At 39.5% G+C, this 144,179-nt stretch overlaps 5 protein-coding genes across 5 annotated transcripts; 4 read left to right on the forward strand and 1 right to left on the reverse strand.

Moving 5' to 3' along the window:
- Nucleotides 1-540: 540 nt before the first annotated feature.
- LOC121299568 (rasGAP-activating-like protein 1) lies at nt 541-48,877 on the reverse strand. The gene is made up of 21 exons (XM_041227356.1): nt 48,261-48,877; nt 47,120-47,176; nt 42,478-42,591; nt 40,576-40,637; nt 36,260-36,389; nt 31,058-31,139; nt 28,739-28,879; nt 27,997-28,088; nt 27,274-27,391; nt 26,067-26,220; nt 21,530-21,594; nt 19,849-19,961; nt 17,390-17,582; nt 15,914-16,051; nt 14,569-14,713; nt 8,420-8,592; nt 7,295-7,432; nt 6,243-6,378; nt 5,341-5,461; nt 4,754-4,833; nt 541-3,181 (listed from the first exon to the last, which is right to left on the reverse strand). The coding sequence occupies exons 1-21, from the start codon at nt 48,404-48,406 to the stop codon at nt 3,033-3,035; spliced, it is 2,547 nt and encodes an 848-aa protein (XP_041083290.1). The 5' UTR covers nt 48,407-48,877; the 3' UTR covers nt 541-3,032.
- A 2,366-nt stretch (nt 48,878-51,243) lies between these two features.
- LOC121299552 (protein DGCR6-like) lies at nt 51,244-57,420 on the forward strand. The gene is made up of 6 exons (XM_041227335.1): nt 51,244-51,344; nt 51,732-51,963; nt 53,494-53,654; nt 54,115-54,215; nt 54,602-54,742; nt 56,078-57,420. Exons 2-6 carry the CDS (start codon nt 51,851-51,853, stop codon nt 56,162-56,164), a joined length of 603 nt encoding a protein of 200 aa, XP_041083269.1. The 5' UTR covers nt 51,244-51,344; nt 51,732-51,850; the 3' UTR covers nt 56,165-57,420.
- Nucleotides 57,421-59,527: 2,107 nt separating this feature from the next.
- On the forward strand, nt 59,528-69,934 carry LOC121300334 (cationic amino acid transporter 4-like). Its single transcript, XM_041228877.1, has 5 exons — nt 59,528-59,635; nt 62,795-63,869; nt 64,771-65,450; nt 67,010-67,118; nt 68,043-69,934. The coding sequence occupies exons 2-5, from the start codon at nt 62,888-62,890 to the stop codon at nt 68,237-68,239; spliced, it is 1,968 nt and encodes a 655-aa protein (XP_041084811.1). The 5' UTR covers nt 59,528-59,635; nt 62,795-62,887; the 3' UTR covers nt 68,240-69,934.
- A 7,145-nt stretch (nt 69,935-77,079) lies between these two features.
- Nucleotides 77,080-87,366, forward strand: LOC121299995 (splicing factor 3A subunit 1-like). The gene is made up of 15 exons (XM_041228310.1): nt 77,080-77,348; nt 78,231-78,340; nt 78,596-78,809; nt 79,462-79,719; nt 81,198-81,272; nt 81,556-81,706; nt 81,865-82,061; nt 82,300-82,417; nt 82,965-83,272; nt 83,736-83,975; nt 84,537-84,732; nt 85,153-85,316; nt 85,541-85,642; nt 85,898-85,969; nt 86,604-87,366. Exons 1-15 carry the CDS (start codon nt 77,301-77,303, stop codon nt 86,703-86,705), a joined length of 2,355 nt encoding a protein of 784 aa, XP_041084244.1. The 5' UTR covers nt 77,080-77,300; the 3' UTR covers nt 86,706-87,366.
- A 2,205-nt stretch (nt 87,367-89,571) lies between these two features.
- On the forward strand, nt 89,572-120,578 carry LOC121299918 (TBC1 domain family member 10A-like). Its single transcript, XM_041228155.1, has 9 exons — nt 89,572-90,844; nt 104,169-104,268; nt 109,385-109,492; nt 111,267-111,373; nt 111,729-111,843; nt 112,126-112,191; nt 113,822-114,011; nt 114,482-114,636; nt 116,510-120,578. The coding sequence occupies exons 1-9, from the start codon at nt 90,660-90,662 to the stop codon at nt 116,888-116,890; spliced, it is 1,407 nt and encodes a 468-aa protein (XP_041084089.1). The 5' UTR covers nt 89,572-90,659; the 3' UTR covers nt 116,891-120,578.
- Nucleotides 120,579-144,179: the final 23,601 nt, after the last annotated feature.

The raw sequence follows: 144,179 nt of genomic DNA on the forward strand, positions 1-144,179 counted from the left end.
TCCACATGCTTTCAATATAATGCACAAGGCTGCTTAGTGTTGGCACTTTAGATTCTCAATGCAAGCTCAAAGCCTGGGTAAGGCAGAGTATAATGATGATGACTTAATATTGAAGCAACAGAAACCAGAAAGAACCCAGAACCACTGAGAATGACTTGTAAACGTCATCAAACTGAAAGGCAAATGTAAAACAGAGCATTTTGAAAACTAATACAACAAAAGAATATTAGGTTGGTTAACTTGTGAGGGGCAGGTATGTGGCTACTTGTTGAAAAACAACACCACCAGTAGTTTTTCAGTTCAAAGCCATACATTTAATTACACCAAGGCATATGCAAATCTTTGTGTTAGAAATATATTTTGGCAATTATAATTTGGCGGTCAATAACTTTTCAGAAATACATATTGGCACATATAGCAACAACTATAAAACATTGATATCTTCCTATATTTATATACATAGGGTATGTATATATATATATATATATATATATATATATATATATATATATATATATATATATATATATATATACACACACACGCACACACACACACAAACAGCTGCCAGTAACATACAGTAGTTTAGCATAATGAAGAATATAATCCCACATGAAAGCATAAGACAAACGAGCGAGAGGAGGCTATTTCGCCCATCGATGCTTGTCCGGCTCCGAGTGCCTGATCTCAAGTCGGGTCTTAAAGGATCCCAGTCATTTCAGCATCAACAACATGACTAGGTAACCTATTCCTTACCCTTCCTAGTAGCATAATTGTGACTGTCTGGAATGTACAACGTGATATGCAGCTACCAGATATTGGGCTAATGTAAATCTCTTTATATTGTCTGTCTAGACCCCTTAATGAAGGATGAAAGAGAAACAGCACAGGGCACTGCACTGTTTAACTTGCCAGTGAAATGAGATCAAATTGAATAGCACTGGGATAACAGTGTCTGTGTACTCAGCTTACAGCACAGTTGGGTGTTGCAATTCGTTTCTCAACAACAAAATGTGGGAAAATATGAATGGAAATGAATATATATTTAACTAAATTTACTGACCACTGACTTAAAATACCATTCTAATTTTACTTTGAACCATTTCTAAACAACGTTCTGAACTCAATCCATTGCTGGTAATGGTTATTTCCTCCTTTGATCTTTTAAGATGCTTGATCTATCAGGTTTGTTGGCTCCCCATGTTCCATACTAAACAGTATGTTAGTAATAAATATTGCAGCAACATCACCATTCATAAAAAATATCATAAAACAATGAGTAAAACGCATTGACAGGCAAAGCGATTGTAAATACGATACTTTTCTGGGCAGCCATTAAGTGTCTGTATACAAACACGACTGAATGCAATAAGCAATCACCATGCATAGAAACCAGCACACACTTTCCTTTCACATGCTGTATGGGTGTAATAACACACTGCCACCACTGATGTGTGAAAACTACATTTCCCAGCATGCACACTGCCACCCCCCATCCTGAAACAACCACTTAAGGCTTGTGGTGTAGCTCCCATTGAAGCAATCAATAGTGCTCTTAGAATCTACAGCTGATAGACTACAGTCAATAGTGCTCTAAGTAGAGCTCTTACACTACATCTGGTAGACCACAATCAATAGTGCTCTCAGTAGACCACAACTGAACCATTAACCTCTGCAACACTAGTGGATGTAAGAAATGTATCCGTAAAAAATACTGCCAAGGAAGAAAAACAAGCAGAAGACATGAGTTAATATAACTTTAGGGGCACACTGGTCACTTCAATGACAGTTACTGTACAAACTGAACTCCATGCAAGACCTTCTCTTATAATTCACTTTGTAATAAAAAGGTCTGTCAATTGTGGACTCGCTAACATACAATATACGATCAAGCACAGGCAACTATTGAGCAAAGGCAAACTGGGGCTCATGCTTTCAGCTACAGCAGCAACAATTATTCAATATCCAAACGTTCATGTATTAAAACAAACGAAGACCCCTCTCAAGCGTTTCCTTCTGCATTGTTGCAACAGGACCTTTTACTGCAGTATACTTCTTCTTGGCCATTGTTAATACTGACATATCTGAAATGTACAAATATCTAGACTGACTCATTCAAACTGACACACTAGGAATGAAATACTGTACTGAGAAACGCCTTGGTATAAAACCCTTTCCTCTGTTCGTGAGCCTGGGCCCATAAGAAGAAGAGCCTTGATATATGATTATAATCCCAGTGTATTATCCAGGACAAACCCAGACTAAACCATTAGCAGAACACTGCATTAGCAGCAATGCCAACAGGTTTGGAACAGTGATACTGACATGGTACTACAATGGATTACCAGTGTGTATTAGTTCATACCATTGCGACATCATTATACAAATGTTAGCACTGTAGTACTATTCCACCAAGAGTACTGAAGTTCATGTGGCTGCAGATGGATAATGAAGTTTGCTTTTTCCATTCTAAAAACTGGTCTTCCATAGCACCAAATGAGGAATACCTGCTAGTTAGTACCAAGAGAAAAAAAAGCTTATACATTCAAAGTGCAGAAAACTGCTTGTAACAAATGTTCATGTGAATTTAGTGCAACGGATCCAAAGATATGGTCTTCAATAGCTCAAACAATCAAGCATCGGTATTGTTAGAAAACAGGTTATAGATTATTTAAGAATTTAAAGAATGTCCACAGTTTGCTCCTAGCTGAAATTGTGACAAACTGTATCATTGTAAATATCTGAACATCTTAGATATTTTATGTTACTGAGTCCATAGCTGACAGACCTTATTTATCTTGTTACTTGCAGATATACATTTATTTAAAAGCTCCTGTTTCTTTTTGGTAACTTCCTGCAAAGTAACGTATAAACTTGTAAGGCTTTCTGACCAATCATCCTCACCCATCCAATAAAACACAAACAGCATTAGCGACAAGGTTTGACAGACATCCACCAAAACAAAACACAATGGGAATGGGAGGTGTCAATTTGCATTCTATCACTTGCCCCACCCCCCTGAGGGGCATGGCTTAAGGAGGCAGGATCTCATTGGCCGCCTCCTCTCTCTCCCGTCGTTCGAAGGCCTGGTGGGCACGCTCCAGATCCTGTACCACGTCGAGGAGACGCGCTGCTGCTGCCATCCTGTGCTCGTGGAAGTTTCTGCTCCGCTCTACCCTGTCTGCCACAGAGAAAAGGAAGAGAGTCAAGGTTTTGTATTTTTAAAAGAAAAACCAGAAAACCAGAGAATCCCAGATTTTCTCCCCAATTTAGAATGTCCAACTACACTCCCTCACCGCTAAAATTCCCCACAACAGCTCAAAAGCAATGAAGGTCCGATCCCAGGATCAAGCCAATTGCCTCTGCATCCAGGAACTCGATAGCTACTGGTCTCTGGAGGACAAAGGCCAGCCCTACAGGTGCCCACTTCAGCTAACCAGGCACCTGGTCGACTGTACAGCAATGGGGAGAAACAGCCTCGGACATTTTTTGTCTCCCTAACCTGCAGGAGCACCAGAGCTAATGCGATGCTCCCTCTGGAATCCTTAGCGAACACTTTACACAGCCAGGACACGAACCTGCGCTTCCCTGCCTGTGCCACCCTGTATGCCATGTGGCTACGCTTATACTTGGGGACCCAGGCTGATCTCAAATGTAGGATGGTTGCTGTGGATTGAAAGCTTTGGTCTCATCCCTCAGTCAACCAGCCTCAATATGCCGACACATCCCTGCATACATTATTACTTAAAAGGTTACATTTTAGCCAACCAGAGATATTCCCCAGGGACTGCTCATCTCAGTATGGTATCTGTTTAATTTCAGTGGAACGGATCACCTCTCTCTCTCTCTAGAGCAAGATCAGTGTGTACCTGCAGGCAATCCCTCCCCTGGGATTGTTAATAGCTGTCCTCATTATGTTAGAGATCAGAGCCCAGGCTGTGAATCAAAGAGGCTGCGGGTGGGAGTTGAGAGGAACGTGCAGTAATGAGGATACCAGCTTTTCACCTCTGGGATTCTTAAAGCTGCACCTGCCATAACAGCATGTGGGGTATTGAGGGCAGCACTGTTTAGACCATTGACTCTCAAATTGGGGTCAGTAAAGGGTTAAGAAAAACCTCAAACTTAAATCTTAAGAAAAACCTGTTCTTTCACTGGTGAGATCCAGGCCTTTTTCTTTCACAATATTGTATTGTCTTTGACAGTTGTGGTGAGAGAAAGGCCTTTTAAATTTGTTATTTTAAATATTGACATTCATTGCAGTAGTGTTTGCAGAAGTGTGTGTGTGTGATCAGTCTAGCTCAGCACTTCATATAGCCAAGTTTTAAATAAATAAATAAATAATAAATAAATAAATAAATAATAATAATCTCTTGAAGTGCAACACCATCACAGAGTTAGAGGGTTTTCACCAGGAGATAAATTATTGTAAAAAAAAAAGAACTAATCTTGGCATTTTGTATGGCAAGATTATTAAGTACGACAAGGGATATTATTTGGAATGTCAGGTGTACATATTTAGTTTCATATAGCTGGTTGTTGCAATGTCCCTGAAAACTGTAACCTTAAATAAAGTGCTGATGCAACTTTTGCAAAGGTGTTCATTTTGTGACCGGCTCCCTATTATGATAATTCTATTGCAGTTTAATTTGGGGCCAAATCTGCTGATGTCTTTCTAGTGAGACCTTTGACCGTCACAGAGGGACCAGACTGGGCTGCAGGCAGGCTGGCAGGACCTGTTTATTAACCCTCATACCTGGTCGGATTCTGGGGCTGTGTTTCCTCTCCTCCTGGTCAATGGCAGTTTCTGCATCAGCAGACTCCAGGTACTTCTTCCTACAGACACAATATCCACAAACACAAAATATGGGTCATATTAATGATAGACAAATTCACATCTTATTGTGTTTATTCTTTCTAGACCACCAAATTGTGTGCTGGGTTCCTCACATGTTTAAACTGCACAGCAATTTAATTGTGTTTAATTAAAACGGCAACCTTTATCATATAAATCTGAGACTAATTGAGTTTAAATGAGGGCTGTCCCTAGTGACATCACAGGATGAAATGGCAAGATTAATTCCATGGGCGCTTGGGTAGCTTCTTCTTGGTAACATGTCCTGTACACACAAATCAAACCAACTGTAGCATCGAGAAATTAAACCGTGGTGAGACACCGACCTCTAGTGGTGTCCACCAGACTTACATCTTCTCCAGTTTCTTAGGCGTGGATCAACAGATTACATTTAAACGTAGTCTTGTCCATTGTCTGTGTAAATTATCACCAGCCTCATACAAACCAGCAACAGAAAGAGATTTGCCAAGATCCTTGCAGACACTGACCTGAGTTTGTCCCGACCGTGCAGCAGCTGTCTGTAGATGGTCTGGGTCTCTGCATCAGGGTCTAGTGGGTCACTCCAGTCTCCGAGCGTCACAGCAGAGTGTGTGCGGCTGCAACCATGGACTGTGGGGAGGGGGACAGGAAAGAGAACCATGTACCTGGGTTACAATAAATTGTCTACAGCTAAATACAGTACAACATTTGATTTTTTTGCATGCTCTTTCAAGCAAGGAAACTCAGTACATATGGTAATTATATAGTTTGGATTACACAGTCACAATGTCCAGGTACTTTGGTAACCATCTACTATAGATTCGATGTATACAACAGCAGAGAGTTACCTTGTATCTGTTGTATTGAAATACTTCCCTGGTAATGTTGTAATATATCAATCGTTTCACATCTACAATAAATCTGGCTTCCAGGGCGATTCCCAAGTGCTGTTAAATGCCCCAAAGCTATGTTATTGTTTGTGCCAAAAAATGAATTAGCGCACAGTAAATAAAAGACTACAGTGAAATGCAAATGATGTCATGCTTTTGGAGTGCTTAAGGTAAGAAAGTGAATGAGTGCATGTACAGATTTCAACTATTCTAGCCAAATATAAGCTAAAATGCAACCCAAAATGTCTAAAGGAGACTAGGCGTGAATGAAGTTTGGTGAAGACTGGTGCGAAATCAAGGCCGTTACCGTGTTCACCCGGTATAGGGTGCCAGGCAGATGGGCGTGATTAGCACAGAAGGGTCCCCATTTTTTGAATGAGGACCCTAGAAAAAAATAAAATAAAACATCAGCCTCGATTTGGTGAGCAAAACAGAATTAATTTAAATAAACTGTTCACACATCAAATGAATACCACTGCATTTAAATCTTTGTTTAAATGTTTAGTCCTAGTAAGACTGACCAGTCCTATCTGACTGCAGACAGCAGCTCCACTTTCCACTCCTGTGAGCCCCTGGGTGGAAGGAAGGCAGCATCCTCTCATTGTAGATACTAGCCTTCCTGATCGAGGACAGCCACTGGTTCAGCGCATTCACGTTCTGCAAGGAAACAAACACACTTGCACACTGTGGCAGATTACAGGGTTTCTCTACTGCTGTTCAAATAGTTTGAAACTCAGCTCCCCTTTGTGTTAATCCAGGGTATGCAAATATTTCAAATGCAACACTTCAGATAAACTCCTGCATCCTGTTTGTGCTGTAGTTTGCTGATTTCTGCTTGACTTTGGCTACAATACGCTTTTACATCCATAATAAATAAAAATGTAAGCTACAAGGCACTTAAAAGATTTCCCTTGAACTACACATGGAAGTGATTAGGTGCCAGGAAGCGTGTGTCATATATCTGCATATTCCATATTAAAATGTATGCCAATAACTAAAAGACTTGGAACAAAAAGGGGCACGAGTGATAATATTTGCTAGTTCAAACGTTGGTTAGCACTCCTGTAAAATCAATACTTACTACTGTGCAGTCTAGACAATGCATGAAAGAGTAAGCCACTGAATTGTCTTCCTTTTGTTTTGCTGTCCTTTCACCTCTCTGTGGTGTTTGCTTATTGCATTTATTCACACGCTAGGTGCAGGTGCTTGCACCAGAGTTCAGGAGCCAGTTCTAGCTACCTGTCACAGCTGCATGCAACAAAGACTTGAGGAGCCAATGTGTCCACACAGATACGAGTAATCTATTTGCTTTGCTGGCTATGCACTGCAGCACACTTGGTGGTGCAAGTGCTTGTTAATGTAAAGCCTACATTACAGCACATGTGTAAAAATGATTCTGATCATTGCAATAAGAACCAGTAACAATAGCAAACAGTGTACAATGATAATGGAATAGTAAAAAGAAGACATGTAATTTGAACCTACTTGCCATACTCTATAACCATTTCTTACTACAGACCATTATTCTTGCAAAGGAGTCTTGAGAACCAGTGAGGCTTGGCTGGACAGGTACCTTGCACAGGATGTACATGGTGTGAAGCTGCCCGTCATTGTCCTGAGTGACCACCTGCATCATGTTCTGCTGCTGGAAGGCATTTTCATCCACCCTCTCCACGGCACAGATCCGCTGGACAGGGATCGAGGAGCGCACCTTGGGCACACAGACACTTACATGTAACACCACCAATGTCGTCTTGGCATTTCATGGGAGGTAACATTTTCTTGGCGATTACTGAACCTGGTCCTTAACAAACAAATGTTACACTGGGAAATAGATACTGGAATTAAAACAGTGCCATATGTAGACATATACTTTTGCATACATGGCGGAAGCATTGACAATGCAATCCGGTCTGTTTGATCTGCTGTGTTGCCCATCCGCGCAGCGATGAATCCTGTATTATATAAAATATGTATCTCCCTGATTCAAGTCAAATTCAGTTCCAATGGGCAAGACAGCAGACCGGAGCAACTTTCACAGAGGACTGATAGTAGCATGATTGGCAGGTGCGTTCATATCCAAGACTGCACAAATGTTTCATGAGGAACGGTCTCGTATCCCTCAAGCAATTTAAACGGCTGGCAATCCATGCTGTCCTGGCTGACAGTGCTGTATCAGTTGTTTTTTGCAGAAGCATTAAGAAATAGATTCAGTTTAAGAGCATCTGTGGCAAGTCCCTGCAGTAATGTGTATGAAACAGATGCAAATAAGCACATCTTATACACACAGAGGGTCTTAGCACATAGGCTTGAGGTTTTAGTTTAACATTAGATTAATATCTTTTGGCTTATAAAACCCATCAATTAATTTCTAATACAGTCTAAAGCGCATGCATGCTGAAAGAACTTTCCTTTGTATGGAGTGTCTCTTCCCCAGGACGTTCAAAGGGCTGCCCTTCCGCTAATGAACATCTCATTTAAAATACAAAGAAACCTATTAGTGTAAGGAACCTAGTATGAAGCATAAAATGTATTGCCAGAATTGTAGTATACAATATTACAGGGCTACAGGACAACGAACATCTATGTAAAAGGGAATATTAGCCTTATTGAGACTGATCTGTAGTTTGTGTTTTTTTTTTCCAGTTCTTTAAAAACTCAACTGAACTGAACTGGATTCCCCTTGAATGGGACTCACCTGCCAGTCTGGAGACTTGGCATAGGACAGCGTCTCGCTGCTCAGCCAGAAGTAACGCTTCTTGAAGGCAAAGCGTGTCAGGAGCTGTGGGCTCTCGGCCTTGCGCTTGTGCAGGTAGCCTTCCTTCACCGTGACCGAGGGCAGGAACACAGCACGCTGGTGCACCTCCGACACTGCGGGAGAGAAGAGGGGGTTCGATTCAGAATGCAGACTGGGAATACATGCTGGTTATTGAATATATTTCTTTTTTAAAGCCAGTAGGCCTCCTGGCAAACTCACTGTATTATTTATGTTAATTTACCACGCGATTCTGACTGTTAGGAGGCAAGGCTAGATTTTTGAAACAGTTGTTCAAATATTTGTCTAATAGCTTTATGGCTGGTTAATATCACAGTTATCTTGATGATTTTAGAATTATCAAGCATGTCTTCTCTCCATGTACATCAACATGTAACCATTAACCTGTCCCCTTCCAACACTAGGCCCCTCACGATGTGATGACTGAAACACAAAATAATAAACAAAGTGATTCTAAACAAGACAAAGAATAACTCTGGTAATTTAGACCACAGTTACTGAAAGAAAACCGAAAGGAGAAACATTAATTTTAATGGTAAAACATTAGCTGGGGTGTACTATGCACGGCGTTGCACTGCACAGAATCCGCCACAAGATGGAGCTGTACTGCAATTTAACAACAAGATGTGTTTCTGTGCTTTTCCCCCTAAATCAATATTGATTGTCAATCTTTATGTGTATTTGTGGTAGATGGCAGAATAAGGTATGCCACTCCTTAACAAAGTCTGTACAGTAGAATATATAAGAATATCATCTTATAAGAAACAATGTTAAGGTGAATTGCATTCTTTGTTTTAATAACACATTGAGGATACGCCATGAACATTCAGATTGCTGTAACTGAATAACACACAAGCCACTGAAGAGAGTGTAATAACCAATGGACTCCATGAACATTGGAGTGTTCTCTTTATACAACAAGCACAATGTTCAAACCTACATTCAGCAGCTGAAATCTGAGAATTTCCTCAGATCAGCCTCTGCATCTGCTTAGCAATGAGGTGTAAGATGGAACAGTGCGATTCGGCCAGTGATTCTGCGGTAGGATTTGAATGAATGCAACACAGATTCCATAAAGAGATCCGGTCAAAATAACATTAACTCAGGACCATCTGGGCCTTAAAGATACCCAGTGATACCCATCAACATGGCTAGGCAACCCAGTCCATCCCCTCACCCGCTCTCTGTGTGATGAAGTGTCTCTTACCTTCTCTCCTAAGTCTGTTTCCACTTAATTCCCAGCTCTGGTGTCCTCTGGTCCTGGATTCAGTGCTGTGCTTAGAGTATTGTCTGGGGTTAACGTTGTCAACTTCTTTTAAGATTTTAAAGATTTGTATTTGTGATGCGCAACAGACATGCTACAGTGGCCCAAGCCCATTTTAACCCAGGATGCCACCCGCCTACCCAATTTTAAGGCCATCCTGTAACAATTTTGCAAGTTTATTGTATCACAGACAGTCGCAGCTGACCTGTTGCAGAAAGCCAATCAATCACATCTTTCTCTGAATGTGTCAACATGCTGTGACAAGTTGTCCTTCCACTCAAACAATATTCAAATGTCACATTCGCGTGCTACACCAGTACAGACTCCCAACGCCCACGCTGTCATGATACACTGCAATCTTTTCATTTGTTTGCTTTTGTTCCTTTCTTTCTTTTCTGTACATGTCAGTAAGCACGATCCCTAAGGTAGTATTTATTATGTTTAAGAGTCTCTCCAAATCAATTGTAAATGAGTCTTTTGTGCTACCAAATCAAAGTTCTTCACTGCTGAATTTGAGACTAAGTTGCTTCAAATAATTCTCTTGTTTTGTTTTGTGTTTTTACTCCACTTTTTTGATGATGTTTGCAATCATTTTGTGTGGTTCTTTACATTTACTCAAATACATTTAAAGTGGATGAGTCAAGTGCAGGGGCAGCATTTCTGTTCTAGTGTGTATTTATGTATGTATGTATGTATGTACCGGTATATGTTCTTGCTCAAAGCGCCAACTTCTCAACGTTTTGGTATGTTTCCCTTTGTCAAGGGAAAATGTGTTTGAAAACAAACATTAGAGGTATTTATAGGCTTTTGATGCCATGGTAACCACACATTTATTTCTCTTTAAATCTAATGTCTTTGTGATGTCATTCTCTATATAGCTAAGGATGTAACAATCTACTGTTCCTCTCTATTTAAACCTTCAGGCATCATGGTATCTAATTTATTTATCCATGTATTTATTTTAATATATTTTATTATTTTATACTGTACATTATCTCATTTTATTTTTGTAAAAACACAAACTTTAGATCATCCATGGCGTCTCTGTCGTGATCCTCAAACCATTGACACAATTCTAGCACGGTGGATTTGTGCTTTATTATCTTGAAAGTAGTCTTGGACGTCAGTGTACACGTGCAACATTGGGTTGACTGGATGGAAAAATGTTTAAGTAAACTATGATATTTGTTCAGCATTCCAGAGTAATCAAGGAAGCCAGGGCATACGAGGAGAACATGCCCCACACCAGGGTATACCACGAGACCACGCCCCACACCAGGGTATACCAGGAGAACATGCCCCACACCAGGGTATACCAGGAGAACATGCCCCACACCAGAGTATACCAGGAGAACATGCCCCACACCAGGGTATACCAGGAAAACATGCCCCACACCAGGGTATACCATGAGAACACGCCCCACACCAGGGCATACCAGGAGAACATGCCCACACCAGGATATACCACAAGACCACGCCCCACACCAGTGAGATGACAAAGCCAGTTGCATAGAAAGGTCCTAATAAAATAAAGACACCAGAAAGTGTATACTGAAGCTTCATTGGTGCTTTAAAAAGTCACCAGGATGTGACGACAAACAGTAAACGATACAAAGCGCAAACAGGAAGAGTTCATAACTTAAGAAGATATTTTCTACCCGTACCAAGTTTCTCTTTCACACATCAGAAGTGAATTTTCTGCATCTCTTTACTGACAAGGTAAAAAAAAAGTTCCCTATAATAACAAGAGCCAATTGTTAAATAGATCTTCCATTCCCCCCTTAGAGTAATAATGAGCTTTGCAGATGGCAGCCGGGACTAGTATGAAATATTTAATAAAGAATCATTTCAACCTCTTGCACATTCCTTCCCAAAGTGGACACTCGATAAAAGCCAGGGAAGAATAGACTCTTATCTATGTTGTAAGCCTGCTGTTTAATAGTCTGTACAATGCAAAAGTTGCAGCAGCTCCCTGAAATAAACGTAGCAGCTAAATATTTTACAGGAAGCCTTTGTTGAGCTCTGAATATTAACTTGGCTCTTGTCCCGTCACCAGAATCCAAAGCAAGTGCTCCTGCCAGACAGTCAGTTAACAAGCAATCCGATCCTAGTATTAATATGATTTGAAGATATGTGACTCCAAACAAAATGGATCAATGATTCTCACCAAACCATCTCAGATTACTAGGAGTCTTCAAGCAGGAGTAATCCGAGTGCAATCCCAAGCAGCAACACTCATGACTAGAAATAAAGAACCTGGAAATGAGTTTCTTGTACAATGAAACCTCTATAGTAAGACCAGCGAAGGGAACAAAAACCAAAAAAAAGTGGACTTTATAATGCATGGCCTTACTGTTTCTACTATAATATCTTAATGAAAAAAAGTCTACAAAAGTGTCAGTCTATTTTTGAACAGAGTTAAATATTTTACATTGTCTCTTATTACTGATACATGTGAACTGTCTTAATGTACTGTTCATAAAGCAACTGGTCCACTGCAAAAAGCGAAGAACTGAAATAGTCACAAGCCAATAAAAAGGGTCTCAGTAATAATGGTTTACAGAGCTAAGAGGAAAGAAAAGTAATTTGAAAGCATTTCTCTTCCTTAGCATTAGCAGCTTTTGGGATATGGAAATATCATGCAAAGTTACAGCTGCTGCACTTTTCAGGTACCGAACCACATCCTGTTCTGTAGGTCAATTTCACGCCAGTGTTTTCCATGGCATTTTTCAACGTTTGATTGGGTTTTGTCTTCCCTTGTTTTAGTATATTATTGGAATGATTGTTTTAGTGTATTATTGGCATGATGGACAGAAGCAGTCACAAGCAATGTATTTAACTCATTTAAATAATATAGTTGATTGAGGGTAGATCTGAAACCCTGGGTGTAGGGCTAGTGTCAGTTTGAAACCATGATAAAGTGAGGGACATATGGCAGGGTTTGTAATCTAGCCTAATCTCTCTAAAAATAAAAAATGCTGCTTTACTTAAACTGAATAAATAAAAAAATAAGGATGGAACATTAAGCACAGGTTATTTATTTAAAAAAGAGGTAATGTTCTGTAGTAGTGAGCGCGCACAAAGCCTTTGTGAAAACACGTTTACAAAGCATGGGCTCTTTTTTTCTAGTGTTTTATTCCACCTGAGCAGCCTTTGCAGTGCCAGGTGCTTCACTAGAGACTCACCTACTTTATTACTTTTAACCTGGCGGGGAGGAGCTGTGAAATCAGTGTTTGTTTAACTCTGGACCTGCAATTTGCTAAGCACCAGGGGTATTGATTGCAAGACTCTTTATAAATGTCACTTACTGTTATCAGCAGTCAAAGCTGATGCTGAACACTGGGGCATTTTTATATCCGCAACCAGGTTATAAAAGAAAGAGAGCATGTATATAAACAGGTGTTGTATGGAAACGTGTTATAAGGTCAAAAACAGAAAGCACTTGTAAAGAGAGTAACTGCAATTTAAGTGACGAGGCAGGTTAATATACAGCTATGGCCAAAAGTTTAGCATACCCAATAGAATTAACATTAAGTCTATTGAAACCTGTTGAGTAATGTTATGTTAATATACTGAATTACAAACCGCTTGGTAATTTTCCGTATACTTAACGAAAAACTGATAAAAATCGAAAAATTCCAAAATCTAACAAGAATTGCTGCATGGCTTCCGGTAGACTTTTGTGATATAATTGTGTAGTTTCTTTGACGACATGATGTTAAATAAAAAATTAAATTTGGCCTAATAGGTGCAGTAGCTTGGCCTATCGATATGATCAAGATCAATATGCAGGACCACTAACATTATTAATGGTTACAATTCACTGATCTGTGATGTAAGCTTTTATTTGGGGTTTGTGATTTAATGTTTTAGTCTGCAAATACAGAACACTCAGAACCTCAGAACACTCCTTATTTTGTGTTCATTCTCATAGTATATTGTTTTCGGTGTCAGCTTCCCTCCCTGGTTCACAGTGCATTGTACTGTATTTTGTTGGTATAGAGGTACAGCGTACCGATGATTCCCATCTGTGCTGTTATTTGATTTGAGGTCTTCTGTGTTTCACCAACCTCCAACACTGCCCTGACAAATTCAGCCTACATACTTTATCTGCAGTTGCATATTTAAAACTCATCTCTCACATCTTTGCAGTGGATGCTCATTAGCTAAGTTGCACCATCAGTTGAGACAGTTCTGTCAGCCCACAATCCTACCTGGGTCCCAATTGAAATGAACCTGAAATCCATTTAAAACCCGCCTCCTGTGCCCTTCGCTAGGTCGCTCATTGGGTAACTTCCCATCAGTGTGGGGAGATCGGGTTCTGCCAGCCCGCAATCCTAACAGGGGCGGTATGGGTCCCAATAAAAATCGTTTTGAAATTGTTCTGCTGCTGATAGAAATGATTTCAAATCCCTTTCAAGTCGATTCCAGTAGCTACTGCAGCGTGTTTAAATATGATTTGGGATGGGTCAGACAGAAGCAACAGTGTGTGTGAGATGAAGATAGCTGCAGTGTGTGTGAGATGAAGCTGGCTGCAGTGTGTATGAGATGAAGCTGGCTGCGGTGTGTGTGAGATGAAGCTGGCTGCGGTGTGTGTGAGATGAAGCTGGCTGCAGTGTGTGTGAGATGAAGCTGGCTGCAGTGTGTGTGAGATGAAGCTGGCTGCAGTGTGTGTGAGATGAAGCTGGATGCAGTGTGTGTGAGATGAAGCTGGATGCAGTGTGTGTGAGATGAAGCTGGATGCAGTGTGTGTGAGATGAAGCTGGCTGCAGTGTGTGTGAGATGAAGCTGGCTGCGGTGTGCCCACCATTCTCATTATCGATGTCTATAAGCTTGTCCAGGAAGTCCTTCACACAGCTGACACTCTGAAGGATGAAGGGGTGCAGGGGAGCCATCCACTGCTCCTTCCCATGGCCCAGCTGCAGGCCCAGGTTCCCAATGCTCTGCACAGCCTGGGGGGAGGGAGACATTTAATTAGCTAAAAGCATGTCAGTCAATAGGGAAAGCTGGTTTGTTAAAGAAGCCATTGAAAGAGGTGGGACAACTTCACCCTCCACGTGGAATGACCAAACAAGTGCAACACTAACTGAGCATGGCTTGCAAAAAGATTTCTACCATAAACCCATACTTTATAACATGTGCTTATTTCACAATTTGACAGCTAACAAATGGAGTTATTTTGTTAGCTGCAATCAGTTTGGACGGTTTTAAGCTCACAAGCCCGTGCTGAAAATGTACTTTATAGGTGTTTCTTTTCATATATTTGTTTCACCGTAACCCCATAAACATAATACTTTGTCGATTTTTGATCCTTGAATTTCATTTGCTAGCAGTAATTACATTTAGAATAAAATCCTTTCTCATGGGATTATGGATATTAGAGCTTGGTTCCTACAGCTGCTATCAACCTGGTTCGCATTATGGATCAATTTGGATAAGCCAGAGCGTGTTGTAAATGAATGCTCTATCAGACTTGGAGGGTTTGGGGGGGAAAAACTTAAAAAATAATAATAATCTGTCTCCCTCCCATCTCTATCCCTTCTGCATATCAAAGCAAAGCCCTTGATACAACTCTCCAGACCCCTGAGAAAGGGACACAAGTCCATTGTCCTCCCCACACCTGGGCAGCCACTGGCAGAGAGCATCAGAGCCCATTTCCATTTTCCATTCACCGGCCCAGCTTTGAAATAAGACTGGGGGAGGGGGGGGGGGGGGACAGCAACAGGAGTGCTACACTGTAAAAAAGTAACTAGCTTCACATGTAATATGAATTGCTATTTTTTGTTCTTACTAATTTTCGTCTGCAATCATTTTGGGGTCTACTGACCAAGAGTTACATTTTTTCTTTAAATATGCTTTTACTTGGCTTTTAGCTTGCTATGTTAGGGGCTACAGGTTCCTATAAGTAACAAGACCGCCCTCATTAATGATGAAATATCCTAAAACTATATAAAGGCATATTTGTTGTAGCAACTGTGTTTTAAAGCTTATTTTTTACCAGATGATTGGTGAGCCCCTGACAGTCGACTCTACTTGACCATTTCTCCCTTTGCAGTAAAAGGGTGTGGCTGTATAACCCATGCTCGGCTGGTCCCTGCTGAAAGTTTCTGTGACACTGAGAGTAATGGGTTTCCAAGCCCTGGTTCTCACACCTTGGCCAGCAGCAGCAGCGTGCGGCTTGTGCGCGTGTCTGCGTGGTGGTCTCTCAGGTTGAACAGCTTCGGAGTCAGGATCGCAGGGGCAAAGAATCGCAGGAAGAAGAATCCACTGATGGCCAGGTACTTCACATCCTGCGGAGCAGGAGAGGAGGAGAGGCGGGTAAGGGGGTTCCCAATATAAAACTTCACTGCAACTGGTAACTTTGAAAGTTGACAATCTGGTTCTAGGACAGTAGGAAGTTGATGTCAAATTGAACAGATTTTTTTCGCGTAAAGTATGGTTATCATATGAACTATAAAATAAATCTTGTACAGGGTAAACCCCCTTAATAAAAAAGTGATAACATTTTTCATTAATACCATCTTTATATATCACACTTCAACAATCTTTGTAGTTTGTGTTACAAGGATGGACTCATATTGCATAGCAGTTTCGCCCGGTCCAGGTTTTAATACCAGCTTGATTTGCCACAGTGTATAGGTAACAAGCTCAGGTGTATCATATTAAACTCAAAGTAAAACCAGAAATGAATCAAACTGCTATGCAATGGAATCTTATTTCCATCCCTGTAACACAAACTACAAAGATTAGTATGATATATAAAGAAGGTGTACATGAAAAAATCTTTAAAAACTAAGATCTATGATATGATTTATACAATGGTCACACCAATAATTGCAATTATGGGGGAAAAATTGGTGTTTTGTTTTATTATTATTTTACTATAAAAAGCTCAGCAAACTCATCTCAAAGCCACACAGCGAGGAGACCAGTGAAACAGCCCCTGTGATCTGGGAGCGTGTGCCTGCAGTGAAATCCATTCTTAGCAGCTTCTGCAGGGCTGCTCTGAAGGGCTACAGGGTTAATAGAAGCACACCTCATTCCTATTCCTCTGTGAATGAGAATCTGTGGTATAGCTCTGCTTCCTCAAAGGGTCTGAGGAGATAATGGGGTCTTTTCATATGCTATTTAGATGTCCTAGCAGCATTGAGTGCCACTGCCCACTGCCTTCCATGCCAGGTAGGGAGCACAATGCCGGGAACTAATTATAGAGGCAGCATCCCTCTTCAAAAAGCAGGCAATATTGCTTTAAATGGTGCAGGAGTGAACTGCATAAAAAATCATATGTAATATTTGACCATTTCCATCATATAAACCTATTTTAGGACTGGGGCTTGACATTTTCTGTGCTTATTTTTGGTTGCAGCTGGTTGGAAATAAAGAATAAATGGAAAGCTACCACATTAATCAGCAAAGCCTCTGCAACCTGGTGCACGATTACCAGGTTGAAAGACACATTACTCTAAAAGGTGAGCGACTGATTACAGCATTTCAGGCACTACACAAAACTAAACATAGAAACATTCAAGCCCTGATCAACGTGACCTATTGCATATGGACATGCGGTACTATGACATGTCCTGTAAGTTTATATATATCCTGTGTCCGTGTTCACCCCCTTCCCGCACCTCATTTTCTGCCTCAGGGAACTGCTCCTCCACCCTCTTGTGAAGCTGCTTGAAGGCCACTCTCATGACAGGGGGACACTGGACCACGGAGCCCACAATGGAGTCCATGATGTCGGACAGGTAGGCCCGCAGGAGCTCCAGGCTGCTCTCCCGCACCTCAGCCTCTGACGCCGAGCCCTTGAATGGGATGCGCCTGGGGAGGAACGCCACTAGGATTAACACCCTGGTGTATCACCCTGATAGAAACCCAACAGGAACCATTAGCACACCACAGCCTGCACACAATTCACTAGCAACTGAACGCACGCATGGGCTTCTATTCACAAAGCTATTATGTTTTAAATGGCTGAATTACGTTTGGTATGCACATAGCTTTCTTTGTTTTTTTTAAAAAAAAGCAACTGCATAGAAGATTTATATAGCTCAAAATGCATTCAACGCATCAAACTATAAAAAATAAAGGTTACCTATGTGTACATACTGCTACTTTTAAGCACTGGCATTCATTGCAGAGCGCATTCCTGTTTGATAATTCACAACCAAAGGCAAGTACAGCGATTCAGCAGGAATGTGAAGAGCCAACAATGTTGTTAATCTTTTTTTCTATTTTTTTAAAATGGATCCTTATTAGCTGTTTCAATTCAAGCCTAGAGTCTTTCCTAATAGCAGCTGTTTAAAAAGTACCAACAAAACAAGCAACAAGTGTGATGACGACAGGTGATATTTTGGGGCATCTTATGCAGTGTTAGCATTACAGAACTGCATAGTTATCAGAGCTGCTGTTGTTTGATCATTTAAAGCAGCTCCACAATTCAAATGGAATTGTAGGCTAAGATGCTGTGACAGTTTCAAGCGCAGGTAGGCATGGATACCCACTTTAAATTTGTTTAAAATGCTTTCATGATTAAAGTTATGGAAACAGTAACACTACCAGACCTACCCTACGAATGCATGATAATTATTGCAATCCTTATGAACCCCAACAACTCTGATTACAGTGTGAAATGATTTATGCTTGAAACAACTGCACACAATTTCAGAGTTGTTGTTTGTTTTGTATTTGGTATTTTTTTAAAAGCTGCAAAAAGGAAAGTGGCATGAGCCAAAAAACATGTAGATATATACCTTATATATCTTATAAATGTTTACTATAGTAGATGCGTATTAAAGTGTAATAGAGAATAGCAATGTGTAATAAAGCACAGTGAATCCATGGTACAGCATAGGTAAGCATTGTAAAGAGGTATAAAGCATATTAAAAACATGGCAAACAATGGTAAACTAAGGTAAATGCATAGTATAACCATGGGAAAAGCATAGGGGCAGAACTGCCAAATCATTAACTTAGCTGCAAGGCAACTAGGTGTGTGCTTAAAAATGATCCTGTTATGTTTTAAGCTGGGAACCTGTTTTCAACTCTCACTTTCAAGATACTACTGCTAAGCAACTACTACAACCGGTTCTTGTCACTCGACTGATTCAGCTTCAAAGCGCTTGAGTACAATTACAGGAGGTGTGGATGAACCATGGTCTAATGGATTCTCACTCTCTCATCGGTGGGAATCTGTCGCCTAGCAACCAGAAAGAGCATTCTCCCTCTGGGGAATACCAGTGTTCGATCCAAGCTATTCATCACTACCCCTAATCTCAGTTGAATTATTTATTTACCAGATAGTGGCATGGGCATGTATCATATGTGCATTGACTGCCATTCAAAACTATTTGTTTCCATAAAATAGCTATATTTTATTATAGTATATAGTATAAATTGAACCTAAAATACAGACATTTTCACCAGTCCGTTCAAGCATACTGAGAGGGAGAGGGGTCTTAAATTGTTAATTAAAGAGTGACTTCAAATGTCATTTTCTGTGTTATGGTGCTTTGTTTAGGAGTTCAGGAGCTGTTCTTTAGTTCTAATTGCCTGTCATAGGTGTGTGTTAGATCAGTGTCTATGTGAAGTGAACAGCAGCCCCAACTATTGCAAAGGGAAAAGAATCTTCATCCAAAGTGGAAGATCACAAGATGGCTCTTACTTCTGTAAAGATGTTTGGCTGATCTAGCATGTTGCATACACCTGTGGCAGGCAACCAGAACTACAGAACAGCTCCTGAAGTCAAGTGAAAGCACCTTCAAGCATAAGAAAGCACAGTGTATGAGGAACCGCAATACGAAGCACTCAGTATGATTGAAAACACGCTGACCTGAGAACAGAAAAAAAAAAACACCAGAAAAATTCTGAAACTGCATATAAAACTTGGCTTGATTTTAAGTTGCTAAAATTGTTTTTAACTTACTGGAAAGTTGTTGAAAAAGTCTGCTTCATTTCAGACTTACTGCAAATCTTCATAATTAAATCTTCTCAAATAATGTTAAAATAACTGTATTTGTTATTTAATATTTCTTTATAGAAACTGTAAGGCTGATGAGAATGTTACTAAGGAAAACGCCAGGGTTACCTGCTCCGATTCAGCTCAATCTTACACGGATCCAGCTCGATGTACTTCTTCTCGTCGAAGATCCTGTTCACAATGGGCTTTAAGACTTCATGAAGGTACAGCATTCCCACGGCCTGCGCCCAAACAGCAAGAATTCAGAACAGGAGTTCAGAGCTGAGGTTTTATATTGAGTAAGACAGAAGGTGGCAGTCCAGGAGAGCTGAGAATGGAGTGTGCATTGTTAAGGTGTAGGGCAATGACAGTCCTGGAGAGCTGAAAATGACTCGTTCAGTATTGTGGTGCTGGAGTGCTGAGAATGGATTGTTTAGACTGATTCTCAGTATTGGGGTGCAGGGCAATGACAGAGCTGGAGAGCTGAGAATGGAGCGTTTAGACTGGTTCTCAGTATTGGGGTGCAGGGCAATGACAGAGCTGGAGAGCTGAGAAAGGAGTGTTTAGACTGGTTCTCAGTATTGGGGTGCAGGGCAATGACAGTGCTGGAGGGCTGAGAATGACTTGTTCAGTATTGTGGTGCTGGAAATGGAGTGTTTAGATTGTTCTCAGTATTGGGGTGCAGGGCAATGACAGAGCTGGAGAGCTGAGAATGGAGTGTTTAGACTGGTTCTCAGTATTGGGGTGCAGGGCAATGACAGTGCTGGAGAGCTGAGAATGGAGCGTTTAGACTGGTTCTCAGTATTGGGGTGCAGGGCAATGACAGTGCTGGAGGGCTGAGAATGTCTTGTTCAGTATTGTGGTGCTGGAAATGAAGTGTTTAGATTGTTCTCAGTATTGGGGTGCAGGGCAATGACAGTGCTGGAGAGCTGAGAATGGAGTGTTTAGACTGGTTCTCAGTATTGGGGTGCAGGGCAATGACAGTGCTGGAGGGCTGAGAATGTCTTGTTCAGTATTGTGGTGCTGGAAATTAAGTGTTTAGATTGTTCTCAGTATTGGGGTGCAGGGCAATGACAGTGCTGGAGAGCTGAGAATGGAGTGTTTAGACTGGTTCTCAGTATTGGGGTGCAGGGCAATGACAGTGCTGGAGAGCTGAGAATGGAGTGTTTAGAGGGCAATGACAGTGCTGGAGAGCTGAGAATGGAGTGTTTAGACTGGTTCTCAGTTATTGGGGTGCAGGGCAATGACAGTGCTGGAGAGCTGAGAATGGAGTGTTTAGACTGGTTCTCAGTATTGGGGTGCAGGGCAATGACAGTGCTGGAGAGCTGAGAATGGAGTGTTTAGACTGGTTCTCAGTATTGGGGTGCAGGGCAATGACAGTGCTGGAGAGCTGAGAATGGAGTGTTTAGACTGGTTCTCAGTATTGGGGTGCAGGGCAATGACAGTGCTGGAGAGCTGAGAATGGAGTGTTTAGACTGGTTCTCAGTATTGGGGTGCAGGGCAATGACAGTGCTGGAGAGCTGAGAATGGAGTGTTTAGACTGGTTCTCAGTATTGGGGTGCAGGGCAATGACAGTGCTGGAGAGCTGAGAATGGAGTGTTTAGACTGGTTCTCAGTATTGGGGTGCAGGACAAGGACAGTGCTGGATAGCTGAGAATGGAGGGTTAAGACTTGTGCAGGGTAATAGTTCTGATGAAATATTAGTTAGCCTAACTAATGTATTGTTCTTTTTTAGAATACATTTCAGTCATCATATCCTGTTGACAGTGAAGTGTTTTCAGGTGCGCCCTGCTTGTAAACATGAACATACCTTCATAAACTGCTCCATGGCCTTTGACGCAAGGGAGTTGGATCTGAACAGAGTGTTGGGATCAGCTGGGAATAAGAGAAAAAATAATCTACACTTCAAAAGAACACAACATTTATAAATATTGTTAACAGTGTATAATAAGCATCCACAATGTTTCAACTGAACTTAAACTGAATTTCTTTGAATATCATTTGTTACACATTTTCCTGGACTTCCTAATACTTAAAAAAATATTCTCCGGGGGAAATAAGTTAGAGGGTGCTCTCAAATGTCCTTGCTGAGTGGACGTAGGTATTCGGGTCATTTTGACCTCATCCCAGAAATCAATGTGGTACACAGTGATTGGCTTCCATGTTGCCACGGTAACTCCAATTGAACCATCCACACTATGTGTTTGCCTTCCCTGAGACGCACATACCATCACCTTGGAAACAGAGTATGGGAAGAAAACATTCACCCCTCTCAATTCAGCCACTTAGTGGTGTAACAAGGCTCAAAGCCAACATTTCCAAATTTACCTGAAAACTTTTGCCGTCAGACCCTTGTCAGGTTGCTATGGCCACAACTACTTATCCAATTGCCATAGTGACAGTAGCAAACCACTTATAATTAAAGAGAACTCTCTATTAAGGATGCTTATATTCCAAGGCAAGGAATATGTATCATTTTTAGTTTACTGTAAATGTTTTGTTTTTTGCAGCTTATTAAAAAACTGAGATTGCAGACACACTCAAGTGGTCTTGAAATAAAACCGTACCCTCCAAAGAATATAGTTGCTGTTTTAATTTTTTTAATCCTTCACAGCACGGCAAGCAAACAGCAGGGCGCTTTTAAGGTTCTTTTAAAAATACAACAGGGGAATTGGAGCCTTTGTATAAGAAGTACGTTCAAAATGCAGCAAAACTGATGTTGTGTTTAAAAATGACACAAGCCCAAATTTACTGAAGCACAGTCTGGTTAAACCTTATATTATTACTTTATATTTTTTCATTTCTTTGTTTTCAGTCAGCTATTTAAGCTTATTTTATGTTAGTCTTTTATTTCTGTTGGTAACATATATTTTTAGTTGACTCTTAACCAAAAAAGGCTGGACTGCCACGGTGTACTGAAATCATTTTTCTTAGCCCATACTATGTGCTAACAGCGGTATGGGGAGGCTTTGGTTACTCTGGAGTTAAATAGCTGACATTTAACAACTTATAACAAGTCTACAGTAACACGCAGGTTTTTTTTCTCAAGCAGAATGCTATTTAATCAGAGCCCCATAGTGTTGCTATGGAAACAGAAATGCTCATCTACGCACTAAAGTTTCCATCTGCAAGATAGATGGGAAGAACATACTGTATATATTTAATCTAACTGTGTTTAAATTGTATGAACTTCTGCTTGGGTATTGGTAAATATATTATCAAGAGCAGTACTGAGTCCACTCTCAAACCAGACTGTGTTACTGGTAGAGTTGGCAGAATCAAAATGATTCTGTACTGATCCACCAAATACATATTATAATCATTATGCTGCGGACTAGATGGGAACAGTCCATTTTATTTTCTATAAAAGCTACCCCTTAACTAAATTACTGTATCAATAACCAAACTACTCTATAAATATCTGTATATATTGTCAAAAAACACACAGTTATTTTTAACAATTGAAGACAAGCAGAAAAACAATTTGCAGCCATTTAAAGTGTAGGTTCCCTTATGCAAGTTTACCATAGAGTAATAAAGCGTAGTAACAGCATGGTAAAGCACAGGCAGGCATTGTAAAAAATAGAGAGGTATGGGAAAGCCTATCAATAAACATGGCAAACCAGGGTAAACTATGGTAAATGCACAGGATAAGCATGGGATACGCAATGGAAAAAGTCTGGAAGGGTTGGCACAGGTATGAGGTATCACAGTTATCTTAACTAGTGTGTTCTTCTTTCAGAATCACTTTGTATATAATCTCATAGATTGCATGTCATAGAAACATGTCTTATTTCCAAGTACAGCTGGTATAGCTGGAACTGTATGGTACATGTCAGAAATACCACACTGGTCGAAGGCTGTACTAGTGAGGGAGACAGGCTGCTGAGTTACACACAAAGCACTAAAGTTACAGCAATTACAGTAAGTGTTTTAAAAGTACCGGAATCTTTTAAAAAGTCAATTGACGTCGGTGCCAACGCCTAACAGCAGAATCTATGGAAATGATCTTTAAGATGCTATGAGTTTTGTGTTTTTAAAGATAGCGGAAACCAATGAGGTAAAAATGAAAACAATGTGTATATCAACCCAATATAGCCAATTGTGACGCTGTCAGTTTCATAAAGCGGCTGCAGGCTGAGCTGGGCTAATGTGTAAAAAAAACATTTCACATGCACAGAAACAGCCAAATCAGAATAAAGAGACCAGCCTTATGAAGATGGGAGATCTACAAAAGGGTCCACTCTGGAAAGATGTAATGTAAATGACCCAATTTGGGCAAATTTGGACGCCCATTTTTTGAAGTATGAACTAGTAGTTAACAAATGGCATCACCGAGTTCAAATCAGTCCCTACAAGCATGCTGGTTTTCATGAAGATCCCTTTTCTTACTTTGTGTTTTGCCTCCTCAACAAGGAAAACAAGACGATTTTTTCCACTTTGACTGCCTTCAAGTGTATTCCTGCATAGTTAGTTTTCCTCCATTCTTTATTCTAACTAAGCATGACAGTCAATTCCACTGTCGTATAACATGCACTTTTGTGAGCCACTTGCACCTCGCTCACTGCAGCCAGAGCTGGTTTTAATGAATGACATCAATCTCTTTTCACCTCTACAAACTGCGCGCTGCCAATTCCTTCAGGCTCATTCTCAAGATATGCTAATACAATCAACTGGACCTCATCTCCTCAATGGTTTGAAAAGAGGGCTCTCAGCTTTATGAAAGCTCATTAGCATTGATGGAAACTAATCAGGAGATATGGCTTCTTATTATCTTTTCCACTTGATGAGAACAGTGGTTGTCACATTTTTTTCCTCTTGGTAACGCAGTGAAGAATTGTGTCATTGTATTAAATGTACTTAGTTCTGTATGAATGAATATGTTAGTTCTCACACACTAAGACCTGAATTTACTATAATGCAACAAGCACAGAGTTCTGTGTTAGTGTTCTAACATTCCTTCAAGTTTTATAAATAGAGGTGGTTGTAGAATAAAAAAACGAGAGAGAAAGGTACAGTAGTTACTGAACATTGAACCCTGAAATCAGTTCAAAAAAGGTTAGAGTACATTAATTAAACACAATGTTTTGCCAATAGAAAGAGACTCTTTAAAAGTCATTCATAGGGATTTGCTGTTTAGTTCAGCCCTGTCTGCTTCATCATTCAAATTGACTTCGACAGCTTGAGATTTAAGAGGCCATCACCTTCTCTAACAAGAGCCAGAATGTTAATTAGAGGAAAAGCTTTTAGAGTGATGCTGCTTCCCAGTCCTAGGTTTGATTTACTTTTGCCCGGCACAGCCCTCAGACTGATACCACTGCACCTGCAGCAGCCCAGCTCTGCTCCAAGACTCCACAGCACCCTGAAATACCAGGGACTGGGATTAGGAAGGTGGGGGCACTAAAGCTAAGGGGATAGTCTGCAATTGATGACTTGTAACCATTATTACCATTCACCCTAATTATATAATTATCTGCTATACATATATAAAAAAATAACAATTTTGAAATACACAAAGAACATCCATGAGGTGGCAGTGGCTGTATCATTCATGGAGTATTCTATTTACATTACAAGTACAATGTATAAAAAAGAAAGTATGTTTAACCCTAAATTAAAACATCTACATCTGGAGCATTACGTTTCTTAGATCAAGCTCTACATCTGGTGTAATTTGGAATGAATGCAACACCTTTATATGCTTAAAAGTAGAATGAGTCCAAAATAATGCAGTGGATTTGTTTTTCTAATAGAGTAAACTTGTTTATTTTAGAACATTAGTGGCCTGAAACCCTTTAGTACAGGGGTTCTCAAACTCAGTCCTGGGGACCCCCTGTGTCTGCTGGTTTTCATTAAAACTGAGCTCTCTAATTACCCTTAACTGAACTAATAATTAGCTTGTTTTCAGCTCTTAAACAGTTGCAGTTCAAGTTACTTATAAAATGTTACAGCTAACTTGAAATATGCAAACTGTTCAAGAGCTGAAAACAAGTAAAAAGGTCTAATTAAGCACATTATTCGTTTAATTAAGGGTCTAGTTAAGTAATTGAGAGCTCAGTTGGAATGAAAACCAGCAGACACAGGGGGCCCCCAGGACTGAATTTGAGAAGCCCTGCTTTAGCACAAGGAAACAGCAAAAAGACAACCCTGCAATAATTATTTAAAAGCTTCAGTGTCTGATATGGAGAATAGCTGTGTTGAGTGGAGTTATTTCTCTTAAATGTCTTTGGAAGCCTGCAGTTTTGAAAGCATTCTTATTAGAATTCTGAATATTTAATCAGCCGGTACACAGCACTTAAAATAAAACCCTTCAGACTAATGGCTTTCTTCCCAGTGATGTCACTTACAGGTCTGGTTGACTTCTCTCATGTTGAGGTAGTCCAGGAAGGGCACCACCAGTCCCTGGCCCAAGTAGATCTTGACCAGCGTCATGGCAACATCCTGACGGCTCTCCACTGTTGTCACTTCCTCTAGCATGATCAGTGGGGTTGTGTCCTCCACCTGGAGGAGGGAGAGATACTGCTGAGTAACACAGAGGAACAGACAGACAGACAGACAACCATGACCAGACCAACACTGTCCATTGTAAAAATACAGGACAAAAATACAGTTTCTTGGGGTATATTCTGGTACTGAAAAATTATAAAAAATTACTACTGTGTGGTGTTTGTAATCCTTTCAAGTGGTTCTAGGATGAGTTGCTAAAATATAGAGATTATCATTTTTCTCTAAATTTAGCTTTGAGCTTGTGCTGAGCTTGGAGAAACCGAACTGCCGGTACATATGCTTTCCTCATCCCCTTCAAATCATATATAATCATGTGAAATAGGAGACAGTGTACAATTAATGCACAAAGAATAAACCACATGTATTAAAGACATAGTAGTCTTTGACCAGCTAACGTGCCACATAGTGAAGAATTTGTTTTCAAAAATACATTCTGAATCATGTTTTGTCACATGACTGATAGAATGTTCACTACAAAAGGTTCCAAGTTTCATATAGGTATTGTAATAATAGTAGGTGGGCACTTGATTTGGATGGAATTAATCTTCAGTCCCAACTGTTTAGAACAGCAAGCCCCTACTGTAGCAGTGTGGGTGCCTCTTTTGCAAGCTGTAAAAAAGTAAGTGCTCCAGTTTGCAGTTAACTTATGAAGGTGTTTATGAGGCTGTGTGATCCAGTGGTTAAAGAAACTGGCTTGTAACCATAAGGTACCCGGTTCAAATCCCAGCTCAGCATAGTTCACACATCCTAGTCTTGTATCTTGTAAAGTGCTTTGAGATGGTGGACCACTACAAAAGGCGCTATATGTTTTATAATACTATACCAACAGCCACCTGCATTGAGGTGCAGCTGCAATCCTCTCTAAAACCTTGCTTTCTTTGCACTGCAATCATGCTGTTTGTTTGTGGAATGCTGGCCAAAAATACACCTTCCATGTAGCTAAATTTAGATACAGTAAAACACACCTAATACATGCACTTGTTAGGCGTTCAAGAGTAGTCAAGGGACAAAAGGCATGAACACCCTGCTGATGGTCAAGGAACTCACCTCAGCAGGACAGATCACAGACTCCACCAGCAGGTCAATCAGGGGCTGATAGTACATTGAAGGCAGGATGCGGTCCTCCGCAAGGCGGATCGTCAATCTCAGGGCTCCCAGCTTACCCCTAGAAGAAAGAGCTTGGCTAACCGCACTATACAGAACTCTGCATCTAAACTGTGTTAACGAGTTTTCATAGTCAATGTTTATGAGGTTAACAATCCTTCTCAGTGGTTCTTATTTCAGTTACTCAAACACTGGGTCTGTGTTTGTCAGTGTAAAGTTGCTTTGACCTGAGTTCAAAGGTGGCTCTTTCGTTCTAGTGTCCAGACAGAGACATGTAACTCTGTCCATGATAGTAAACACCAGCGCCATCTTGTGAACCCCTGTTCTGTTTTGCCAGCAATACAAAAGGACACTTGATCCTGAGTTGGTGTTCACTAGATGGTGCTGGAGATTACGGGCATAAAGACACTCTGGCTGATCCCGCCTACTTTACATTTGTCTATGACTGACAACTAGAACTGAAGAACAGCTTCTGAAATGAGGCCAAAGCACCTTAAACCTGTGGAATAAACTACAATTTCAAATCCCAGAAATTAGTCTGCAACTATGCTGTTTTCTAAAGCTACCTCCTCATTTTAAGTTTTATACCAAAACCTACAACAGTTTTATTATAAAATAATTAGAAGTTAACAAGTCACCAGCAGTGCAGGTCTGGCAGTTTCTCACCCTGCATCATCCTCCATGTTTCCTAGGGGCAGCAGACGAAACCAGCCCCGGACCTGGGGGGACCTCTGCAAGCATTCCAGGGGGATCTCCACCTACACACAGGGCCAAAGCACACAGACAGACTGTCAGTGCCACACACAGGAGATCTGCTGGATTACACAAGACAGGGTGGCCTTCACTTACCCTTCTTCAACAGTTCAGTACTAAAGGTCCATTGTTAGCCCTAGGGCAGCTACACTGGTATGAGCCATTGGTAGAACAGTACTACAGTGGTAACATTTTGATATTTTGAAATAGCAAAGATGTCTCCAATGCATGGTGGTTTTCAATTGCAGTAGCGTATTAGTGCCAGTGTCCCTTTATGAGATTTGGCAGAAATTCATGCAGCTGTTTTGGAGAAGTATCAAAACCGCCATATTGGATAGGCATTCAAAGTCAAGGTGGCTCAACACATTCCCTATTGGTGGTTGTTAAACTTTCCAAGTTTCTAGTCAACACATCAACAGTTCCTGAGACAGTGATAATGTATACATCAAGCATCAATCAGATTTCTCTTTGGATTGCTCCCCTGAAAAGCTCACTTACTGGTATATTGATTGTCACAGTCCTATGTCTGCCTCTGTGCTCCTGTGCAAAACTGACTATCTGTACTGCTGCAGGAGGGTTCATAATGTTGTACTGTATGTGACCCTCACTGGGGTCCTTGTTGCTAGGTTACGCAGTGTATGGTAAGATGGCTCACCTTTCCCAGGAAGTCATTCTTTCCCACCAAGTCCCAGTCCCACACCTCCAAAGTGAGGCTGCGCCCCTCTGCCACCTCTGAGCCCTCCAGCTCCAGCTCCAGCACCTCGTCCCAGTGAGGGAAGCGTGTCTTCTTGATGATCTGAGTCACAAACACACAGATTAACCAGATCCACACATTCTAAACGTGTTCAAAACAAAACCAGGTCATACGAGGTATGCTTGTAGAGACTGAGATCTACTAGGGAATGCAATTTCAACGCTGTAGTGCCTTTATTGGTGTTAAAATATCTAAAATATTTCAGGTAAGAAATCCAATATTAAATATGGCCACCCCCATGCGTGAAATGACCACAGAACTCCACGAACAGTCAAGGAGCATTCTGTTTACAATGTACATGGATGGAAAAGAAAGTGTGTTTAAAGTTGAACTAAACAAATGCAAAACTTTTCTGAGACCAAGATCTAGAACTTGCTGTATACTAAATTCATTGATATTAACTTATTTAAAAAAGATTGTATCCTTTCAGTTTTCAGTTGTCTCAAACTAATCCCTGTAACTGCTGAAATGCATTCCTGTCTGGGATAACAGAAGTTCAAATGTCAAAGGTATTATTTAGCCTGGTGGTGTGTGCAGTAGGTTTGTGGCACTTTTCCAAAAGTGTAAAGAGGTCCGACTGAGTCATCTTCGTGTTTGTTTTATAAAAAAAAAAACTAATGAACTGAGGTTAGTTTTTTTTCAGTAATCGCCCCTAGTTGTTATCTCTATGGCAACCCAGACATCTCGATTCAAGTAATCATCGCTGCTAAAATGTTTTAAACACTGGGCTGTGTCTGAGTGTTGAAATAGTTTAAGATTAAGTAGTGAGGTTCCGATAAATAAAGCGTTATACGTCCACTAGTAATGCTACAACCGTTTAAATAACATGCCTGTCAATTTTTATTTTCATTGTTAACATCTGGACAACTTTTTACATGCTCTTTTCAAAATGGCCGCTCTAGTGCACTGGGGTTTGAGATCTGTCCTCTAAAAATCAACACGGGAAGATAAAAAACAAAAAACAAAAATCATGGATCGTTATTGCTGTGTTACCTGTTTGGCAATAATATTTATACTAGCAGTGCAGTAGAGCAGACATTTTGAAACTAGCTTTGAAACAGACTTGTGTGAAAAGTTGCCAGGATGTTAAAAATGAAAAGAATAGGTATGTCATTAACAGCTGTAGTCACACACAGGGGGACATGTCACTATATTTTTCAGAACCCTACTACTTAACTCTTTAAGGTACAGGCAATAAGATGATAAATATAATTTAAGAGAAAAAGAAAAATATGAAAGGTGTAAGCACAGACCGATATGCAAGCACAATCTTCTGCTACAGATGCACAATGAATGTAAAGCAGTCAACTGCTTTATAGTGCTTTCTGGAGTGGACGTTTTGATTAACTTCACTAATTTGTCATTGTAATGTTTGTTACAAGTTTCTTAATAATCCTTACAGTCTTAAAACATGTTAGTGGGCATAATCTGGATAATCAGAGCATCAGCACCACTCTATTTTATTCAATAATAAGTTCTCTAGAAGCTTTGATAAACTTCTGAAGATTCAGACACTGAATGGGTGTCGATATGAAAATCCATACTAAATAAATACTTCACTCACTTTCAATCACAAGATACATTTTTTTCTCTCTTAAATGCTTAATACTGTAAGACTTATTTCCACTAAATCATTATGTATTTGCATGCTACTCAAGGGACTAGCACTGCAAAAATAGAGGGTGTTATAAATATAACATTGGTTTCTTTTACAGGGGATGAGAGTGTGTGTGTGTGTGTGTGTGAGTGTGTGTGTGTGTGTGTGTGTGTGTGTGTGTGTGTGTGTGTGTGTGTGTGTGTGTGTGTGAGATATACTTACAAGGCAGTTAGCTGGATATCTGTCAAAAGATAATACCAACACTTGCTCCCAGTTGATTAGCACAGAAGCGCTACCTGGGGAGTAGGCAGTTTACATGTTTGTCATCAAGAAAGTGAAAGAAAGCACTGGGCTGCAGTGTGGAAGGTATAATAGTGGGTTTGAGTATCTCAGTGGTTAGAGGAAGAAATAAAGTACAGGGCTGCAGTGTGGAAGGCAGTGGGTTTGAGTAGCTCAGTGGTTAGAGAAAGAAAGAAAGAAAGAAAGACAGCACTAGGCTGCAGTGTATAAGGTAGTGGGTTTGAGTAGCTCAGTGCTTATAAGCTCTGGGCTGCAGTGTGGGAAGGCAGGGCTGGATTCTGCAGGGGGGAACTGTCTGTCCGTCAGTTTGTCTGTGCACTCACAGAGGTCTCGGCCGTCCTGTTGTTGAACAGTATCCTGGCGAAGGGGTCGGAGGTCCCAGAGATGTCCCGAGGGGCCAGGTCTCTATGGAGACAATCACAATGGCACAGTCAGGGTGAATGAAGGAACAGCAATAACATATTGTAATAGGGTTTAACTGCATTAAAGTACATGACATGTGCATAGGGAAATGTAAAGTTGAAATACTATATCAAATATTTATAATAAACATTTTTTAAATGTGTAAACGTTGATCCATTAATCAGGACAATGTTAAAACATTTACATTTAATTTTTTTAAGGGGTAAAATTCAGCCTACATAGCAAATAAAATGTCTTAAAAAAAACCCTATTTAAAAGTTATTTTCTTACCTCCTACAGCAGTTCCCTCTGCTTAATATATTTAAGTGGTTATGACTAAGCCATTACTTGAAGCCTTGTCAGCTTGACTTGAATTTGTACTGTAACTCCAGATTCTTCAGTTATATTTAGTTGCCAATTACTTTAAAGGTTATCCAATATGTAAAAAAAAAAAAAAAAACCACAGTATCTTTCATTAATCCTGGCCTTTTGAATTGACCCACCCCACAGAGATCTTTAGTCTCCATGGTTACAGAGAAGTAATAACCTCACCACCAGATACAACACCAGGGTGTTTAATTTTAATGTAGATATCAGAAAGAGAGGACTTCTGCTTGGTATGAATTCTGAACAGATTCCTTAGACAAAACAAATACAAATACTGTTCGAGCATTCATTTTACATTTTACAAAACTGATTTTATTTTGTATTAATTTAGTGAGGAGTTTTTTTCCAACTGCATTGGTGATTTATTGACTTATTAGCGTCATTAAACACAATAAAAAATACAACGGGAATGGGTCCAAGTTATTCTAAGCTCTGGTGATTCAGTGAGTGGAATGTGTTAGGATACATTGGCAGCTGAATAAAAAATGTTTTTCATCCATGGTTATTAAACACTCAATGGTAGAATATGCAGCAATGCAAGAAATAACATTGATTGACAAACAATGTGCCTAAAACCCTACCAAATTGACAGCACAAATAACAAAAGATTTGTAATAAACAAAACAGACCAGTTTTTCCTACTTAAAAATGATTATTAAGAGTTATTTTCCAGCTTTACTGGAGTCTACATTTCTCTCCCCTGCAGTATACAAGGTAAATGTCTGCTATGTGCAAAACCAGCACTCTCAATGGGACCATTGAGATATTTGTTACCAATGAGTGGCTACCACATCGAACCCTGAATATGACCTAACATCAAGAAAAGATTGAGAAAGACTAATATCTTTACAATATGTTGTACATCTTTTATACCAGAAAATATGAGAAATACAAGATGAGTTTAGTAATAAAGAGATTAAATCTGTATGCATACATCACAGTTTGGAGAATACTTCTTGTATTACTACAGCAAAATGTGATTATTATGTGTTGCTGTTAGGTTGTTGGTACTCTTTGCTCAAAATAGCGGCTTTGTCTCATTTGATAAATGTATTGTTTCTTCTTCCTCTTTCGGGTACATCTTGTAATGCTGTACGTATTGTATCCCTAACTGTAAAACTGCAAACACTTCGAAAAAAAAAGTCCTTGTCTTCAGTGTGAAGTCATACTGCATTTGATAAATGTGTATTCTATAGTAAAAGCAGAGCAAAGTGTGATAGCATAGTAAAAGCATTGTAAAACATACTTTAGCATTGTAAAGCCCATAGAGGTATGGTAAAGCATATTAAAAAAACATGACAAACTACTGTATGGTAAATGCATAGAACAACCATGAGAAAAGCATGGGCAAACAGCTAAATTATTATTGTTGTACATTTTTATAAGGATTTTAATGTCATTTTATTTTTACGTTTTGGAATATGAAATACACAACGAAACTGGATGATTGTCACAGCATCTTTACCCTAATACCACAGAGCACCTAGAGGGATCAGTATCAGGGAATAATAAATGCATTCCCATGAAATGTATGTGTTTCAGTCACTGCACACATACAGCCATAAAAACTGACAAAAGAAAAATGGCTCAGCAGACATAGCAATGTCACATGATCTGGTTTGGCAGTCAATGAAATGCTTATATCGATGTCCACTGTGCTTTTTAAAACGAACCTACGATCTGGATCACTTTTGAGAATCCATTGCAAAGAAAGTTGACAGGCTTGAAACTTAATCAATCAATGCAGACATTGGAGAATATGTTTTTTAGCTTTATAAACCAAATCATGATGCAGACATGACTATTTTCCCATGAAGGAATACACCCCCTGAATGTGCATCATATTTAGTTGACATTCATCAAGTGTTTCTGTATTCATTTATATTTGGCATGTTTTATAAGTTACCAAGCAATTATATTTTATTGGTGTTATTAATCCTTATATTAGGATTTATTTTTCAAACATTATGTTAAAAGAATACACGTCAGTTTGCTAAATCATTTTCTTAATGCTTTGTTATCGCATGATAAGTGATCTTTTTTTTTTTACAGTTTCTCCGTTCAGGACATTTAGGATGTTAATGAAGTCACCAGCATGTCGGGTCTCATTTTCTGTAATGAGTTAAGAATGACCATGGCAACTTGGAGTGTGCACCTGTCATTTCCTCCCCCCCTGAAACAGTGAGTCTGTTAATAATTTGCATTTGAAAATCTCAGACAGTCTCCCTGTTTCAGGAGGGAAGGAGTTGCAAGTGCACACCAAGGTAATATTTATAATTGCCTCATTACAGAAATTCCACCTTGTTCAGGCATGACCCCAAAGTATAATTATTTTTATACGTTCAGCTCTAATGTTAATCACTGAAACACTACATAAATTACAAAATAATATTGACCAAAATATTTTGTTTGAAAACAATAACGTTTAAACAGCAAATTTAAAATCCTTGTTCTTAACATTATAAGCCCAGGACACACACACACAACCATTGGGCACACAGCCACTTTCACATTAACAGCTGACACAGAAAACTAACCTAAAATTGCCGTGGCAACTTTAGCTTTACCTCCATATTTTGGCATTCTGTACAGACGTTATTTAAAGTCAGAGTTAGTCCTGCACTCAGTATTGCATTTCATAACCCCCCTTGTTTAGGTATTTAATTGAAATGACCAGGATAGTGCCAGGAGCACTCGGGCCCCGCTAAATCTAATCTGAACTGATCACACTTATCATGATACTGTACACCTCACCTGAGTCTGACGGTTTGCTATTAGGAGTTGTTCATGCAGCTATTGGTGAAGTTTTTTAAAAAGTGGCCTGATTGCACAAACACACTATGAATATATTGTACTTATCCCATGTTCTGAAACACAGGACTGGGGGCAGGGCTGGCAGAAAACCTGTTTAAAGTTCAGGCTATTTACAATCATCTAGCATTAGCTATGGGAGCACACACTTCTTTCAATTAAAACCTGAATGCCGCTACATAAATCTGTCAGACAGATCTTGCAGCTCCTCTCAGCAGCAGGAGGTCACAAATACCAGCTTCACGTGAAGCAGGTAGCTCAGGATGAAAGCATAAGAGAAATTAATTCTGGAGAACGACGCTGTCATCTCTGAAGCAGTGATGGATGTTGTAATACCAGATAAAAAATGAATCTTGCTGACCTACAGAGTGATTACATTTGTCAAGCTGAGGCACAATAATAATGCATCACTTCACAACCAAGATGAATTATTAAATACCCCTGTTGAACACGAGTGCTTTATTAATAACTAAGGTATGTTTGCAGAGGTCCAGGGTAATGGTTTTGTGTAATCTAATGTCATGGATTAGAACAAGGACTCCTGTTCTGTCCTGCTAGGCATGGACTGGGTCGTTCGTAATGTGTGATTCCTGCATGTCAAATCTAACATATAGTGAAGATCAAATTGGTCAAGCATACACAGCAGAATGGGTCTGGGCTCAGCCTCTGAGACATTAACTCTGTACCGACCAACTGTTTCTCAAAAGTAACTGAAATTCAACTATGATGTCCGTTACTCTTACTGCAATATTATTTTTTGACAGCCTGTGTTAAGGTGCTGTTACGATCTCCAATCTCCAAGTTTACGCTTTTTGGAAGCTGACGTCTATCCCTACTTCCCAGCGGAGGAGATGCATTGTGGGTGTGATGTTCCAGTCAATGGAGTAGGACAGTTAGAAGACAGCTGTTTTAGTTTAATGCAGTCCTATCAGAACCTTATAAGAAGTAAAAATACAAATTGAAACATATTTCAGAGAGGGCACCAGAAACTCTGAACTAAACAACAGGTTGCTGTGCCTGACTATCTGTGGCTTGCAACTAAATGTGAGGACCAGCTACTCTGTGTTAATCTGTCAATGAACCGCACAGTGCTTTGAGAGTTCAAAAGTGGCTCTTCAGTTCTAGGTTACAGTCACAGACTTATGTACCACATGCTAGGTCAGCCAAAGTGTCTTTACATTCATATGCACCAGTGCACCACCTAGTGTACAGCTACTGTGTACTGCCAGCAATGCTACAGTAAATTTGATCCACAGTAGTTGTTCACTAAACGGCACTCTGACTAATATAGAGACTGGCTGTGGTTGGCAACTAGAATAGAATAGCAGTTTTTGAACTCAGCTTTTTAAAGGGGAAGTTGCATTTGGGGATGTGTAATATTAATTATAAATATGTGACATGCTTGGTTGCCTTTGCTCGGTATGGCTAATGCACATGCTGTGACTGCTACAGGTACCCAGCATGTTGCTCACTGAGCTCTTACATTGCAATGCAGTGCTATAGAAACACACAAGGCTCCATAGAAAAGTCACAAATAACATTAAATATAGGCCAGCACTATAGGATTTGAAGTGCCAGGTGACTGTTAAAGAACACAAACAGGATATAGATCCATCTGTTTCTAACATAACAATACCATTCGACCATAAGCCTAATCTCTTCTTTTAAAAACCACATGCTATTGAACTGCTGCAGCAGATATCCACACACAAAAAAAACCAAACATTTGCTAAACAAACATAACCTGCCTTCTCTGTGGGACTGTATGTACAACAACGCCAGGCCTGTGTATCTATTTACATCTATTTACAGCTTTGGCAATTTCCCATCAAAAAACCAGGGCACACTACTTTGTGGCATCGGGAAAAAAGACTTATTATTTGTCACCTCCCACCCCTGCCCCGGCCCAGCCTCTGCCCCTCTACCTGGCCTCGATGACGTGGCAGCGCAGTCCTGTCCAGGGCGGGTCTCTGAGCAGCTCCAGCCCCAGGTGAATCTCACCCTGGACCTCCTCGTCTGGGTCCACTCTCGTCAGGTTCATCCAGTTATCCAGCCCTGTCAAGAAGCACGGCTCTTATTTACCACCGAACACTTCTACCACAGACCGACTTTAAACCAAGCGTTATTACACCTGTCGTTTATTTTTTATTATTATTTTTTATTCAGGACCACGACTTAAATTCAAAATTAGTGCTAGCAGTATGACAACCATAATGTCCCATAAGTTTCCCATATTAAAAGCATAGCAAAGTGTAATAAAGCATAATAAAAGCATGATAAAGCATAGGCAAACATTGTAACTGATAGTGGGGTATTGGAAAGCATATTAAAAAGCATGGCAAACTATGGTAAATGCACAGTATAACCCTGGGAAATGCATGCTAAAACTGCAAGAATACAGTACAGTGCAAAAATACTGTGGTACACTTTTATAGGGGTATATCAACAGTATGTACAGTACAGTATAGAATAAGACATGTGAATGAATAGAAAATGACACATGACCTAAATGAAACATCGATTTCTGGTTTGATAACTTTATTGGGTGCTTTCTTCCCTTCTAAAAAAAACGTACTAATGACCATTTGCTCTTTCATAAAATGTAGATGACATAAATTATCCCTGTAATATACAATATTACGCCTTCAAACGTGCTGTGCACTCCTCTTTACCAGAAACCAGACATTGTTGGCTTACCAGTTTGTATATATTGTGTAACGCAGTTTTACTGCCATAAATTTAAATCTGGAAGGCAAGGTTGGTCCTGTCTTTATATAAACATACCATTGGGAATTCCTACAAGAACATCAAGGGCAGTAGAATAGATTGGGAAGAACAGTGCAAATGGTCCTGATATAGTAGCTCTATGCTACTGAAATAGATTCCTAACCAGGGTGTTCTGTTTCAGGGCTGTGCTCCTGTCCCTCACCTGTTTGTGGATATAAATTCACAAGCACCAAACACAACATGTGTACAGTATGTATCTAATATATAATCCCTGTCCTCAGAACAACAGATATTTACCTGCTGTCCTCATCGGACCCTCATGAAGAGCTTTTTTCAAGAGCCTTTTCCTGCTTAAATAATTTAAAATAAATTACTGTACCAAACACCGCAACCAACTGTCTGACAGTCTGAAGAGCACTCGCTCAGCCATTTCAGATACAGAAATGATTTTGAAGTAGGCCGCAAATGCATCCTTTTTATTTCTCTTGCAGTTTCCTGATTTGCCCATTGTTTTTTTGTTTTTTTATCAGTACGTGTTGATCATTTTATTGGGAAATGAATCTGATTAGTTGACAAAAGAGGTGCAATCAATCATTTCCTAATCGAGTACAGGACATAATAATCAACAATAACCAATGATTCGAGAAAGCTTCAAAAGCAAGACCATATGTAGATTCTTCACAAAAGCCAGTAAATACAACTGAAGCCACCGTGCGACTCCTCCGGATGCACCTTTTCTATATTTCTAGTGACAGGGAGTAGGAGGGGATGGCAATTACATTTTTACACTTATGTTCCCTTCTTTATCACCACTAGTGTGAACAAGCCCATCCATACATCTGTAATAAAGAGCTGCACCTTTGATGAAAGGAGATTTGTTGGAGTTTAGTTAGTTCACACACCTGCCGACTCTACGGCATTGGGCCATTACAACCCCTTTACGGCACTACAGATTTCACAGCTGCATCTGCAGCATTTCCAGTATGGGGTCTGTGTCAGTATTATTGAGTATCTTGCTCAGTGAGCTACCTATGTATCTTTTTAATTCTTCTTAATGCACTATGCTTATTGTAATTTTAGTTCTATCCATTTCATTTTACAATAGCAGCTGTATTCCAGACTACAATACAGAACATTCCATTTAATTTATAACATGGTAATGCAATGTCATTATTACTTACAGTAAATGCTTCGATTTTTACAAGTCAGGGATTTATTATACAACTATAATAAATAACAATTCATTTGAAGCAAGGCTGGAGTGAGTTAAGGTTGTCATGAAATGAATCTGCTTTGCTTTGTAAAATAACTTGCCTCGTGTTTAAAATGCAATTTGTTTTTTTCAGAACAATATCAAACCTCAGTTTACACCCAGGCTTTCCATTGCTTTTACCAAAAGATTTCTAATTTGAGAGGGCAAGTCATAAGAGTTTTGTTTTCAAAATGACTGAAGTTCATCGCGTTATAAACCAGACCTTAGCAATCTGGTGGTACTTTGACAGACTAGCTCATGAAAACTAAAAACAGACTCACTGGTGATGTGAAATATTGACTACTGTGGGAAACTACCAGTACAGAAAGAGGAATTACTCTTTCAAGACATTTGATGTTCCCAAAATTCACAACAGAAGTGGTACAACCATGTCAGGTAGCAGTTTTGAGTGATGACACCTTCCAGTGACAAATTCAGTGTAGGGCACAGGGGCAACGTTTTCAGAGAGGAAATTTTAACAGCGTAAAACTGACATGAACTACTGAGGAAGCTTAAATGCTCCTTCCTGTAACTAATTTCTTTCTTTCAAGTTTTACGGCATTTATTGTTACTACTTCCTTGGGAATGGTAGTTTACAGACCTACAAAAACAAATAGGTGCAGCTGCACCATCACTCAAGCAAACAGTGCTTCCTTTAAAACCCTCACTTTGGAATTGGGTGAATTTGGAAACTAGCTGTATGCATGTCAATAGTATGTTGCTGAAGGATCTGCACGGTTCTTCCCCTCGTCTTCAAACAAATGTGTATGCTTAAAGACACGCTACTCTGTCTAAATATGCAGCATATATAAATACAGATTTAAATAAAGTAGGTCTATCCTATACAGTTCGAACAGCTTAAAAAATAATTCTCAAATCTAAAAATCCATTTAAAGGCCTGGTTTAGTTCATTCTGCAGTCACATGATTTGCTTGAGGGATATATTCCTGAGGCTTGCCTCTTAATATCTAGCCCCGCTTAACATTAAAGGAGTCCATCATAAAGCATGTGAAAGTAATGGTTGGCACGCCTGTAAAGGGGAACAGTGATAATTTTGCCAGACTAATAAGAGGCTAAAAAATAGATCTGAAAGCCTTGGCTAGCACTACTTTAAAGGAGCAGATTCTGAATCCACTCATTGCATCTTAACACAGCCTTATGGAATGTCATTTGAATCTAATTTGGGAAATTGCTCTCAGTATTTTGCTCACTGTACCAACTCTACAGTTTGGGCTCTGGGGTCATGGGAATTGTGCTCCCTCCAGCTTTGCTTTCATCAGACCAAGCTATATAAATCATTCTTCCCAGAAAGGAGAGACTGCTATTTTTCAACATCTCGGGCAAGGCTGTCCCAGACAGACATCACAGGATCAGGTCTTCTTCATAACCCATCTGGCATAAATCATCCGGGTTTTGTATATTCAGTGCAGGCTTTCAGCCCCCCCCCCCCCCCCTCCCCCCTCCCCCCAAAGAGGAGAGAAAGGGGGGTAAGATGCCCCCCCCCCACAAAAACACACAAAAGGCAAACATGACTATGTAACCACAGCAGTATACATCTGCAGGATGTGGTCTTTTTTTCATGAATACAGTTTCACGCTGAATTTATTATTAACATAGATATGATTAGGTGATTATAAGAAAGCTCACCAGGTGTCTGATGATGATAATGTTGTTGAAGCTGACACCCTGGGATCCTTCAAGAAGCTGCTTGATGAGATTTTGGGATCAATAAGCTACTAACAACCAAACGAGCAAGATGGGCCGAATGGCCTCCTCTCGTTTGTAAACTTTCTTATGTTCTTATGTTCTTATGTTCTTATGATACCAAGTGTACTGCTTCTCTCTGACAGAATTATTTATTTAGTTGCAGGATGTGTGTTGCTAAGAATGGGACCCTTTGTGATATTTGTTCATCTGAACTGTAGCAGGATTTGGAATCTCATAGAAAGTGAACTGAAAAGACATTCCACCTGTCATATAATTCTACATGAAGGTATTTTGAATGCTGAAGTACTGTATTTGAGGGACAACGGAACTGGCTACAGCAGATGCCATGAGAGCGAGCAAATTGTTTTTGTGTTGTGGACTAATGTACACTGGGGGTAAATTTGAACTGGCAAACTCGTTTCACTTGTGACCCCAGACAAAACCCACATGCACCCAGAGGTGAAAGACATTCCATTCATTTGCGTCAGATCATTTGAAATCTACATGAAAATTATTTTATGTAGATGAAATGGATGGTATTTAAACTCATCTTACCTTTGGCTTGGGAACCAATCGCTTCTTTGTTTAAAGAGATTTTTCCGATGACATCATCATGGCTGCAAATCAGGAAGAAAGGAAGATAAGAATAAGAAAGTGTCTATGAAACAGCTATTTTATTGTTCTCTTAAAAAGGACTGTAAACCATGGATTATCCATTTTATTACACCCACGAGGGACCACAACCAGTGAGTTAGTGTTTTGTCAATAGGCAACTGAAAGTGAATATCGTGTTCTGCACAATCTTCTGCCAGAGGTCACAAAGCAATCGCCTAAGGTCTAATACCACCCTTTTTTTGGAATTTCAGCACTGGCCAAAACTGTCTTCAAGCTGTCCTGCTCTAGCTGTACACCCTCAGCTAGATTTTGCTTGTTATAAAGAGAACTAATTTACCAACATTACCACTGGCCCCCATCTTGTGGATGTTTTTGATTTTGATATTTAAAACACTATGGACTCAAACATCTCTGTTATCTTCATAAATCGTTAGCTTCACAAAGCTCTATTGAGGCTACAGGAGTGCTTTTTAGTTACAGGAAATGATACAAACTAAGCAGTAAGTAGAATATAATAGTAAAGATAAGTGATATTTTACACCCATACCAGGTTCCTCCTGCTTCCTGGTAACTGATCACTTCCTGTGCAGCCGCATGGTCGGTTGCAGTGATTGGAGTGACCGATCATTGCTACAGGAAGTGACTAGGTACAAAGAAGCAACAACAACCGTGAATCTACGATGTCGTATTTAGAACCATAAGATGTTCAGCGCAATAAAAAGTGGAGCTTGATAAGGTTGCTGCCAGTGTGATTAAGAGATAAGGAAATGGGGTGGATAACAACATATTTTCATAAATCTATTATGCTATTCATTGAGTGTATAGGTCTCACATGTACTTTCAGTTTAAAACGGGCATCTGGTCCTACAATGGGTAAAAGAAAGTTTGCTCGCCTTCCCCTTTAGAGGAAGCATTTAGAGGAAGTAGCCAGCCAGGAAACAAAGCCCTAAAGAGATGGGACAGTTTCACTCTCCAGGTGAAATAACCAAAAAAGTGCAACACTATCTGAAAGCAAGACCTGCAAAGAGAGATTACTCTGACATAGTGTAGATCCAGGTGTCATGTTTTAAAAGAGACATTTGAGACTCGTATAGTGAATGGATGTGCATGGTGTGGGAAATCTAGGGATTATTCTGTGAGCTGCAGGCAATTTAAATGCCAGAAATGAAAAGTCGCTTTCTCACATTGTAAAATCCAGGCACATCTTCTCAAAGGAATAAAACAGTTTAAAGGGTCAAACACTGATAAGAGGCAACCTGAGTAGTTCTGAATAGTTAATTTACTGTACTTCGTAGTTTTGTAACATTTATTACTCCTCACATTCCACCATGAAAATGTGTTTTGCCACTTGTTTGGGCTACAGTATCAATATATACATAAGACCAAATTTATTATTATGGGTTAACATCCATTATTCTAGTCTTATCAAGGACTGCATAGAAAACAGACTGTATCTGTTTCTTAATAAGAAATACTGCTGGATCTCAATAAGCACCGGACTATAACATTGTATAACCACCTGGCTATTATGCATGAATTCATTTCTATCCGATGAAATTCAAAGGCCTCCCGCTGATAGATGCCAGGTCATCTTAGTGCAATGAGCTGGAGAGTATAAGTCTCAATCTGTTCACAGCCAACAGTGATTTCCAGTCATAAAGACAGGCAATCTGCAAGGATCACTAGCTTAAAGATCACAGATGGGACCTGCAAACACTGCAACACAAAGCAGCTAACCCTGCTAAGAGGGGCGGAGGGAGGTTATGAAGGAATGGGTGAAGCTGCTGTGCAATCGGAGTCTTATTTCCATCCCTGCATTGAAGATCATTTGGGGTCCCTTACCCAATTGTATCCTCATCCATGACATAGAAGGACAGGCTGTGGAACCCCATAGGCAGGTGGAGGGTGTACTCCTCTCCCCAAAACGGGTTCAGATTCTTCCACACGGTCGCTGTCCTGGGATAGGGAAAGAAGCAGTACATGTATATACACTTTTAGAAAAGGTTAAGGATGAACTTGTTTATGGCACATTTCTGGAACAGGTTTTTGATAATACATTACGACCTTCATAGAAATTAATTATTTGATACCATGACCAACGGTAGAGCCGAATAGTCATCTAGTTGGATAGAAAAGTGACAGCCGACCTCAAAAACAGATAATAATCGCACGTCACATGATTGTGGAGTCACTGTGGGAAGTGCAGTTTTAGACGGACAGAAGTGTAGTTGCGGCTGCAATTCATTACCATATCAATGACATTATTAAATATTTTTTGAAAAATTCCAAGCAGTTTACATTATCAAATACATGATTCAATGGAAGTAGCAACCTGAAGTATTCGACAAAATGTTCTTTTGTTCTTATATCAAACTTTATTCATCAAAAACCTTCAACAGTTCAAAAATCCAGTGTGGTTTGCCCAGCCAGAAACGAGTTGATCAAACTGATTTATACACAGTGCAATAGATCTCTCATGAATATGCTAATAGAACTACTACCTAATCAATTGAATTGCATTTTAATCTGTACTACCATATGCATATTTAATAAGGTAAATCGTGTATTAATACTTAATTTTAAAAAATCCATACGCTGTAATAAAGGTGCAGTGGAGTTTCATTTTTCATTACTTGTCATCCGTAACTACAGTATGAAAGACTCAATAGTCCTGAATTTAGAAATATAAAACTCAAATCCAATGACAAATGTTTTGACTAGAAGTGTTTTTCAATGTCTTCAAAACATGTGAGATTCTGTCAGTATTTCTTTCTTGATTGTCGGTATAAACAGGCAGTATGAAGACAAATGTGTTTCACCCAAAAGCAGATCTACGGCAGCATGAAAAACAAACGTAGTTATGAAGATAATCGTTTCAGCTTCTCTCTTCGCACTGTCTCATGATTTGAATCGATTAAGGAAGAACTTTTCACTTATCATCCTCTAGACAAGCTTGAAGCACATTTCAAAGGCAGGTATAAACGCAGATTTAGAGAAAAATGATTACATCGCATAATGCAATATCCCCGTCTCTGTATTTTCAATTGATTGATATTATTGTACAGCAGTGTTCATATGTATTAGAACATGCCATTGCTTCTGTAGTTTTGAATTGTTGAGCATGTGAAATCAAACTACTGTCAAAATAGGCAAATTAGTGATTGTCTAATTTAATTGATGACTTAATAGGCCAGACCTGCAATTAATTTAAAATAGTAAGAGAAAAGGAACAAATGTTAAAATGCATGAAACATGTTAGATGCCTAATTAAAGCACAAAGTGGTCTAACATTTACACGAGTGCCTATTATTTCTATATCACTGATTACTGAGCGGAAATTGAAATTCTCCCACCCAGAGGTTTTCATGCAGGCAGGTATATAAAGGCTATAAACAACCACTCTTGAGGTGTTCTAGTAAATGTGCACACTGCTGTATGCCTGGAGGTATTATTGGGTGGGATTTACTTTTGTTCTCCTCAGTTCTGACTATTTCAGCATTGTAAGTGTCTAAAATCCTTCACGGTTAAATCATGTATTAAGTTTTTAGTACGATTTCAGGTGCATTTACTAATCGTTAATTATTTTTAGCTGGGGCGCTGCACATGCATTCATTGCCTGGACTATTAAATTGTGATGGGTGGTTCACTCTCACTACACTGAGGATTGTCACGGTTATCATTGAAACGGCTGCACTTATTTGCACTTTGCACTGTATTTACACATTATCTTTAACATTTGGTGTTTTTGCATGAATGGCTTTTTGGAGTTTTTTTCCTCCAGCATTACAGAGCGAGAGTTTATTTCTACCTGCTTTCTATCTATTTTGTTACTTACGCACCTGTTTGTTGGATGCAAACTTTTGAATGTTACTTACTCAATATTGGAGCCCCAGGACTCAGAACCACCCAGAATGCTTGCAAACACAATATAATATTAAATGTAAAAAAAAAAAAATTAAAATTACATTCTGAACCTACTTACTCTTTAACCTTTGGGGAAAATGTTTAAAATGTTTACGATAAAATACAAAAAAAATGTTTCAGTACAATAAATAACCTAAACTCACCAATTATTGTTCTGGCCCTAATGGAACATCACACTGGATTACCAATAATGTGTATTGGACTGTTCAGACCATTGTAATACCACTGGTATAGACATTGCACTAAAAATGGGTAATATACCATTATAGCTTCTTGTAAGCTATTACCCTTAGGCATATGACCACTGATTATTAATGAAGGCTTCAGTTAGTCCTTTAGTTTCACTATGGCAAAGAGAGAGAGAGAGAGAGAGAGAGAGAGAGAGAGAGAGAGAGAGAGAGAGAGAGAGAGAGAGAGAGAGAGAGAGAGAGAGAGAGAGAGAGAGTGCAGATTCACTCAGCTTTTTCCTGCTGTATTAATTTATGCACTTTGCTATGGTTACTTGCTCAGGCCTGAAAGGGCAGCACTGGATCGGGTTCTCAAAGCAAGCCCACGCTGCTATTCCTGTGATAGAGGCAGGCTTAGCACAGACACTCAGATCACAGGGGCCACACGAAACAGTTGCAGCAATGCCAGCAAGCCACTCGGCAGCAGCATTCTACCAGGCAATTCACACAACTACTCCAAGACTGCCAAGGGCACTGCTTCTGAAACTGGGGGCAACACCTCGATAGCTTTCTAAAGGAAACATTTTCAATTATGAAGCAAAATTCTCAATAGAAAAAAAAACCCCACTAAACTTTAGACACATACAACCCTTTCGGATATAATACTGTTGAATTTTTATATTATCTGAGGTTATGAATCTACACATTTAAATCTACAGATAGTAGCAAAAATTCCCACGTGGACTTAAACTTTTTTCATATATTGAGCCCATGCACCTGGGTCGGGCTAAGAAGTTTTTTTAATCTGCTTAACTTTGTAAAGCTATACATGGTAAGTTGTGATTTAGAGTTTCTTTATTCTTTCTCTTCTACTGTTTTTTTTTTTTTTTTTTTTTTTTTTTCCAATTTTGTGCTAATATGTGCTAGCCTTGTGTGATTACTATTCAATTATCTTCTCGCACCAGTCAGTACCAGAGCACCGCACAGCTGGGACAACCCAAAATAAAACCTGGATTAGAGTGGGAAGCAATGCAGAGCTGAATGGAATGAAATCTCAGCAGGCATAAGACGACGAGACAATGTGTGTAATCCACTAGGAAAGGTGTAAAAAAGGCATTCTTAAATAAGTGACCCTGTACTGTTTTTTGCTGTAGTGTGAGCTGCATGACTGTATGTTAATTTACTGTATCAAAAATTCATGCTGAGTTTTGGCATAAGCGAACCGTTATCAAGATATAGCCTACATTACTGTAACCAATCACAGGCCCAAAATGATCCATCAGCAGGTCAACATGAACTTCTTTCCAACAATTTATTAGAACCTGCTAATATCGGGTTGGGCCACTGCTTGCCCTGATCACAGCCTTGACACGATGTGCCACAGACTCCACCAGCTGCTGGAGAGGTACCAATCCATTGTTAACATTTCATGTAATTACTGCAGAGGGGTAGGAAGAAGAGCGTGATTATGAATCCATCATTCAAATTCAGTGCATTGAGTTCTCAAACCATTCACACACAGTTCTGGTCTGGTGAATGGGTGCATTATTGTCTTAAAAGGGGGCATAGCTATATGAGTGCTGCTGATCCGTAATGATGTGTAAGTAAACTACAGCATTCTTTCAGCTTCCCGAGTAATGAAGGGACCCAGGGCATACCGGGAGAACATGCTCCACACCAGAGCACTGCAAATTCGTGTAGACAGTGCCTGATGAAATGGCCAGGCTACTGGATACCCTTTCTCCAGATCTATCTAAACTGATGTGCCTCTGTAACAGTGGACTTCCATCCCTTCAAGGGACAATTACATGTGGTAGATAGCATAAGGTAGCTTTTTAATGGGCTGGAAACCATGTAAACCATTAATTTATTTAGAAAAAAAAAAAAAAAAAAAAAAAACACTGACAATAAGTACTAGGTGTTAGACTAAAGTGCTAGGCTAAAAGAGCCATAGAGCATGAAGCTTTGAAGAATCCCACTTTGTGAAAAATGGAAATGGGATTTTCCTGTAAATAGGTTCAAATAGCAGCCAGATTACAGCTGTAATGACTCCTGTGAAGCCTATACAACTTGCATGCATAGCTCACCAGGATTCGATTCCCTGTAAACAAACAGTTAACAGTACAGAAAGCAACGTTGTTTAATTTTGTTTACTTGTGCAGTGCAACAGGGCGGAGGCTGGAGGCAAACCGGCGACCACGAACACAGCACGTGGCTTCCATAAAATTGCATTAAAGAAAAAGTAGCTTTGTTTGTCATTTTAAACCCCATTTCAAATGCCTGCGTAAATACATATAGGAATACTGTGTCAGGTGCATTGCAATCTAAACCTTTTACAAACACAAAGACATGCAATATAACAGTTCAAATGACAGAAGAAAATAAAGACTTACCTGGCCACAACTTCATTATCCACTTTCACGATGCAGTAAGGATCACTAGTACCAGAACTGCCACCATGAAAAAGACACAAACACAAGCCATTGTTAATGTGAGTTGCACATATCTCATCATGCAGCCTTGTTGTGTACACATGCCTATTGCACTGTAGGGGATTGAGACAGCTTAGACCCTCTGAAGAAGCAGAGTCATCCTGTGCCATTGCATTCATTCATTGTGCAGCTACAGTCTCCATGCTTAAGACCCTTCACAAGTTATTAGAATAAGTCTTTATGCACTTGCAAAAGTTTGGTGAAAAATCCATGCCCTGAAAATAATGCAGATAGGAAACTGTGACTTTGGGGATTCAAGTATATTGAACTAAGGGACAAGCACTGATGGCATCGACACAAGGATATTTGAGGATGACAAGAAGGCTGCAAGAGCGGTGCAGTGTGTGTGCCTACAGCTGTACCAGTAGAGAATGTAAACAAACTGGAACGCCAACCAGGCTGTTGTGTTAGCCAGTTATCAGAATTCCAATTTTTTAAAATTTTAAAAAATATACACATTGACGTCAACTTTACCCGTTGCATCCCCATCATTTTGAAGACAGACGATTGTGTTTACAGAAAACACACTCATTGCTTTGGGTTTTGTAAAACTGTCACTGACTAAACCCACATGCACAAGTCATACGTTCCACAATGCTGCAAACTCTCTTACCACGGTGCATTTGCAAAAGGTAACTGCGCTTCAACAGCACTTACCGTGCTCCAGTGAATAAAAATGTTTGTTTTTTTTAATAATCCCCGACCCCTAGCTTTCTGCAATGTACTGCGAGTTCAAATTAATTGGCCTGTAAAACTCATGCATAGATATGCGCAAAGTGTCTAACGCTGCACGCATTGACGTCAATCAATTAATTAAAAGTATGAATTAATCTGTAGTGAATTTAACCTAAACCTGTCTACACATATTCAAAATAAAATCAACATATTTTCAAAATTCTAATATCTGACTTTTTAAATATTGTATTTTGAAATAACGGGGAAATCGTTTCAATAGCATTATATAAAAAGAGGATGGGTGTATACTATAATTACAATTCTAAAAAGATTTTAAAATAAATAAATAAATAAATAAATAACTTACACGTCTTTAGCAGGTAGATTTCTTCCTTCTACAATTCGAAAATACAAAGAAGTGTTTTTGGCCATTATGATTTTTTTTTTTTTTTTACAAATTCTTTTTGTTCGATGAATGCACTTTCCTTTCATATAATCAAACTGTACTGACATCGAAATTTCTCAGCGTTAATCCAGGTGATGCTGTACAGCTAGTTGCTCTCATGATGCTGAGCTGCACACAGAGACATACTGCGCTTTTGCTGTTTTAGCTCAAATTAAAAAATAAAATAAAATTTAAAAAATCCTGGCACTGCATCAGAAATCGGAATTTTCCCTTCTTTCAAAATCAATTTAAAAAGCAGTGTTATAATATACTGGGGAAAAGCGTGAGAGCTCTCAATCCCAATCTGACACCAGTTAACAGCGCAAAACAGCCACAGACTTGTTGATACATCCACGAGTTTGTTGAAAAGTGCACTTCTCTGCACATGGTGCAGATTTAGCAGAATGAGCAAGCGACATTCTGCGGTGTGATTCCGTGCAAATTAAAGCAGCTGTCAAGAGATGAAAACAGCATCTCGTGCCGTGTTTGCTGTGGACAATTTGATGAAATGACAGTTAACACCAGTGGTGCTTCGTGTAACCGAGACTGCAAGAAATGTAAATGAGCTTCAATTCATTGCTGGGGTTTTTGTGCCCCTTCAGGCGAGAGCATGTATTGCCGTTTCAGGGAATATTAGCTAGTTTAATAATTCAGTACATTACACTGAGATGACGTTCTCTTATATGCACTTACGTTTAAAAAGCCGAGTGTGCATGTTATACATTACCTTCAGTGTTTGTGACTAATATGTTCTCAGTTCTGTAGTAGCTTATGTTGTGTCCCTGTAAATAGTAACGGTATGGACCGTCACTCTATGTGAAAATACGTGACACACTAACCATATTTTTATTAAGACAAACAACTACAATATTTTAACTGTAAATTGACTTTTTTTTTCTAGAACCACAATGTCAAAACGTTATGAAATCACACATTCAGGTATAAAAAAGGGACAGCTAACATTTACAGTAAACATATATAGGGTTGGTTTTGGTAGTTGATTGCATCAAATACGGTATTTCAGCAAGGGAGAAAAGTGATTAATCTATTGTGAATTCATTGTTTGTAAAAGTTTCAAACCACAAATAAAATTGCTTCATGAAACAAAAACGGTAGTGACCCCTCACTTCTAAATATAACACTAGACCACTGTTCTTGGACTCTTTTAAATCCATTGTTGTATGTTTAGTCTCTTGAGCTTATAAAACAGACCACGGCGATGGTTCAGATTGTTTGTACTGAACACGGTCATTTCAGCTGTAAGGATGTGATTTTGTTGTGCTGATTTACTTCACTTCGCTATATGATTTCACATTACCACAATAAAGACGCAGTATATATATTCACACACACTCACACACACACACACACACACACACACATAATATTTGACATTTGGGTTTGCTCAAATGACAGCATGATAATTGTTTTTTTTTTTTGGGGGGGGGGGGGGGGGTGTTTTGTTCTGTTTTGTTTTGAACCTGTTGCTATAACTGTTGAATGGACTAATTCGTGCATAAACACAGCAGGGGTTCTAGCATATTGTCATCACGGGTCTAGACCACAGCATGCTCCGAAAGAACTGTACAAAGGACACAGAACAAGGAAAAGTTGTACACCTCGCTGCAAATCGCTTTTAAAGAAAAAAAAATCTAAACAGTGCCAAGAAATATGAACAGGAATCTGAGGATTCTTCAACAAAATTATGTGGCCCAATGAGACTGAAATAAACTTTTTTTTCCCAAAAATGAAACCACGGTATGTTTGGACAAAAAAAAAAAGGTACGCCTTCAGAAGCAAACCTTGTGCCTATAGTTAAACAAGGAGGTGATTCGATCATGATATGGGAGTGAAGCAGATCAGGGACTGGAGATCTATGTGTCTGAATGTCGAATGAATGCAGCCATATATCAAAACATTCTACAAAGTACAATTATACCATCTGCTTGTAGACAGTTTATCTTCCAAGAAGACAGTGACCCACGTCAAGTTTCTAAATCAAATTGAATCCTTTGAACACAAAGGTAAAATATCTCGAATGGCCTTTGCAATCACCAGTTCTCAATCCAATAGAAGTGTTTTCCAATCTGTCTGAACTGAAGGAAATATGGAAGACAGAATGAGCGCAATTTCACCAGAAAGATGTAACAGGGTTAAGAACGATCATAAACGTCTGAAAGCCATGGTGAAAACGAGGACTAATGCGGCGTGTCAATACCTTTGTCATGAACGAATAATTTAAATGAGTTTGTCTGTTTTTTTGTAATATTTAAATTGGTAGAAATTGTGTATTTATCTTTTTGTTTTATTAAAAAGTGGTTACCGTTAACGAAATGCATGTCCTTAATTTGTTTTTTGAATTGTGGTTTAATATTAATTTGGGTGTCAATACTTTTGTCTGCGACTGTATGTGGCTCACGTGTTAAAATTGCGTCTCCTGTCAAAAAACGTGTGTGCCTTCAATTTATTAAACTAAGAAATATCTTTGAATTGAACACCAGGATGTTTCATCGACTTATCACTAGGTTTTTGTTTGCTTGTTTGATTTTTTGGGGGTTTTTTTGGGTTTTTTTTTTTTGCAGATTTAAGGTTGTTGTTGAGATGTAACTATTAAAGTAATAAGAAGATGCATAATCTTTCAAATTTAAAACTCTTTCTGATGTGTGGTACTTGCTTACGCTTGGTCTCTGAAAGACTCATTAACAACATAGGACGTATTGTGAGGATACTGGTTATAACATGAACGATTAAAACACTACTGATTTGTTAATTAATATATAAAATACCGCTTATGTGAATTACATTTGCTGGAATAAATTGATGAAAACAGCACAAAGCATTTTTATGTATGAACCACTTAAATACAGGCATGCGCATTGACAGTCCTGGAACGTACATTGTTTGCGACCGCTGTATGGGTCCTCCTTCAAGCTGTCAAATGTGATTTAAAAGAAACAAGAAAACAGGGCAGAGAACCAGAGGACGTCTGTTTGCAAAACTGTCATGGTAAGAAAATACAAAATACCAAATTATTAGAAGTGCTTTAGCTTTTAACGCGCGGGTTTATTTATTGTAAAAAAAATACGTTTTTACAAATGGAAGTTCTTAAAGAAGAAGAATACGAATGCATGTTGCTGTTAACATCAAATGCCGTTAGAATAATTTGCACGAATGTTTGAACTTTCAACAGACGTGGCTGACTTCCCAAAAGATACATACGGTACGCAGAGTTGCATTCTGCTGTAGGCACTGTATATCAAAACCTACCTGCAGACAGTCTGCAGCGCTTGATTCATTGCAGTTGTACTGCAGATAGTGCTGTCCTCCGTACTAACCACAGGATCGTCCCCAGTTAGTCCGTTGCAATTGACCAATACGTATCTGTTTTTCTAGTTTGGGATCATATGGAAATTTCAACCCTGCACCATTTGCACGTGAATCTTCTAGTGAAAACAAGTGGCCCGTGGCGGGCAACCATTTAGAAAGCAGAGCTTGAACACAGACCTCTTTTAATGATGGATAACTACCTGGGCATGTATGAAGAACCAGCCGATTCAACGAAACAGCAGGAAAGGCATTACTATCTCCTGTCCGAGCTCCAAAACCTTGTGAAAGACTTGCCCAGGTAAACGCACATGCATGTTGTTCAACCAAGGAATAGGTACCACTGAAATGCGCCAACTTTGCATTGTGTTGGCCATTGCATCTGTAAATATCATATATAGTTTTTGACAATATTTTGACAGTTTGATGATTATTGTAGAACATCAACCTTGATTCATAGAACATAAATTAGATACAAATAAATAGATGTATTGCGCGTGTTAATTTGTAAATGTGCAAAATATTGCATGATAACTGCCCATGTAGGTAACAGAACTGTTTCTAATGACCATTTATTTATGTACTTTTTATAATTTTTGGTTTTGGTAGCAGGAGTAGACCACGTTTATTTATATATATATATATATATATATATATATATATATATATATATATATATATATATATATATACATACATACATACATCATACATACATACATACATACATACATACACACACAGTACCAGTCAAAAGTTTGAGTACACTTGCTGGAAACTAGGTTTTTTTTTCATAATTGAGTGTTTTACGCTGTATACGTTTCTGTAAATACTTGAAAATGAAAACACATGTTACAATATACAAAACAAAACATAAGGAGTAACAAAGCATTGTTCAAGAAAATTGAAAATTGTCTCTAAATCTTGGATTCCTCAAAATAGCCACCCTTTGCCTTAGTAACAGCCTCACAAACACAAGGCATTCGGTTAACAAGTTTCAGCAGGAAATCACCTGACATGGCTTCCCAGCTCTTCTTCAGCAATTCCCAGAGATGTAGGGCACTTGTGGGTAGCTTTGCTTTCTCTTCTGTGCAATTCGTCCCATACAAGTTGTATGGGATTGAGGTCTGGAAACTGGGCAGGCCAGGTCATTAGATTGAGTTGTCCTTCACTTTTCTTCTTCACCAGGTAGTTATTGCACAACTTTGAGGTGTGTTTCGGGGCATTATCTTGCTGAAGAATGAAGGACTGCCCAACTAGCCGTAATCCTGATGGAATGGCATGCCTCTGAAGTATGCTATGATATCCATGCTGGTTGAGCTTGCCATGGATTTGGTAAAGATCACCAGCTCTGTCACCAGCAAAGCAACCCCAGACCATGACACTGCCTCCTCCATGCTTGACAGTGGGAACCACACATGCAGAACTCATGCGCTCACCCTCTCTGCGTTTTACAAATACTCTGCAGTTGGACCCAAATATTTCAAATTTTGACCCATCGGTCCATAAGACTGACTTCCACTCCTCATACGTCCAGTTTCTGTGTTTTTGGCCCAGGCAAGTCTCTTCCTCTTATTCTGCACTGTTAACAATGGTTACATTTTTTAATGCAATTCACTTATGATTATAAGCTTATATAAGTACACATATCATATAATGAAATATGAAGTGTTTATAGATAACTTTATACAGTTAAAAGCATAGATAATCATGAAAAACCTGGTTTCGAGCAGGTGTACTCAAACTTTTGACTGGTACTCTATATGTGAGTGGTTGAGATTTTATTTCAGTAAGAGTTTTTAAATTGCCAGTTTTTTTTTTCTCCCTTCAGTTCATTCCAGCAACGCCTGTCGTACACCATGCTAAGTGATCTGGCATTGGCATTGATTGATGGGACAGTATTTGAGATTGCCCATGGTCTGCTGGATATCCAACACCTGACAGAGAAAAACCTGTACAACCAGAGACAGAAACTGCATGGCGAGCACAGAGGTAGGACCAGCAAAGACGAGAAGGGCTTAGTCAGTCTAGGAGCTAATAATAAAAATAATAATAATAATAATAAAAATAATAATAGTACGGATGGGCTTATGTCAGAATGAAGTCAAAAGTTGTTGGTTTTAAGCCATGTACAGCACATTGATGAACACCAAAAACAGTAATCGCATTTTCTCCAAATTCTATTTTTTATCATTAGTTTACTGTGGTATAAGACCATGTGTATCTTACTCTGTATAAATTTATAATGATTGTTATTTTTGTGTATTTCTTAGTTCCGCTTCTCCAATTTAGAACGAGAACTGTTTCTCAATTCCTCTGATAGTTATAGAGATTAAACTATTGGACACTCCCATTATAAGAGAGATAATAAGGGAAGCTTGAGTGGGGTGGTGGGGTGGGAACGGACACCTCTGGAGTATACACAAAATGTAAAATCAATTTTTTCCTGAAGGACTCAAGCAAGAACTGGTTCGGAAACACAAGGAAGCCCTGCAGTCATGCAAAACACACAACCTGTCTGTTCTTAGAGCAGCCCAGCAGAGGGAGCTAGAGGTAAATCTTTCTTTGAGTGGTTGCAATTTCAGTTGCCTGCTTTCTACAGTCAAAAACCACCTTTGTCCGGTTTCTACAGTTCGTACATAGTGAAGAGTAGTGAAAAAATTGAATAGGTAATATGAACTTTGTCAACTCTACTATCGTATTGCGTTCCATGATGTATAATGCTCATTATCAAAATCAGAGTATAATCTTTGCTTCAGCTAATTTTAATGGTAAATAACTACTCTTGGCTTCATGTAATGTACAATAGTTGCCTATTCAGTAACATGCAATGTGGATAACTGTGTTGCAGTCCTTGTACTTTACCTTGCTTCCTAGTGCTTTAGAATACAGCCCAGGTTTAGACTGCAGCTTTGATTTGTTTTGTCTGTATTTAACAGGCTCTGGAACTGCGTGTTAAAGATGAACAAAGGATGATGGATGAAAAGATCGTTCTAGAGCTGGATCAGAAAGTGGTTGACCAGCAGAATACCCTGGAGAAGGCTGGGGTTCCTGGATTCTACATAACAACTAACCCCCAGGTAGCCTGGATTCAACTGGCTCTTTGTGCTTTTTGCTTATTGATTATTTAGCTAAATGTTTCAAAAGTTAATAGTTTAAACAGGTAATTTTTTCCCTAAAAGTATTGTCAAAGATGTTCATGATAAGAATAGCGGTCAGTTTTAGTGTTTATACAGCAAGATGCACAGTTTGAGTTCTTAATTCAATATTCGTTTAAAGTTCTTTCCACATACACAGAAATGATAGCATGTCACACACACATTATTGTAGCAGTGCATCACGAAGTAATCGCACTCTAATGGAGGGCTTCTCATTAGGTTTTTTTTTTGTTTTGTTTTGATTGGCTACAAACATTCTCAATGCGTTACATTTAGAAATTGAAAGAGAATCTAACATCATTGCTTTTTGTATACGACAATAAATTTCCTGTTCAGGTACACCCATAATATTGGCTTTCATATCAACTTTCTTTGTAAGTGAGGTTGGCTTGTTTGAAGTTATTCCGATGTAAATGGCATCAGATAAGGTTAATGCAAAACTTTAGTTTGCATAAATAGTTTTCCTAATATTAGATAAAAGGTTTTGCATGCAATATTTAAAATTACGATCCCTGCTGCATGCAACTAAAAACTAAAAATATTCTGAGGATTAAAGCAGATACAATTGTAATGTCAGGAATGTGTTATATGTTGCATGTGGTGTGTTGGTATTGGTTTTTACAATATATAGTTAGGCACGGGATTGCACTTCACTTCACATGCATTTAAAGTATTTAATAGTATGTGAGCATGGGGATTGCACAAATTAGTTCACGTACTGGGATTCAAGTGAATAATTAATTAGTAATTGAATCCCTGCACAACAGTATATATAGATGCACATTTCACTCACACGGGGTTGTGTGTTTGGTGAGAGGAGAACGGGTGTGGAGAGGAGAAAATTAAAAACAAAAAAACTAAAAGTAATTATAACCGTTGTTTTGACTCTCCGTGTTTGTCTGTTAGTCCACTGTTTGTTTAAGTGTTTGTCTGTTTATTTTGGTGCCGTGCCGTGTGCTGTTTTTGTTTAAATCTTTTATTTGTTTCATTTAAAACACTGAGCGCAGCCATTGCGTCTCGGTTTCAACCCCAGTACTGCCTGCTTGTGTGATTCTTTCGGGCCTGATGTCACCCCTACAGCCAGCCTGTTCACTTGACCTACTGGCATACCGTACCTTTATGATACTGACACCTGTAAGGTGTTGCAAGATGTACACAGCACACAAAACTCAATAGCACATTAGCAACTTGTGCTAAAGTTGCATGGCTAATTTCTGTCATTTTTACATCTCCTTTTTATTTCAATATTTGTTTCAGGAGCTGACGTTACAGATGAACTTGTTTGAATTGATTCTAAAACTGCAACAGAAGGAATCTCAATCCGGAGGTCTTTTGAAGCACTGAACCTCCTGACTCTCCGGATCTTTGAAATCCCACACGGTTATTGAAAAACAGGTTTTCTGGATCTGAAAGGGACTCCTCAGGCTTGTAATGTTTGAAAGAGGCAGACCAATCGAGATGTGTCTAGTCCATGGATCCAAGGAAGTTGTTCTTGAAAGGGACTTTCAACAGATGATACTAATGGTACTATTCTATTTGCACTATGAAATGGGAAAGTAAAAATAGATATTGTCTTGTTTAAAATCAAATTGAGGGTGCCACTGGTTCCATTTATTTTACAGGTTGATCTTAAGCAAAGGTCTTGCTGACAGTCCTCAAATAATGTTTCAAATCCATTCCAGATCCAAAAAACTTCATTACTTTGAAAGAAAACTGTCCCAGTTTAATTTGAGTTTAGTACTTACTCAGACATCTGTTCTGAAGAAATTGTAGTTGTATATAATTTTGTGTTTTAACCCTGTGGACTGATTCTTCCATTCATATTTGTTAGATCTCCAGTGAGTACAGTGTCAGTGGGTATGAATCAGGGCCATGCGAAAGCCAAAACTTTGTGTATATCGATGTTTTGAATGCATTTCTGTGACTTTTACCCATTGATTGTGATATATAATTGTTGCGTTCTGTTATTTTTTTTATTCAGCCAAATTTAATTTGTAGTATGATATGCGGTGTCTGATCACATAAGTTTGCAAAGAGATCTACTCAATGTTTATAAATAAAATGGTTTGATTTAGTTCTCCCCTCAAAACATGTAGTGTACAGCAGATCACAGATTAAATATAGGACTATGAAGGCTTCTGCAATGTTTGTGTTGCTTACTTTACATTGTCATGCACATGTTTTTTTTCCTTTGGTTCAAGGGTTAATGCAGTAGATATTGCCAAATGTCAGTATTTTATTTTTTTTCTGCTTCTGCATCAGCCACATTTCTCACACTCCATGCTCAATTAGATTAGCTGGGAAAGTCAAGCAGTGTCACATGACAAGCTTATAGCTCAGACTGCATGTCTTAATTCCTAGGGATTGGTGGCTGCCCGGAGAGTTTTAGATCCAATCTTTCTATTCTGGGCTATTTTCTATACCTTTTGTCTTGCAATTATAGCACTGTGTGCTCGGTTATCATGACCTCAAGGCAAGCAGTCTAACATTGGCAGGCATTAGACTGCTTCTTTGACTTGACACATACTGCAGTTTACAATGGAGTCATCTGAGCACCGATTTTCATTTATTTATTGAAATATTCAGAGAGTAACTAAAGAAAGAAAATATTGAAATACAAAAATAAATATATTAAATACGTAACAAATATGTGTTAATACTCAAATTGTTAAACGGTAAATAAATAAAAAGCCACACCTCAGTAGATTTGACTTTGATGTTGGGCTAATAGCAAGTGCTCAGTTGTGTGTTCACGCATCCCCAGTTCATGGTGCAGTTTATTGTGTTTTGTTGCAATAGCTCACACTGTGATTCGGTGGGGTTTTTTAATTGGAGCGGTTCGCTGGATGCCAAGATCATGCCCTTTTAATCAATTCCAGCATATCATTGATCAAAAATGCAATTAGTAGTATTCTGTTGAAATTAGCTGCTCACAGTGGCAATAAATTGTTTAAAGGCACTGTTTGCCAATTAATTGAATTCAAATTAAACAAGCTGGACAATCACAACATGTGTTGTCTTTAAAATAGCAATAGAACAGAATTGATACTGGGAAATTGATTTTAAAAAGTAACTGGAAATGAAAGTGACAACCCTAACCACATCACATCAAAACTCTATAAGAGGACTTCTAGGCAGTATGAGGACTAACAGTTGGATTTTGGAATACAGATTTGCGGTCATGACAAACACTGAAAAAAAAACAAAAAAAAAACGAATTATACAGAAATGACAGCAGATTGAAATGCAGTGGGACACTGCCCATTCGCTTGACAACATGCTGTTCAATCTGTTCCTGGGGAGGAAAGCAATGCAGGGTGAAGGGAATGGGTTCTTAGATGTACATTCATTTGGAAGCCGACACTGGCTATTTTAGGCTTTTACTGCAGTCTTTAATAATCCTATTTTCATATGTGAAGCAGAGTGCTTGTAGGTTCAACAAAATTCTATCTTTAGAAATGACTTGGGATTGGTCACACAGTGGTCAAAATAGACAGATTTTAATACCTTGGTAAAAATACACATACTTTTTTTTTTTTCAATCATGAAACTTCACTATACTAGGTCTTTTGAACATCCCTTGAAAAGTCAGTGAAGTGGAACCTAAAAGCACATTTAAACTGCCCAATTACCTTGCATTGAAAATGCGAAGCTCGTGCAATGCTGAGCTTTGTTTCAAGGCAGGATGCACGCTCTGACCTTGTACTCGGCCTCCCACAATCACATAATGAGGTGGCATATGGAGAGAGGGTAGTCCCATGGCAATGCAGACACTATCATCTCCCTCTTCTCACAGATCAATGACAGATGTAATACATTCCTATATTATATACAACAGTAAGAGACAACAATGTGCTTAAGGCCAATGGCATAGCAACGGTTCAGAACACCGAAGCAATAACCAATAATTTGGGGGAATAGGTTCTGTCCGACTCTGTTTGTACGGTACGGAGTGACATCTCTGGAGAATGGATTATTCAATTATGGTACAACTTGACAAAGGCATTCTGTGGCTTAAGATATTTGTATCTGGGGATTTAAGATGCCCTGTACTTCTTTATCTCACCCTTTACATACATCTAGAGAAGTTCTTATTCAATTATTAATAAACTTGTTTTGGTCATTCTTACACATGGATACAGAGGGCATAGGTCAGAGTGATCTGCTTTTTTAAGTTCCGGATAGCTGTAATTTGTTATTATTATTTATTATTATTATTATTATTATTAGTAGTAGTAGTAGTAGTAGTAGTATTAGTATTCACAGTCTTGTTGTGGATTGTTGTCATTCTGTTTACTTTATATATTCCACCACAAAACCTTGAACTGGTACGGTGTCTGTCCCTTATAAAAGTTTACCAATGTACTGTTGCACTTCTACCACGCTATCCCCGTTGTTACACCATGCATTTACCGTAGTTACCATAGTCCAACTGAGCAGTTTTAAGTCTGAAATAATTTAAAACCACTTTAACTGAATAAATATCGCAAAGACTTTAAAAAGCGGTCTGTGCGAGTCTCCTGTTAGGTGTGTACGAAAGAGCCCTATAGGGCCAGTAGATTTAAAAAAAAAAAAAAAAAAAAAAAAAGGTCGTCTTTAAAAATCGAGGGTGTGTAAATCTACCTGCCGCAGCCATTCACTATCCATATAGTAATTATTTCATCACCTCCTCTAACTGAATAGTGCGCATGACCCTTAGAGCTCTCCTTGTCTCACTCCACCTTCTGTTAAGCCGAGAAGCCAGGGTTATATTTTGCAGTCGTGACAATCAAGTACAGAGAACGCTGGACGTCACCCAACCTGGAGAGAAATAAGGTAAAATGGTTGTTTATTTTCCATTCCATTTTGTTATGCAGGATGTTTGTGCGCTTGATCTTCAAGGTGAAATAATGTCTCTCACGGAGAAACAAATGCTGTTTTCTTATATACAATGCAATTAAAGAAGCGAAGCTAGTCTGTTTTTATTTGTATAGCATAGACGACATGATATGAACATATTATCCTTGGTACCAAAGCTTGTGTATTATTTTTTTCTCGTTCCAGTGATAATTATTATGACGTATTTCTGTTTTGTGTGTTTTTAATAATTAATGATGCTATTGTTTTTTTTCTTTCCGTGTTTTCTTTATTAAACGAATAAAATGGTGATTATTTGCGTTAAAGATCAAACTAGGGCAGTGCGCTTAAAAAAAAAAAAAAAAAAAAACATTACATAACAATATTACTAATACCGTAGTATTATAGTGCTTTTTAGGTTGTGATTTACTCGCCTTCTGTTCAGAATGTCACAGTACTTGAACGAGCAGCATGCAGGCTGGATAGAACACGAAGGTTTAAATCCTTAGCATCAGAGTGGTTAAAGAAAATAGTTAATCATAATTAGATTTTACACTGGTAACGGACTTGCCTCATAAGTATATGGAAAAGACTAGTCAGATGAGCGGCCACAATAACGTCGAGGCTAATTACAGCTATATACAACACGTATGATTAATTAAATGCTTGTGATTCTACTGTATCGAAACCAACAGAGTTAAACATAAATTTAATCCGACATTCACATCATACTAGAAATGAGATTTGAGACAAACGATGTTATTGTTATGTTAAAAGAAAGTAAATCGGTTATTTGGCATATCTGCCCACTTTACAAGATATTCCGGTTTGTTTACCCAATAGGCAGTACAATCAATAAACCCGACGCCAGTGGTATAAATACCTGCAAGAAATAGTACATACTTTTATAGCGGTGCTTTGCACCAGACGCACAGATTACATTATTGTGCAAAATAAAATCCCAAATTGTATCTCCCTGGGGCAGTTCCGTTTCAATCTTCAGCAAAACTATAATGGAGTATTACATTGAAAAGTCTTTAAAGCAGTGATTATCACACCTCTAACAATATGCAAGTAGTTCTGGTAACCATGAGTTTTTTTCAGAAGCCCATTTCTGTCTTCTCTTGAGCACATGTGTGAGCAGGAGAACTGTTTATTTCCAAAGATAAAACAGTTTATTGTTGGAAGTGTGACTAGGGTGCAAGATTGGTCTATGAAACCAGATGTTTATCTTTTAGAAGATCATTTTGTACTGAATAATGAAAATTTACAGTGAAGTGGACCTTGCAGAGTTTTAAGCCGTTTGTATGCCCTTTAAATCTTCAGACGCTGAAGACCTGGATAAAAATGTGTTGACAAAAGATCAAAAGAATTAGTTCAATTAAGTAATTCAGGTGGAACAAAAACCAGATGACCCAGGGTGTTTCCAGTTGTGCTGAAAGTGTGCTGTATGTACTTATTACTACTGAAAGGCATTGCTGTAGCACTTGCTTGGGGGCAGGGCAGGTCCTTTTCATGTGCACTGCAAACTTGAAACAGCCTAGAGACTATTTGTCCCAACAGCAGGTGTTTTATAGTGAAGGCAAAGACTTTTCCTGGTCTCTCACTGAAGAGCAGAATATTCAAGCTGCAGCATCTCGCAGTCAACTTCTTTGCTAGTCATCCTGGATGACTCAGATATTACATCTGTTCCATTTCCATGCACTGCTCTTCAGCAAACTTTGTTGGCCATCCAGTTTGTTTACCCTAAAGGTAGTACACGCTCCCTGTCTTTTTCAAGCTCTGTTATAGTTTGTAAGGGTCTTCTAGGGCAGATTTGTCCAGCTAGCTCAATAACAGTCACTCAAACAGAATCAGAATTATTTCATGCCACTTTAGAGCCATTGTTCAATTGTTTTTCTAAGCAGATATTTCAAGTAGGACGCTATCATTTTCGAAAACTCTCGTTTCCTGGTACCTGCTGGCTTCCTTTGCTGTAGGTCATGGTCTAGTTGCAGATGATATACTATTGAACAGTTATTTCCTGTTATCTGTACTGCCCTAGATCACAGGACATAACTAACAGACTGCAGGCACAGTTTTGTTGTAGTTAAAAAACAGCACAAATGTGAAAAAGAGTCAAAGCTGTGACCTGCACTTATTTGCTGTCTGACGTTATCAATAAAGCTGACTGGAGAGCCACACAAAACATCAGAGAACAAAAATCTTGAGCACAAGAGAAGCAGGCCTGTTGATAATGTATCTGTCTGTGTTGCCCTATATATCTTTTCATAATGTATAATGAGCTTACCGCTGGAGACAGGGTGATCATTAAAATCTTTTGGATGTATTTAAATGTTTTAAATTAAGATGCAAAGTTTTAGTGCAAGAATGAGTTACCTATCACAAGAAGAACATTTTTGTTGAATATGCTATTGTCTGTATTTCCTTTCCTTGTAACTGGTGTCACTTTGAAATTTACATATACAATAAAACTGAAAGAGCTGGTACTTTATTAGTTGTGCTGTGCACAGGTAACCTGTCACAGTATCAGCAATGACATTAGCACATGCAGAGAGCTGGGGATAAGAAACACAAAACAGAACTAGAGTTAATTAATATTGTTTTACAGTCCACATGTCTTTTATTATGTTTGTAATAATTCTGAGTGGTTTTTAGTAGAATTATTAATATATATATTTTTTTTAATTCATAAGTCTGTATTAAGGGTGTTTGACCTGAAGTCTGGATTTGCTCTTCAGCTATAGACATACAGTATGCAACGCAGTAAGAGCCATCTTGTAAACAGCTACTTTGGATCAAGTTTCATTTTGTCTTGCTGGATATACACAGCTGTGCACTCGATGGAGTTGGCACTAATATAAAGACTCAACATGAATGATAAAACCATTCAATTAAAAAAAAAAATGTAATACAAAATGTTATCAAATTTAAATTTTAAAGTGATTTTTTTTTTAAAAAACGTACATTAGAAAAAGATAAAAAAAACTTGTTTGTGAAAATAGAACAATTACAAACATTGCTAAAATTGCAAACAAAAGGTGTCTTTATTTAAGGACGTAAGAAAATGCCATTTGAGGCTTTGTTACTCATTAAAGTCCAAACAGACTCTCATGCCTCAGTGTTTTCTTTCCACAGCTGCGTTCAGTTGACCTGACCATGGAGTGGCTGAAGTGATCTGAGTGCGGTGCGCTTTCCCACAACGATCGGACCTCATCTGAAACCAGAACCATGGTGAGCCGACTCAGGAGCTGCGCCCCGGTCATCCGCTTCTGCCGGAAGCTGAACCGTCTCAAGACCTTAGAGGATGACATGATGGAGACCTCGCTGAAGAGGTGCCTCACCACGGTGGACCTGACCCTGCTAGGCATCGGGGGCATGGTGGGCTCCGGCTTGTATGTACTGACAGGAACGGTGGCCAAAGAAACAGCTGGGCCGGCTGTGGTCATATCCTTCCTGCTCGCAGGGCTGGCCTCCCTGCTTGCAGCCTTCTGCTACGCTGAGTTCGGAGCCCGGGTGCCAAAGACCGGCTCAGCCTACATGTTCACCTACATCTCCGTTGGGGAAATTTGGGCCTTCTTGATTGGCTGGAATGTTATTCTGGAGTATATGATTGGAGGAGCAGCAGTGGCCCGGGCTTGGAGCGGTTACTTAGACTCCATTTTTAATCACACCATTAAAAATTTCACAGAGACCCACATTGTGAGCTGGCACGTGCCCTTCATAGCCCGTTACCCCGATCTCCTGGCAGCAGGGATCCTCTTAGTAGCCACGGTCTTTGTCTCCTTTGGAGCCCGGGTCTCTTCCTGGCTCAACCACGTGTTCTCAGCCGTCAGCATGGTTGTCATCCTCTTCATCCTCATTTTTGGGTTCATTTTGGCCAAACCAGTCAACTGGAGCATGCAGGAAGGGGGCTTTGCTCCCTATGGCATGTCTGGGATCCTGGCTGGCACTGCCACCTGTTTCTATGCCTTCGTTGGCTTTGATGTGATCGCAGCTTCCAGCGAGGAGACCAAGAACCCTCAGAAAGCCATCCCCATAGCAACCGCTGTCTCCCTCGGCATGGCAACGGGGGCCTACATCCTGGTCTCTACGGTGCTCACTCTAATGGTGCCTTGGCACACCCTGGACCCTGAGTCCGCTCTGTCTGATGCCTTCTACCGCCGGGGTTACAGCTGGGCAGGCTTCATGGTGGCCATCGGCTCCATCTGTGGTAGGTATTACACTGCAAGCCATCTCCAGCTGTCATATTTACCCTGGGATATAGTGGAGGCATCTAGTTCTACTTATGCAATTGGGATAACATTCATTACAATATTACCAGAAGTTATTGAGATTGTCAGAATCTGGGGATTTCACACACAGTGGTAGTAAATTCTCCCGGGGGACTGTAAAGCCATTGTTTGATCTGGCAGAGGTGTTAGCATCGGTATTTAAGGTTGGAGTTCAAGGTTTAGCATGGATGTTCCTGGAACATTTGACTGGAAGAAGCACATGTAGGGTTACTGAAGTGCTGGTGCTTTATATACTAGTATTTGGTGGTGGTGGTGGGGCTGTAGGCTGTGGCATGCAAAGTCTTCAATGGAACTGAAGCGTCACAAGCCAAAGTAGTGCAGTAAAGGGTTAATTTTAATGTCTAATGCAGGGGGTACGTGATGTACAGAGTTTGTTTGTTAAAGTTTACTGGACTTTAAGATAATTGAAGTTAGCTATTAATTAAATGGAATAAAACATGTTGATTACTCAACAGAAAACAATGCAGCCCCTTGGTTTCCCTTGATTACATAATTATTGAGTATCAATAACAATCTGTCTTATTTATTATATAACCTGTTGTGATCAGTTTTTGTTATTAGGTGACATAACTCAGGGTATCTTCACAAGTTTTTAATTTTAAAATGGGTGGGGAAAAGTGTTAATTTAATTTGATGATAAAAATACAGGATGAAGTTAGCTTTTTAATAAGAGTTCAGAAGTTTCAAGGGTAAACTTTATTTAATTATTCCAAAGAGACTTTCAGCAATCTTTAAATAACACGCTGAAGAGTTGTGTCAAGTCGACAAACTTCTTGGCTGGTTTCAGTTTTTTAATTGTCTTCTTCCTCCCTTTTTCAGCAATGAACACAGTTCTCCTCAGTAACCTCTTCTCGCTGCCCCGCATTGTCTACGCCATGGCTGAAGACGGCTTGTTCTTCCAGGTCTTTGCCCGGGTCCACCCGGTAACCAAGGTGCCGGTGATTGCCATCGTGGTGTTCGGGATCCTCATGGCCATCCTGGCTCTCATCTTTGACCTGGAGGCTTTGGTCCAGTTCCTCTCCATCGGCACCCTGCTGGCCTACACCTTCGTGGCTGCCAGTGTTATCGTCCTTAGGTTCCAGCCCAACAAACCCAGCTCTTCCCCCTCCGCCACCCAGCCCCCTGCAGCCCAATCCAGCTCCCCAGACCAGGACAGCGGTGAACTGAAGGAGTACGAGTCCTTCTCTGAAAAACTCCAGCTAGTGGAGATGGAGAAGAAAGCCAAGGAGCGGAGGGAGCCAGGCCAGCTCAGGCCATTCTTTGACCCCTACCTGAAGTTCTTCAATGCCTTTGAGCCTGGGGAGGTAGTGACGATCTCTGTGGTGTCCATGGTGGTCTGTGCTGTTTGCATGTGTATCATCCTGGTGTTTGGGACAAACCAGCTGAAGCTGCCCCTCTGGAGTGTTTGTCTGCTGGTTGTCCTGTTTGGAACCGGGTATCTCCTCAGTCTCTTCTTCATTTGGGTCCATGAGCAGCAGCATATCATCAAGACCTTTCAGGTAGGAGACTTGCTTGCTACAGCTATGGCCAGCAGTTTTGTATCACCTAGAATTTGTGCTGTTGGGCAGTACCAAAATGAACAGTTCCCTTTTCAGATGGTGAAGTAAAGGCACGACAAACTCAGACTTTTGGCCATCTGCAAAAACTATGAACATTTTGAAAAATAAGTGTTTGGATTGGAATGAACATTGAATGATACAGAAGCCCTAATTCTATCGAATCTTAGCGCTGTAGTTAACAAGGACCAAAAGTTCGGACAGCCCCCCTGCACACCTACTAATCTACCTGTGAATAGTGTGTCATTGCTTTGATCATGAGTGGATGACAGCTCCTCAGTTGAGCAAGTTTGAGGCATGCACAGTCAATAAAATATGGTCATTTCTCACTCACTCACATTGAGGGGGTTTGTCGAAGGCAGTTGACTGCCAAATAAAATCATAAATTACAATGCAAGCAACGTACGGTGCTGCCCAAAATAATTGGCACCTTCTGTGAATGTCCACGTTACTCCTCTCAATAGAAGGCAATAAATGTCAATTTTGATGAAGTGGTTTTACACTGGGGTGAAAACATCAAGGTTCTTAGTACAGGGCCCATCTCCAAATCTGAATCTAATAGAGAAGTTAATAAAAGAAGTATTGGGCAGTTGAAATGTATCTGTTGAGGATAGGGACAGCATAGACACCTCAGACTTTAGCAAAATGTACATTTTTGCAAGTCATGCAGGAGCTATGAAAAATACCCCGAACAGCCCATCTGGTAAAGGCACGACCGTGTGGCGTTCCAGGTGCCTTATACAGTGAGGAGAGTGCAGGTTCATTTCCTGGTTGTACGAAGTTGCCCTTCTTTACCAGGGATTTCACATCAAAAACTGCACTGGCTCTGATACAGCTGTAGGTTAGGGAAGAAGATTTGTCAGTCACCTCACCGTGTTACAGTGGCCCCTACTGGCCATTTGCCCAGCTGGCCTTTGTCCTCGAGGGTGTGGTAGGTGATGGACGTCTCTTGAGCTCCTAGGTGTAAATGTATTCTCGTTGAAAATATATAAACTAGTAATGGCACACTCGTGCCACTAAATTATTGATTATCAGAAAACAAAGGGTTGTCAAGACCTATGTGCTCTGCTGAGTACTAAAAGTAATTATTAGGTAAAAGTTTGTGAGCTTAAATCTAACCTGGATTTAGATATTTTTCTTTTTTGATTCTGATGAAAAATGTCTCCCAGTGCCTCATGCAGAGGCATCAGTATGTACAAATTTTGCTTCTACATCGTTTGCTAGAAAGTGACGACCACTCCTCCAATTTCGATGGAACGTCCCTCCGTTCTTGAGGGTATTATACTCTCGGTCTTACCCCTCTCCTCTCACACTGCAGACCCTGGCCTTGATACTGGATAGAGGGGTGGTCTTAATATGTCACTTTTCTTGCCTTAATTGAAAGGTGGTCTTTTTACTGAAGTAGACTTAAGCAAGATTGTTCTGCATTTAGTGTGCATCGCTCCCACATTCCCTAATAGTTGTTCCTTTGTTAACTATTCACCTGCTCCACCCTCTCTTAGGTGCCGCTGGTGCCTCTAATTCCAGGGCTGAGCATCTTGATGAATATATTCCTCATGCTGAAGCTGAGCGCAATGACTTGGGTCCGCTTCTCAGTCTGGCTTCTAGTAGGTAAGAGACTATGACAGGTTAGAATCAAAAGGGTGTTGAATGGTGACTGTCAGTCTAGGTATCGCAGTGAATCCCATGCTCATGTTGGCCAGCACCATTGCAGAAACAACACATCTGTTTTTGGTACATCACCCAGTAATAATTGACTATTAGGTGATACCAGGATATTTCTGTACAGTCAAGGGAACTGGGCGGGGTTAATGGCTTGCTTCCCACCCACTGTTCCTTCCTAGAAAATAGAGAAAATTATTTGAATGGATACAATTTATGTATTCAGGGATAATATGGTTTTGATAGTTCATTTGTGTGTTTGTCCTTTAGGTTAAATATTGGTAAGCCTTTGTGGGGGACTGTTGTTTGGTGTATGTACACATGGCAGCTAGAAAAATAGGCACTCTGTGTTAAAACACATTGGGTCGCTTTTAATACTGAATAAATGAAGGATGTTGTCCTCTGGCTTGACTCATTGTAGAGAGTGAATCACTACTTGCTACAGTATAAAAACATTCCACATGAAGGATGCTGCTAACGTTACTGCAGCCAAAGAAGGACAAAATAACCATTAAGTCAGCAAGCCATTCTGTCATTCATAACAATGACTCTCACATTTTCTTCCCTAGTTGCAAAGACACTTTTTGAAAAGATTAACGTGAATATGGTGGTAAATACAATAGTGAATTAGATCATTAATTACCAGGATCCACTGGGGGCAGAGTGTTGCAGGGGGACAGGACAGCTAAAGTTAAAGAGAATATATATTTGAGAGCTTTTCAGCAAGGATATATTAGTTAAGATAACAACTGTGCTATTTCAGATCCCTGCTACGTTGATTATTAAGGGAGTGGTAAATAGATTTGAAAGCTTAGTTGCCACACCTTGTAGGAATGTTCTTTAACTCTGTTAAAATGTCTTTTGTGTTCGCAGGTCTCATGGTGTATTTTGGCTACGGTATCTGGCACAGCAAGGAGAATCTGCGTGAGCCCAAGCCCCAAAACATCGCTGCCCGCTACGTGGTCCTGCCCAGCGGCAGCCTGGTAGAGACAGTCCAGGCCGTGCAGCCAGACTCCCAGGAGGGCACAGGGCTGGGAGAGGGGGCCAAAGAGGAAAAAGCACCGAGGTGATTCGGCTGCAGCACAGGCCTCCTTTCAAATCGTTCCCATTCTGCCTCTTATGTGCCGGGTGTTATTTCTTTCCTATAAGGGTCACAACACTGAAATGAAGGTTAGCTGAAAGCACCAAAGCAAGGGACATATTGTAATCATGTTTAAATTAGTGACATTGGTCTCCATGCAGTGCAATTCAGAAAACGCTAGCTCTGTCTTTTGTGTTTAGCATTCAGCTAATATACACATCTATATACCGCTATAATATACACATATCGGCTGTATGTGGGAGTTTTTCTGTCATATTTCAAATGTAAACTATTTCCTTCCCTTTTTTCTGAGGTTTGCAGTCATAGTGATGCTCCACTTTTCTTCTTTGTACACTTTCACTGAGCACATTCACCTGCTTGCTCATTGTGGTTGACTTCTTCATTAGTACCGAGTGTATTCATTCACCTTTTGAGCAAGTGGAGAGTTGCCACATGACAGGTCACTGAATCAATAGATGTTTTGGGGAATGAGAAGGACTGGATTAGCACTAGTCTCGGACTACCTTACCCAAGGTAACATTAGTGCTAATTGGAGTCTGAAACCTTCTGTAAGAGGTCTGTATTCTGGGCTTCTCCCTAAAGCTCCTTGCCTAAATTTGATTGGGGGGACAACAGCTATTTCACATAGTGACCTATTATTAGCACAGCACCTTTACTTCTAATTAGCTGAGCTTTTGAACTCTCTGGTACTACTGACACCTGTAATGTGTTTATCACATTTATTGTCAATCTCTCTTTTAGTTATCTATTAAAGAAGATGTTATACATACAAATGTGACAGTGCTTTGTTTTGAGTGATTAGTGATATATACAGTAAATGAACGTAGAGCATTTTATGTTCAAAAATCTTTCTTTTCATGTTTTTAAATAGCTGACATACTTTTTTATTTTTTATTTTTATTGGCATATGTAGACCTGTATGGTTTAGCATCGGAACTCGGATATAACAATATGAATGATACTGTACCACTGTACGAGTATAATGCAATGTTTTTGACAAATGTGATCTGAAGTTGCATCAGAAACCGTCTCCAAACAAGTCTTTCACAAGAGCATTTTGAGTGAGCAGTATTCTAGATTAACCCCATTTCTTGCTGTTGGTATGCCTTGGTCACATTGCCTTTATGGAAAGTGGGAGCGCAAGCTGTCTGTATGGACCGTCGATGAAAGGGATGCTTTTAGTTCTCAGATCGATGGGTACGGCAGGCTTCTCTAATCCTAAAATATATTATGTGACCTTTCTTTGGAGTGTCAGTTTAATCCACCTTTATCAGACTAGATGCCTATAGAGAAGCACTTCAAGTAACATACATCATTATTATTTTATTTTGCCATTTAACCATATATAAAATGAATTGGAAATGTCCTGCACCCAGATCCATGTGGTGACAGGTGTACAACCTTTGGATCGCAGGAAAAAAATAAAGTTTCAGATCCATAATGAGCCATCTCACAAGCACAATAACACACTACTCACGTCTCTTGCATTATAAATATGCAATTTATTTTCCAGTGTTACAATTGCTAGGAAATTGTCATCAATAAAAAGTATTCCTTGCTCTGTCCCAATACTAGAATAGCATTCCCTCATGTTTTTAAAAGCCGGATTTTTTCTTGGAACAGGCGTTAGGAAAATGCGCCTTTTAATATTTCCCAAACATTTTTTTAAACTTTTGCTAGGATGAACCTGCGTTGTTTATTTTAAGGCAGTACTGTATCTGGAGATTCAGAGTCTAGTGCTCCCCGAAAAAATTGAATCATTTGGAGGAAACCATAAAATGACAGTGCACTTAATAGGGTACAAGTGCTGGCAGCAGCTGAGGTATATTTTAGTAACCCTTTCTTGCTTTCTGTTCTCCTGTCTCTGGACACTGTTCAGCTTTTGCTTTGACATGTATATGCACTACCTGTATTCCTGGAGCCCTCTTCTTGTCAATGTTGTATTTATTTATACTTAAGAAGAACCTGTGATGATATTTAGTGAATAAATGTTTTAAAGCAGCAAAAGATCGGATAGTTCCTCATTCTTTTCTAAAAAGTAACTTGTTTTGATTATGTGTTTTTTTTTTCATTGAGTTTTGCTTGCTTTCTTAAAGTTTGTGTGGCCTTAGTGATTAAAACGTCATGATTTATAGTGCCCTAAAGTACTGGGGATGTGCAAAAAATATCAAACCTCTACCATAACACTGTCGATTGGGCTTAGGGCCACCGTGCAGCTTTTATACATTTTCAGGGATTTGCAGAACAAATGAATTCGTCACATGAGCCTCCTATTGCTGGTGTTCCTGTTTTTTGTCCATAAATACAACCCTAATTATCAATGGCAAGGCTTGGGACCCTCCCAATTAGCAACAGCAGGTTGATAACCAAACTCCCTGGCCAAGTCACCAAGTCAAATGAGCCCCTTTTGGAATTAAGCTGCAATGTTTTCCTGAAAATGTCCCCAGCTTATACCTCTACCCTACACTTCAATAGTACATAATCACTGTAACGGAGCACAACTTTATGGAACAGACTATACAAGCCAAGGACTTTGTTATTACTGTTTCCTTCTCTTAGTTACGGCAATGCTATCTTTCTAGCATACAACTATCATAGTTTTTGTTATTTTCTAATAGCGGTATACAAGTGTTCAATAATGCACATATTTTTGGCAATTTGCACTCAGTATTTTTAAGCTCTAAGCAAATGGACCTGAAACTGGAAAGAAGAATGAATAATAATGAAGAATGTAATACAGTTCATTATGCAATGCAGTTTCAGGTGAATTAATTAATTATTTTTGTTCTGATCAAATTAAGAGGTGTTCTATTAACCAATGGACCTGAGCCAGATTGAACCCAGAAGAAAATAGAGATTATCTTGAAGTTGCAGCTGTTTATGGTAGTACTGTCAGAGGCTGAGCTTTTCCTGTAATGAATGTTTTAGTGTGAAAACATACAGCCAGGGAACTCCATTGGGATACGATAGGCTTGTTATATGAAGTGATGCACCTCTGTGAAGTGGGGATACAAGATAAACTGTTATGCCATGTCAAGGCTGCACTAAGTAGTGCATTCCATTAAGAGTGAAAAAGATGGCAAGATGTATTATTTTATTTAGTAATTTTTAGATAACATATAGAACTAATATTATTTACCAGAATAGCTTGTACATACTGCAAATATGAAGACAAAAACAATAGAACATCCACTAAATATAATATACATGCAATATTATATAAAACATAAAAAAAACATTGTCACATTTTCATAGCTAACTGACATGTCCCCCATCATATTCAATTTTATATTAAAATATAATTCCTTTGAATGTGTTATACATTTTTCCACAGATTAGCCGTCTATGAATTACATATGATAACAACATGCACTTTATTTACAGTTCACTTTGTTTATATCATCCAAAATTAGTTATAGCTTTAGGAACACAAGCCTCCTCCTTCCTAGAAACCTGCTTGACACCTTAAAACTCTATAGATATAGAAGATGCATATCAGAAAGATTGGTCACCTTTATTTCCATATAGTGTTTTATAGTATTTTTTTATTATTTGATTTAACATAGGAACTGCCAATGGGTCTGCTATGCTCAACATATATGTAAAAGCTATGTTCTAAACTAACCATATGAGATACTGCATATAAGACAGAAAACTGTCTTACGCAGTCTAAACAATCTGTGGTATTAAGAAAAGGGCTTTCATGTGATGAAACAACTGGACAACAATCATTTGTAAATGGAAAATCTCAATGCAAAATCACAGTAACAGCGGGGACAGAAATTATAGTTGCACACCCCTAGTAGTCATTTTTCACACCAGCTCACTTCAGCACTTCAGCTTCCAGAATCTTTTCAGAAGCAGACCCAGTAGTTGAAAACATGTATTTATTTATTTTAGCAAGCATAGTAATAGTCTGCAAGCATGGCAAATCACTATCAAAGCAGAAACACGAGAACACACATTCTTACAGGCTAAAAGATCAATTCTGTGGAAATACAAATGGTGTAAGGTCTACCTTTAACCAGTGATATTTCCACAGCAAACTGTAAACATTTATGCAGCACTTTGCAAATAAAGGGCTGTAGGCAGCTGATGAATGTAAACAAGAAGGATTGAAAATAATTTCCTCCTCGCTGAGAAACTTGGTCTGCTCATTCTGCTTGTTGCCATGGAAACTCCAAGGCCCTTTGAAAGCCCTGCCTGTGTTAGTCATGTCAGTGAAATTCAATCAGTTATTATACACGGCACAGTGCAGTATAAAATACAGGATGCTTTCAGGCTGCAAAGTGGCTGCAGCTGCGAGCAACATGTTGCTCCTGAACCAACACACTATCTAACATTGCCAATAATGTAAAAAACACAGTCTAAGCACAAATGAATGATGAGTAATGTTGTAGCATGCATTTATATTTATAGTTATACTGTCTGTTGTATTGTAGCTTGCTCTGTTGACTACACAAAGCTAAACCCCCATGCCTGCTATGGAGTCTTACTGAAAGGTGAAACCCTGCCATCAGTCTTGGAATATCGATCTCACTAGTAGTAATGGAGATGATGTTCTCACTATTAGCCTGAAACAAACCCTCCTTGTCAAGGCATCTCTTCTATTTATAGTCATTGAGAAGGGTTTTTACAGGTGGATTTGAGCATAAAGAATACATTCTATCAATACATAACTATCAGAAAGAAAACGCCACTGGGACACCAAGGTCTGTGTCTTAAGCTATAGACACAGAACTTGTTTTATATGCCAGTCCATGCTGAGCAGCACTTACGGTATTGGAGGTGTAACTTGTTAGTTCTTGTACTATCACAGCCTGCCCAATGCTCGAAATGTGCTTCTCTCTTTCCAAATAAGTGGGACTTATCAAGTACTTACACTTGCAGCTTCAATTCACAACAGCTCTGAAAACAGAACACACTAGCCATCAGACAATCAGCCTGGGCCTTTATACTACATGTGTGGGTGCTCCAAAGCATATTTATTGTTCATATTTCAATGGCTAGCTTGTAGCATTGACGTCACATTCAGAGCTCCCCGCAGCAATGTTTAATCCATAAAACTAAAATAATTGCTAAATCAAATTTATCATGATGAGTAGATGATTAACGGTATAAACAGAAAAGTGTTTTTTGGGGTTTTTTTTGTGGGTAACTCAAATAATCAATTTGTTAGTAAAGACATAAATATCTCGGGACTGTGGTCCCTCTGTGTTTATGTCCCAATTCATTGATTGTTTTTTGCGATAGCAAAAGTAGAACCACTGTGTATCCTCTCTTTCTGCTTCTTGGTAATGTTGTATGCTATCTGTAGATATTTTCAGAATACAGCATTAAACTATCACAAGACAGTTATTTGTTCAGTAACAGACTGTTTGTAAGCAATTACAGACCATACAAGTGAAACCATTTAGTGATAAAAATAGGAAAACGCCTGAATAGGGAATGAGTGTACACATACAAGACAAGCCACACAACGGATAAGATATCCACAGTTCAAAAAGACAAGACAATAGCCACACTAAAAAGGGCATCTAAATTAAAAATCTTAGTTACAAATGAGCTTGAATCAAATTGTAATAATGTATTTTTGATAACCCTAATATGTCGTCCCTCAATCTACCCAGCATAGCCTAAATTTGCATTACTTAAAAATTCAATTTTCACCATCTGCTGAATTGAAATACTGCGCCTGTCTCCTCAACCAGAAAACCTCCCCTGCATAAAATCCGCTGAAGCTTGCAGCAAGTGGTGGATTGATTACATCTCTCTACACTGCTAATGCCTTTACTGGTGTCAGCAGACCTGGCCTGTAATGCTGAGCCCTCTGAATAATTGAAAAGGCTAACCTACTGGGACGAACCAATCAAATAGCTGTTTGCAACCCTGCCTGAAACTGTGTTACAGCTGAAATGGATGCACCCAGGCATAGACTGGCTAGCAATACCACACCCTTTTAAAATTGGGTAAAGCTGCAAGTTCCACTTATCACAACATGATTGCTTATGAATTGACCCCTTTTTTGTTTTTAATTCATACTGAATTCATATGAAGGAAACATCAATATAATTCTCATTTGCTTGACCTGGTAACAACGTTGTGGCTCACTGAATTCATGCTTGGTTTTGGAGTATAAATAACACATATTAACACTGCTTAATTAATGCATGGTCAACATGCCTTGACCACGTGATTGCCATTCACTTACTTCACAATCATGTTCTCTACTATCAGGTTTTCCAAAGTTACCCTTAGTGTGACACCTAGTGAAAATACTGGGAACTACACACCACTGAAAATACCCAAAGGATGTTGCTATAAGCCAGAGGTGGAAACCTCCAGTCCTTGAGGGCTGCAGGGTCTTCTGGTTTTCACGTAATTGATTTAATTATTCGTTCAATTGGATGTATTTAACATTTTTTCAAGGTCTTTTACAGTTTATTATTTTAAAAAATGTACTTGATTCAAGCTACACTACCTATAAAACATTTTGAGGCCTGGAAAGAAGTGTTCAATTAATCAAATAATTAGACCAAATAAGTAACTGAGAGCTCCAGGAAAGGAGTTTGACAGCCCTGCTATAAGCTGTGTTTCCCTTTCATTATATACATGCATTTATTTGCATTTATGAGTTGTGCCAGGTGGTGTTCTGTTATTTCCTCCTGCCCCGACGTGCAGCTCCCTTGAGTAGTGAATGTGCAGGGAAAGACAATGTAGAGGCCAGTCTGTACCCCCCTGCTGCTACAGGAGTCCTATTCTCCCAGCCTTCAACTGGGGTTCCTGCAGAGGCGCTCATCTTTCCAGTGCCTTCATTTTCCCAACTGATGATGGATGAGCTGGAGTCTCTACGGACACAAAAATCAATAACTAAATTAGAAGATTCAACGGCAGTTTAAACTCCAATGGGCAATTTTCACAGTGTCCTTGAAGTGAAAATAAAAAAACAAAACAATGGAAAAGCGACCAAGAACAGTTAATTAAAGGGCACTAAATTCCACAGGTTTGTAAAAGTGTGCATGAGTGAACAACTATAATATATTGGGGCAAATGAAACAACTTGTACTAGACAGGCAGATTATTAGTCTTCAAATTAACCATCAGAATTCATTGTTACTAGTTCACAAAAAAAGGCTACTAACTGAATGAATAAAAATCTAAACCCATTTGCTGAATATTATCTATATAATTGACATGTGGGTATTGGAAAAGTACCTTCCCTACTGCAAACATGAAATTAATTTTATATCTTCTAAAAAGAACTAGAAACCCCAACTGAGGAACAGCAACTTACATTATATGAGAATATTGCACAGAAACAATGGTCACAAAAATAAACCACACTTCAAAACCTAGCCTTATATTGCATTGAGCTCTGTATTCTCCAGACTGTCTTGCCTCTGGCTGGGACTTGAATGTGACCAGAGTTGTTTCTGGGGACTTAGCTACAGGATCACAAAAAGCAAGGAGGATCAGCTACAGTGTGTTAAAATGTAACACCCTGAATTCCCAAAGCTCCAGCTAAACAGAAAACTATGAAAGACTGTTTAAACTGAACCAGAAATTAGTAGAAATTCCATCCAGTTCATTCCTGCTAACTATTATATGGTTAGGAGGTACTAAATTGCTTTGAATCAATCGCTAATCAAAAGTTTGATTCATTTAATGAATTACATTCTATTTTAGTTCACAGTAATTACAATCCAATTCCCCTCAGACTGCTATTAAATGAACCAGCCCCTAGCTGAGGCTTGCATTCACATGTATGTCAGATTACAGTATATTGTTACCTACCAACCGTCAGAAAGGAATGAAATCTGCAGGAATTATTACAGCTTTTGTTTGAAGGCAGTTTCAATGGAATCCATTAATGTTGTTCTGGTTGTTTCATTTTAAGAAAATCGCATTTTCTTATTTTTTTCTACTATGTTTCCAATCATTCCAAGTTGCTCTTTTCTCTGTCACTATGTTTTAAGGTACTTTCACCTGACTTCAGAAGCTGCTCTTCGGTTCTAGCCGGCTGGTATAGACATATGTAACTTAGCTAGATCAGCCAAAAAGACTTTGTAGAAGAGCCACTGCCGGCTAGTGATCTGGCCCTCGGATCAGGTTGCCGTTTGTTTTTCTGGCAATACACTGCTGTGTACGGCATGGTGCAGACACATACCAATATGAAGACAGTTTGTTTGTTTGTCTAGCCTACATTACACATGAAGAGCTGTGCATCAACTCAGAGCATAGAAACATCAGTATTTGAGTAACTGCAGAATGGTAAGGGGACAGTATAAAACTAAGAAACTGTAATCAGAAGATACTTTCTCTTTAATATTTCATTTTTAACAAGCGTTCTTAATTTTGTCTCATTCACATTATATATATATATATATATATATATATATATATATATATATATATATATATATATATATATAATCTATATCTAATATCTAATATATAATCATAAATTTTGTTTTCAATTCCTCATACCTCAACTCTATATAGATGACTTTCTTTAATCGTTTACAGATTGGTTTCCATGGGTACCACGTACCGAAGTCGTCGCCACGCACAAACCGAACTGTCTCTTTTCGATGACGTCACATACGCGCCACTTTAGGCAGTACCACCTTTTGGAACCGGGTGATATATCATTTTAAATACAATACTTAAAGACATACGTTTTCTCATTCATATTAATTTTGTGTATAAATTAATATTTGTTTACGGGAACAGAAATAATAACTCTTTACTTTGAGCCAGCGTGTTTTGAATAGAGCTGATATTATCCGTACCCCCTATCTTGCTAATGATCGGTTCTGTTCGCCATTTTGATTGAATGAAAGCGCAGCTGAAGCGCGGTATTAGTAAGCAGAGTCTAGTTATATATTTTGTTATTACTGTGTGCCGTAAGAAGTGTGGAACAGGGTGATTGGACAGAAATCTGAAGGAAAAAAGTAAGGGGCTGTAGCTGGAGCGAGGGAAAGCAGCCCCGTGTCTGTGTCTGATCTGTTCCGTATCCAACCAGCAGGATGCCTCCAGGGCCTGTACAGATCGCCCTGCCGGACAGCAACAACAAGGTACGGGGAGTGGTGCTCAAATCGAGCGTGGACGGTTTCTGGTTCAGGGTGGGCCACATGTTATTGGGTGTCTGAGTGGGGAAGAACGGCCTTTTTTGGTTGATCGTGGGCAAGTGAACGAGTGCCTGCTGGAGTAGTTTGTAAGGTCGGTACCGATAGTCGTGGTGCTCGACTGTATGGGTACCCTTTATTCAGTCATTGTGAGCGATTGCGGCTTTAGTTGTTCGGTTTATTCTGCCTTTTGTGATTTAATAGTTGTTGTGTAAAGTACAGTTAAATATAAATTATGAAAACTATACTTACACCAAGGTCGCCCACAGTTACATAACAGTATCTCCTTCGATCCACACTCGTTGACCCCAGTGCTACAGGCATCTTTTGGGAAATTGAACTTTGTAGACGTTTCCATTAGACCAGGGATTTTACCTTTACCTTCACTGCGAGGTAACCCAGGTACGTGTTGCTCTGAGCTCAATGATGTAGTGCGTGCTGCTTGTAATGTAAAGTACGGCGTGCGTGTGTTTTTAGTGCAAAACTTTAGTTTACAGGTTGTGATTGGAAACAGGGACACTTGGTTCAGATGTGTGAATAGTCAGGTTTCACAGACCCTGCTTCCCGCTGGACCTTGGACAACTTTTTAAATGCATATTGTGTGTAAACGACTAACATTACATAACTACTCAGTAGTTGTTCTACTCATAGGGTCCTATTGCTTTTCATGAGTTGTATAAAACAGTTTTAATGACAGTTGGATATTTAATAAACGAGTCTTTGCTTTTTTAGCGTTCAAATGATTCAACTTTGTCTCAGCATTAATTGATAGTGATTGGAATCTTGGGTGAAAACTGCATGAATGGATTTGTAATTTCATTGTTTTCCCAGGTTGAGGAAACAAAGGATGAGCCCCCAGTGTCGAAACCCATTGTTGGGATCATTTATCCCCCGCCAGAGGTTCGGAATATTGTGGATAAGACTGCCAGCTTCGTGGCCAGGTAAGTTTGACTCCTTTAATACATCACCAGAAGTATCCCATGGGGTTAACGGGTGCATAGGGACCATAGGAGGGAGCAGTAGCACAAATTAATCAGCTGAAACACCCTTTTATAGTGATTTATTGGCAGGAATGATGTGACATCCTGTTTTTATGGATAACTTTGAATGAGTGTAGATTGTATTTGCCCTAAAATTAATGTACACTGCCATTTCCCTTAACTAAAATTGTTTATTGTTTATTTTCCGTTTTTCAGGAACGGACCAGAATTTGAAGCCAGGATCCGTCAGAATGAAATTAACAATCCCAAATTCAACTTCCTGAACCCCAATGATCCGTACCATGCATACTACCGGCACAAGGTGAATGAGTTCAAGGAGGGGAAGGCGCTGGAGCCCTCGGCGGCCGTGCCCAAGGTCATGCAACAACAGGCACTGCAGAACGCTTCCCAACAGCAGCTGCCACAGAAGGTGAGTTTGGTTTGGTGCCCTCCCTCATCCTTTAAACATGTTGGGCCAGATCTAATGCTTTTGCCGAGCTGCTAAACGGTCTCCTGTTTGGGCTAGAACCTAATTAAGTTTCTCTTGCTGATTAGCCCTCCCAGTTTTAGGGCTTAACTAATAGTTCCTTCGTAGTTGATTAACATATTTCGCTTCTGTTTTAAAGGTTGTTGCATGTTCCATGAAATAAGGGTGTGTTTAGTTTTCATATATGGCTAATTGTAATTCATAAATCATAAGTCAATCCACAGTAATCTAACCAAAAGCCTTTTATTAAATATTCCCAACGTGGGTTTTGCACACAATCCTGCAGTTGGTCAGTGTATGGTGTTTCTCTGTCGATAACATTACTGCCAAGTATTTAAAATGAAAAAGTGTGCTAAGAATTGTATAATGATCATTTTAGTATGTTCTTTAATTGTTACAGTGTGCAGCAGTGTGAACTGACCCAGGTAGCAAGCCATGTGCAGGATTAGTGTAGAGTTGCATAGGTCATGATAGAAAATAGCTTTTTGTTTTTTATAAACTGGGCCATTCCTTAGTTTTTCCTTAGCTTGTGATCTTGCTAGATTCCGTTTTTTGTGCCTGTTCTCTGCCTGGCTGACACTGTGCTTCTCTCCAGGTTCAGGCCCAGGTGATCCACGAGACTGTGGTGCCCAAGGAGCCTCCTCCTGAGTTTGAGTTCATCGCGGACCCCCCCTCTATCTCCGCTTTCGACCTGGATGTGGTGAAGCTCACTGCCCAGTTTGTGGCTCGCAATGGCAGGCAGTTCCTCACCCAGCTAATGCAGAAAGAGCAGCGCAATTACCAGTTTGACTTCCTGCGGCCCCAGCACAGCCTTTTTAACTACTTCACCAAGCTCGTGGAGCAGTACACCAAGGTAGGAAATGACCAGATAAATAGTTATTTAACTAATACACTGCCAGCTGCAAAAAGTAATTTCACTTCTTATGTCACAGTGCACTTTTCATAAGATTTGCACCTGCTGTTACACTTCTGAAAGGAAAGCGCACATATATATATATATATATATATATATATATATATATATATATATATATATACACACACACATACATACACACTGCCGTGCAAAAGTCTTAGACATGTTGAATTTTTCTACTCTGATGCATTGTGAGCATCAACAGTTTACTCAGTCTCCACTAGTGTTTTCTACTATTATAACAACCTTGACTTGCATAAGAAGGAAAAACATTGTGTGAAATAGCTCACATCACTTGATTTTCAAGATATGGTATCCAAAGCATAATCAACAAGTACAGAGAAACATCATCTGTAATTGACAAACCCAGGACTGGAAGACCCAAAAGCTGTCTAACAAGGATGAGCAATAAGTTGAATTGACAACCGAATTAGCAGAAGGCACAGGTGTTGTTGTCCATCAAATCAACAGTACAAAGGTCACTGTTGAAATCAGGACTTAAAGGATGTGTTGCAGTAAAAAATACCTCTTAGGAAAGAGGAACAAGACTAAAAGGCACGATAACACAGAAATTGGACTACGGAACAATGGTCAAAGGTGCTTTGGACTGTTGATGCATAGACAATGACACCTGTGCCTTCTGCAAGTCCTGTTGTCAATTCAACGCTTGTCGTCTTTCTATTCCTGAAGGATATTATCTTCATGTTGCTCATCCTTGAGCAGCAGGTTGTTTGAACAGAAGTGGCTGTGCTGGATCATACCTGTAGTGATTTAACTTGGCTACAAGTTTTAATTCTGTTCTTTCTGTAGCCTTTCATTTTAATGTGTGATTCTGAAGCTAAATTTTTTCTGAAAAAATCCAAAGTCACATTACAAGATGTCCAAAACAGTAGACCTCAATCTGCATGTAAAGTATCTTTGGGAAATTGCTTTACGCGGTCCTCAGCCAAAATATACTTTGCTTTTTTTTTTTTTGATATTTTAGGTCTAATGCTGAAAACTAGATTTTAGCAACCTAATCCAAAATAACAGTGCAACACTTATTTTGTCCCACCTCCAACTGTAAAGGACAGGTCACAGTAAAGCCAGCGCAGACGCACTGATAGGCTGATTAAAACATTGTTGTCATGCAAGCAAGTTAACCACTTTGGAGTATTTTTTTAAATTTGTCTAAGGACTTTTTTTTTTTTAAATTTGCCTAAGGGATAAAAAAAAAAAAATCCTATCTACAGAATTAAGATACGTAGTTTGCGTTGCTTGTGGAATGCAATATATATTTCTTTTCTCTCCATACTAATCCGGTATGCATTGGCCACTAAGGAAGTGAATTTCTCAGTGGCCGCTCAATTTCCTGATTTATGTGAAATTTGGGAATTAGGTAGATGCTTAGTTACAGTTACCTCCTTGTGTTTCAGGTCCTTATCCCACCTAAAGGATTGCTGCAGAAAATGAAGAGGGAAGCAGAGAATCCACGAGAGGTGCTTGATCAGGTGAGGCAACTTTTTTTTTTTTTTTTTGTTTGTTTTTTGTATTTCACTGGGGTACTGCACACCTCTGTCTGCCATTTAATATTGGGCTTCTCATGCATAGCCTGCTAGTTGTGCCACATTGTTTGATAGTTTTGGACTACACTTGTGATCCCAGTCCTCCAGATGTGAGACAAGGGAAGAAGCCAGCTAATGCCCATCCTTATTTTGTTTCCAAATCATTGAGGCATGGGAGTAGCGGTGTGCTGCATGCATTCTGAAACCTCGTTCTCATTCCCTCTTGCAGGTGAGGTATCGAGTGGAGTGGGCAAAGTTTCAGGAGCGCGAGAGAAAGAAAGAGGAGGAGGAGAGGGAGAAGGAGCGGGTATCTTACGCCCAGATCGACTGGCATGACTTTGTTGTTGTGGAAACTGTGGACTTCCAACCCAATGAGCAAGGTAAGAGGCCTGGAGACAAGTTTTATACTGTTGATTAATTTGCAAAAAATGTCTTCGTGCCAACAAACTCCACACGACACCTCAAATTTAGTTAAAATGGGGAGCCAGGTTGGTCTCAACAACCTTGTTTTAAAACTTTTGTTTTGTTTTTACTGCAGGTCACTTCCCTCCTCCCACCACCCCAGAGGAGCTGGGCGCCCGCATCCTGATCCAGGAGCGCTATGAGAAGTTCGGGGAGAGTGAGGAGGTGGAGATGGAGGTGGAGTCTGAAGATGAGGACAATGAGCCTGAGGAGAGGCGTGAGCCTCCACCGACACACCTGGACCAGGACACTCAGCTCCAAGACATGGACGAGGTACAGTGGGGTGGAGTAGCGTGCTGGCTTGGGAAACCTTGCTGCTACAGCACAACTGTTCTGGCCTGACCACATCAATTCATTTTTTATATTTTCCTGTTGGATTGAGACCAGTCCTTCAGAGGTGAAAGGCAGCCCTTCAATTAAATATATGACTTTCTCAGTGTGCCTTCCAATAAATCCTAGCAAGCCTGTCCTATTGTAGTGCTCTAACCCTGTGTGTCCTGTTCCCCTGCAGGGTTCCGATGATGAAGAGGACAGTATGAAGGCCCCGCCGCCCCCGGATAACCCCATGCCCCCACCACTGCCCCCAACCCCTGACCAAGTCATCATCCGCAAGGACTACGACCCCAAAGGTAAATTACCCTGGAAACGGGATGGGATTATATATTATTTCTGGTGGCATTTTTTTTTCAGTTTTAACAGTTTTAACAGTTTTAACATGGCCAATTGTAATTGTTTTTATCACAGTATTTATTTGGTCCTACTTTTAAGTCTGCTGTTAGGATTACAATTTAATCCCATCTCTAATAGGGAAAGCTAACCTCTATTTGTCAAACCTTAGCCATAACTATTGGATTGTTTTGCCTCTAGCTGAGCATCTGGTAAATGCCGTTAGAATCTGACAGTGGTTTGCTGTGATTTGTGTGGACTAGTCCACTCTAGGTCCAAAGAATTAATTGACTTTGAGTTAACCCATTTTCACTGATATGATCTACACCTGCTAATAAACTACACAGATAACCAAAGTTTTTCTACAGTATTGCCACACCTGTTATAAAACTTGGATTGCTGTTATCTAATGCTCTTGAACAGACCTAGACTTTAACTTCACATATGGTTATAAAAGGTTACGTTTGAGAGATGGTGAGGACCATTTTAAAAGCAGCTGTTGTTTTGCAGCCTCCAAGCCCCAGCCCCCAGCGCCGGTCTCTGACGAGTACCTCATCTCCCCCATCACTGGAGAGAAGATCCCAGCCAGCAAGATGCAGGAGCACATGCGCATCGGGCTACTGGACCCGCGCTGGCTGGAGCAGCGAGACCGCAGCATCCGGGAGAGGCAGATTGAGGACGAGGTGTACGCCCCTGGCCTGGACATCGAGAGCAGCCTGAAGCAGCTTGCCGAGCGCCGTACCGATATCTTCGGTGTGGAGGAAACGGCTATCGGCAAGAAGATCGGGGAAGAGGAGATCCAGAAACCGGAAGAGAAAGTGAGGGTTGTTCTCCTTGAGTCAAGCAATGATTATTTAATAATTCTACCAATGAGTATCTATAAAGTCATGACTGTACCATGTCAAACTTGGTAGATAAATTCAAGGGTTGCAAGTCAGATGTATTATCTGATATGTTAGCTAGCTTATACTTTTTTCTTCCATCATTAACAAAATAAGTTGTTGGGATCCAAGAATTGTAAAACTTTGAAACTGGTGAATACTGAAATATCTCTCCTCTGCATTGTCTTTGAGACCTTGTGTTACTATAGGTTTCACCAGTAGAGCAGACATGAAAGTAGTGGCCTACTTTAATTCAAATCTGCCTTTTTTGCCAGGCTGTTTGAAATTAGTGTGACCGCACTGGGGTGAAGAGTCTTGGGAGGCTGTGGGTGTGATTTGACTGTGCTGGGTAGACTATATTCTTAGTGTGTTGCTAATTTGCTTCTCTTTCCCTTGGCAGGTCACATGGGACGGTCACTCTGGCAGCATGGCGCGCACCCAGCAGGCTGCACAGGCCAACATCACACTGCAGGAGCAGATCGAGGCCATCCACAAGGCCAAGGGGCTGGTCCCCGAGGATGACAGCAAGGAGAAGATCGGACCCAGCAAGCCCACCGACAAGCCTCAGCCGCCCATGACCTCCTCTGCACCCAACATGCCCAGCTCTGCTCCACCCGCCTCCGTGCCCCGCCCGCCACTGGTGAGTAACACAAACCTCCACCCAGGCATTGAAAACAGGGATGGACACGTTCACTTGCCCTGCACCCAGTCGTGTGTCCTTAATACCACTTGGAAATTATTGAAATAATTTTCAGGCTGAGCAATCGGGTGAAAGTTAAATGTGTTCTGAACTGATGAATTGTTTCCTCATCTTTGTTTGAGTTTCCTTTTCTGGTTAAAAAAATAATCCAGTGAAGTTTTTTTAGTCTAAATCAGATGTGACTAAAGTCAATACAGTCTACTGTGCAAACAATCACTGCTTTGGAGCAATTTGTTACATTTGTATTTTAATGGAATTTGATTTTACATTTCTGAATGCTTAATTGTAATAAGTAGTTTTAGTGTAATCTTTAAAAGTGTGTGAAATGCCAGCAAAGTCCCTGCTTTGATGGTCAGCAGTGTTTAGATTTGTCATTATTTACTGTCTTAAAACTCTGCCTTGAACGGCCACATTCTGTTGTATCTAGTCGAAATGACCTCCCTCTGCTTGCCAGTTGTCTCCCTCTGAAATGAAGACTTAATCTTTTTCACTCTGTTTTAGATTCCTCCTCCAGTTCGAACCACGCTGGTCTCGACTTTGCCAGTGATGCAACGTCCCTCAATGGTGCGTTTGGGCCCAGGTCAGGTGCTGGCTTCCATGCCACCTATGATCCATGCGCCTCGCATCAACGTGGTGCCCATGTCTCCCTCGGGGCACCTCATGGCACCTCGTCCACCCCCTATGGTGGTTCCAGCAGGTAAGGACTTATTTTACATGTAAAGACCTCTGCACAAGACTTGTTTCTTTCACTTTAGTTACAAAGATTACATACCAAGGTTGACAAGACTTGAACTTACCAACATATGTATTCTCTGATCATATGTTGGTGTGTGTGTTAGTTTTCACCATTATAAATACATTTATAACAAATTTATAATTAAAATGAGAAAATAACTTATCTGTATCTGTGAGTATATCACATGAGTTTGAGGCATTAATACGAGTTCTTTGGTAAGGATGTTTAGTGTTGTCCTGTACTTGACACAGAGATGTATGTAGATGAAGGCTCTCAGCCCTAGTCCTCTAAGTATTTTGTTCGAATGTGCATGGTTCTGAATTGCATGTTCGACTAGGTTTCTATATGCAACTGCCTGACCCCTCTCGTACTCCTTCCCAGCATTCGTGCCAGCGCCTCCTGTGCCTCAGCCCCCCAGCTCGGCCCCAGCGCCCATGCCCCCCGCGCGCCCCCCCCCTCCTCCACACGAAGACGAGCCTGCCAGCAAGAAGATGAAGTCAGAGGACAACCTCATCCCAGAGGAGGAATTCCTGCACAGAAACAAGGTGCCCACTTACACACTAATCCACTAGGAACATAAAGATTCCATTAGGCATTTAATTATAAACCTGAAACCCCCATTTATTAAGTTTAATACTTAATGTTTAGCCATTTACTAAAAGTATTTTCATCATAATGTGTACTGTACATGAATACATGATTCTAGTTGAACTTTTGATTTTTAACATATATTTTTTAATCTGGTTCTATATGACTGTATCTCTTTCAGGCACCAGTAACAGTGAAGGTGCAGGTTCCCAACATGCAGGACAAAACAGAATGGAAGCTAAATGGGCAGCTGCTCACTTTCACACTCCCGCTCACAGACCAGGTAAAGCACAAACACCACCGCTCTTCCAAAGAGATTATCAGTTATTAAAAGATGGCCTTTAAACTTAATGCAGCAGGGCTATTGATGCTAATGAGGTGGAGGTGGATAATTCTTACTGCCAGGAACTCTCAAGACAGATCGTTTTTGAGTTAAGGCTCAACATTAAATATGGGCTTGTGGTTTTGATTGGTCAAATCAGGGCTGAATACACAAACGTGCAGGCAAACACTAAATGTATCATCTTTCTGTTGCCAGGTGTCAGTTATAAAGGTTAAAATCCACGAAGCCACCGGCATGCCAGCTGGTAAACAGAAGTTGCAGTATGAGGTAAGCATTAGATTAGGGATACTTGGTACATCAGCAATAACCTGAACCATACGAGTAAAACTAAAGAAACCTCTTGGTTATCTCTTTGTAGCAGCAACACATTTACTGGTGGTGAAATAGTGAGAGGCTTGTGTGCATTGGTATATCACACTTTACAGTTTTGCACGCTGTTGATTTGAAATAGTTGAAATGAAAAACAATTTTGCAATTTTAGAAGAGCTAAGCCATGGTACTGGTTCACAAATGCTTACTTGTGCAGTATTTTTATATCATAGAATATGTGGGACACCTGTTATAAAAATATTGCATATTAAGTCAAATGGTTCAGTAGTGACTTTCCGCCACTAGGTGTCTCCAGAATGCAATCTCCAGTGCCACTATGTAGAGATCAGCCTGTCGACGGATGTTAATTTAAATACAATTTTATTTGTTAACGTTTCAGGAAACACATGTTAACTTGAAAATCTGGCATTTGGTAGAGTTTATTCTGGTATATTTTTGACAGCTAATAGAATTTGAGTGTAAACAAAGCAATAGAACCACCAGGAGCACGTCTCTACAATATCAGTGGTCCCATGCAGTTATGTATTAAAGAGGAGAGCTGATGGCACCCTTTTTCTGCTTCCTTTTTCAGGGTATCTTCATCAAAGACTCCAACTCGCTGGCTTACTACAACATGGTCAACAGCTCAATGATCCACCTGGCCCTGAAGGAGAGAGGTGGCAGGAAAAAGTGAGCCCTGCCCCAGTGGCAACTGCCTTGGGGGTCCGTTCGCACCGAACCGCAGTAGGAAGCTAGGCTGAGCAACGCAATACAACAACTCAGACTGAAAGCAACATCAAAACTGTCCCTTTCAATTGTCATGGAAGAAAGTCAATGGACCTTATGTGTCTTTTTATATCGTATGGATCATTTTATTATCTGTTTGTAATGAAGGAAAATGCAAAACACGCATAATAATAGCTTATTTGATGAGTTGTGTGGTTGCTGTATTTAATTCAGTTTACTGCCAGAATCTGTTAACAGCCAGTGGCTTGTTGCGCCAAAAGATGCACTGTTTTATGTGATTTACATTTGTATAGTGCCGCAGTGCTCTTCCTCTGTTCTGAATAGACTATATTGAAATACTGACTTGTAAAAGCTGCATAGTGTTTAGGGCCAGACAAGCTTTAACTAATCATTACCAGTCCTGACAAGACAGATAAAGAAACTTGGTGGTGATGGAACACATGGAAAGCACTGATCAGGACTGCCTACCTGCATTCTGATTATTCTGACTGGTACCTGTTTAAGCCTTTTGGTGGCTTTGAACATTTTAGTTAAGATTAGGAGATTATTTTCTTTAAAAAATGTATCACATTTACACTGTCCCTGAAATAAATGTGTTTTGCCATCTCTTTGTTGGTCCAGAAACATTTAAATAAAAGTTGTATTCCCTTCAGCCTCCTGCAGTAACTGTGGTGTTCCAGTGTACAACTTGAAACAGCAGAACAGCTGCTGATTCTTCTTAAGAAGCAGCACAGTTTACCTTTCATAATACAAAATGCTAAATAATTGAATTCATTCATTTAAACTTCTGAATCCTAGGGAGATGGGTGTTCTGGTTGGCAGGCAACAGGTTGCAGATGAAATAGAAAAAACACCCCACTTTCAAACAGCTGCATGCATTTTTTTTTTTTTTTAATTGCCTATTATTTTTCCAGTAGCAGGCTGCTGAATAAGAGAACAAGGCTATATGAATTAATGAATTAATCCAGGCCCCTCTTAGAGCTCTGGTCTTTATACCACATTCTACAGGGTAGCCTTTGTGGTTTCTTAATTCATTGAAGTTTATTAGTCCTAATAATTCAACCCCTGTACTTTAAGGCCTGCTGCTTTTTGTCATGAAATTTTGCCCCAATACCCAATGTGGGTCCAAGCCACAAAGTGCAACAAAACTGCTAACTAAACAAATCCTGTTTTGAATAAAACTAAACTGTTCTTAAAATAATCTGCATTATTCACATTTCATTTTGTATTTCCCTTGTACTTTGTAGGGGATTTTTTGAGTGCAGTGGGGTTTAAATTGTGAAGCAGTTTGGTGCAATGAACAATTATAAAATAAACTAATGGTCCACACACAAACATCAAAAGTGAAATCTAATACAGCCTTTTTATTATTATTCACATTGACATAATTACAATATTTCCAAAACAATAACAAAAATGACTACTTTGAAATAATGGCTACTTTGAACTAATTTGTTATCTTTACTTTTTCCCACAGTTTATGTTCTTGTATTTGGTTTCGTTGCCATCCTAATATATATCTTTAATGTAATTATTCCAACTTGCAGTTGTGTTTTGCAAGTTTTGGCTTGATGATGCATCAATCAGATTATTATTTATAATCTTGGACTACCTAATGTTACTGTAGGTTAGTGTCTGAAACTAAGTGTAAAGTGAATCTTTGAGTTCAATGGCTAGTTTCACAGAACCTGGTTAGATTTATTCTGATCACTTTTTTTACATTAAGATACCTGCATGTTTTTGTGTGCAATCACAATTTGTAGAGCCAGTCTCCCCTGGGATACAGTTTCTTAAGAAATATGAGGGACTGCCCATTCACACAAAAGTATGTGCAAAATGATTTTTTGTCTCCTGTTGCTTTCTCTTAACCACCTGGCTAAGAAACCAGGTTTTAACATTGGTTATGTGGGGGAATAAAACGAAGTAAATATATTTCAGACAAGCTTTGAAGACAGAGAACCCACTATATATTTTGTTTGGGGGGTTGTTATATGCATCATACACATGGGAGAAGTCATACACAAAAAACACTATTATATAATAATATACGTATCCCTTCAACTCAACATGACAGTAAACACAGACACAGTGAAGCGTTCTTACCTTTGTATACCGGTAAGTTACTGATCAGCAGATGTGTCAGCCGCACAATGAGCACAGCGTCGGTTTTTCACTAACTACTGTGCAGAATAAATTAATTTTTGTCTCTGTGTAAATATCAGGACTTTTTTCATATGCTTCGGAAAGCGGGACATTTGCTAGGAAACAGGGACTGCCCCGACCATATAGGGACTGTTGGCAAGTATGGATTTTATATAGCAGCTAGGAAGCTCAGCAGTAAATAGTTGCTTGTTTCAATTCCCAAAGCGAAGCTGATCATTAGCAGTTGATGGAATTTGTAGCCGGTAAAGTTCTAATCTACAGGATTGTAACAACGTTTTTTTTTTTTGGCCAAACAGATAATTCACAAACCAACACATACTACTGATGCAAACTTTTAAAGGTTATTTGTGTTGTATTTCAGCAGAGCGGACGGCGCTATACCCCTTGCCAAAAAGTCTTGATATGCCAGGCATTGCATCAACGTTTAACAATTCCCAGTGCAATACGGTGTGGTGATGTTATATCAGCGACGCGTTAAAATACGACAAGCTGTTCTGGGCAAGACAGACGTCGCTTTGGTACAAAATCGAGCCACTGGCTCTGTCTCTTGTGATTGCGATTTTATTTATTTATTTTTTTAAATCTCATTTTGATTGCAATTTGAATGATTCAACGCTGTCCGGGGCGGGTCCGGACAGGAGTGGCTTCAATGCGCATGTGCAGTCAGCTCTTTGCTAAAACAAGAAACAGTCTGTAGCCAGCTTTGTGGGAAAAGCATCGAAAGAAAATACATTTGAAATACTGGAAACATTAAAACGTTGTGAAAATAAATAAAGCAATAGCGCTGTTTGAGTGGAAAATGGACGATAGTGAAAATGCTATGGATACCACAGACGAGTTCCGGAATTAAAACTAGCGAGAAAGAATCTGGACAAGCCACACGACCTGTCAACAGAAACAAGAAAAACTACATTTCGTAAATAAGCAGAGCAACTACGGGCAGTCTGACACAGTATAGTCATGTTTATAACCAATGTGGACTTTGTACCCGAATGACTGTGTGAAGCTGAGTTCAGCAGAATTTCCATCCGAGAAACAACAAGCGGCCTGGAAACGCAATTGATAATAACCAAGCTGCTACTGGATATACACAAACTTAGAAGTACAATGCTAAGACCAGCAATAACCCGCCATTTCAAAGCTGCTATGTACTGTTGTTAATGTCAGCATTGAATGTGTACTTGCATTGGAATAGGCGACACTTTCAACAGCTGAGAGAACTTTAAACTTGACATTAATAAATGCAATTACCTTGTCCTGGAGCTCGGAGTACAGCGTGTTCGCGCACAGAACACCAGAAATCGCAGTGTTATGATATTTGTTGTGATTTAAGTATCTATTAGACATAAAATCAGTTTAGTTAGTCAAATTTAACTTATCGGCATGATTGTGTTTGGCATTCCCCAAAGGAAGCCTAGGGAACAAGGTTTGAAGTGAGACGGTGTCGGCTTTCAATTTGAGGCGAAACAATTAGGCGTTAGAAAAATACTGACGTTTTATTTTCTACCAAACTGTATGGGTCTGCTTTACCTAAGCGAAACACAACATAGTGATTGAATGTCAAAAACCGAAGTGAAAATGTGTAAACTGTGCAGGAAAGGAGATTTGAAAACTTAAACAGCTGAATTATTATTATTATTTTTATATAATTCTGTGCATATAGACCACATAAAGACTGTCAATTTTCTTTTATAATACATTGCGTGGTGGTGAGTGAACTGGTTGATTTGGTAATATAATGGCCCGAAATCAGGAGAACGGACTGCAGACCGACTCGCAGAATTTGAGAGGGAACAGTGAAAACCTTTTGGAACGAGAGAGCAGCTCTATCGGATCCGATTCGGAGATCAACGGGTTCACCACAGAGAAACATACTGATAAATATGGGTTCATCGGAGGGGCGCAGCAGCACACGGAGGAATCGTGAGTGTCAAAACCCATTTCTTTAAAGAGGCATTGGCTTGATTTTGTGTGTGTGTATGTATGTATGTATATATATATATATATATATATATATATATATATATATATATATATATATATATATATATATATATATCATCTGTTTTAAGTGTACTATTTAGTGATAAGAAAAAAAATAAGTTGTTTTGGAATACTGCTGTGACCAGCAGGTTACAGCTATGTTGGGGATGTTAAGTATAGTCTCTATGGAATAATGTATTTGACACAAGGTGTACGATAACGAACATTATTTTGCAGCCTTAAGCAGTGTTTAGTTTTATTTTAGTAGTGTATTGAGATACCTATACCCTGCAGGGAAAAGCCACAGTTGGATTGTATTGGAGCATTTTACAGCACCGAAGAGTCACATGCAGTTGCATTCATTAGTCAGATGTTATTGCAGGATTGCCATAAAACGCGGTTGATGAAAGCTAAGATGATTTCCTACAGGACTGTAAAATGCCTCCGTACAGTCCTGTTATATTGGTTGATCAAATCTACCCCTTCCTCTAAAAGTAGCCCCTGAGACAACTGAGGGTGTATTTTGAGTATAGTTATACAGTGTATTTTTTTTTGGGGGGGGTGGGGGGGGGGGTTGTCATGTACCTGAGGAGCTACAAAAATGCACAGGGACCAGAATTAGCACTTCTCAATTCACTTTCACATTCAACCTAAACACGAATATACTGCAACCATTTCATATCCTTCAGCAGAATGAAGAACAGACACAAATTACAGCAAAATATGAATACTTCTACCTTGCACTTTCCAAATCCTGCAATAACAGAACACAGCCTGTTTCAATAAAGAAACCTCACAAAGGCTTCCTTTCACAGCACTGCACAGTCTGTGCTGAATTATGTTGAAGTCTAACGTTTTAAGTTAAAGAAAGTCCAAATTGCTAATTGCAATGCTGCAGGGTGAATCAAGTGTTCTTTGAGAACAATGGTCTTGCTAGCACCTGAATTCTGTCTCAGATTGTATCTCTTCTGCTTTTTGCATCCAGTAGTTATTGCTTAAGTAAACTTCTAGCCAGATAGGACTTCACAAAGGGATGCACGTTACATTTGATTTGAAAGACACCCACAGACAACATTGCACCAACATGGAGAGTGTTTAACAGTGCTGGATTCAGGATTGTTTCAAAATTTAGAAACCTTATTGACATGAACAGTCAACATTAAAAAGTAATCCTAATGCTAATTATACAGTATAGAAGTAGGTTATAGTGTAGGGGCTAATTCAGTAACTTAAATAACCTCAAAGTTATGATCACATCATGTGTTCATAAGTTTGATTGCTTTACCTTCCAGGAAGTCTGTTACGCCTTTACCTCCTTGGTCATTTCACCCAGCAATGCTTCTGAGTTGAAGCATGGTACTGTGCACACTAGCTGTGCTGGTCCAGTATTCCACATTGTAAACGCTGTGAAAATGAGGTTATGACACAATGCTGTTGGAATGTGATGTAGGCTGTATATTTATATTTTTTATTCTATGCTTGGGCCCAGAAGTTTGGTGCCAATCAGTTTTTATTGCCTTTGGTGGGGAAAACCCTTTTAACAAAGGCATTGGGGTCTATTCAATAGATCTAAAAAGTATTTAAATATTACCAGAAACATCACCAAATCAAGGAGGGAAAACCAAGATCTCAAACCATGTGAGTGAGTCTTGAGTGGAATTTTGATTTTAAAGAAAAATAAGATTTGGCCCTGATGTAATATTTAAACTGCATTGCTTTTGTAGATCCCTCACTGTTTAGATCAACTGAAAAGACCGCCTTGTCTCTTTGTGCTTGTGTTGTATTCCTGTTTTTAACCAAATGTGCTTGTGCTTCAGTTTGTACCACAGTTACTGTATTAGACATGTCTAAATATATTCAACGCACATACAGTTCTAGCCATCGCATGTTCACTTTAATCTAGTTAGAGGGTAGTGCTAATTAAACGATCATATACCTCTTGTCTCTCGTGCAGTTTCATCCACAGATGTGCAAGAAAGTGGATTTTATAGCAAACGTGAAAAGAAAAAAATCTGGTACCAACATAGTCAGTCTTTAACTTAAACCTGAACTAGAGTTTATTCAGTTTGTGGCAAATCTTAAGATAACAAAAATGCATTTCGAAAATGCAGATGGAATTAAACCACAAACCCACAATTTTCCTCTTCATTCCACTCCAAACGTTTATCAGCCGCTTCGTGTTGGAACACAGTCATTTTTACATGAATCCGAGGGGTATATTGAGGTAACATAGGTGGTTTAACTTATTAAAAAGGCACCAAGATGTGATGACTGAAAACAGAAAATGATAGCGTGAACTTAAACAGTATTACAGAAGATGGCGTTCTCATTTCATCACCAAGTTGCTCTGTAGTGAAAATTGATTTTGAAAATGTTCCCCCACAAAAAAAAATAATAATAATAATTAGAGAATCTCTGATTCAAGGAAATGCTGCAAAGATATGAGTGCAGTGAACACAAGAGGATTTATGTTTTTAAAAGACTTGGGGCACAAAGATCTGTGCTGTACAAGAGTACAGAACTGTGAACTCCATCCTGATGAAGCGCATTTGTTAGATTCACAAAACATCTCTTTTTTTTTTTTGCTCTTTCCGCTTTTAAAGAGAAAACGGGAATAAAATAATTATTGTTTGTTAAACGAAACACTGTTACACATGGTAAAAAAAAAAAAAAAAAAGAAATTATTTAAAAAAATAAACTGTTTGTAAACGAAAAAATGTTTGTAAACTTTTATATTATACTGTATGTAAATATATATATATATATATATATATATATATATATATATATATATATATATATAGCATCCAAGATTATTTCCAAGCACATTTCTTCTTTCACTTTTTTGTATTCTTGGCTTTGCAGTGTTTGTTATACATGAATGAATCTCCTGCAAGTTTCCCCTTTATGGCTCATGAAAGTTTTGTTAAACACGGTGTCCCACAATCACACCACTTTAGCCTTCAGTGCAGCATGAAGCGTTTTTGTCCAGTTTGTTTACATTCCCTCATTACAGTTTTAGTTCTACAAGCTTTCTGTCTCCATTGAAAACTGTTTGCCACCATGAGACAGAATTCTTCTGCTGCTACTACTACTTGCAGCAATAGGCGGTTATACAGTACATTACATCTACCGTAGCTCACAAAGCAAGGAATGGGGACCTTTCTCAATGTATTTTTGGTTTGTAACACAGTACTAGTATTTCATCACAACTAAACAACTATTGAGTGAAGTTAAAAAAAGTGCATGCACACAGACTCCACGTAATTGCACAGTACCAGAAAGGTTAAGATATGTACAAGTTCGACAGTTTAACGAATTATAACCAATTACAATATGAAACCTCTGTAGGAGTGTATAAGTTTGGTGAAAATTGGTGTAAAATCAAGGCAGTTATCCTATTCACCATCTAGTTTGACTGGCAGACTGACGGACAAACACAATCAGTGCATAAGGGAACCGATTTTTTATTTATTCATTCTTATTTATGAGGATCCAAAAAAACTAAAGACCCAACAAGCTGCATAGTTTCAAACTTTTATAGATTTTTGTATCCTGTACTATCCTGTCCATCCTCTGTTACAATATAAATCACAGAATGTGGACTGCACTGCCAAACATTGTGAAGGTCTCTTGGCAGGCTTTGTTTCCGTAATAATTTAATCTCAATCCTGATGGAGTGAAAATGCTGCTCTTATCCCTGGGATATGATCTCCAGGGCCGGGGAGAAGGCAGGCAGAGAACCTGGCTGTTTACACATACTTTGAGATCCTCTGAAACTGTTGCTTACCTATCAGGTGTGTAAACAAGCATTCTTCATCCTTGTTAGTGTAAAGAGGTTTTCTGCACTGTTCAGCTAATTATAACCAGGGAACCTAGGAATCAGTTTGTTGCAGAAAAACATGGATTTTCAGTGCTGTCGGAGAATGTTTCATTTTACACCTGGGGTGGTGCATAAAAGAAAACAGAGATGGAAATAGAAAGTAATTGGTGTAGATCTGGAGGTGAAGTTAGCTGAATCGAATGTGATGAAAATTCATTGTCCAGTCTCTTCATTTCATTTGGAATAGCTGTTTGTAGTTTGGCAGTCAAATGCAGTTTTATAAATGAGATAATCTGCATCTGCCATAGAAACTACACCCAACTCTTCACTTTCAATGATGACTGAAACGATAGCGACTGAAACAACTTGTGGTGCTACAGTCCCTCTGAATGGATGAATAACTGATCACAAAATCACTGTTGATTCCTTTATTCTTTTAATGAATTCCCTTTAGTACTTGTATCACAGCCCCCCCCCCATCCCGTCCTCCCCGTCTTACACATAGTAGGGAGATTATAAATGGTGTCTAGTTCTAAAAGTTTTTCCATATTATTTTTAGATTTAACCAACAGTGTGCTGCAGTGTACAGGGCTTACGATACAAGCCACAAACAGGCTGCTGAGTAGTTTTGTTTGTGCTGCAGTACAGAGTTCATTATTTTCTGTAATGTTTGCAGCTATTTGAATCCCCAGAGAGAGACTCATTTACAGAGCCCTGCTGAGTTGGCAGCTCTGCCTCTGCAAACCCAGTTCAGTTCTAATAGCACATTGTAGACGGGCAACTGACGACAATTGCACTGGGAAAACCACTCCCTTTAAAGAAGACGTCTCTGTAATTATGCTAAGATTACTGCTAAGATTATGCATTTTAATAAGTTTAATGTTTCATCTTTTATGTTTGGAATAGTGCACATTTACATCATAAGAAAGTTTACAAATGAGAGAGGCCATTCGGCCCGTCTACAGTATGGTTGTGTTGCTAGCAGCTGATTGATGTCAAAAGTTTGTCAAGCTTGAGCTAGTATTTCCATTTTATACCCTCATCACTCTCTGTGTGATGAAGTTGCTTCTACCCTCTGTCCTAAGTCTGTCTCCATTTAATTAATTTCCAACTGTGTTCTCTGGTTAGGGTTAACTTTGTCCAGGAGTTTGCAGCATACAAACTTTCTTATTTTCACATCTTTGAAACAGGGATTCTATCATAACCAAAAAAGAAAAAAAAAAAAAATCTAAACTTAATTCTCACAGAATTTAAAGTTTTTACTGGTGGATTTTCATTTACTCACTGCAGATCAATATAGAGTACTGGGAAAGAGAACTTCACTCAAAACAGCAGACCAGTGCATGGGAATGATTCCTTTGATTCCACTACAGAAAGGCATTTATTGTACAAAGAGGAAGGGAGGGAATGGTGACCTGCTTTTTAATGACTCCTGCAAAGCGATGTGTGTGTCTTGGATGGGTGTTTCTAGCATTTCTAGTTCTGTGTTTCATTTCTTCCACATTCCTTTGCGCATTCCACTTTTCTGTAACTTCACTTTTTTTAAGCTTTGCACCTGCTTTACGAATGAGGAAGTGATGCACAGAGGCAAGGATTTTAGATCTTCACACCGTGTACGTCACATCAACAGTTATGACTGCATGACTGCATGTTTAGGGAACTAGCCAAACTTGTACTAGCTGTGTAACTAGTGCCAGGTGTTTGAACAATCAGGCCCCTGGCAAATCCACTCTGAAGTGATCACACTCATCGCCGCATGGATCACATGTGAGTCTGCAGGTATACCAATAGGAGTTGTGGGTGCAGGGCTAGTGTGAGTTTAAAGCCCTGCATTTTTAACCATGTTAAACTGTCTCAAAGGTTGCCTGTGTGTCGCTGTGGCATCACAGGGAATACTCGGATTGAGAGCAGGTTGTAAGAGGAAGTGGAATGCTAATCCTGTGACTTGCACCTGTTTTAGTCAGAATGTATCTGACTACAGTGATTGTACAGTTCCCTGACGTACAGCATTGGACACCAGGGACAAACTACAGCACTGAAGAAAGTACATTTACAGCACAAAATGGTTCATTTCAGTTTGTTCTATAATGAATCCACAGCATCCCCAGTAATAACCCTAACACACTCATAGTACTGTCCATACTAATTTGTTGCTTCAGCTGCTTTGCAATGGGAGTCTTGGGGCCTCTTAACACTAGGCAATAATTGTTAGCAATAATTGAATAACCAGGTGTGAAATGCTGAGGAAGATTCTCCGGTCAGCCATATTGCCAGCAATATTTCCAGCTATAATGTAATTTATCGTCATCCCAATATTTTTTTTAAATGTCTATTATTCCTGTGTTTTACTTATAGTTCGTGTTGTATAAAAATAAACTGCAGGTTATGCCAGAGAAGTCTTTTTTTTTTTTTTTGTTGGGTTGGGTTGAGTTGGGAGGGGGGGGTAGTGAACCTTGAGTAGGGTAAGATAATTAGCCTGATTGTCTGAGACCTGTTTGGATTGTGTGAAAAATGTAGGTTAGCCAGTGAGCAGTAAGAAGATTATATTGAAGGTAGACAGGAAAGCTATAAATACTGAGACGGACTCAAACTATTGTAGCATGCATGAAGCAGAGACAGGGACAGGCAGGTTTTAGCTATTGGATCTCATTTGTCCGGTCAAGCTGCAGTATGACTTCAGAGGAGTTTAATTCCGTCTCATTGTAACCACAGACTTTAACATACAGTAGTGTTGTAATAAGGAGCCTAATGATTAACATTGAATGGAATCCCTGATAATTGTGTGATTTTTTTATATATATATATATATATATATATATATATATATATATATATATATATATAATATATATAAGGCTGCATCACCCTGTTGCAGGTCTTTTTGCAGGTCCTGTTGCAGTTTGTCATGGTGGGTAAGGTCTTTAATAGAGGGCTGTAGGTGCTTGGTTGGTACGTGCTGGGTATCCAGTATATTTGTAACTGTGTTAGAAGTGTCTGAATATATTAACCTATAACTTTGCATTCTGGAATTGTCCTAAACAAAGTGGCAAATAAATCCCTACCTGAACGAGAGAGACAAGGTTTTTTTTTTTTTTTTTTTTTTCAATCCTATGTGATCAGGATTTGAAAGCTTCTAAGCACTTGCATTTCAATCACCTGTCTCAGGTTTCTCTCTGGTCTGTTGGATTCAGTAAAGGGGTGCAGTCATCAGTGTTTTTGCGAGAGGGAGTATGATTTGGATGCGCTGTGATTCTTGTAAGACAAATCCTCTTTTTCATGTCGCATGCTCCTGGTTAAAAGTTGTAAATAAAAATATCAAAACAAGCTGTTAATTGTGTTAAATATGTTGACTCGATACATGTACGCTAACAGTAGATACAGAAATGTGTTTCTTGTAACCCTGTACTACACATCTAAACAGAGTTGGATCTACTGTAAATACTACCACCCCTTATATTGTTTTAACCTGGGGAGATTTACTATGAAATAAATCGCTTAACATGTGTTTTATATATTGCTGCTTTTTTAGATTTTCTTTACAATCCTGTTGGGATAAAGCCATACTGTAATCAGAAGTGCTGATACCAACAGCCGTTCTCATTCCATTCAAATAATGCGACAATGTAACCTTTCAACTCTCAGCCCCACATTCCTGTGTCTATCCATGTAGGGTAGATGGAGATTGCAGAGTTTAACATCGTCACATGACCAGAAAGTTAATAAGGATAAGAGAGGTGGTTAGACCACTCCGGACAGACTCAAAGAAAAATCCAATGGCAGAAATGAAAGTGAAACTAAGTATGGGAGCAAAAGACCCCAGAATAACTCGGAAGGATTATAAATATCATTACATACTAGATCAATTCAAATAGCCTCTGGAGCTACTTACTTTAACATCTCCTAGACAATCCAAATACAGTGAAATGAGGTAATCAAAATATAGGGTGTATTCATTTTAGGATGAGGGTACTTTATGTGTCCCTTGTTTAGGTAAAACCGGCAGCAACGATGGTCTGATTCCATACCTGAGTTAGTTTAGGAAGCTTGGGGGCTTGGGCATACTCTAGTGTGCACTTTTCTGGTTTTGTAACATTGTTTTAATTCCTTTCAAAGCAACATGGTTCTGACCAGTGTTTCTCAGATCCGGCCACCAAGTTGACTTTGTGCAGTTCAGCTGACCCACAGTGGACAACCAGCAGAACCTTTCAGATGTGTTGGAAATTCTGACCACCATGCGTTTTTCATTCATGTCAGTGCTGTTGGTCTGGGTTTGCATACCAATTCTCGACTACTTTCTAATGGCCAGTCCTAATGTCCGTTACACTCACACTGGGTAGCTGCATTCAGAAATCTGATCATAGTGGATATCCTGTCAGGCTGTGAAAGTACAGCCGCCATCAGTCTAACCCTTATGAAAATCCTCTTGTTAATTCATAACCAAGCAAGTATGTGACTCGTGGAAAACAATCCACGATCAGACTTGTGAGGATACAAGTTTGTTAATTTAAGGTACGAGATGTGTGTCCCATAAGAGTGATGCTAACTTTCTTATTTCTGCAATGAGGTGCATGAAACAGGATTTAAAATGTACTGACAGGCTGGATCTGGTACTTTCGAATTGTGATGCACGAGTTGCTCTATAATTTAATTTAAGAAGAAACCGTTTGAACAACCTCTCAATTCCTTGTGTACCTTAAGGGGTTAATTCATGGTCGTTCACTGCTGATTCTTTGAATTAATCATCTAGGATTTTTCTAATATAAACATTGAAATGTTCTAATGTGTCTTTTTCCTTTAAAAATGAAATAGAAACAAGTTAATTTGTCATAGGAGTCTCCTTAGGAGAAGTGACACCTCTTACAGTGTATTTAGTGACACCCGACACACGTTAGTATCTTACTATACATAACATGATTAACAGGGTAACATCTGTACACAGGGTAAGATGTACTGGAACCTCAAAAATCCTTACTGTAACAGAGATTGGTTGATTTCTCATACAGAGTGTGATTTAGAATACTTTTTTTTACTGGTCTAATTAAAGAGAATTCACAGGTTGCTGTCATTTGTAAGCAGTCATTACAATGGCTAATTTGACTCACTAAAAATCACATGCTCATCAAATAGCAAGTACCACAATAAGCCATGTTTGGTCAGGCTGAAGGGATTTTTGTTAAAATTACTGTAGAAGGTGGTTCCTAAAAATGTCCTAATGTAACTCTTTTTTTATAGTTAAATATTAACTTGAGACCTTCAATATGGAATCTACAGCCTGATCTGTCAGTTCTCTGAGCTGAATAGGGAAGCGTTCCACTTTGTTAATGAGACTCGGGCAACGACCACAATCTGGCTTTGTATCCAGCGCCTTTTCACAAGAGGCTGGGGAAGTTAAACAAAAGCCAGAAAGTGTACAATAGTCCAGCCACACACTAACAATGCTGTTCTAGTTCCACATCCTGGTTCTGTCCGACACTCAGATATAATTCAGGTTTACTAAAAATCATTCATATTTTAGAAGTGATTATTTGTCTTTATTCTTCACTTTCCTTAGAAGTGCGTCATCTCTGCAGTTAATTGTAGTGGGGTTATCATCTCGGATTAAACTCGACAAGTAAATGCATAAACTGGTTTCCACAGTGGTTGCTGGAGTTAGATTTAAGGACAGGTCACGTTTACAAGACGAGATGCATTTACTAGTTTTGCAATATAGTTTTATTGTCAGTTTAAGGTCTCGGTACGGCAGTAAAAATGTCAGCACCCTGGGTGAGAGTAAAGTTCGCTTCCAATTGGCTTTTAAAACCTCTTAAAGGAAGTTTCAGGCTATACATATTCAAGCTCTAAATAGCACATGAAGCAGCAATTATAATTGCAATTTTAGTGCATTTTGTAATGTTCTGCAAACACGCATTGATTTGATATTACAACTTGACCTTGTATAGCAGAGGCTCTTGGACAGTTCTAGGACGGCTCACGGTGAAATGCTGGGTGATGCACATTTTGCGGCTCGATTGAACTGAAGAAACAATAATGAACAAAGAGGAAAAGTACAAATGAATACAACATGTTTATTATTTTTGTTCTCTATATTAATTTGTGCTAATTAATCTTTCTTCTCTCTCTTTAGTCACTCGTTGACTTTCTACACAGCTCGCTGACACATGCATATTTCATAGTTGTTTTGATTTAAAATAAGTGCACATTCATTTTGTGGAGACAATGGCATTTGACAAACCTTCTGCAAGTAATAAACAAATGTATGAAGCTTTAAACCATGCTGGGAGAAAGAGTTTGCTTTCACTGAAAACAGTGGTAAACCTCTGTGTCTCAGGTGCAACATTTCGCTTACACACTGTAGTCTTTACAAGACGAGCAACCTCAAACGTCATTATGAAACAAATCACAACATCATCTGAATATCCTCCTGGACTAGACTTCAGGAGAAACTAGCCGGCCCCTTTAAAGCACACCTCAGGAGTTCGCAGATGCTCCTTTCAGCGTTCAGTAAGAAGCTGATGTAACGACTCAAGCAAGTTTTGTGTGGCAAGCATGGAATATTGCTTGTGCCAAATTTCTTTATTCAAATGAATGAATCTTTTTATAAAATTGGAGTGTTGGCGCTAGACTAGAGAAGGCATGTTTAACTGTTATATTGCAGGTCTGAAATTAATATTATGGTTACATTTCTTATGGCTCTTACTGTAATCCCTTACAAAATAAACAGTGCATTTGTCATCCACAAAGCTCTCAAAAGTATTTAATACAGCAGCAGTCATACAAAGTGTCTTATTTTGCTGCTATCAAGAGATAGCCTAACAGCTACTGTACTGCAATGTCTTGCTCGCACACATGTCATGTTTTACAGTATGTGTCTTGCCACTCAACTGTATTGAAATTGTGGTATGTGGCTTCTAGGGTCAGGAAGCTTGTCCCCTGTTATATACAGTAGTAAGCAGAATTTTTTTTTTAGATCAATTGGTTTCTCAGGTTGATTTGTAAAAGTTTCAGATCTCAGATCCGGGTTCTCATGCAGCAGGCATGGGAGCATGCCAGCTGAAGGTTGCCCTGTAACCATGGATACTGGACTGCTTCTGGCTGGAGTGTAAACAGAAAGGAGGGCATCGAGAAGGAACCAAAGCTAAATATAGCCCATATACACGGACTGGTCAGGTGGTGCATTGTTCTCATGAAAAGAGGTGTGTCTTATCTGTTGGACTCCTGTAGCACATCTATTGATTGAATGGCATCCACGATCATGCCCCTTGAAAGTCATTGACATCCTTCTGCTTTTCTGAAGTGCAAAGTTGTTGCTAAATAGTTGCACAGTAATATAGTTTTAATGGGTAACATGCAGTCTAGGGGATTTTTTTATATGTACATACTGAGATTATAGATTATACAACCATAGATTATACACTAGACAAGTCAAATAGCTACAATAGTTTGAATAATAACTGTTCTTTTAGAGAGTGAGGCTGTGTGTATTGGGAGTGGAGGAAACCGCTTGTATTTTTCCTGTCTTGTCTTATCAGATGGTATCCTGTGTTAACACCAGCATTTCCCCTATGAGCCCCTCCCTCTGAGTGAGAAAAGAGGCTTCTGTCTGTCCATCCGTGTGCTAGCCAGCATTTCCACGGAGAACATTCATCTTTACAACAGTGCAGCAAGTTTTATTAAAACCTCTTCAGTCACTGTTTTTAATTGACTTTTTTTTTTTTTTAAGGGAGCTCTGTTGGGTTTAAGTTGCCATGGCAAAACTTCGAAAAACATCTGTGCATTATAAAATAGGTCCACAGTTGGGAAACTTGGCATGGTACAATTGTGTTCTCAGCGACCAAAGGGGATATCTTCAGTAAAAATGAGCAGGTCAGAGTGTCAGGCCTTATCTGCCAAGTTCCTCATTTTGATAAAAAATAATAATAATAATAATAATAATCAAAACTGTCATTTCTGATTAAAAAAAAAAAAAGCAACCCTCAACAGTTATTCTGGTAACAGTAGTAGATAACAGGTGGCGGATGAGATAATGTAGGGTGTCAGATTGCATTGCTGATAGGCCTGGTTGACACAGAGCTAGAGCTGATGAGTTTAAAAGTTCAGTTTGGACTTCAGTTTTTCTTATTCTTATTCGGACTATACACTTCGGAATCATTTCTTAAAAATAAACCAACGCCCGTTGGGTTTCTGCACACTGACATCTGCTGTAGATGGCAGTCAGCAGTGGTTGCATGTACTGTAGTACTGCAAATACAGTGCTAAAAGTTTTACTGGAGTTCTGTAGGACTATACAGCCATTCTAGAAGCAGCCCCTTTTCCCAGCTCGTTCTCAGCAAGCAGAGCTGTTTTTGTACCACGACTTTGAATACTGGAAATTCTTTCAGGCCTCGTCAAATCTGCAGGCCGTCTTAAAACATTAATAACATACATAGTGTGCTTTTTAAAAAGCATTTAAAGTTACACATTCTCTTTCGCACAATACCTACTAAGGTTACAGCATATATATATATATATATAATAATGAGAACCATTACCATTGTTAAACAATAAGAGAATATTTTGTGTAAATGTCTTGTTGACTAGTAATAGGCTAAGACAGAACCATCCCACTTGACAGCTTAAAAAAAGATTAGTTGCCCATCCCCCAGTCAGGTGGTACAACAGACTAAGTAGAGCCTGGAAGTTAAAGATCTTCTAGACATGCAATAAAAAAAGAACTTGGTGCATCCTTCAGTTGAGGTTTCTTATAGGACAATCCGTGTTATAATTATAGTTAAGGAAGCCCAGCCTCGCCATCAGTGTTTAAACAGTGCCTCCAGTCATGTGATCCAGGATGCCTTCTATTATGATGTAATTAGGGGAATGACAAAACTGTAGGTCTGCCAGCTTTGTTTATACAGCAGGGATGTGAAGGTACACTGCATTCTATTAATTCCTTGCAGTAAACATGTTGTGACTACAGGTGTTAGTTTTTTTTTTTTTTTTTGGGGGGGGGGGGGGGGGGGGGATTGTTGAACGAGTGTCCCACACAATCTGCATTAGTAGTACATTGATCAAATTTGGGGTACCAATGCATTTGTGGGATTGTTTAATTATAATCTTTTGCATTTTAAGAAGCAATATCTATTCATAGATACCAAGATGTTTAGTAATTAAAGGATCTGATTAGTTCCGTTAGTGTTATGATACCATAATCTTGACTGTCAGTGCATTGCTAGCAAACTTGGTAAGGACATTCTTTATTGTTGTTATCTTAATCCATGGTTACTATATACAGTATGAAGGCTTCTCTGTAATGCACATGTTTATTACGTATTGTGGATGTAGGCTATGGTGGTTTGCTCTTTCATGAAACTTCTAGCATCTAGATTTTTTAGCAGTGTAGTGTGTGTGTGTCTGTGGGTGCACGTGTACAATGTATTCCTGACATCTTTGTGGTCTTTGCAGAGCTCAGGATATTCCCCCGGAGGTGGTGAGACAGAGGGAAGTCAAGTGGCTGGACATGCTCAACAGCTGGGACAAGTGGATGGCAAAGAGACACAAGAAGGTCAGTATTCAGCCTGCTGCTTCTGAATATAGTTGTTTAATATTTGTCTGGGATGGCCTCAATAGATACCGAATGTTGTTTCAACACACATGCATTACTGCAGCTGAGCATTCATAAATCTGCACTTAACACTTTGTTTTTAGCTTACTCTGTGAGAAATAAAATAGAAGTTCCATGCTTTATTTATAATGACATTTTTTATTGTGCTTCTCAAAAATGAAAAAGGATCACAATCATTGACATATCCTTCATAAGCGTTACATTAAGGGACTTAAACATTTTGTTCCCTTCATTTTTGCGTAAAATTGTAAAATAATAATTGATACTGATATTAAAGCTAGTGAATAAAATCCATTGCCTGCTGTGCTTTTTCATTCACTATGCTACAAAATCAGTAGCCAGGTTTGCTTTCTGTTGCGTCAACAGCGCTTGCCTTTAAAAGTTGCCTGAAGGAGCAGCATTGTAGAGTTTTGCTCCTGTGTGCATGTGGCTGTTTGCTGACAATCTCTCATTGATTCCAGACACTTTGTTTAAAGGAGGGCGGTGCTTTCCTGGTTTGAGTGAAGCATACAGCTCTGTATGGAAACTGTCTGGCCACGGTTTGGCTTTTCACACAGTGGGACAGTAATTGAGGTCAGATCAGTTCAATTGTGCAGGAATCCTCTTTAATTGGGCTTCCTTCCGGAGCTCGTTGTCCAACTGGAGACTCATTTCAGAATTGCAGATATCATGGGGGCTTGGGGACCAATTCCACTGTACTAACAAAGGGGAAATCTCCAGAAGATCTGCAGTCCAGCTTTGTACACTCAGGAGATCTGGGCATTCACTGAGTGATTTCTTTGTCCCACAGTTATGAAGTTTCTAAATACGATTTGGAGATCAATATATTGATTGTACTGCAAGCCTCAGTTAATCATTGCTTGACTGATTAAACAATCCTTTGGTAGTCCTGGTACCCTGTTTGGAGGCTCACCTATATATTATGTCCCTGGTATGTTTTCAGTTATATATTTGAAGGCTTTCATGAAGAGTCTTCATTTTTTTTTTTCTTGCACAACAGTCTGCAGTAGAAGATTATGAACATCTGCAAGCTGTACTGTAGCCCTGGAAAGCAAAGCACAATATGTGTGTGTGTGTATATATATATGTGTGTGTGTCCCCAGATTAACACTGTTTAGCCAGATGAATACCACAGTCTTTTAGTAACAAGAATAAGACAACAGAGTGGAATTCAAACAGGGCGCTACCTGTATGCTTATTTATATACAGCACTCCTTGTTCAGAGGACGCAAGTTGAATTCTTTAAATAAAAAAGATTCAGAAAATAAACGCATCCAAATCCTAACTCCCTCACGGAGTACTAAGTAAACAGCAGATTACTAACTAATAACCGGGCAGCTAAGCTGCTTGTCAGTTGAACCCAATTTCAATAAAAAGATTTATTACCCCTTTACTCTGACATTGACTCTTTCGGTCTCTCCACCACACTCCAAGGCCTTAAAAACCACTAATGCACTTTGAAACTTGACATTACTTTGCTGAAGAATAATTGATCAAGAAAGTCCATTTTGTTGTAAAACTATTGCTGGTGGATCGCAAAACACCTTGAAATCCACTAAAATGGGATTACTTTACATATTGGTCACTAATGGGTAGTGAAAAATGAATATTGGAGCCGCAAGATCAGTTGCAAGCATCAAGCAAAGATATAGGAACAGGTACAAAAAACAAACACTTAAAGCTATTTACTAACTAAATAAAAATGTCATGCAGTTAACTACGACCTTCAGCGCAGTGCCAGGACACCCTTATCTACGGGTATCAGACTAGTGTTCTGCATCAGAGTAATCAAACATGTTTCCTGTGGAGATATCCAAGGTTAGAGCCAGTACCAAACACTGCAGACCGCAGGGATGGAAGTAAGACTCCCATTCCATAGCAGTTTGATCCATTCCTCGTTTTACTAATAAGACACACATGAGCTTGTTACCTATACACTGGGTCTATTAAAACCTGGAATGGGTAAAACTGCTATGCAATATGAGTTTTATTTCCATCCCTGAGACCAAAGCTCAGCTGAGAAGATATTGTGCTTAGCTGCTTTTGTAGTAAAGTTGCTTTTTACATTTAGAAGTAAATAACTTCTCGGGGCATTATTTTATGTACTGGCCGCTTCCCTTTTTATAGTGTTGATTTGAAATCATTCTGAAGTCGCTTAAGTATTTCTTTCCCCATTTCGTTTGTGTCATCATAGACCCACAATGACCATGTTTTCGTTAGAGATCCACCCATTCCCTGTCTTCACTTGGGAATTTTAAAGTGTGTTTTTGTTACAGACCTAGCTCATCATTTATGCTTAATGTTTAAAAAACATTTTACCATGGTGTGTACTAGTTTCATAAATAGAAAAAATGTCAATTGTGTAATTTTATAATTTGATATTGTGAGTGTATGTTTAGTCTTGTGTCGCGTGTATCTTGAGATGTAGTAAGATATATGCCAAGTGATAAATAAAACTGTGTAGCAATTTAGACAAAAATATAAGACACTGCAAGCATTTGTCTGAATTGCTACCCATCCCTGCAGATTTGAGAGCGAGCATCTCTTATTCATATGACGACAGTACCTGTAACTTTGCTGTCAAGCAGTCAGTTTGATATACAAGGGAGTGTGTGTTTAAAGATTACGACAGGCTGGGACTTGTGCAGAAATCACTAACAAAACATCCAAGTGTATTGATTTATTTTATTAGTCGGTTTGTTTGCCACTATCATTAACCCTCTCATGATCTTATATGGGGACAGATGGAAATAAAAAAAACTCTCCTAGTCTTATGGGGACATATGGAATGTGCAAATGCATGATAGCCTCATGTACGAGGCTAGGAGATAGTGTGTTACCTTTGTTGCCCGATGACCTCATATAAGTGGTGCAATTTTTTCTTCATAAAAAGCAATCGAACAAAATGTTCAATGAAAAATATATTCTCATGATTTAAACCGAAGCACTGTTAGGCTGAGGCACATTATATAATGGGGGAAACATTCAAAGACAAGTGTGCTAGTCCCAGGATGAGTGTAAACTGGAATTTGTAACCGAGTGGGAGACTAGTTTCACTGCTGAGTACGTGATTGAAGATTAATCCATAGAGAGGCATGGCAGTCGCACACAGGCAGAGCTGCACAGCTGTGTGTCGTGCTGTCAGCCCACCTCATTCCTAAGTCAGTGGGCAGCTAGTGGGTTTGATTCTGTTGTGTTTCTGAGAGCTGGCGCCCACGAACCACATGGAATTCTGCATTGCAGTGTTGTTTTTTGTGTTCAGATACCTTGATGTATGCTAATGCTGTTATTCTGAGTTTTTTTTATTTTTTTATAGCATTATATGTATTTAAACCTTTTGTGTAAATGGTAGTTTAACCCTTCATATGTGTTTTCAATGAAAATACTGATTTGATTTGGAAAAAGTGTTCTTTTTATATTTGACTTTTGTATTTGACAGTTTTCTCCCACAGTATTGGAGTACAGTACAGTTTACTAAAATACAATGCTGTTCCAGGTTTTTATTTAGCCTTTAAACCATTAAACTTGATTTTTGTATTCTGTTACATGTCAAAATGTAGTTGTGTTCTGACAATCATTACATACATAAAACACTGAATGCTAATGAAAATCACCAGGTGCAATAAATAAGGTAAAAAAAACACAGAAGTAAGCACAGCACGTACTACTGAAAAATCTTCAGCAAATCAAAAAGTTGTGCTTGTGCGCATTCTTACTCATTATCAGAATATTGACCATCCTGTTTGTTTACATGTCCCAAAAGTCTAGTTATGGGACCACTCCTCTCTCTTTGAAACCTGCGTATTACTGTGTAACTAAGCCAACTGCAACAGTAGGAAGTTATAAATGATATCTTAAAGCTTCATTATTTCTCAAAGGAAGTCAGAAAATTAAAAAGGGGAACTGCCTACCTTTTTAAAGAACAACACGTCATCAATAAGGTGTAGGGCCATGGCGCTGGGACAGCTCTCACTTGAGGAAATTAGTCTGCAATGTTTTGAAGGGATCAGTCACCTTAACTTCTTCTGCATAGTCTGTTGTGCAAAAAAACAGTGGTAAGAATTTATTTTAAAAAGCCACCAAGAGAAAAACATGCAGAAAAAAGAGCATGTGTAAGAGAGAAATGTGAACTAGGGGAATTAATGGGCGTTCAAATCTAACAAAATCATGATTATTGTGATCATGTTTAGCCAATAATTGACAATTTCATTGTCCTCCAGCCCTACGTGTGGCAAGTGTGTACTGTTTCACATCCCGCCCAAACCAGAAACTGCCATCTGCTAGCATTCTATAAACCACTGTGGTTTTTTTTTCTCTTATAACATTTTGACTTCTTTGCCAGGATAATGACTGGCTGGACTAAAGACTGCTGTGCCTTCAAAAGTTAAGAGCTGTGCTGTCTTTAGTGCCCCTGTGGTTTTTGGGGTGTGTTGCTGGGGTGGCCCCTGTCTTTTGAAGGGTGTGATTTCAGGGCCACAGCTTCCTAAAGCATTGTGCTTACTGTTTTTGCAGCACTGAGCCTCTCGACAGTTTCTTTGTCATTGTTTATTCAGAGTGTTTCCGTAGCGACAACCTCTTCCACCTATTCACAGAGAACATAAGCTTATGTATACATGTATTTGCTTTTGTTCATGTTTTCTGTTTAATAGAGGTTATTTCTGAAACGCAGCCTAAACACAGTCGAGCACGAACTCGACAGTACACCTATCCGCCGGCATATATAATTCAGGCTTCTGGTTTTAGGTGGTAACCAATAAATGCTGATATGCAGTAACACCCCCCCATCCCCCACCCCCCCCCCTAAACAATATCCCATAAACACTGAAAGAACACCAGCTACCTATGTTGTGTTCACGGGGTGGTTTACAGTTTAACAGGCAGTACAAGAACAGAAACTACATTTTGAATAAATGTTGTACATTCAAATGAGTTCCTTTTTAATGAAACAGAACAGTGTCACAGCCTAGCTTTTTCCAAGTTGCAGTGAGACAGTCCTATCAGGAGCAGTTCTGTGTAACCCTGTTGTCTTCCCCCTCTCTTCCTGCATGTGCTGCAGATCAAACTTCGGTGTCAGAAGGGGATCCCCCCCTCCCTGCGCGGCCGGGCCTGGCTCTTCCTGTCTGGGGGGAAGGTCAAACTGGAGCAGAACCACGGCAAGTTCCAGGTCAGAACTTCCTGCGTGTGTGTATGTGTGCGATGGTCAGTTTTTCCTTGTTATGGATTATGGCGTGCCAGCCATATTGTCCTCGACATTGTAATTGCTTTATATGTACTGAATGTCTCTATTAAGATTGTAGTGCATTAGCAGCCATGTGGTACCCAGATACACACAGATGTATGTGTATATGCACTTAAATTCTATTACACTGTAGCTTAGTTTGCTTTCTTAAAGATCCGGAGCCCCTTTAAAATTGAACCCTAGATGTTACAGCAAACTTTTATTTTAATAAGAGGTCTCCAGTTTCCTTGCCTTACTTCCTAGATGAGTTCACATACGTGTCTTTTGGGTCAATCAGGTCACTGGCTGCAGAGCATGCCAGTCATTTAAGGGAAGCAGCAGGTTGGTTAATGACAGAAATAAGAGCTGGGGACGAGTTCTCCCAACAGGTGAAATTACCTGAACGTAAGGTAAGGTAAGGTACATCAAGTGCACATTTGAGACCTACAGCGCATGGAATGCACGACAAGCTGTGTTTCTGGCGTTGGTTTGTTAGCTACAGTCCCTTTAAGTACTGGTTGGCTTCAGCTCTGCTTCCTTCATATGTGGATCATGACAGCTCCCCACTAATCGGTCTCTCTGAGCCTGCTGTTACGCTATCATCCCAGATCCAGCACTCTTGTGGCTTGTCTCATTTCCTCAACCCAAAAATACAGTTCTCTTACTCTGCAGTTCAGGATGTGTCTCGTCTGCCTCTAGCCCTCATGTAGTTTAAACTGATGACGCTGGCATGAAAACAATGTGCTGATCTGCTCCCTCCATTCTGAAAAGCTGTGGTTTGCAGACTAAAGCATGTTGTTCATCTCCGGTCCATGGGAAGGAAATCCAGTCCAGAGTTTTGGGCCAACCAGATCCTGTATTTAATAGTAAACACGATAATCTTTCATGCAATTTCTTGCAGATATTAGAATTGATGCCATGGTGACACACTTTTACTTGAGCTCTGAATTTTTTTCCAAGTCTGGCAACTACATTATACTGTATATTATTAAACCAAATAGGACAATGGGCACTTCCTCTGCCAATCAATATGCAGCATTGCAGGTCATTATCTCTTAAATCTTAAACAGAAAAACCCTTTGATTAAATTGTAAGAACAACATTAGCTTATGTATTTGAAACAAAAAGCAAGAATGATGGATTGCATAGTTGAGACATGAGAACGTTTTATTCGTGAAATTAGCTGAAAACATTTCTGTACTGTGCGTCGTACCCAATCACCCTGCAGGCCATTACCAACCAGTCTGTCATTAGTGCTACATTATCTCTTTTAAGAGATTGTGGAAGATAATAAACAACTCATTTAAGTTTAAGCTGTCTGAATAGCACCCTACCTGTATGTCGCTTACCTAATTGAGCAACTGATAATAAAAATCTTCTGAGTTCCATTGATTTTGGGATCAATAAGCTACTAACAACCAAACGAGCAAGATGGGCCGAATGGCCTCCTCTCGTTTGTAAACTTTCTTATGTTCTTATGTTCTTATGTTCTTATTTCATGTCCCTCCTCCCTCCCAACCTGATGGCCAGGCAGTCATAAATCTCCTAAGCAAGTTCAAGCCCAAAATGACATGAAAAATCTTCTCAATAAATACTCATTGATTTGAATATGTGGGGTGTTTTTTCTGATCTGAACACATGTGTGAATGTTTTTGTAAAGGTTCGATACTCAGTGTTTGGAGGTGCGGAGCCTCAGTAACGCTATGTGCTTGTTTCCCAGGAGCTGGACAGTAAGGTGGGGGACCCCAATTGGCTTGACGTCATCGAGAAGGACCTTCACCGGCAGTTCCCGTTCCACGAGATGTTTGTGTCGCGAGGGGGTCATGGGTGAGTTTAAATTCAAAAAGCATGACATAGCTTGGATTCTTTTAACACTCCAAATGCAAGTTGGATGATGTTCTGGGTCTCGATTTGAATTTTGATTTTATAATTTTCTGAAGGCAGTTAAAGGAATACATTTTTGGAATAATTCCTTACCAGTTTAATGTCCTGTTGTGTCTATTGTATACTTTTATATTCTTGTTTCTGCTTAGGTACTTGTTTGACAGGCTTACTAACTTACATCCTTTTATTCAATAATGGGATATGCTTCTGAAAAGACTCCTTAAAGGTAAAATTATACTAATTCCAGCTCTCACTGGAATTGGAAGTATGTGCCTTTGTTTTTTGTGTCTCACGTCAGACAGCAAGACCTGTACCGAGTGTTGAAGGCCTACACATTGTACCGTCCGGAAGAGGGCTATTGCCAGGCCCAGGCTCCCATTGCAGCTGTCCTGCTCATGCACATGCCTGCCGAGGTGAGGAGATGGGGAGAGACCGCTTGCAGGGAAGCAGCATCAACACCCAAGTGGAGAAAGTCTTCAGCAACGCTAATCCTTATTTAGCTCGACTTCATTTTGAGAATAATGGTTAGAGTGTGAAAGTGTGTTTGTGGAAGAAAAGAAAGCACTGGGCTGCAGTGCAGAAGGTAGTGGGTTTGAGTAGCTCAGTGGTTAGAGAAAGAAAGCAAGCAGTGGGTTTGGGTCACTTGGGTCATTGAGCTCTCCAGTGATGTTCTTCATTTTTCTCTCATTAAACAGGAAGCATTCTGGTGCCTGGTTCAAATCTGTGAGAAGTACCTCCCTGGATACTATAGTGCTGGATTGGTAAGGCAGTCCCTTCCTCAAGCACACATTGCACAGTGTCATATTCAATTTGATGGGTGATGGGGATTGAAACTGCTGCAGCAGAGAACCTGAATGTCAGTAAACTTTTACTATCAGTAATCCTTCAGAGAAAAGTGTGAGGGCACCAAGGGTTAAACAGTCAACTGCTTTATAGCTCTCTCTCTCTCTCTCTCTCTCTCTCTCTCTCTCTCTCTGACTCTCAGTAACAGCTCTGTTGTTAGTCCCTGGAGAAGTTCATTTCCTCTGGCACTCGGACAGACACTCTCTCTTACTGCCTTTCAGAGCAAGGGAAGCGTGACTGGACTGGGAAGCCATTATCCAAACCTACTCATGGAAATTAGCCGTAGGAGCGCTTTGTTAGAAGGCCAGTTTTACGGGCAGTGCCTTTACAAATGTTTGTTTATTGGAAGAGCAGTGGGATATGCAAGCTTCTCGTTCCCGGGCGGTCATATTCAGCAGCCTCTTTCTGCATGAAAGACCTTCAGCAACTTGTGCTGATCTTTGTGTGCTGAAGTACGTGAAAAGTAAATTTCCAGGGGAATTGGTGTTCCTCCCAGATGTCTTTTGCATTGAATACACAGTGGCTAGTTGCTGTTTTGTGAGTTTATTTTCATTTGTATTATTTATACATTAAACAATTTTAGGGAAGTCCTGTTAATTTTACACTGTAGCGCTTTAACTAGCCCACTGGGGACCCACAAGAAGTATCCCATTATAAATCACAGCAAAGCTTTGTTCAAAGTGTCCTCTGCACAACAGAGATTCAGCTGTATTAAAAACATGCTAGAAGTAAGAAGTCGACACTGACATGTTTTAAATCTAGAACTCATTGGTAATGCAGAATGACCCCAGAAAAGGGTTCCAAGTATGTAGGAACTGAATAGAAATAGCTGACAGCATGTTACCATTAAACTTTCCATGTTTGCCACAATGTAGTGGTTTCCTGTTTTTATAGCAGTGCACTGAAGTGCAGATTGAAGCAGTTAATACTCCCCTGAGTAAAACCCCCTGCAGTGTGGGCAAGAAACTCATTACTGTGTATCCTGTGTGGTACATCTTATTCTTTAAACATCACAGTGTATCCTTTTGTCCCTGCTGCAACAATGCTGGTGCTCTGAATGAAACGAGTGGTGTATTGTGGGTACAGCAAACCAGCAGTGTTGCAGGAGGGAATGTGATCTGGATACCCTGCAATGTTTAGAACAGTTTTTTTTTTTTTTTTTTTTTTTTTTTTTTTTTTCCCCCACCCAGTCGAAAACTGAAATGTATTGCCTAGTTGATTTATGATTCGTGATGTTTGATTTATAAATGTGGAGAGAGTCAGCATAATGTGTACATTGTTTCATGTAAATTTAAATAATACTTTAAACCCCTGCAAAGGATATAGTGGGGCCATCTATGGGCATGTTTTATAGCTAGAGAAGCACTTTTTGATGAAACTTGCTAATTCAGCAGCTTATTGACAGTATCAGTATATGGGTTTATAAGAAGTGCTTTACATATTTAGCAAGCTCTTTGTCCAATTCTGATGCAGATATCCAACGATATTCCTTAGCACAAATGTATTGGGGTTCTGGATTTCATTCAGTGTTTCCTTGCTCCCCTGCAGGAGGCGATTCAGCTGGATGGGGAGGTCTTGTTTGCCCTCCTCCGAAGGGTCTCCACAGTGGCCTACAAGCACCTGAAGAAGCACAAGATCGACCCCGTCCTCTACATGACGGAGTGGTTCATGTGTGCTTTCTCCCGCACCCTGCCCTGGGCCTCTGTGCTGCGCGTCTGGGACATGTTCTTCTGTGAAGGTAAGCCACGCCCTCATCCACTTCACATGCCTTGCCTTACACACTTCTGTTTGCGTCATTTGTGGTTTTATTATCGCTAGGGTTGCATGTCCCTGTATGTCACTCTTCAAAGTTTTACACTTATATGGATAACTGTGTAGCCTAATTGTGATGTAACAGGACATTGTTTAGCACAAGGCATTTGACGATGGTAGGAGGTGCCTGTCCCTTAATCTGTCAGTGCATCAGTATTTTTTTTTTTTTTTACTTCTTTCTAGAGAACCACTTCTCCAACCTGTTATTGAGAGAAGCCTTTGCAGAAACCAACGCCCAATACAGCATTTTGTTTAGTGGATGCATATCATGCTGATGTTCAATTTCATGCTCTAAATGTGTATTGCCAGGTGCGGATGTCAGTTGCTAATGCACCACCTAAGTAAAGCATATGCACCAATGTGTGTCACTCCTCTCATTCTCTCTGCTCTGCGCAGGAGTGAAGATCATATTCAGAGTGGGGCTCGTCCTGCTGAAGAACATGCTGGGCTCCTCTGACAAGCTGAAGGTGTGCCAGGGCTTGTATGAGTCCATGGAGCTGCTGAGAACCGTGGAGCCCAGATACATGCAGGAGGGCTTCCTGATGAGAGAGGTACCAGAGGGGGCTGAGGGAGTAGATAAGAGGGCTGGGGTATACTGTCCAAACACCATGCCTATTAGCAGCCTTGCATTACATTGAAGGTCCTTGTATTTATTTTCATTTAAAAGGGTGCACGTTATTATTGTTTCCTGTAAAAAAAAAAAAAAAAAATTGTACATATCTACCATGTTCCTGGATTTCTTCATACAGCCCAATCAGTATCAGTAAATCATTTTTTGTAAAAAGGCCTGTTAAACCCAGATACATTTAAACTGTTGAACCAGAGGCATGTTGGCAGCGCAGTGCTGTGTTATATCAAAGACTGTTGGAGCAGAGAGCCTGTGTGTGAGGGAGGTGGTCAGAGTGATCCAGTGTTAGAACATGCTGGAAAAGCCTTATAGCTGAGTTTACTGCCATCTACTGGCTGGTGTTATAAACTGAAAGCTTATGTTTAAAATAAGAACACAGTGATGTAACACATTTGACACAAGGTTGATGATGGCCTTCTGTTAAATAGAAATCCCCATTTTTTTATTTATTTTTTGGTTTGTATGTTAAATTTAGCAAATAAAGCTATAGCGATTAAAAGGAAAATAAACATAAAGTTTCTATAATTTGAAGTCCCATTTTATTGTTCTTCAGTTATGAATGAATAAACCAATCTTTACAAACACAATTTAGAAATTCTAAAAGTAACTTCAATTAGTCATTTACCTCTGTCATCTCCCATTGTCTTCGTTTCTAAGTGAGTTATTTTTGAAATGCTATAAAAATTAAACTAAATCCATACAATAATGATGTCATTTGGCAAGCCTGTTGTCTTTAAAAAGCCTAGAATCTAAACCAAAATATATTTTGGTTATGATGTAGTGTAGTTAGGATTCTTATGAAGAAGTATTTTGACAACCGTATTGATTCTACCACAAATGCAACTAAAGCATTGGTGCCAATGGAAATGACTCCAAACCTGATTTCTCTGTGCTCTGTAGATTACTGCTGTGGATATGCAAAGCATCTGTGATTCATTTACTGGTGATATTTCAAGAGGGCTTGCAGTCAGAAAAGCCACATTTACTGTGCATTGTCAGCCGTTGGGCTTTTATTGGTGTGCTAATGCGTTCGGAAGATGTTTGTCTCCTTTTAAAAATTTACTGAATCATGGAGCTGAAATTAATTCCAGTGAACCGTAACTAATATGTATTGCCATCACATCGTAGGTCTCAAAAGATGGCAAATGTGTATATGCTTTAATGAACCAAATTGATCTGCTCCTCAGTGCTGCCCTTCAGCTGTGTCCTTGCATTCAGAGGTCACATTCAGGATCACAGATACTTTGTCATGGGAAAAGCAGTGATTGGTTATAGTTCTGGGAGACGAGCGTTAGGCCTCAGTGTTTTTTATTAGATTTTTTTTAGCTTCTCAGGCCCCAGTCACTCTCGTTTGCTAATGATGTGTTTTCAATATCACTGCTTTCTAGGATTTATTTTGTTAGCTCCATGTACTTGAAGATGCTTTTTAAATAGGATCTGGAGTGTGGAGAGACTCTTTCCCTCGTGTGTCTTGTCTGATCTAGAAGCTAAGCAGGGCTGGGTCGTGGTTAGCACAGTACTCCTCTTTATTGTCATGGCTCCCATTTGCCTCATAATGCTTTTCCACTAGCACTTTCATACTTGTTTTAAGGCGGAACACAAATAGCTAGGTCTCGTAACTATGGCTTCTCACTACAGCATTATAAAGCACTGTAATAGGATCGGGGAATTGCCATGGTGGTGTTGATTGGCCAGTAGGGGGAACTCTCTCTAAATGAGAGCAGTTTTGAGTAAAACTAAAGGAACTAGGTAATGGGCTGCCAGCCTAAAACACTGTGTCTGCTGTTTGTCCTCAGATAATCGAGCTGCAGGTGTCGGAGCGTGACATTGAGAAGGAGCACCTGGTGCAGCTGAAGCGCTGGAAGGAGACTCATGGAGAGCTCCGCTGCAAGTCCCCTCCCAGAATGCACGGTGCCCGGGCCATTATGATCGCCGATCCGCCCACCCACAAGGACCTGCGCCAGACTCCCACTATCATCATGGAGCCCCCCCTTGAAGATGCCAGCTCTAAACAGAAGAAGAAAGGGAAGAACAAACGAGAGCCCCCCAGCAATCCCCCCCCAGAGACCCTGAGTCCCGCCCACCCTTCAAGCCCCACCCTCCAGAAAGACACTCCCCTGCAGCAGTCCAACCAGAGCCTGAGCTCCAGCAGCACTGAACAGGACACCTACCTGTAGCTCTTCTATTGTGAGCCTGTGTTACCACATCCTGTTCCCATTCAAAGGTTTCATCAAAAGGGGCAGGATCGCCCCCACCTGACGCCACTGTTATGAAATCCCTCAGGGCTCCCTGTATTTTTCCTCTTTTATATTATACTGCTTCTTCCATCAGGGTATCCCTATTAATTAACTGTCCGTTAATGAAAAACTCCTTCTTATTTCCTACAAGCCTGGGGGCATATTGCTGCCTGCGTTGCTGTGTCACCTAGTGCTGTGAGAGATTTAGTTCATTTAGATTGTATTTTACAACTGTTCATCTGGGGATCTTTCCATTGGTTGTGAATAAGAATGCAACTACCTGCTCCTATATGGAATAGCTCCCCGTCAAGTTGCCAATAAACCCACGGTATGGTGAAATTCAAAAACGATCAGCTGATTTTGAATATAACAGAAGTTCTGGGCATCTCGTGCAGCACTAGCTTGTCTGCAGTTTGCGAACCCACAGCATGGCAGACGCACCTCCAATAAGCACCCACAAATGCCCCCATTTTGGTGTTCCCTCAGATCCGTATCTCATACTCTTTTTTTGGGGAACTTGGAAGGATTTTTTTCTGTGGTGGTTGGTTGTAATTGGTATTTTCTAAGGGTAGGGAGGTCCACCCACACCCACACACACACAAACAGCCTGAACAAATACAGGCTTTTGAGTGTTTAAAGGTACTTGCTGTATTAACTCAATCTAGAAATGTTTTTAACCTATTGGGGAAGGCTGTATTTTAGCATCTCAAACACAGCAAAGGAAACTATTTTTGTGTGGGTGTTGTTGAAGGGTTGGTGGTAGGGGTGTGAATTGGATCAAGGCTGTCAAATACCCAGCTGTACATGTTATAGCTTTCTGAACTATATAGGTTAGTTTTTTTTTTTTTTTTTTTTGTTTCTTTCAAGTACATGTTATAGAATTAAAACATAAGCTCATGCACTTTGATACTGGATGTATGATTCAAGGCACAAGCAACAAAAGAAAACAGTGCCGAGTTCTTTGAAAAGGGTCTTTTCAAAGATTTAATGTGTTAGGTGCATGGAAGAGTGACGGACACAATCTGGATGTGGTTTGTTTTCAAGTCCAGATTCATCTTGTTACTACTTCAAGCAAACTTTTTCTCCATGCAATTATTTCCAGTGGAATCTGAACTGGTCACGTTACACAGTGTCAAGTGGCTGAAAGGAATGTTTTATGCTGGTTCCCCCTTGTGGTTGAAGTGGGGTATGACTACTTTTCTAAATCTGAAAAAAAACAAGACTTGCTCCTTTTCAACATTTATTTTTCAGGGGTTCACAAAGTTGTGTTCTTTATTGAACAATAATATTCAGTCTGACCAGTAATGACATTGTCTGATCAAATGTGGCCAGGCGGAGATTTCCAAGTTGAGAAAAATCCCAGCAAATAACAGGTGCCCGTCCTACCAGATTCTCTTGTTAACTTTATTATGGTATTTTGTGAGCCTCTGAAAAACAAACAAATAAAACACGCAAACAAAATAGGATAGAACTGTAAACTTTTATCCTGAGCGGGGTTGTCTCATTAATAGAATTAAATAGTGGCCAGGAAAATAATTTCCATAGCTTTGGCACAGTGTTCTATTCTTGTGATCTCAACAGCCACCATATACACATTTGTAGAGAACCCATTTTTTTTGCTACAGAAGTTGAATCGCCAGCTGCAGGTCTGTCTAGGAATAAAAAGCTTAAGCCTTGGTGCATTCAGTCAACACAGTTCAACGCATGATGAACTAAATCGCGGGCTCCTCTTACCTGCAGTCACTCGGGGCTGGGAACAATTGCAGCTTTTCAAAACGTTAATTTAGACATGCAAGCATGTGACATTTACCTGTCGCACTGTACCTGTACGTTACCACCCGGGGGTCTGATCTCAAAGCATTGAACTCCAGTCTTTATCTTAACTTCTGTTTACTGAGCATTCTTGTGGTGCTGAGAATCTTTGAACAGTAGCAGCAGCAAGTTGTCATCTGTAGTGTTGTCTAGTGAGAATATTAAAATTACATTTAAAACCTTTCTTAATAAGGTATCGCATCATTTGTATTACTGGTTTTGTAGTTAAGAGTTTGAGAACAGGCCTCATAATGTGCAAGTGGAAGATCTGAGCCAGATATATAGATGCCTTATTAAAGAAGCTGCATGACCGAAATTCTCTAGCAGTCACAGGGTGTGTCTTAATCTGTGGTGGACGGACCAATCAGTGTTAAATCAGTAAAGTAGCTTTAAAATAAATGTTCTTTATTTTCTTTAATGTCCACTTGCATTTTCTTTGCTGTTTCTAACTTCTGTCATGACAAAATCTAGCCTGGATTATGTATATCTTTGACTAGAATTGAAGAGCAGCTCAGAGTGATTGCGAATATCATACAAGGAAAATACATTTGAAGCTACTAGGGAATGAGCTGATCAATGACACAGTAATCGTCTTCTGTCAGGTCACAGACATGTGCGCTAAACTGTACAGTCTTAACTTATATCGATTGTGACAAAGTTCTAAGACCACGTCTTGCAGTGGCAAATGAAAACGAAGGGGGATTTGCTTCCATTCCTATTTTGTCTGCGTTTCACGTTTCAATTACAAAAACTCACGATGCGATCGTTCCTTCTTCCATCAAGCGCTTTGGAAGTCACTTTGACCTCCCATATGTCAGACTGCTGGCTTATTTGAAAGACTCGACTTGTATTACAGATGTATAGGCAATACCTAAAAGGAAAAAAAGGGAACTTAAAAAGTTAAGTTGTAATGCTTGGAAGTGAATGCCATGATGACACTAATGAATATATGAATTTTCCAGCACTTTTGTAAAGAATATATAAGCTTTTTTTAAATGGAGACGCCAGGTATTGTATTTTGTTGTGTTTTTTTTTTTTTTTTGTATAGCAGCTTTACCAAACTGGCAAACGAAACGACTAAAACCGTACACTCCAACTGTATTGTTTGCTAGCTCTACATTCTGTTGAGCAATAAATACAGATATTCTTAAATAAATGATAACCAAGCTCTGTCACCCATTGTGCTCAATAGCCTCATTATCACTGGTCCTTATTGTGCTGAATGAGGTATTGGATTATACAAACTATATACTATAGATTTAAAAAGTAAACCACTGCTTCCTGGTATCATCATTGCTTGTGTTGGGTCTTGACTGCATCCGAAACTACTGCTTGCAGTACCAATGAAAGCTCGACAGCCACTAACAACTGAGTCATGAGGACCAGAGGAACTGGACAGTGTTCTCAACCTTCAGTCAGGAAGTGAGGGGGCATATCTATAGAGATAACAAACAAGATCACCTGCACAACAATAAAATAACCAGTGATAGAGAGGAATGTTTAGATTGAGTTGTACAAAATTAATTTTCTACTGCATATGCAGTAAATTATGGGACCATCTAGGCCAGTGGTAGGTGATCTATTCCAGCCCTCGTCCTAAATGAGTTAATTGTCCCTTAGCAGCTTCTAAGAGACAGCGGTGCATACCTGAGTTTCTCTGTTGATGAAATACCACAGAGCCCCCGACACGCCTAGCAGCTGCTTCTTTTGGGCAATTGGAGGGGGTGATTTTATATAGTGTATTCTGAAGTCATTCCTGTTGTATTTAATACTGTTTCTGTACAAACTCCATTTACCTGAAATAAATTTGATACTATGCTCAAATTTCTGAATTCTTTTTTTTTAAATTATTTTGTAGTTCTTATTCTTATTAATATAAACAGGAAAAGTGATATATATTTTTTCAACTACAGATTTACTTCTTTATAATGTGATTTACATTGCATTCATTGCATTGTTGTCAAGGTGTAAAAGCTTGCTTGTATGTATAAATATTATCATATAGAGTGCTGTAAGATACAGCTGATATCCATTTCACTTACTGACCTCCCTGACTTTGAGTTAGTGAAATCCTAATTGTACTTGGTTGTATCGCATCAGTATTAGGGTCCAGTATATACATATATTTTTCTCCCTAATTTCGAATGCGAATTTTGTTCCCTCACGGCAGTTCAGGAGAGCTGAAGATCAGCGGCATCCTCCGGTTCCCAAGCAAATTCTTTCTTTACATCCACGAACTCGAGAGGTGTGTGAGCAACCAGCCCCTGGAGGACAAAGGCCAGCCCTGCAGGCGTCTGCTTTAGCTTATGGGGTGTCTGGCCTGTAGGGGCCGCTGTGACAGACCCTGCCAGTTTTGACTCCCAAACTACAGGAGTGCGAAGGTAAACTGCTAAGCAGACAAACGTTTTGACCATAGGTTTCAGGTCTTGGTTGATTGCATGATATATTTCCATATGTGAATGTTTCCTCTAGTCCTATTATTTGAAAGGAAAAAATGACACATTCATCTTACAAAACTAAGGAAGAGAAACAGCTGGCCAGTGCTCAGGAGACCTTGGATTATACTATTCAGTGGTTCAAAAAACAAGATTGTGGTGGTTGGTTTAGAACCTTGTTGCTCATCATTTGGGTCCTCCATCTGGCAAGTTCCATTGGTTGTGATGAATCACTTTTTCGCGCAAGTGGCACAGTAACTAATTAAGCAGATGCTATATTTGCTCTATTGTCATAAGTTTCCTCTGGTTTTAGTACAACAATAGTTCTCTTCTTTCTGGACTCAACAAGTAGAAATCATTAGCCTCATTCCTGCACGTTTCAGATTTATACAGCAAAGACACAAGGCGCCATTTGTGATCCATCGTTCATTATCCTGAGGCAGTAGCCAAAACAAAGCCTAATGGAGCGAGACTCCATTAAAATCAGGCCTCTTTCTACCACTTTAATGTATCTACTCGGCAAACTACAAACAAAGCAATCATGTTATTAGAGTACAGTACAGTGATTTTTATATATATATATATATATATATATATATATATATGATATATATATATATATATATATATATATATATATATATATATATATATATATATATATATATATATAAAACTTTTAGACTATGTCAATGGCCGTGGTTTAGAGGTTCATTCAGTAAAAAGTGTTCCGGTCAGGACTTTACTCTGAAATCGACAGGACTAGGTTCTGTCTATTAGAGCATATTGAGGGGTCTGCATTGACAGCCAGTAATTGTTCTACAAACAAATAATGAATATTACACCTAGGCCAAGAATTACTGTGCTTAAACTAAGTGATACATTAAAATCAAGAATGTTATAGAATTGAACATACATTTGTGGCTGATTTTGGTGTTTATTTGAACTTTCGATAGACAAGAATAATAGCTGCAAGCCCGCAAGTTCCACTGAAAACATATTAACCTAATAATATAATATTTATATGTAGTGTGTATATTGAACAAATCTTACAAAACTGAATATATATTTAATCCAGCAAAGTTAAGGACAGCACATGTATAACTGAGTCCCTCAAACTGAAAGCCGTGGTGTTCTAGACAGATTCATTATTCAATTAAGTGAAAAGGGATATTGAACAAAATGAAGTGAAGAGTTTTTTTTTTTTTTTTTTTTTTTTTTTTTTTTTTTAACACATTTGCTACACCACCTATTGAGTTTTTGAATTGCCTTTTTTTTTTTTTTTTTTTTTTGAGGAAAAAAAAAATCACAAAGAACCAAGATCACTCAGGTTCTCGTCAAAGCCAATTCAAGCCATTTAACAACCATTGCAAAAATGCCTGGCATTCATTTAATAACCCAGTCTAACGTGCCGCAGCCTGCAAAAAAACCCCAATGAGACTCTGAGAGGGTCGACAGACCTGCTCATTAAGTTCTTGTTTCAACCCAAGCAGACAATACACTGAGTAATATTTACTTTGGAAGACACGTAGATGTTATTAAAGCTTTACAAGAAGAACGGGATGAATTCCTTGAGCTTCTGTGGACACCTCATGTCATTTTGCGAGTGCTGTCAGTGTTTGGAAGTATATAATCTCCTGGTTGAGGTGCTGTTGAAGCACGTTGGCAGAGCCTGTGCTTAAAATGTTTATCCCTGTTGAAAGGCATCAGATGTGATTGTTATCTTTAGAGCTTGATGGAATTTCTTTGTGTGTGTGTATGTATGTATGTATGTGTGTGTGTGTATATATATATATATATATATATGCGCGCCTAGTCCTCACGAGTGCCAGTACCACACATCCCCCACCACAGCTGTAAAGAGCTATCAGTATGATAAGGTGGTTGATGACTATGATATATGTCAACAATATGTATAGAATAAGAAATTCCAATGAAATGTTTATTCACAATTTGATAAGTGGTTCTCTAGATATATGAAAAAAGGTATCACAGACAGACTTGGTTAAGGTTGAGGCTCTGAATTATACCAAATAATGGGCCGAACTATTAAAATGTTTTCTATTAAGCTTTACCCTTTTACAATTCATTAATTCCACCACTGTGTCATAAGTCACATTGTGTGGGGTTTTCAGTGCAATAGGAACAGTTTGTCAGCAGAGGGCGATATTGTGTTAAAGTGCTTGTGAAGCTGTCACCAGTGTAGCGGTAGGGGCTGTGTGCGGTAACCCTGACTGACTGAATAAGGCCAACAATTTGACTAAATGCTTACTGCTCATTAAATATCTGAATTGTTTAAAAAAAAAAAAAAAAAATTCAATATTAAGACTGTAATCAGTATTAAGACCACCATCTGCAGTCCAAACATATCAAGCCTCTGTTAACCTCTCTTGTAAGACCAACATGCTGTAGACTTACTGGCCCCTCTGAAAAACTGAATTAATACGGAAACTATTAAAAACTATTAACCGCGAATTAGAACAGTTTGCACAGCACAGAAAAGGAATATACCCGTACTTGCTTTTACAAAAAGGATCTTTATCCTTTTTTAAGAAAGTATACTGCATTTTCTATTAGCAACTGACAAGTACACATAATGCAAGTTATTGTAAAATAACTGCTAAACAGGCAGAGAAAACCAAATACGAGAAGCGAGAGAATTAAAAACAGCTGGTTTCACGCACTCTTATTAGCACTAATGTTACCTTTGGTAAAGTAGTCCGAGATTAAAGCTAACCGGGGGTCTTTAAAACCAGATGTAAAAATCTTTGATTTAGTCTTGAAAGAAGTTCCGCACCTTCTATCCCAGGACAGAATGATTCCTATGGGGACGGTAGAGCCTGGCTGGCGGAATGGCCTTTCAGAGAAGGACTAGTTGCCAGAAGGTCAAAGTGGCCAGAAGAACGAGGCCTAGGTGTCCTCAGATGCAGGGAGATTATGGAGCTGGTATATCAGCTGCAAGTCAACTAGCAGCCATGAAACAGTACGCTATAGCCTTCTGTTCCCAGTCCTGTCTATCTTCCCATAAACCAGCTGCAGTCTAATGCAATGGGCTTTTCAACATGCGGTAAGGGACAGGAGAGATTGTCTAATTAACACCTGCCTGGGAAAGGCTCTTAATGTTTCTGAATCAGATTAAATGATGAGAGAGTGTTCACTGGGGGCTGGAGGGGCTGAAACCCCTAGCAAGTGTTACTTTACTGTGGCTGTTGCTTCTACATATATCTCCAAACACAAGTGGAAGGCCTATCTCCTCTCAATCCATCCAGAAATGTTTAACTCTTAATTAATATCAATTAGTCGCCCTGCTTTATCTAAACCTGCTTTATCTCAGCTGACGGCCCTAAGTTTATCTTTGATAGCCCCTCACACCCCACAGCTGGTCTCTGTCCAGGGGGTGAGGTTCTTGCACTGATCTGCCTCCTGTCCAGAGGCAGCTTCATTGAGCTCTTTCCTATGTGAACCTGTTCTATCTGAACACGGCATTTTACCAACCTAGTCTATTGACATGATATCATGCACAAATCTAGACTTTACCCTGCTTTACCATTTAAAAAAAAAGCAAAAGCAAAATTATTCAAAACCTACTTGTTATTAAATTGGCTTTTGAGCAGCAGTAAATCCATCCAGCTGACACCCCCTAATCTTGATTCTGGCAGGGTGTTGACACCCCTAATAACCCAAACCAGGACCGTTTTCCAGCCAGGTCCCTAACTGCTTTCTTGAGCAATTAAACAATTGGACTAAGACTATGGACTGCTCACTTCAGCTATTAGGACTGAGTTAGAAGGTGGTCCTGGGCTGGTTTTTGAAGACCTACATCTGAACCCCATGCCCACAGACAACCCTTAACTCTATAAACCATGAACTGTGCTTCAAAGAATAAAAGCAGTCAAGTCTGCATGCATGTTTGTATTAAATCACCTTGAATGAATTCTAAAAGCTCCATAGTTACTGTACTGCTGCACTCAGGCACAGCTCCCACTGTGCTCTCTGTGCTATGTGACCCCCTCTCGCTTGTGTTCCAGCAGACTCTATCACTGTGTATGTCTCTGGCCGGGCTCTACCCAGTCTCAGCTCAGCTTAGCAGGGGATGCTTGCTGATATTTGCTTATGCTTGTCTATTTGTATCTTTAACTGCTTCAAAATAAAAACACGTAGGGGAGCAAAGCTTACACCAACATCAGCCTCAGGAGGTGTGAATAGTGGGCTTGCACACTGAATTAGAGGGTTAGTCTTTTTTTCGTTCTTCATCTTGCCTTTACTTTTTTATAACATTTGTGATCATTGTGAGTGGTTCTGGATTCTAGTGATCTAATATTAAGTTATCAGTTTGCTTTGTCTTTACCTGGTGTTGTAATTCTGAAATTGTAACTCCCTTTGACTGAACAGACATTCCATTCAAAGCATGTGACAATGTGACCTTTCAACTCTGCTGGGCTGGCCCAGCTCTCTCTCTTTCTCTCTCTCTCTCTCTCTCTCTCTCTAATATATATATATATATATATATATATATATATATATATATATATATATATATATATATGTAATATATATGACACACACACATACAGAGAGAGGGTGAATAGGTGGGAACAGCCAAGTTGAAAGGCAATTTTGAGTGGAATGACATTAAGAAGTTTGAGTCCTAAGCATTAGAATATTTCCAGACTTGTAAAGACAGATCTAGAGAAAACTTCTAAGAAGTCACATAAGAAAGTTTACAAACGAGAGGAGGCCATTCGGCCCATCTTGCTTGTTTGGTTGTTGCTGATATTTGCTCATGTTTGTCTGTTTGTATCTTTAACAGCCTCAAAATAAAACCAAATAGGGGAGCAATGCAAATTGAAGTGGTTGTAGCTAACAAATAATTTCATCAAGCGTACCAGTCATGCGTTTTCTTCCACTATATAGGATGGAAATGTAAAGAAACACATATTATAGCAAACACGAAAGTTCTGAGCTTGCTAGCCTTGCCTTCCAGAAATTCTGTTACTGCTTTATATTCTAGGTCACTTCACCCCAGCAGTGTCTATGGGTTCAAAGCATGTTACTGGCTGCAAACTATGTCAGTCATTAGGGGATGCAGCTGGTTGGTTACTGACAGGAATGAAAGCCCTGAGGGGTGGGGACAATTCTACTGTCCCGATGAAACCACCCAGGAAGTGCAAGATAGTCTAAAAACACGGCGTGCAAACAGATTATTTTACCACATGCTTTCTCACTACTTGGTTTTTAGGATGTATTGCAATATTCATCTAGATATGCATCAGGGCTCATTAGGGGTTATTATGAGGTATTGTATTTAGACGTCTGCTTGATGTAATATAAATATTGTTGTAATATTAGGTTCCATGATTGTCGGGGTATTGTTTTGTCAAATGGAAGTGCTCAGTGACTGGGCTAGATTGATGAAGCTCCAGTTAAAGTTTGCATTACATGGAACTGAATGTTTTTATGAGCATATTTTCATAGATTTCTCTGTTTATACAGTAAAATACAGTTTAATATGTGTTTCAAGTCTATTGTGTTGGCAATGTTGTGGTCTGCTAACGGTTCTGGTAGGGGACTCTTCAGGATGATACACAGGGATTTGAATGGCCTTCTGTGTTTTGTAATGGACATAGATAAATATCTTGAATTAGAAGACATGTATTTATTTGTTTTGCAATTTGCGACCATTTCTTAATGATACAACAGCTCTGATGACCAGTCACAATAGGGGCTGAGTAAACATTTAACCAAGTTCCAGAAACAAAAACAATTTGAAAAGGACAAAAACACAATGGAGACAGCATCAGCTCAGGTTAGGAGTCAGGACCTCATTCTAGGATTCCATTCAGCACTGACCCCTCACTAAAGTAAGCAGTATCTTGTTTTTAACTGAGTTGTCCTACAGTACATACTTCACTGTTTTTGTACTTTAGTCTTCATTTTCTAGAATAATCTATTACTTAGTAATTTTTCTAAACTATGCTCTAGATCATTTGTCAGGAAAATTGTAAGGGAGTGCTAAAACGATTTCATATATCCCTCCTTCCTATGTATTTATTTGAACTGCTTATATTACAATTAGAACACATTCATCATATAGTAATATTGTACAGAAATTATTAGGTTCGGCCAGTAGCAGTTTCTCAGCTGATTGCATGGAGTAGTTCAGGTTTCAACAGTTGAAGATCTTGTGTGCGTCCTGCTCCTGATGTCTCCAGGTTGTTGTGTATTTTAACTGCCCACCGTGTGCAATGAGGTAAAGGATTTGCAGACAGCATGGTTGGGTAACCTTTCTCCCAGCAAGCTGAGCATCAGGATTGCTTAGGGGCAGAGCCTGCTGCAGAGAGGTGTGGTTGCAGGCAACGACAGAAGGACCGGGCGAAACTGCACTGTTTCAAATGATGCCACGTTGCTAAGCAGATGCAGAGCTTGATCTAAGGAAAGCATATGTCCAAATGCAGCTGCTAAATTAGGTTTAATTAAGCTGTTCTGTCCATACATTGTACTTGTTATAAAAACAGAATAATTCATTAAAGTTCATGGAGCTCTGTGGTTATTTCACTCATGAAATAACCCTCTTATGTGGGGAGTTCTGATTGGCAAAACTAGACACAGTTTGATTGCTATTCCCACCTATGCAAGAGCTTAAACCATTTCAAACACTTTATATATGTGCGTGTGTGTACGTGCCATGAAACTCTGAAAAGTTGGACTGAATGTCGCTAACGAGCAGTGAAATAATGCAGGTGCTGTATCTCACAGATACAAAGCTTATTACTCTCCCCAGGGCTGCTGAAACTATTATAACTGGAGCCAGAAGATAAACGAGCAGTTTACCTTGAGGTGCTTTGAAAGCCAGATGTACAGTATATGATCTAATCTCCAGCAGGACAAGGGAGGCAGAATGTTATCAATCTGTGCAATAGAGCTTTGCGTGTGCAAGGAAATCCCACTGATGAGCGCAATGGCACGGCTTCTTAAACAGGATATCTGACTTTGCTCCCATGTATCGTCGGAGCTCCAGCATGCATCGCAGTGGATGGATGAGGTGTTTCATCAGTTTAGCACAGCTTTAGTTTTTTATCTTTTGGTGGGTCTCCAGGAACAAGGCAATAAAAAGGGAGTTGTGTTATTTACTGCCGTGTCGTGAGTTGCTGTGTGTGCTTGTTTTTTCCTTTCTGCCCTCTCTAGCTCTCTACTCTTGCCCTGTCCGTCTCTGAGTGACCCTGGAAATCCACAGGAAAGACCACAGTGCCCCACTCAGCACCCTCGTGCTGAGTTATGGCTCCTTCAGTGTTCATACTTTCAGCTCATATGGAAGACCTTTGGCAGCCTTGGCAGCCGTTTCCTGGCCTACAATATGGGAGACAAAAAAAAGTTCTAGTTTGTTCCCACAAGAAGTCTTCATTTTCTCTTTTTTTTTTTTTTAAATTGACGCTCTGTAATGTATTTGAAACCTAGCAGTCTTCCAAGATCACACAGGGCAGTCCAAAGATGTTCTTATAAATCACAACAAAAAAACTATATACTATACTATATATATAGTTTTTTTTGTTGTTGTTTTCAAATGAAAATTAATTAGACAACACTGATGCAAATTGTTCCACTTTTGGACTTTGGCCCAAGACACTTGAGACTAATTCAAGTTTGGGTATTCAGCAGATGTCTTTTAAAGGGATACTTATACATACTCTTAACGGTTCACTTCTTACCTGCTTAATGTCCAGGTAATTGTGTTCTGTATCATCCTCTGTGGTGGTTACTGCATGGATCAGTATTTATAGAAAATCTCCATACAAAATCTCTTCATTATGCACAGTTAGATCATGTTGCCAGTAAAATGCACATGTACTATATTTTAGTGTCTTATTCACAGCCACAATAGTTCACAATCTCAATACAGGAAGCACTGTATCATATATCAGGCCTGTATCCAGCGCTCGTCCATCACTGTGGAAATGGCTACCTGTGCTCTGTACCAGTGAGTTGCTGATGGGTGTGGTAGGTGTGTTCAGTGTAGAAATGGCTACCTGTGCTCTGTGCCAGTCACTGAGGACTGCAGTTTATTTCAAATGGAAATCAGCAGGAGCAGCAGTTAAGTGTCTCAATACAGAGTGAGATCACAATAAATCTCACCTTCACAGACATACTCTCCCTGGCATAGGGTTTAGTGAGCTGACAGCCAAGCTGGTCATTTGTAAACAGCGCAGAAACCCAATCTCCATAATGCAGCAGATCCTGGGTACACCACAGACACACACTGTGCTGGGGTGCTGCTTCTAGATGAGGAGTGACAAAAAGACACCAGGTCAAACTCATCTATCACCTCAAATAATGTGTTGGGTATTTATTGGGGGGCAATTTACCTATAAACCCTGCCCTAGAGGCATACATATTACCTGTACCTCCACAGGTCACACACCTCTCACAAGGGCAGCCTAAAGGCTCATTATTATTTGGGGTGCAGAACAAAGGACAAGAGGGTTACAGGTTCAATTTCTGCCTGTGGTGTAACATGCAGTACCCGGGATGGCGAGTGGTGGCTCTGTGATGTTTAGTTTAGTTTAGAAGAACATGGAGTCTTCCAGTATTGATTTGCTTAGTAGCTGCTGCCTACAATTTCATAAAGTTTTATTTTTTAATAGCTCGGTGGGCATCCTCTTATTCCACGACCAAGCCAGCTAACTCTTTACACCCAGAAGCTTCAACAGCAGATCTCGGTGAGCTGCCTGCATCGGTGGGGGTGGGGCAAATCTACCTGTGAGTGTTTTCTTACTGAATGGTTGGTTAGACTTTGTACCATGGATATTCACTATCTATCGAGCACCCCCTAACATTTATGAAACGAGTGCTGAGAACCACCAAACGACATGCAAATAAAATCAAATACAGAGTAACTGCTCTAGAAGTTTTTGTCATGAATTGTGAACAATGAAGATAAGATTATCTGTATGTTTAGAAATGTGCACTTCCTTCTGAGTAAATGGGGTGGAGAGGTCAGGCTGCATACACTATAAACAAGGCGTTTCATGAAAACGCAAGAATGAAATATCTGTCTGGTAGCTTGTAGCCTACACTGATCCACTGTACATTACAGTACTGGTGTCCATTGCTTATGAGCAGAGTAAGCTTAGAAGTGACTGATGGGGGAAGGTAAACTTACCTTGTACCAGATATCCTGTTTTAAGATGAAAGTACGTATATGCTATAACATATGTTTCTTTCAAAACACATTTGTGATAGCTGTAGCTAATGGAAGCGCTAAACGGATTTATGGAGTTATTTTGTTCGATACATTTCCTTTAATAGGATATCAAGTAGGTAAGAGGTAAGTTATAACAGCCCTGCCTGGAATGAAATGCCCAAGGCACTGCTTAGGTAGCTCTTTCTGTCTCCTAGTTCCCAGTTCTCAAAGTAAAGAGCGCACTATTGACTTCACTTTGTAGTGTCTGGTGATGGGAGGAGCCTAGTCACAAACTGTCTAAAGTTGTCCTTTGGGCAAATGCTACTTTTCAAAATGGGGTCACCCCAGTATCAGATCAGGTGTGGGCTGGGTCATCAAACTGGTGTTATTTCATTATCTAGAAATCTCTCCCAATTCTGGCTGGTTTAGCGCTCAGGTAATCCATATGACCTGCAGGTGTGAATTTCTGACAACAAAGAAGTGTTGTTAATGAACTGGACGTCCTCTGTGAAATGAAACAGTAAATAGTTTCAGTAATTGCGTGTGTGCTCGGAGCCTGAGGGTACCTGCCTGGGCGAGGGAGAGAGGGAGGCTGGCCAGGCTTGTGCACACCTGGGTGTATTTACCCCAGTCAGTCAGGCTGAAGGAAGGGCTGGGATTATTACCTGTCTGTGTTGTATGAGAGCCCCTCGCCTTCCCTCTCAACCCCCCAGCCCAATGCCAACTGCTACAGTGCCTACTGCCTTCCTTCCCCAGGCTGCTTCCCCTCACCATACCAAATGATCTTCAATGGCATAGTGGCACAATACAATGATTCTATATAAATTGGCAATCGTCACCAGAGAAACCCATTTTTTGGGGGTAGAATAAATAGCAAATGTCCCAACCAGTTGTTTTGCATTAGGCAAACAAACACCACTGTTGAATGGATTGCTCATTAAAATCTTTCGTATGTCTTTGAATTTCAGTTATATTCAGGGATAGAAATCATCAGTCTGAGTGGGATGGCCCAATCTCAAGTTGTTCTACATTAATTAATGTAACTCAGTTGTATTGTAAGAATCCCCTATGCCCCCATGCCTGGCCCATATGGCCCACTGTTTGTAAAACAAATAACACTTTTTGAAAAACATTCTCAAAAACATGCATCTGGTTGGCATTTGACCTACAGCGCTTGAGAGCGTTTCCTGTCCTGCACACTTGAGTAAGATTCACAGACACCACAGCAGAACAGGACGTCACGGTACAGTTCTCATTGTGAACGCACAGAGGTACAGATTCAGGGTCTGTTATCAGCATTTCAGCTGGGGGAGGAAGTCCAATTAGCTGAAAGAAAATGCCTCATATGATAATAATAAGTTTTGTTATATTGATGCTGTTACCAACATGTTTCCTTCATTGTATAAGGAATTACCTTAATAACCTTATTTTGTAAGAGTATTAACACTATGGCACATCTGGCTTAATAAGCCTGTCATGCCTCTGGAGGCCTGAATCTCTGATTCAAGTGGTGGTCTCTACGTACCTCAGTCCATATGCCAGTAATATAATTCAGCACAACTGCCAGGCTCTGCTTGAGGGAGGCCCAGGACTGGGTCTTCGGGACAAGGATGGCATGGACTCTCCAAAAGAGAAGGAAAATATTTAATTGACTCAACATAAGCAGATGTTGGCAGTGGGTTTATATGAATTATACATTGCAGTTGAATTGGTGTTTGAAGTTAATACATGGTATGTGAGATGTCCTCTCACGGAGAGGAGCGGCTCTGACTACTCAAATTGTGCTTAATGATGTACACTCGTCCCTGGCTAAGAGAACGCCCCCTGGGAAACAAACCAAGTGTTTTCAAAGACGGAGTTAGCCACCACACACAATATGAATCAATCAATAAATAAATACTGTTTTATAGTTAGGGTGTTCCTGACAAGGTTTAGTTAGTGCTCCGAATGGAGTTAGGTGTTTGTTTTTGTTTACTTCTTTTTCTGTGTAAAAATAAAAAATCAATTTCAGATGTGTGTCAGTCTCTGAGTGCTGAGAAAGAACCCGATGCGAGCCTGTGTGGCGAGCGTCAGTTTACAGTTAATCTTAAAAAAATTAACACAGCACCCCTACACACGTTACAAAATGCAGCAGCAATATACAAGACATGCACATGATTTAACAGAATGGTAAAATATCAACTTGCTCGGTGACTTGGGTCTGATTCAGGTTTTTTTTCAAGAGCTCGAACAATTTCCACCTTTGTGTAGCAAGAGAAACAGCGACGCATTTTGCTGTTTGTTTACATGCCATTTTGTAGCGATGAGGTGCACTCGTGGAAATCAGAATACAAACCAATTCAACGATATGACGGCAGTTCTGGAAAGATTTAATAAACCAATCAGTGATCCTGGTAACACTGATATAGTGGGATACATGTAAAACATATCTACCATTGTAGCTGCCATTGCACCTCAGTACAGAAGACAACATTATCAGCACAATGTCATTGTACCATTAAAGATTTCCATAGCAAAATCATAGTAAAGTGTAATAAAGCACAGTGAAAACAAGGTAAATCTCTTCACTTGAAGAGAGCTGAGCCACTCCTTAGGAATCAGTGATGACACAATATTGAGGTCTTCAGAGATTGGCATGCTGGACAATGTCGCAAGCTCCAGGGGGGCCCATCCATCCCAGAGACAGGAAAAGCAGATAAGACGGTCTCCAGGGGCCACGAGGCTTCCAGTGTTCCCCCTCTCTCAACACCTAGCTGCAAGCTGAGTAATGTTACAGAAAACCGACACTCCAACCCAAACCAACGAGAGACTCAGTGTGCTGATGTGCACCAGCTGGGAGAGTTACTGATCTGTGCTGCAGAAACATCGACAACCCTCCCCCACAGCCTCATCCCTTAGCAGATAAAAGAATACATCTCCAACCATACAAAAATCATGCTTGATTCTGACTGCAGTGGTGTAGAGTTTCATGCTTTCGATGTTATCAACTACAGTCTGAACAACCTTAGAAATGTTTATGCAACACTCAAGGTCATTTCAGCCAATGGACAGAGCGCCATTGATTTATTATGCAACAACAGCACAAATCCAACACAAAAATATATATATATATATATATATATATATATATATATATATATATATATATATATATATATATATATATATATCCTCAATCATGCACTTATACTGCTAAACTTTATAGCTATGCAGTTATATTGCAGCCATTGAAATTGAACAAGGCGGCACTTATGTGCACTGGTTCAGTTCAACACAGCACATGTTGGTTTAGTTAATAGAGTTCCATACCCCCACAGCCTTCTTCAACCTCAGCTAACAACATCTGCCCTTCCTATAACCATGCAGATAGAAGGAACTGCAAACTTTAAAATCCACAGCATTGCATGAATGAAATAATTGTGCAGCATCACCTGGAAGCCTCAGGAATGATTATGCTTGGCCTGGGCAAAACACAAGCTAAACTGCAGAGTAAACATTCCCCTGGTAACCAGGCGCTGTTGCCTGATTATTCCATAGATCTGTTGCAAATGAAACATGCATCTATGTTTTTAAAATGAACATTGGTCAGGTTGAGTCATCAAGCGCTCTTGAAGACTGGTGTTATAACCAAAAAAGGCTAGCATTAATTAATGCAGTTCTATATTAAGACAGCTGGGGTTTTCCTCCAGAGGTGACTTGCAGACTCATTAACATTACTACGTACAGCAGTGCGCAAATGTATTAAACACCCCATTGCTTCTGTAGTTTTGATTTATTGTGCATATGAAATCAAACCACTGTCACTGCAAATCTAGGAAAACTGTCAAAATAAGCACATTAGCGATTGTCTAATTTAATTGATGACTTTAATAGGCCATACATGCAATTAATAAAAAATAGTAAGAGAAAAGAAACACATAACCCCATATGGTAAAACACATGAGACTACTAATGTAGATTAAAAAAAAACAATAGTTTTCTTGCAGATAGGTATATAAAGTATATAAATGACAATTTTGAGGTGTTTTAATAAATGTGCACACTGCTGTACATAAAATAATCTAATGCTATTCTTCAGTTTGCTAGGCTGCAACCCTGCTATAACACACAGTAAACATTTATAATGAGTTCAATTCCTTGGCATGTGGAGGACAGTCAGCACAGAGTGCAGAGAGATCACTGGCAAACAGGAAGCCCGTTTTCAGACGCAATCTGCGACAGCACTCAGAACCCCTAATGAGATCTTGTTAAAGCAGAGTGTTTTAATTTATGTCAGCCAGATAAACATTTGAATTCCTGTCATTGTGTTTGCAGGGGCAGCACCCCCAAATGAAAAGCAGGATATATATATATATATATATATATATATATATATATATATATATATATATATATATATAATCTATGATATTTTATGACGCAATAGAGACTGGTACATAATTATAAAAATATATTATAATTACTTAAATAATTACTTAAATAACTTTGTGAATTTGTCTGTTCTGCAAGTAGTTAAGTTACTATTTTTTTAAAGGTATTTTCTTAGCTGTGTGAAGTTGCTGAAGGTATTGAATGCACAGCCTGGTAATATGATATGCAAGTAAACTCAGAGACTGCAGCGCTTCTGGTGACACACGAGACTGGTGTAGATATGAGACTTGCCACTGTGTTTAAGAAATGTGTGTGAATATTGTATGAAACTGGAGCAGTGTGTTCTGGCTCTGTGGTGAAGCAGAGACATATTGGCTGTAAATAAAACACGCTGACACACACTAACATTTCACACGTTCACTTTGTGCACAGAGCTAACCCAAAAGCCGCTCGTATGTTGTTATGTATAAACCCCCAGCAGAACGATTAACACGTCACACAATAACCAGGGGGGCTGGTAACACTGATGCGTTGGGATTCATTTTGACCATTTCAGCTGCCTTTATGCTGCAATTGTCCCTCCTACACTAGACACAGTTATCAGTTCAAAGTTATTGTACCTTAAAAAAAGTTTAGCATAGTAAAAGCATAGAAAAGTGTAATAAAGCATAGTGAAAGCAGGGTAAAGCTTAGATAAGCATTGTAAAACCCAGAGAGGTATGGTGAAGCATATTAAAAATCACAGCAAACCATGGTAAACTATGGTAAATCATTTCTGAATTATATAGAACACACCCCGTTAAGCCAGAATGCTGGAGAAGCCTGCCCCTATAAAGGGTCAATGATGGCAATGCAAGCTGATTCATGTCTATTAGCAATATGTCTCCTGGCATTAAATCAAAGGAGCCCCTTTGAGAGACTGACGGTGCCACAATTACAGTACAGTTGGTCTTCTCCCTGAGATACATTGGCTTCAGTTCTGAAGAACATGTGGGTTAAGTTAAATATCAAAAGGTATTTCAGCTACATGTGGGAACTATGAACTAGCATCTTAAAAGCCCACTGAGACATTGCCTGCACTTTATCAAGAATAATCTGTTCAGAGCATTGTATAGCACTGGGGAATTGTATCCCAGGATTAGCGTTAGAAGTAAGTGGTGTATGCAATCCTGGTGGATTTCTTGGTGCAGTGAAATGCTCTAAAAAGCTTATGGCTTACCTATGCAAGGTACAGATTGATCCATGCAGTACAGGCAATAGTTCTGTATTAAGGGACTATAGTCGTACAAAGGTGGCTACACTTGTTATATTAGAACATACCAATGATATGAACCAATATGCTCTGCTGAGCCGCTCCTGCGCCAGGTAGGGTGCTATCATATCAGGACCACAGTGCTTCACATGTTCCAAATGCGTTATCCATGATGTTGTGGTGTCCTGATGGTTTTCTTAAGGGGGACATTATAAAGGTGTCTGGTAAGGCCTTGTCCCACAGATTGTGGGAATTTATAGAGGTGTCTGTCTGTCTGTCCATGTCTATGTCTACATGCATCTTTATTCCACACACTACTAAATACTTTACCATGATACCAACACCTCATTTGCTTACCTAATTACATTTTTGCCTTAAGTAGCACTTACCCAGTTGTCATTAAACTATTAATTAGCATCTCTAATTCTATACTATTCTGTACAGCTGATAAATATTATGGTCACCTGTTTTTTTGTCATAATGAAGTGTGCTGCTGACAGTGGGTTACATGTATATTAAAAAAACAACAGTACTTTTAATAGTGCATAAACATGTTACTTTATATATAACGAGCATTCAACAAAACTTTGCCAGTTAAAATAATGACAGAGTATTGTTGTTTTTTTTTTTTCTGTCCCTCTAAATGAACCTGAAAAACAAATTCAGTTTCTCAATGTTGTGGGTGTGGCACCGTCTGTGGCAACTTGTCTTTTCTTGGAATTCAGTGCTTGTGTGAGAGAGTTACTGGGAAGAATGAAGCCCAGTGCAAGGTCATGTCACGGGTAATCATTTCTGTTGTTCTACGCCTGTCTATCCTAATTCAGATAAGTATAATACATGTTATTTGCTGGATTTCTGTGTGTGCTATCAACAATACTATAAACATGCTATAAATTACACAAAGAGGCAGTGAGATGATTGGTTTACAAGCATCCTGTTTTTGCATCCATGTGGTGGTTTGAATTTTTTAGCAAATAAAATCAGACCAGACAGCATTCAAGTCATTTTTATTTTTATTTTTAAACACTAGAGCTATCCAGCTATAAATCCACTTTCATAGACATGAGAGGTTAGAGCAAAGTCTTCAGCCAACTATCGATAAACGAACATGAAAACAACTAAAGGGTAAAACAAAGTACTAAAACAAAGTCAATGGCAAACTCATTCCTACAAGAGGGCCAGGTATTTATTTTTAAACGAATTAAGGAATATGTCCCAGAAACCCCTCTTTCTTAAAGATGATGCCAGTTTCACTCAGCTGCAATGCATTCTTTATGTAGACTCAATACTTATAGGCACTGCTGTACAGTATGTCTTCATATCTCAGAGACTGTTCTATTTGGGTTTGTTTTTCAGCTAGTCCCTGTTGCGGTCACAGTGTATACCACACCCTCCACCGTGTTTGCACTGAAGATCCAGCTGTGGAAGCTTAGGGCCCCATTTGCTGGAGTAACTGCAGCTGTTTCTCCTGCTGCGTGTGATGTAATGGGAGTACAGCACGAGATAGCCATTTGGAGCATTTATAACAGTAAGAGTACCTGGGAGGGAGAGTTCTGCCTGTTACTAAACTGTCCGCCTTCCTGTTTCGACAGATATTGGGCAAGGATGTGATTGCAGTTTTTTGTGACTTCCCCATCCTTGGGGAAGATTCTCTAGTTATTAGCATTGATCTTTTATAGTCTAGGAACTTTCATTGCACATATAACCTTGTTTATTACACACTTTGCTCTACAGGATCGCCTTTTCTTGAGCTGCACAACACGCAATTCAAAGCATTACATCAAGTCCCCATTGGCTCACTCTGTGAAAGCACTGCCACTTGGATTGCAGTGTTTGTCAAGCAGAGTTCAAATCCTGTTGCCAATCTTGGCTGAAGTCCAATAGGGAGTGCTACATTGGGTTTTGTGATCCTGTGGTAATAGTTCACATCATGGAGCATTTGTAACCACATACTGAGTCCAGGAGGAGACAATTGCCTCCAGGGTTCAGCAGTTTTGTAATATCCGTTGTTGGGAAAAACAGGCCATTGACTGGACAGCAGGAATGGAGGACGTCTATGGGAATGTGTTACCTGTCTTACTGCTCTCAGACTGCTTGCCTATTAATAAATGTACTGGTGTCCCTGAATAGACCATTGTCATTGAATAGATCAAAGATTTTAATAAGTAAGAAGTCCAGTTTATTTTACCCACGGAAAATGGGTTTCTGCAGTGGTGACTGTCTTGACAAGCCCTGGCAATCTGAAGGGTGGAATGGTCACAGACCACAAGGGTGGCTGAACATTTATACACACCATTATGTGTATGGTAGCCTACATGGGAGTGCTGTACACCACGTACAGAGCAAGCAATAGCTTAGTCTCTAGAAGCCACAAACAGGCCCTTGGTGTTGCTCCACTGGATTCTGCACAAGCTTGGGCTGCATTGCTGTGTGGCTTGCATTAAACCCTTGTTGACAGACAACAAAAAAGCCTGTCAGCCTAAACTGTCCTCTGAGAAGGCCAACTGACCAATTTGTGCGAGAAAAGTTACAATCCACTTAATCTCACGACTGTTATGCTTTTCACTCACATGCATTGTAATTTGCGTTACCCATGAAAAGGTTGTATACTGTGGTCAATGTGTAGTAAATTATCAGAAAGGATTACTATCAGTGATAACACAGAGCATTTGGAGGAAATTGCAGAATGGCACTACTGATGTAATCGTACCCCAGCATTGCTAGTTATTGGTTCATACTACAGATGACAGGATTTCTAAGTGTGAATATGGTGTAGCATTCTCCCAATGGCAGCCTCATATCATACGTTTCTGTTGGTCTTAAATAGTACAGAACCATTGTCACTGTCACATTTGTATCAGTAAATGGCCAATAACTAATATAAATTATCGTCACTTCATAGTTCTCATATTTTCCTATATGAAAGATGCACATATTATGGTAAATGCACATTTTTCCATAGAGATTAATGAACGTGTCAAGTGCTTTTGTACATTTTTATGTCCCTGGAGAGGCTGCACGAGACATAATAGTATGTGAGTCATATGAAAAGCAGCGATTGTGAGTGAGAATGGGAGACAAACTGGGGAGCAGGGAGCGGGGAAACATCACGCTCTCCTTCTCAGAAACCAACCACTGCTTTTACTGTGAGTCACGTGTTTTCAGTGTCTCTAAATTCAGCTTCCAAATTTCACGTTTCCCAGAATGTGTGTGTCTTTCTCATAGAAACGGTAACTCATATCAGGTCAAATTTACTGGGGTTATTTAGTTGGTTTAATGGTAACTGCCTAGCATTTTAAAGTCCATAGAAACACATTGTAATGGTAGTGAGACACCCACTTTCCTGAGCGAGAACTCTCTGTGTTTCCTTTACACGTACGAGAGGGAAGGAACTTTCATATATCAAAGAAAATAAATATCAACGAGAAACACTTTGCTCAGCTCATTTTCAAGCCACAGTGACCCTGTAACGCTTTGCCAGCACGCACAGAAATCCGTCAAATAACATATATTTGCAAATTACAGTGGTAATGCTGGTTGCAGTGTGGCGATGCTGTGGTTCTCTAACAGTGGTGCCTTTCAGCTGTAACTAATTAACTCCAGCAGAGAAATATTTAATATTTATCTTCCAAATGGATCGGACTGTAATAGAAACTACTTTGATGTTAAGAGACAGAGAGCTTGTTTGTTGAGATACTGTGCTATATGTAGCGTATCGGGTTAAGTGTGTGGAAATGGTAGATTTTAGGAATTTTTCAGGACCCACCTAAGATTTGCTCATAGTCATCCCTGGAGCACAGGTTAGGAGCCTTGAATAATGGCAGCACAAGGGCAGAATGGTACCACAGTGGAAACATTTTGCAACAGTATGCATCCATATATAATGATATGATATTGCTTGCTGGGTACCATTTTTGCACCAATGTGCAATATTTGTTCAAATGGTATTAACCAATACACACTGGTAATCCATTGCTGTACCACAATACCAGAGTACCATATCAGGACCATAACATTATTGAAACTCTTTAGTGTTGCCATTGCTGATAATGCCGCAATCTGCTAATGGTTTTACTGGGGTTTTCTCAGGGTAATGTACTGGTATAATGGTATCCCAATGGGATTGTTTATGACATTTCTCCTTCCCTCATTTCTCTCCCTTCTTCATCCTTTTCCCTTAACCATTCATTCCTTCCCCCCACTTTTTCCCTCTCTCCCTCACCCCTTCTCCCCCACCTCTCTCCTGCACCCTCAACTCTCATCTCTTCCCTTCTATCCTTCAATTCCTTACCTCACCCCTTCTTCTTTCCCTCACACCTTGTCCTCCCTCATTCTGTTCACCTCTCAATCCTCCCTTTCTCTTTCCTTGAGTGACCACCTTCTCCTCTCTCTCCTTGACTCCCCCTTTCCTTCCCAGTCCTCCTGAGGTTAGCTGAACTCGATCTAAAGAAAACAGTAAGCAGGTCTGTCCTGCTCCCTCGACCCGGGACAGGTTTCCACCGAATGTGCTTGTCTTCCACTCAGCTAATTGCTTTCAGAAGGTCTGTGACCTCTCACCTCCCCTTCCCCGCAGTGTGCTCGCCTCTGATAAATGAGTGTGCTTCACCCGTCAGGGTCCTCCGAAACCTGAGACCTGCCAATCCTCACAGGGCAGCCATCTTATCAGGTGTCCACAATCGCTGGCCTTGAAGCGAGTTTCACTTGACCCATGGGGAACCCTCCTCCTCATCCTTTAATTAGGACTCCCTTGTTCATATTCAAATATTGAGGTTTAACTTAGTCAAGCAGATAAATGTTAGAGCTAATGCCTTTATTGATGCTCATACTGTGGAAGACATTAGCCATAAGATTTATTTTTTATTAGTTTAACCTCTCTGCTAATCATTTTCATTGGGATATTCAACGAATAAAAAGATACGATCTAGTCTGGATAAACAAACAATAATAATTAATAAAAAAACGAGAACCTTAAATCAAGGAAACATTAGTGCACTTATCACATAATAGCTATAACTGTTGTATAGAATGCAACAGTCTCCCTCGCTAGCAAAACATCATTCATTTCTCACATTTTATCCATTTGGTGAACTGTTATCCTACACTCATCGTGCAGTCTTAATCTTGTTAATCGTGCTTAATCTTGGTTGTGTCAAAATAATTAGCTAAATTTTTTTAAAATGGTTCTAATTGAGATATTGATGTTTTTCTGTTTACTGTTCAGAACCAAACTACAGCACTGCTAGCCGTACAGTTGCAGGGCTTTAGAGTCCTTTAAATCAGTGGTTTTCAAACTGTGGGCTGGGGTCCAACTGTGGGCCTTGGCACCTTCCTGGGTATGTCAGGAAACAACAGCTTCCAGCAAGAACAATAAGAGACTATAAATAAAATGACTGATACTGTAAAATTTGGCATCACTAACATAAAAGTTAAAGTGAAACCAGTAGCAATTCAGTACAGTGTGTTTGAAAAGATATGTTATTTTTGAATGAGCAATTCACATTTATTATCAATTATCAGGGCCAAAGACCAAGTTTCTGAAATGAATACAACACATTTAACAGTATAAAACTTGCAAGAAATTGCTCACAACAAAAATGTACCTGCCTTTATTGTTCCCTGTAGTTTTATACTGTAGGAGCCAATTTTCTTTTCTGGATCACTGCACATGCACAACGAAGAGACTACGAACAGAGGATGGAAAAATACCAGCAATTGACTTGCATTTGACTTGTACAAAGAGTGCAAGAGCAATGGAAGATTACAAAATGTGTGCAAATGTGTGCAAAACTGTTATCGTTAAATAAAGATACAAAGATGAAGTGCAGGCACTGAGTGATGCAACCTCTGTGGAGAATGTTCAAGGTTACTTATACAAACTGTTAATATGCTGATAGTGTTATTGAGAATTTAATAACATAGCTGCGTGCACAATGCTACATACATTTCTTAGTGCGTAGCGACTACTGATTGGTATTAACAAAATGTATAAAGCCGTCCCTTAAGGACATAACTATAGAGCAATTTACTACCCTATTGACCGTGTGTGATTGTCTCTCCAGAGTTCTGCTATGTTCAATAAACAACTTTACAATCCACTCTTGGATCTGAATCGTTGTGTTCCAGCTTTTCAGGACCCTGCAATACCATTACATGTTTTTTTTTTTTATTATTGCTTTTTAGTTTAAAAAAAATAGAGTTTCATATTCTGAGAGTTATTGTTTTTTGGCCTGAAGCAAATACAAAGGCAACTTTTCTAAGAGGAAGAGTATTTAGTTACTTCATTACTCCTTCCTGCCACAAAGATGTGAGTTTGCCAAGGAGCGTACAATCTTTTACTAGTCAAATAAGCAACAGTAAGAATTAGAGTCTGTGTTCAAAAGTTGAATAAACTTAAAATTAAAAAAACAAACAATGAAAATGAAAGAAAATAAATATACAATAACATATTGATGTTAGCAGGCCAAGAACACACTTGAGTAAAAGGTCTTCCATTTGCACAATTTCAATTACAAACATGGTTGAAGATGAATTGAATATGTTTTTGAAAACCGCTGATAAACTAAATATCTTGAAGTGGAGCATGGTAGTGGCTGTGGGGAGCTTGGGTTTAAAAGGCCCTGTTGCCACAGCGATGAGAGCGATCACAGCTCAGCCAGGGACTCCACAGGCGATGTGTTTATTAAGATGGGTGGTCATCGCTCTCTCCCCACTGACGTCAGCCTCCAAGCAATCTGTTTTTCATTAAGTTAGGAATGTCTTGGATTCTGCAAACATACCAAGCCAAGGAATGACATACATTCCAAGGTTCTCTCACGCCTCAGTTATTTACTGGGAAAGGTGGAGTAGATTATAGGTTCAGATCCATTAATCCAACTTGGGGATTGGACAGCAGCTAATTCCTGGCTATACCTGAGGAGTCAATGATGGCTAGCAAGGTTTGGTTTGTCAAGTTATGATTGGCTCATAACTTTGATGAATAACCAGAAGAAACAAAGTACACAGATTGTTTGAGATAATCAGTCTCTATAAGATGAAAATCCCTTAAAATCTAATTTCTTTACCATAATTTGCTTTTAAATGTAATTAAAGTAAGCTGAAAATGTACAGAAAGAGGGTTATGAGGAAGAAACTTTATAAAAGTTTACCTGGTATTTGTGCTGTGTAATCGTTTCCGTTGTTTTTTTATAATTATACCAGGCATTTGCCATAGTCTACCATGGTTTGCCATGTTTTATTTTACATGTTTCACCATACCTCTGAGCTTAGCAATGCTTACCTAGGCATCAACATGATTTTACTATGCTTAATCACTTAGATATGCTTTTACTATAGGCCACTTTCATAAGGAAAGACATTGGGTGTTGTGAGAGGAAGGGGCTTGGGAGTTTAACCAACTAAAGCATGGAAATAAGCTAACCACCTGATAACCTTTTTAAACACCCCCTGAACCCACAGTTAAGGGGTAATTGCACAAAAGTAAGGGGAAATTATGGCAAAATTAAGGTGAAAACACATTACTTTCAACCTCAAATTATTATGAGGGTCAGTTAAGAAAGTAATAATACATTGAAGGTAAGTTTAAGGAAAAAGATAATGAATTTGGCTTCATCGAGTGCTACTGTATCAAGACCACTAATCCGTTCCAATTCTAGTGGGTTATTGCTGGCAATGCTGCAGTCTACTAATCATGCTGATTTGACATTTTGTTTGTTGAAAATTTCCCAGTCTGTTTTGTTTTTTTACCTCATCAAAATGTAATACACTTTGCAATGGAGTGCAAGCTCAGTCAATGAGTCCCTAGGCATTGGCTGGATTACTGTTATAGTTTAAAAGGATGTAATGGCAGACTATTCCAGCTGGAAGCGGTTGGACAGGAAAAGGAGAGTTTGCCAAATAGACTTCCTTCTCCTGTGTGTGATGGAGGGTTTTATTAAGAAATTAAAAATAATAACAGTAGCAGGTATGCTGCCATGTTTACACTACACTAAACTCTCATTACGTATGCTTTATTGCTGCCGTTACTCTAATTCTGTTCAAGGCGGTGCCTCATTTCCCCTCGCATGGAGGCCTCAGGGGGCTATTGTGTGCTGAAATCAGTTCCTTCACTATTAGGGTCCTACATGGCCCACTTCCTGCTTGGAGCCTTGCCAGACAGGAAACAGTTTCCTACTGTGTTCATCC

This window comes from Polyodon spathula, chromosome 25, assembly GCF_017654505.1.
Source record: "Polyodon spathula isolate WHYD16114869_AA chromosome 25, ASM1765450v1, whole genome shotgun sequence".
NCBI classification, from domain to species: Eukaryota; Metazoa; Chordata; class Actinopteri; order Acipenseriformes; family Polyodontidae; genus Polyodon; species Polyodon spathula.

Bases quoted from the DNA above. Each gene is read 5' to 3' on its own strand.
- LOC121299995 (XM_041228310.1), top strand. From the start codon at position 77,301: ATGCCTCCAGGGCCTGTACAGATCGCCCTGCCGGACAGCAACAACAAG. The intron at 81,707-81,864 runs GTAAGAGGCCTG...TTTTTACTGCAG, and splicing joins CTTCCAACCCAATGAGCAAG to GTCACTTCCCTCCTCCCACC. The intron at 83,273-83,735 runs GTGAGGGTTGTT...TTCCCTTGGCAG, and splicing joins TCCAGAAACCGGAAGAGAAA to GTCACATGGGACGGTCACTC.
- LOC121299568 (XM_041227356.1), bottom strand. From the start codon at position 48,406: ATGTCAGTACAGTTTGATTATATGAAAGGAAAGTGCATTCATCGAACA. The intron at 14,714-15,913 runs GTGTGAGAACCA...CCCTCCCCCCAG, and splicing joins CGCTGCTGCTGCTGGCCAAG to GCTGTGCAGAGCATTGGGAA. The intron at 6,379-7,294 runs GTACCTGTCCAG...GTTTCCTTGCAG, and splicing joins CCATGTACATCCTGTGCAAG to AACGTGAATGCGCTGAACCA.
- LOC121299552 (XM_041227335.1), top strand. From the start codon at position 51,851: ATGATGGATAACTACCTGGGCATGTATGAAGAACCAGCCGATTCAACG. The intron at 51,964-53,493 runs GTAAACGCACAT...TTCTCCCTTCAG, and splicing joins CTTGTGAAAGACTTGCCCAG to TTCATTCCAGCAACGCCTGT. The intron at 53,655-54,114 runs GTAGGACCAGCA...TTTTTCCTGAAG, and splicing joins ACTGCATGGCGAGCACAGAG to GACTCAAGCAAGAACTGGTT.
- LOC121299918 (XM_041228155.1), top strand. From the start codon at position 90,660: ATGGCCCGAAATCAGGAGAACGGACTGCAGACCGACTCGCAGAATTTG. The intron at 90,845-104,168 runs GTGAGTGTCAAA...TGGTCTTTGCAG, and splicing joins CAGCAGCACACGGAGGAATC to AGCTCAGGATATTCCCCCGG. The intron at 112,192-113,821 runs GTAAGGCAGTCC...GCTCCCCTGCAG, and splicing joins GATACTATAGTGCTGGATTG to GAGGCGATTCAGCTGGATGG.
- LOC121300334 (XM_041228877.1), top strand. From the start codon at position 62,888: ATGGTGAGCCGACTCAGGAGCTGCGCCCCGGTCATCCGCTTCTGCCGG. The intron at 63,870-64,770 runs GTAGGTATTACA...TCCCTTTTTCAG, and splicing joins GGCCATCGGCTCCATCTGTG to CAATGAACACAGTTCTCCTC. The intron at 65,451-67,009 runs GTAGGAGACTTG...ACCCTCTCTTAG, and splicing joins ATATCATCAAGACCTTTCAG to GTGCCGCTGGTGCCTCTAAT.